Source organism: Girardinichthys multiradiatus, chromosome 4, assembly GCF_021462225.1.
Source record: "Girardinichthys multiradiatus isolate DD_20200921_A chromosome 4, DD_fGirMul_XY1, whole genome shotgun sequence".
Taxonomy (NCBI): Eukaryota; Metazoa; Chordata; class Actinopteri; order Cyprinodontiformes; family Goodeidae; genus Girardinichthys; species Girardinichthys multiradiatus.
In genome coordinates, this window is record NC_061797.1 from 32829101 (window position 1) to 32962761 (window position 133661).

Genomic DNA, 133661 nt, shown 5'->3' on the forward strand with positions numbered 1-133661 from the left:
TAATTTATGAATCCTGTTATCAAATAAACAAACTTTAGAGAAAACAGCAGTGTGGTTGTTTTATGGAGGTCAGCTATAAACCACGTCCAAGCACAACACTTTCCGTGCATTGTCACTTGGCCAGCTGGACTATCCCTTCAGCACACAAATATTGAGCCCCTCCATCACAGTAGGTCATCAACCATCCTCCATAAATACATTAAACCATCCTTATTTCCATAAACAGACTCTCCAATATAGCCAAAAATACTTTGGCTGTAATTCTTGCACGAGGGATTGAAGTTGGTTGCACTCCTGGTCCATGACTCTCCTTCAATTCTAATTAAGGTCTATTTTGACAATAGACTTTATGGTGTACAAGCTTTGTACACTAATCTTACTGCATCACAAATGCACTTTATAGTGAATTGATGCATGTACCTGCTCCTTACTGATAATCAGTGCACCTCTGTTGCATTTAATTATTTGCTCTGTCAGTATTTAGCAGGATTCTGTTGTTTACTGCCAGATCAGATATGTGCTTATCCGATTTTTACCTGTTCAATAAGTTTTGGCTCTTACTTCGGTTCCTGTGTACACACATTTTGTATCATCTGCATTGTATTTTTATTGTTCCCTCATATACTGGAAGTTGGTTGTATCTGTGCCTGTCTTTTGCTTCCAACTTCTGCCATTGGGTGCTTCCCTCGTCTTTATAAGCTGTCACAGATTTTACATTATAATATGATTATTTTTTCTTTTTTCTGTATGTGTGTCCCTTCCTATTATTTATTTTAACAGAACCAAAAGTTCAACTGGAGTTACCTTTAAACTTTTGACAGACTGCATTCTGATATGCATCTACAAACATTACCGTCATAGAGTTTACTGCAGACCCACAGCACCGCTTAGCTGATACCAGATGGTTTGTTTCCCAGGACCATCTGGGGAATCTTTCAAGGGATCCATTTGAAAACAGCCAGGCATTATCATATTATACTTAGCAGGTGAGTAGAGAAAGTATCTGTCAAGCTCACAAGCTAAGTTATACCAAGAAAATTAACCAAGTGAAACCCACATAACCTGTTCAAGAAGAAGTGTTGTTTTTTTGGCAATGTTATCATATTTAAATCATATCTGTAGCTATATACAGGTCCTTCTCAAAATATTAGCATATTGTGATAAAGTTCATTATTTTCCATAATGTAATGATGAAAATTTAACATTCATATATTTTAGATTCATTGCACACTAACTGAAATATTTCAGGTCTTTTATTGTCTTAATACGGATGATTTTGGCATACAGCTCATGAAAACCCAAAATTCCTATCTCACAAAATTAGCATATCATTAAAAGGGTCTCTAAACGAGCTATGAACCTAATCATCTGAATCAACGAGTTAACTCTAAACACCTGCAAAAGATTCCTGAGGCCTTTAAAACTCCCAGCCTGGTTCATCATTCAAAACCCCAATCATGGGTAAGACTGCCGACCTGACTGCTGTCCAGAAGGCCTCTATTGACACCCTCAAGCAAGAGAGTAAGACACAGAAAGAAATTTCTGCACGAATAGGCTGTTCCCAGAGTGCTGTATCAAGGCACCTCAGTGGGAAGTCTGTGGGAAGGAAAAAGTGTGGCAGAAAACGCTGCACAACAAGAAGAGGTGACTGGGCCCTGAGGAAGATTGTGGAGAAGGGCCGATTCCAGACCTTGGGGGACCTGCGGAAGCAGTGGACTGAGTCTGGAGTAGAAACATCCAGAGCCACCGTGCACAGGCGTGTGCAGGAAATGGGCTACAGGTGCCGCATTCCCCAGGTCAAGCCACTTTTGAACCAGAAACAGCGGCAGAAGCGCCTGACCTGGGCTACAGAGAAGCAGCACTGGACTGTTGCTCAGTGGTCCAAAGTACTTTTTTCGGATGAAAGCAAATTCTGCATGTCATTCGGAAATCAAGGTGCCAGAGTCTGGAGGAAGACTGGGGAGAAGGAAATGCCAAAATGCCAGAAGTCCAATGTCAAGTACCCACAGTCAGTGATGGTCTGGGGTGCCGTGTCAGCTGCTGGTGTTGGTCCACTGTGTTTTATCAAGGGCAGGGTCAATGCAGCTAGCTATCAGGAGATTTTGGAGCACTTCATGCTTCCATCTGCTGAAAAGCTTTATGGAGATGAAGATTTCATTTTTCAACACGACCTGGCACCTGCTCACAGTGCCAAAACCACTGGTAAATGGTTTACTGACCATGGTATCACTGTGCTCAATTGGCCTGCCAACTCTCCTGACCTGAACCCCATAGAGAATCTGTGGGATATTGTGAAGAGAACGCTGAGAGACTCAAGACCCAACACTCTGGATGAGCTAAAGGCCGCTATCGAAGCATCCTGGGCCTCCATAAGACCTCAGCGGTGCCACAGGCTGATTGCCTCCATGCCACGCCGCATTGAAGCAGTCATTTCTGCCAAAGGATTCCCGACCAAGTATTGAGTGCATAACTGTACATGATTATTTAAAGGTTGACGTTTTTTGTATTAAAAACACTTTTCTTTTATTGGTCGGATGAAATATGCTAATTTTGTGAGATAGGAATTTTGGGTTTTCATGAGCTGTATGCCAAAATTATCTGTTTTAAGACAATAAAAGACCTGAAATATTTCAGTTAGTGTGCAATGAATCTAAAATATATGAATGTTAAATTTTCATCATTACATTATGGAAAATAATTAACTTTATCACAATATGCTAATATTTTGAGAAGGACCTGTACACTGCCTGGCCAAACAAAAGTCACCACCAAAAAAAAAAAGGTCACACACTCCAATATTTCGTTGGACTGCCTTTAGCTTTGATTACGGTACGCATTGTACAGTACGCATTGTACGCTGTGGCATTGTTTCGATAATGTCACAAGATTTATTTCCACCCAGTGTTGCATTAATTTTTCACCAAGAAAAATTTTTGCAAGAACTTGCATTGATGGTAGAGTCTGACCACTGCGCAAAGCCTTCTCCAGCACATCCCGAAGATTCTCAATGGGGTTGAGGTCTGGACTCGGTGGTGGCCAATCCATGTGTAAGAATGATGTCATTCAGTATATTCATGTACCCCTGATGCGCCCATCACTTTGGAACCAGGTAAATCTGGACTCATCAGACCATATGACCTTCTTCCATTGCTCCAGAGTCCAATCTTTATGCTCCCTAGCAAATTGAAGCCTTTTTTCCAATTAGCCTCACTGATTAGTGGTTTTCTTAAGGCTATACAGCTGTTAAGTCCCAATCCCTTGAGGTCCAGTGTGAAGTTTCCTCAGTCAGTAATGATCAGAGGAGTAATGTGATCTGCTGGTGTTGGGCCTCTGTGCTTTCTGAAGCTCACATTCAATGCAACAGTTTAGAACACTTCATGCTTCTCTCTGCTGATAAGCTTTATGAAGATGCAGATTTCATATTCCATATGACCACACTAGCTAAAGTATCATTGTCTGGTTTCAAGGACATCTTATCACTGTTCTTGACTGTCCAAAAAAATCACCTGACCCAAACCCCATTGAGAATTTATGTAGTATTTTCAATAGGAAATACAATAACTGAACATTTCAATAATATTCTAATTCACTGAATATTATTGATTTAGAATAAATTGAGATGCAACTGCATATTGTAGTGTATTATGGTTAGTCATTATCTCCCACAGTTAAAGTAGTTGAAATGACAAGATGTTCCAGTATGGGTTTCACTGAATGTAAGCTGCTGTAGCACCAACAATCTGCTGAGCAATACTGCAGCAGCTACAGCTAAGTCTCAAAGAGATAATAGGTTATTGTCTGCTTCTCCTCGGCCATCAACAGATTAGAAGCATGTAGACAAGCCCCCTCTTCCTCTCCTTTTCTCTTCATTTTTATTATTATCTTAATTTTTTCTGTCCTGCCTCATCTCCCTGTCTTCTCCCTTTAACTTCTCTTATCTCTTTTTCCTTTCTAAAAGCTAGCTCATTCTCTCCCTCCTCTTACATCCATCCCACACTGCTAATCATTTTCAAATACTTCTCTCCATTCTCAGACATCTTTCTCACTGCCAGAAACACAGGAAAACTGCAGCATCAGCCTGGCCCTGATCACCACACACACATCCCACATCACTCTTTCATTTCCCGTGTCTCTCTTCCTGTGTTACCAACCAGAAAGCTCATAAGCTTCATAATACCAACACTGGCTGATGTGACCGCTTGACATTTAGACAAATAATCAACAGTTGCAGCTAAGGAAATAGGGAAAGTAAAAATGAGAGGTAAAAAAGCAAGGAAAATGAGACAGTGGGTTAAAAGAATAAGGAGGGATTGAGACAAAGAGGAAATGAGAGGAAAACTACAAGGGCAAGAAGGCAGCAGGAAGACGATAAAATGGAGTGAGAAATAAATGGATGGTAAGGAGATGAGGATGAAATGCTGCAGAACACAGGTGGAAAAGTACAGACAGTGAGCGAAGAAGTAGATAGAGGGCAGATGAGACAGTGACAGGCCAGCTATTTCAATGGTCATATAGACATCTCAATGAAAATGCCAACAACCCAATCAAAGGACTCGAAAAGGGCAGGGAGAAGGAGAGGAAGGGAAGGAGGAAGAAACACACCAAGTGGAATACCAGGAGTGAAGGGAAGAAAGTTAAAGAGGTGGGAGGACAGAAATGACTAAGGGGAAAAGTATGCATGAAGGCAGGTCAAACACAGTGGAAAAGACAGGAAAAAGGAGCAAAGTCTTGAAAATGAGGACAAAACAGATTAAAAAGAATGAATCGCAGAGGGGAAAAGAGAAAAGGCAGTTGACACATTAAGCAAAAAGAAATCGTAGAAAGAAGAGTTAAAGTCAGGCAAAAGAAAAGGCAAAGAGGGACAAAGAACAGGTGAGATGAGGCATGATTGGAGAGAGAAATAAATTAAATGGGGGAATGGACAACTGTTTAATTCTCATCATTCAAGAAGTACAACTTAAAACTCCTTAAAGAAACAACTTATTGTCTAATCTATGATTGTGTGTTTGATATCGGCTTTGCCTGTCAGTTTGTGCCAGAATATGAATGACAAGCAGACTTCCAAGTAAAGAAAAGAAGGCAAAGGGAATTTATTGTTGTTTATCACCGAGTCAGTCACCTTTAGCCAATGTTGGTGACCTATAGTGCCAGCTTTACACCATTTTCAAGACAAAAAGCAAACTTAGTGAATTATTTATTCTACAAATAATCAGGATGGGGTGTTTGTTCTCCACATCCTACATAGCCTCCGGTGCTGCTTATCATTGTTGATGTCATGTATCTGACATGCTGGGAATGAGAATGTGGTATGACCGTCCCACCTTTCCAGGGATTTCCTGCTATGGGCCTCTTATGCTGTTAGAGGGTCTGTTTGATTGATTTTAGATCAACAAGCACTCAGGCAAGAAGACAGACAGAAAATATATGTTATTTAGTCATTATTTGTCAGACAGAGAAAAGCAATTGACATTGTTTGGATGTAATGGTCTGTAAAGGACACAGCAAAATCAGTTTTCATACAGCTTTGTGTGCACGTGTGTGAGTTTTTGGCTTTGCTATACGACCAACCCATTATTTCCTTATCACACTGCAAGCTCTTCCTCTTTCTTTTGATTTACCTCTTTGTCTTGCACTGTAGCCCCCTTCTCCCAAACCCCATGGTTCTCTCATCTTGCCCCACTCTTGTCCACTTATTTCTGCCAAATTATTCAAATTTGTGAATCTCCTCCATACATTTTTGCCTGTCAGTGTGGTAAAAAAAAGCTTAGTCAGAGTCATTTTCTCTTTTTATTTGTATTGATAAATTTAGAAGGCCCAATTATAATCTAGTTAAGTTTAATACAATTCAATTAAATTTGATTCAAGTTTGATTTGAATCCACTGGATTTTAACTGATACAATCTAGATATTTCCCCAGAGGGTAGGCATAAGTAAGGAATCATTGCCAATAAGGCCCATTTAGTTTTTTAATGGGAACAAATAAAATCTAAGTTTAACAAGAAACAATTTAAAAGCTATTATATGCTAAGAACCCACCCTGGCCTTTGGACCCTGGAAACTAATTCCAAACCTTTACTTTATAGAGATTAAACACAGCTTAGATACCAAGCATTCCTCTGTTTCTCCTATGTCCTTTCTTACTCAACACTTACAAAGGTACCTTGTAAAAACCCTCCCACAGATCAGCACCTGCCTCAGTCAGTCACATAGCCAGCCTGTAACACAACCAATCAGCTAGCAAGTCAGTCAATCAATTTAACAACCAGCCAATCATTTAGCCACTAAATCTTCCAGTGAGTAAGCCTGCTGGCCGTTTTCTCACCTCCTCGTTCTTCTTCACACACTGTCCTCCATGTCGGGCTGTAAAGCAGTGACACAGTGTGCCATGAGACCATTACAGTTATATCCCAATGTACTCAGTTACCTCAAGCAAACCCTTATTTAAACCCTCTATCTAGTTTCAGCCTCCCTTCTTCTGCCTCCTATGTCTTGGTCGCTTTGGGCGCCATGGGACCATTTTTGCTGCCTCCTTAAGATGTAGCTTCGACACTGCTAGCGACCATTACTGATCATTAAAAATGGATAGAATAAGAACGATGCTACTGGAGCAATGATAGCCTGTGGCAAATGCATTCATGCTCAAACACACAAACACACACACTCAGTTGAAAATGCATAAACACAACCTCACATATGAAAAGTCAGGTTAATAGTGTGGACACAAATTGTGTTGAATTATCATGTGCACTTTGTTTTGCAGAAACAGGACTGATGCCTAGAAGAGTAAACCTTATTTATATAGCACCTTTCAAAGGTAAAAAAACACAAAATGCTTTACAATAAAAAAAGTCTTAAAATGCACAGAAGATAAAAAAAAAAAAAAAAAGGTGGGGTCCTTCGCCACATTTGTGCTCATTTGCAATGGCAAACGTCCTGAATTTATGGAAATACACAGTTTAAATTCTTTCACATGGACACACTTTGAGAGGCAAATGCACCCACTCATGCAAGCTTGTGTACACAAGCAAACACTGATGCACATATATATATTTAAAACAAACAAATTTGCTCTCTACTTGCAGCAATGTAACATTGCGACACGCAGCTTGTACGGCTCTCGCATGGCTGCACGTAGAAAATCTGTGCTCACACACACGACTCTTGGACTTACTGGTACGCACTTTTAGCTTACGTGTGGACATTTATACACAAAAAGGCACCCGAGCACAAAGTAATCCCCTCAGTTTTCTCGCTAACACTGTTCTAACTCACAACCCTAAGCAATTTTTGCTTGAAAGCTGATACAAACACCAGGCTACAGGCGGCACAGGTTCTTCTTTTCTTCAAACCTAATGTACTCCTTAAAAACAACACTTAATTTGAGTAAAAGAGCATTCAAATAATTACCTGTTTAATACATAAGTACAGAACACACAGACAGAAATGGGAAAAGTCTAAAGAATACGGGTCTGGAACACAAACTAAACAATGTGAGCCCCCTTGCCAAACTGTAGAGAAATGATAACCGAGGCTCTATGTACAGTATTTCCCTCCGCGTGTGTCTCACTGTCCCGCTATTCCCCTAAAATCACATTAACGGATGAAAGTAGCTTCTCCTGCTGCTGACTCGTCGCTTTGAAATGGAAATTTATCTCATTGGCTTCATATACAGAGTGCACAGACACACACACACGCACACACACACACACACACACACGGTGCTCACAGGGTACACAGCTCACACCTTTTCCTAACACACTCACAAAGAGAGTAGGTGTGCTCAACAAAGTCAAAAGACCAGACTCACTCTGCCCTTAAACCATGGAACTAAGCGTGAGAAAAACCTAAATAACACTAATGTAACATTAACAGACACATTAGCCTGCTTAATGTTAACCTGCTTGCCAGCTATTAGCCTACAGCTGACAGAAAATGTCATGCTAAAGAGCAGTGGCAAGACAGAAATAATATAACAAAAGTGCTACAATAACAGATACATTTGCCTTTATATTCATTGGACGACAGCTCCAAATCGACATTTCCAGGTGTTGTAGCTATCATTTATGACAATTTTTGCAGAGTAGGCTATATTTCCAAGGACTTATCTTCCTCTGTAAAATTCAGAACTCCAGCAAATGCCAACCTGTTAAAATCTTGCAATCATCAAAAAGTGGTTATCCTAGCATTAATAATTAACATATTCCTTTAACTTGGCTTTTTTTTATTATTCCAAGTCCAGGATTCATCTATCTTTATCTATCCATTTATTCACTCATCAATATATTCACCCATTTATTCATTGTCTTCCAGCCCTAGAAGGGAAACCCAGATCCAACTCAAACATTAATCTGTACTCGCACTCAATGGATGACAAAGTCGCTCATCCTATCTCTGAAGCTGAACCCTAACCCTACAGAGAAGACTCAGTTCATCCTCTTGTGTAGAAGATTTTGATATTCTATATGTGACAGGGTTTTATTTTAACATTTCTATTGATGTGAAGTTTGTCAAAATTGGTTAATTTATTCTTCAAATTATTTTTATTTAATCAACAAGTTATTTTTTCCTGACTTTTATTACTATATAAATTTTTTTATGTTGTCAGTTGGTGGTTAGCATAGCAACCGGTAACAGTCAGCTCTTCGCCTTTTTCGGTTGCTGTCTGTTACTGTGGTATGTATTAGGATCAGCTGATTTTTTTAACATATATTTTAGATTAATTTCATTATACACATTGTATAATTATACACATGTTTGATTTTGCCATATGTTGTATATGTTTTAAACTGTCATTGTAATTCATGTTGTGTATTTCAGCTGTGTTTAATGTTACAACTGCTAACTGTTTTATCAACTGTTCATTTGATTACTCTGTAGTTTGTTTAGAGTTATTAATGTTTTTTATTTAATGTATAGGGGCAGAAGCTGCTGGAGCTGCTAACCACCAACTTGTTTATTTGTCTCTTGTTAGGTGTGTTTTACTTTTTGATACAAAGTAACCCTGTTACAAAGTAACAATTCAGTTGTCAATGTATGATAGTCTTTGAATGTTAAATATTTGTGTGTACTCTCTTTCCTTTACCACAATATATGTATTCATTGCTAACTGTGTTAAGTATAATGTAGAATATCGATGTAAATTTATGTTAAAACCACTGTACGATCACAGTCAGCGCCCCTTTTCTGTTGCTGTCTGTTACTGTGAGGCAGAAGCTGCTGGAGCTGCTAACCACTAACTTGTTTATTTGTCTCTTGTTAGAATAAATAAAGAGAACCAGAATGTGTCTGTTGTGAAGTCAACCTTCTGGATCAGAACAAGCAAGGAGAGTTACATATATAATGATCCATTTCTCATAACTACAGGTCCTTCTCAAAATATTAGCATATTGTGATAAAGTTCATTATTTTCCATAATGTCATGATGAAAATTTAACATTCATATATTTTAGATTCATTGCACACTAACTGAAATATTTCAGGTCTTTTATTGTCTAAATACGGATGATTTTGGCATACAGCTCATGAAAACCCAAAATTCCTATCTCACAAAATTAGCATATTTCATCCGACCAATAAAAGAAAAGTGTTTTTAATACAAAAAACGTCAACCTTCGAATAATCATGTACAGTTATGCACTCAATACTTGGTCGGGAATCCTTTTGCAGAAATAACTGCTTCAATGCGGCGTGGCATGGAGGCAATCAGCCTGTGGCACTGCTGAGGTCTCATAGAGGCCCAGGATGCTTCGATAGCGGCTTTAGCTCATCCAGAGTGTTGGGTCTTGAGTCTCTCAACGTTCTCTTCACAATATCCCACAGATTCTCTATGGGGTTCAGGTCAGGAGAGTTGGCAGGCCAATTGAGCACAGTGATACCATGGTCAGTAAACCATTTACCAGTGGTTTTGGCACTGTGAGCAGGTGCCAGGTCGTGCTGAAAAATGAAATCTTCATCTCCATAAAGCTTTTCAGCAGATGGAAGCATGAAGTGCTCCAAAATCTCCTGATAGCTAGCTGCATTGACCCTGCCCTTGATAAAACACAGTGGACCAACACCAGCAGCTGACACGGCACCCCAGACCATCACTGACTGTGGGTACTTGACACTGGACTTCTGGCATTTTGGCATTTCCTTCTCCCCAGTCTTCCTCCAGACTCTGGCACCTTGATTTCCGAATGACATGCAGAATTTGCTTTCATCCGACAAAAGTACTTTGGACCACTGAGCAACAGTCCAGTGCTGCTTCTCTGTAGCCCAGGTCAGGCGCTTCTGCCGCTGTTTCTGGTTCAAAAGTGACTTGACCTGGGGAATGCGGCACCTGTAGCCCATTTCCTGCACACGCCTGTGCACGGTGGCTCTGGATGTTTCTACTCCAGACTCAGTCCACTGCTTCCGCAGGTCCCCCAAGGTCTGGAATCGGCCCTTCTCCACAATCTTCCTCAGGGTCCAGTCACCTCTTCTCGTTGTGCAGCGTTTTCTGCCACACTTTTTCCTTCCCACAGACTTCTCACTGAGGTGCCTTGATACAGCACTCTGGGAACAGCCTATTCGTTCAGAAATTTCTTTCTTTGTCTTACCCTCTTGCTTGAGGGTGTCAATAGTAGCCTTCTGGACAGCAGTCAGGTCGGCAGTCTTACCCATGATTGGGGTTTTGAGTGATGAACCAGGCTGGGAGTTTTAAAGGCCCCAGGAATCTTTTGCAGGTGTTTAGAGTTAACTCGTTGATTCAGATGATTAGGTTCATAGCTCGTTTAGAGACCCTTTTAATGATATGCTAATTTTGTGAGATAGGAATTTTGGGTTTTCATGAGCTGTATGCCAAAATCATCCGTATTAAGACAATAAAAGACCTGAAATATTTCAGTTAGTGTGCAATGAATCTAAAATATATGAATGTTAAATTTTCATCATGACATTATGGAAAATAATGAACTTAATCACAATATGCTAATATTTTGAGAAGGACCTGTATAGGTGAGAGTCAGGATGTGGGAAATGGATAGCTTGGCTTTTTTGCTCAGGTAATTCTGGACCACAACACACCACCGTCCTGTGCCCGAATTACACAGTGCCTTGCAAAGATTTTTAAGCCACTTTTTTTTCCAACATTACAATTACAAGCTGATAGACCAACATTATAACATTCCCTTTAATTATATATACTTCTTAGCAAACAGTCCTTCACTATAGTTGAGTTCTGCTGAACTACTTAAGACCTATATTCTAAACAGGTGAAATAGAACCAATATTAAAACTAATATGCTAAGTTTAAAGGTATGTAAATGGAGCCACCATTGTGATGGCAAAAGTTGTGCCTTTGTTTAACTGCATCCAGTCTGTTCACAAGCAATGTCTGAATAAAAACAAGGTCTGTACCACAGTTGCATGCAAATATAAGCCAATACATGCGGAGTATTAACTGCTTGAACCAAAGCTACCATAATTCATTGCACAACCATTAACACAGCAATCGAACTGAAAGAAATGGAAATGATGTACTTTACTGACAATGGTCAGAAAAACTTTTTATAGCTTTTGATATTCTGAATAATCTGTCAAATTAAATTTGGATATTGGTTTTCATGGATGTCTTGTAGTCACACCACCCAATCTTTCATTATGAGCTCCATTTAAGAGGTTCATTTCATGCTTATTTTTAGACTTGGCTGGCTGAGTAATCCAGTGTGTTATGAAATAACCTTCAGCTCCCACCACAGCAACACATCAGCACAACAAGATATAGAAAAACTGCGACTACGGTGCCTAAAGTGGAAGGATTTCAAGTGTTTTAAGGGCGTACTGTTGGTATTTGTATTATGCACCGGATGAATTTAGAAAACGTGCTGCTTATTTTGTGCATGCAGTGTTGTCATTTGTTCAAATGGGACATGTTAGGGATGAGATGGAAAAACTAAAGAACCCAAAATGAAACAAGAAGTTATATTCTGTCATGCATAATAAAAGACTGCAAAACCTCATCTCTGCCAGCCACAAAATGTTTATGATGTTGCTTCAAACTGTGTCTGCTTGTTTGACATATGCATGTTTATTTCCTCCATCTTTAAATGATGAACATATAGAGATTCATCTGTGCATAATGCTGTATTTATTGTCAGCATTAAACATCTGAGTCCAGTCATTAATATCAGGACATTTTAAAGCCCTATTTCTTTGGGTCACTTTAGTGGATTTCCCTTACATATCTAAGTAATAAATTCGGGCCTGACAGAGTTATGATGTCATTACTTTATTCCCGACATTAAGAATTGAGTAACACAAGATGGAAAAGTCATTCCTGATTAATCGCACCTATTCCTGAATACATTTTCATTTTCCCTCTTGTGTTGTCTCCTCCTTCATTCAAGTGCCACTCCTTCCTCTCAGTCCCAATCTCTCTTTAGCCCACTTGTCCTGGTCTGTGTCTCAATCGTTTCTCTGTCTTCACACACATTCCCCTTTTTTCTGTCCCAATGTTCCCTTCACTGTCCACTTCCCCTGCATCAGCATCCTCTATGTAGGCCATGGCTTTTTTAAGGCCTGTATCATTTCAACAAACAACTTACTTGATAAACTTGTTTTCCATGGTCAGAACTGTAACAAGGGTCCGTGTTTTGACAGTATTAATTTTCTTTATTTGTTCCTTGACAGCTAATTTGAATTTATGGCTGTAATACTGCTTTATTTTCTATTTTTTTAAATGTGACTCTGAATTTTAGACCTTGGATGAAAAAAAAAACATTAATTGATTGCAAGATTCGTTAAATTTCTCCAAAGATCTACCTGTTTTAGATCAAATGGTGACTCTTTGCTCTCTGTTGAACTGTGTAACTACAGGTCCTTCTCAAAATATTAGTATATTGTGATAAAGTTCATTATTTTCCATAATGTAATGATGAAAATTTAACATTCATATATTTTAGATTCATTGCACACTAACTGAAATATTTCAGGTCTTTTATTGTCTTAATACGGATGATTTTGGCATACAGCTCATGAAAACCCAAAATTACTATCTCACAAAATTAGCATATCATTAAAAGGGTCTCTAAACGAGCTATGAACCTAATCATCTGAATCAACAAGTTAACTCTAAACACCTGCAAAAGATTCTTGAGGCCTTTAAAACTCCCAGCCTGGTTCATCACTCAAAACCCCAATCATGGGTAAGACTGCCGACCTGACTGCTGTCCAGTAGGCCACTATTGACACCCTCAAGCAAGAGGGTAAGACACAGAAAGAAATTTCTGAACGAATAGGCTGTTCCCAGAGTGTTGTATCAAGGCACCTCAGTGGGAAGTCTGTGGGAAGGAAAAAATGTGGCAGAAAACGCTGCACAACGAGAAGAGGTGACCGGACCCTGAGGAAGATTGTGGAGAAGGGCCGATTCCAGACCTTGGGGGACCTGCGGAAGCAGTGGACTGAGTCTGGAGTAGAAACATCCAGAGCCACCGTGCACAGGCGTGTGCAGGAAATGGGCTACAGGTGCCGCATTCCCCAGGTCAAGCCACTTTTGAACCAGAAACAGCAGCAGAAGCGCCTGACCTGGGCTACAGAGAAGCAGCACTGGACTGTTGCTCAGTGGTCCAAAGTACTTTTTTTGGATGAAAGCAAATTCTGCATGTCATTCGGAAATCAAGGTGCCAGAGTCTGGAGGAAGACTGGGGAGAAGGAAATGCCAAAATGCCAGAAGTCCAGTGTCAAGTACCCACAGTCAGTGATGGTCTGGGGTGCCGTGTCAGCTGCTGGTGTTGGTCCACTGTGTTTTATCAAGGGCAGGGTCAATGCAGCTAGCTATCAGGAGATTTTGGAGCACTTCATGCTTCCATCTGCTGAAAAGCTTTATGGAGATGAAGATTTCATTTTTCAGCACGACCTGGCACCTGCTCACAGTGCCAAAACCACTGGTAAATGGTTTACTGACCATGGTATCACTGTGCTCAATTGGCCTGCCAACTCTCCTGACCTGAACCCCATAGAGAATCTGTGGGATATTGTGAAGAGAACGTTGAGAGACTCAAGACCCAACACTCTGGATGAGCTAAAGGCCGCTATCGAAGCATCCTGGGCCTCCATAAGACCTCAGCAGTGCCACAGGCTGATTGCCTCCATGCCACGCCGCATTGAAGCAGTCATTTCTGCAAAAGGATTCCCGACCAAGTACTGAGTGCATAACTGTACATGATTATTTGAAGGTTGACGTTTTTTGTATTAAAAACACTTTTCTTTTATTGGTCGGATGAAATATGCTAATTTTGTGAGATAGGAATTTTGGGTTTTCATGAGCTGTATGCCAAAATCATCCGTATTAAGACAATAAAAGACCTGAAATATTTCAGTTAGTGTGCAATGAATCTAAAATATATGAATGTTAAATTTTCATCATTACATTATGGAAAATAATTAACTTTATCACAATATGCTAATATTTTGAGAAGGACCTGTATGTGCTAGTTAACTGTATTGAAGACTGTGTGTGTGTGTGTGTGTGTGTGTGTGTGTGTGTGTGTGTGTGTGTGTGTTCGCTCTTCTCACTGGACAGCTAGAAGCACCCAGAAGTGCCTGAAAATCATCAGTACTCAGTGAGAAGAGTCTCCTTTGCTCTTGGTCAAGCTCCGTTTGTTTAAAATTTGCTCGTTGTTTGGTGTGACTGAGGGGGACCAATTACAATACTAGCACCTGAAAACATTGAGCAAAAATGTTCTCTTTCACTACCTGCAGCATGTACTTGTCTGTGTGTATGTGAGTCTTATAGTCCATCTCTCCCTCGCACAATTAAAAGCTTTAGATAAGTGTTCCCAAGTTTCCCATACAGAGACCACAGAAAGTTAAAAACAAACCCATTCACACACACACAAAATTCCCTGTAAACATAGACAGCACCCCACACGGCACTGCTATTTAACCTGTAAGGTTTGAAATATATTTAAACTGTTAACACTCTTTAATACTTTAATTAAATTAAAATACTAGAAATGTACCAGTTACAGTTTTTTAAGCTTGTTCCGATGGCTCGATTGTAAACCTCCAGTTCTTTTTTAAAGAAAATGAGACAGGCATCTCTCAACAAAAAATAAAACAATGTAAAATTAGTTGTAATTTTTAAAACAATGTCTCCATTTTAATTAACATTTTATTTTAAAAAAAAACCTTGTCAAAAACGATTCATACCCTTCTCAAAACAATATGAAAACACTTTTTTGGCATTATAGCAATCAAACCCCACTAATAATTGCTGAGATGCATGTTTCCTGTTGTAAAATAAAAAGATTATTTTCAACCTAAGGGTATGAATAATTCTGACCTCATGTTTATTTACCAGTCGTATTTTTCTTTTTCACAACCACAAAAGTTCATAAATGCATTGTATTACTGGTCTGATCTCAGTATGAAATAAATTGCTGCTATGTCCAACATAATATATGTGAACATTTCAAAAAAACTTTCTTCCAAAACACATTTTTGTTAGTTTCTTTTTTTGCTTCTTAGAAGGATTGTAAGAAGAAGATGTAAAATATTTATTTATATTTATTTATATCTTTATAATGTTTTATATATCCTTTTGTTGCATATTATGAGTCACAGTTGTAGATGTCATCATGTACTTTAATGGAAATTCCTCAGCATGCTACTGAACGCTAAGGGTGAGGAGCGAATATCTTGCAAATACTACAAGTAGCTAAAATCCATCTTAAAGGTCAGAACAAAAGATGCGCTGTTACCAGTTGGAATTGACTATAATCATGGTGTTTCAAGACCAGAAAAATGCCAGACATTTCTAGTAATTATTTTAGTCACAAGCCATGCAATTGGTGCATTACTGGTAAATATACAAAATTGTGAAGGTCTACACTCTTCGCAGCAGTTTAGGAGACTAGAATTTTCTTCTGGAAAGGTACGTAAAAGACATTTATGGTCATTTTTTGGATACTGTTTGTGTGAAAAGTTGGAACACCTTTAAAGAATTACCAGGAAAATGGAAACAAAGGTGCCAATATGAAGAGTGTGTGGTATAATATATTTTTCAATGCAAACAACATTGATTTCAGGAAAAGAATTCAATGCTTTTAAGCATAGTAGAGTAAATGTCACTGCCTGAGGGAGTGTGGGAAGCTTGCATTTGTTGATTCAACCAAACCTTCTTCGTCACATCAAAAGCTGCATGAAAACAGATGAAGTTAAAAGGGAAGCAGACCTTTAAATAGGATAATGCACACAAGGAAATCCACCAACGAATGGCTTAAAAAGCAGAAATGGAGGGTTAATGGAAATGGCAGAGTTAAAGCTCAGATACAAATCCCGCTGAAATATAGACAGCTTTGAAAAGGGCAGTGTATGTGAAAACCATCAAACATACTGCAGCTGAATGTATCTTGTATGAAAGAGCGGTCAAAGTTCAGGTAGCTGGTGTCAAAGACTGGTGGGCAGAAATGCAGACCACCCATAGTAAGGTCTTTCTGCTAAACCATAGCATCACATGAAAATAGTGCACATATTTTAACCATAAAACAACCTGTGTACATACCTATTTAAAATAATTTAAGATATTTGCTGAATTACTGACAGAAAGCTTTGTTTCACAAAGGATTAAATGTCTCAAAAGCCAAAGAATTTAAAAGTCATTAAGGCTAATGCACATCCATTCTACAATAGTGACAATCTGGGGGAAATGGATTAGTCAGAACATATGAGCGGGTGCTTTTGAGATACAATGTCTTCCAAAAGTATTCACACCCATGGGACATTTTTAGAATTTGCCATGTCACAACCACAAACTTCAATGCATTTTATTGGGATTTTATGTGATAGACCAACATAAAGTAGTTAAATATGTGAATTGCAAAGTGGAAGGAATATGGTAATTCCATCATCTGAAAATGGAAAGAGCATTGCTCTCATTGAGTTATTTTCTGTTATGTGTCTAATAGTGTTTCTTTGTGTTATTTTCTGATTTCTATCTGTTTAAGTACATAGCCAGACAGCTGTTCATGTCAGCATTTGAGATTGTCAGTTTTGACTGGCGGAGGCTCAACTGTTAATGCAGAGGCATGGCAATAAAATGAGGCTTGGGGGGATGAGAAAATGTCAAAATGTTTAATAGTTAAAAGTAGTTTTGCAGGACAGCATCAGCATATTCACCTATATTTATTTTATCTAACTAGTTTGCATTTTGTCCAATATGAGAAAATGAAATCTACTTCATCCACTATAATGATATGAATGTCAGTAGCCAAATAGTTAATTGCCCTTGAGTGACTTTATTGATAATTTAATTCTGGACAATACTTTTTTTTTCTACTTGTGCCTTGATTTGTTTTATCTAATTAGTTTGCATTCTACCAGTTGCAGGGGTTAAATGTCTTGACTACAAACAAGATGTTCATTTTTCTTGAATTTTATTTTATTTAGCACCTTTATACATGAATGGCACCTATCATGCTTAACAATGTTAAGAAAAATTATTATCATAAAATTATCACAATAAAACACAAAAATTATAGTCCACAAAATTAAAAGCACAATCTATAAAATTTGCTAATTAATTAAATAATTATTAAATTAAGAGAATATTTCATATATATATATATATATCTGTCATACATATATAGATAGAATGGTTATGAGATGTGATGTGGAGGGATTTTATAGCATGGCTATGGCACTAATGACTTAATACCAAAATAAAACAAAATATTGTTGTGTGACTATTTATGTTTTTTTCTGTTCAATGTTTTAGATAAAGAAAATTTGATGAAACTGAAAAAATATTAAATTTCGAAAAAAAAAAAAACATGTTTTTATGTAACAATTTATATGTGAATTTGAACAACTCACTTTTTTGATATAGGATTTACTCATGTCAGTTAAGACCAAAAATTAATATCCACAATTTAGGTTTAAAGTAATCTTTTAATTTTACTATGTTTCTTCTGAGTGGAAATACTATTAAGGCTTGGATTGATATAGCCAAGAAAATTCTGCCAAGGAAGCAAGCCATTAGGAAAATAGGTAGGAGGTGAACCAACCTCAAAGTCTTAGAGCTCCTTATTAAAGATAAATGGTCAAAATACCAGTGGTAACAAGCAAAAAGCCAGTCCTCAGTTACATGAAGGGTTTTGCTGTTGTAAAACACATACAGTACAGACCAAACGTTTGGACACACCTTCTCATTCAAAGAGTTTTCTTTATTTTCATGACTATGAATATTGTAGCTTCACACTGAAGGCATCAAAACTATGAATTAACACATGTGGAATTATATACTGAACAAAAAAATTTGAAACAACTGAAAATATGTCTTATATTCTAGGTTCTTCAAAGTAGCCACCTTTTGCTTTGATTACTGCTCCACACACTCTTGGCATTCTGTTGATGAGCTTCAAGAGGCCGTCACCTGAAATGGTTTTCACTTCACAGGTGTGCCCTGTCAGGTTTAATAAGTGGGATTTCAAGCCTTATAAATGGGGTTGGGACCATCAGTTGTGTTGTGCAGGAGGTGGATACAGTACACAGCTGATAGTCCTACTGAATGGACTGTTAGAATTTGTAGTATGGCAAGAAAAAAGCAGCTAAGTAAAGAAAAACGAGTGGCCATCATTACTTTAAGAAATGAAGGTCAGTCAGTCCGAACAATTGGGAAAACTTTGAAAGTGTCCCCAAGTGCAGTCGCAAAAACCATCAAGCACTACAAAGAAACTGGCTCACATGAGGACCGCCCCAGGAAAGGAAGACCAAGAGTCACCTCTGCTGTGGACAATAAGTTCATCCGAGTCACCAGCCTCAGAAATTGCAGGTTAACAGCAGCTCAGGTTAGAGAACAAGTCAATGCCACACAGAGTTCTAGCAGCAGACACATCTCTAGAACAACTGTTAAGAGGAGACTGTGTGAATCAGGCCTTCATGGTAAAATAGCTGCTAGGAAACCACTGCTGAGGACAGGCAACAAGCAGAAGAGACTTGTTTGGGCTAAAGAACACAAGGAATGGACATTAGACCAGTGGAAATCTGTGCTTTGGTCTGATGAGTCCAAGTTTGAGATCTTTGGTTCCAACCACCGTGTCTTTGTGCGGCGCAGAAGAAGTGAACGGATGGACTCTACATGCCTGGTTCCCACGGTAAAGCATGGAGGAGGTGTGATGATGTGGGGGTGCTTTGCTGGTAACACTGTTGGGGATGTATTCAAAATTGAAGGCGTACTGAACCAACATGGCTACCACAACATCTTGCAGCGGCATGTTATTCCATCCGGTTTGCGTTTAGTTGGACCATCATTTATTTTTCAACAGGACAATGACCCCAAACACACCTCCAGGCTGTGTAAGGGCTATTTGACCAAGAAGAAGAGTGATGGGGAGCTGCGCCAGATGACCTGGCCTCCACAGTCACCGGCCCTGAACCCAATCGAGATGGTTTGAGGTGAGCTGGACCACAGAGTGAAGGCAAAAGGGCCAACAAGTGCTAAGCATCTCTGGGAACTCCTTCAAGACTATTGGAAAACCATTTCAGGCGACTACCTCTTGAAGCTCATCAACAGAATGCCAAGAGTGTGCAGAGCAGTAATCAAGGCAAAAGGTGGCTACTTTGAAGAACCTAGAATATAAGACATATTTTCAGTTGTTTCACACTTTTTTGTTCAGTATATAATTCCACATGTGTTAATTCATAGTTTTGATGCCTTCAGTGTGAAGCTACAATATTCATAGTCATGAAAATAAAGAAAACTCTTTGAATGAGAAGGTGTGTCCAAACTTTTGGTCTGTACTGTACATATTTTCAGTCACTATTAGGAATGGTATACATAACTTAACTAAACTTAACTAACTGATATCTGTTAAAAAATCTAATCAAAAAGAGACTTTTTTTGTGTTTTTTAGAAACTGATACTCCATTGATTTTTTTGATATTTTGAATATTTTTGAAATTCCATCTCCATTTCCTATTAGAAACAAACTTATTGGTTGAATAAAAACAGTTTTAAATCTAAATCTGCCAGTGGTGTGAATAATTGTGGTCTTAATTCAATAACATGTGAGTTAACCTTAAAAGATGTTGATAACCAACAACAACATTTTTAACCTTAAATATCAAAACATTTTACTACATAGGCAACAACAAAACTTTGTGGAAGTTCTTTAATCTATATTTATTTCTTATTTATGTATAATGGTTGATATGATTACATGATTCAGTAAATTGAAAGGAATAGCAAAACAATACAGCAACCCTTGTGAAGATGTGTACAAATGTCTTAATCTGAATGGTTTTAATGCAGACTCAGTGTGACAAAGATGACACTCTTTGTTGTAGTGCTCTACCCTCCACACTGCCTGGTGGGGAAATGAATAAGAGTTGATAGGAAATCGATGTCTGTGTCACATCATATTTACACCCCAAGGAAGCAGAAAGCAACTGATTCCTAATTAAAAATTCTTCTTTACAAAAATAGTCCATTAACCTTTGTTTTATATGGATTGTTGTATATGTGTTGTTTTATACATATTGTTGAGGTACAGATGTGGCACAGGTGATGTGGATGAGAACAATTATTTCTTTGCATGGATTTTTTTTCCCCACTGAATTATTATATTTTAGATATTTTTCAGTGTGAGCTTATTCTTTCCTAATTAGGAATTAATTTATCATTTATTAAATGTTGAGCATGCTGCATATCTTTAACGTTTTCATAGCTCAACTCTTTATACATATTTACATTTGAATTCCTAATTCTAATATTTTAATGTTTTTCAAAGCACAATTTTAGAAGCAGGATACACCTTTTTTCTTTTTTTGGTATTTTTTTATGCATTAGTGTATCTTGGCACCGATCGCTCTACCAGATTCCCCTTGTGTTGTGTATCACTGAATTTGTATCAGGCAGCCAGCTCTTTTTTAATTAACTGTCTTCTCAAAGCCCGTGTGTGTTTATGCGAGTGTCTGTGTGTACGTGCTTGTATGTCCCTCCCATGTGTGATATTAGTATGCCAAGCAGGAGAACAGGCAGCTAGTTCCAATATCTTGTTGTTTGGCAATGATTCAATGTCAGCTAATTGTCACCTTGTGCGTGCACTTTAGTTTTTTTTAAGTGTGTACATGTAAATACGTGTGTTTGGGTCTAAGTGTCCTTATAAACTCTAAAAAGCTTTGAAAAGCAGACCTTTCATCAGTTCTCACTTTGAAAATAGAATAGAAATAAGTCATTGGGATGTCCTGTGTGTCAGGTTTGTGAGTGTGTGGTTAGTTAAGTGAGTGTGTGTTTAAGTGATTAACCAAGGGCTTGATAGTCCCAGTGGGAGTTTAAAATCTCAGGCATGTTATTGTCAAGTGTGTCTGTATGTGTGAGTGTGTGTTCCAGAAATGCCTTTTGTCCAATCCCCTGTAAAGTGGAGTGAACAATATATCAACTATATTAGTACTAGCAGAGTTTAATGGGAATTATGATCACAGTTGGACATGAGGACGTTTGATTGTTACAACCTGCTGATGGGTAGGCTGATGTTATTTTTTTCTCATTGACTGAGCTAAATACAAATGACTGAAATGTGTGAGTGTTTCAATAAAACACCAACAACAATTTTTTTGTTTTCATAATGATAGGATTGCAGCGAGCATAAAACTGTCAGTTTTCCAGGATTATATAATATTACTTTTTATAATGTTAAAGATTTCGAAACTGAAAATTGTGATGGGCAAATAAAATGAATTTAAGCTTAACATTATAGAGCTGTAAAAAAGTATTTAAATGAGTTCAACCATCTTTTTTATGTTAAGATATTGGGTAAAGCCAGGTTTTTTGTGATATTGTTAGCAGACATTTGCAGAATATCAATAATTACTTAACTGTTAAAAGTTGCATTGTGATGTCATTTACACTGTCTAAAAGGCTGGCAGCCATTTGCGGTTTGAGGTTTGACTAAATTAATTATTGCCAACCTCCCTTCTGTCTCGCCAGATGTCTGGATGCCCTGTAATTTTCTCATATTTTGTCTTACATTGTGAAAGACAATATCTGAAAGGCTTTATTTATTACCATTATCATGCTTTATTTATTGATAGACTTAACGTGTATTTTATTTTTATTTCACATTTCTTTCATTAATGCAGTTAAAAAGAGAAGCTCATATGGAGATTAATTGCACCCAGAGACATATATTTTATAATTTATTTATATTATTGTGAGGATTTTAAATTCACTTTCTTAAATTAAAATTATTGCTAATACAAAAATGTCAGCCTACTGAAAAGTATGTAAACCAAGGATTGGTGCTTTTGGCAGTGCGGACAGACCCCCAAGTCCTGTTGGAAAATGAAATCATCAACCCCATAAATCTGGCCAGAAGAGGGAAGCATGGAGTGCTCTATAATTTCCTGGTAGATGCCTGCGCTGTCTTTGGACTTGAAATTACAGAGTTGGTCAACACCAGCAGATAACATGGCTCCCCAAATCATCAGTTAGTGTGGAAACTTCATTCTGGCCTTCAAATAATTTGGATTCCATGACACTTCACTCTTTCTCCTGACATAAGACTTTTATGTCAAAATAAGATGCTAAATAAAAACAAAATGAGGCCTTGAATCACTGAACAATCCAGATGAGAAAGTTCTGACGTTGTCTCTGGGGTGGCTTTGCACAATCAGCAGTGTGACAGTTGTAGCCCACAATCTGGATATGCCTGTGTGTGGTGGCTCTTACTCACGTCAGTCACAGTCCACATCATTTAAATCTCTTTTAAATTTTCTTATGTACTTTGCTGCACAATCCACTCAGTGCTGTAGTTTTCCCAGCTGTTTGTACATCTTTTTCTCCAACACTTTCTCCATCCACTCAACTTTCCATTAATAAAACAGCACTCTCTGAGTCGCCAGCTTCTTTGGCAATGACCTTTTGTGGCTGTGATCCTCTTAAAAGGTGTATGCTGGACATCTGCCAAATCAAAAGACTTTCACATGATTGTGTATGCAATAAAATAACATTTTTGTATAATAAATACATCTTTTATTGATTTTATGTAATATTGTAAATGTCTGAGTAACTGATTTTGGGGTTTTCTTTAGCTGTAAGCCGTAGTTATGAACATTAATAGAGATAAATACCTGGAATATCACTCCATATGTAATGAATCTCTATAATGAGATTCACTTATTTAATTGGATTACTGCGAATAAATGACCCTTTCACAGATATAATAATTTATTGATACGCACATGTCTATTGTACATTCTGTAGAAAGGCATTATAATATAGAATACTGCAAAAAACTTGAAAAATGTTGCTTTGGTGAAAGTTTGAATATTGTTGATTGCATAGCAGCTCTGAATGAAAACACACACGTTCAGAAAAACAAATTGGACTTGAAGTTAAATCACAGGTGATAAGAAGCAGTTGCTTCAATCACAAACAACCTAAAAGACCCTCTATCATATTCATCAACACACACAATTCTCCCTCAATCACACTTTCACTCAAATCCCTTTATTTCAAGGCTGACAACTGACCTGCATACAGATAAAGCCAGTGCTAAACATACTCACATTCACACGCACGCACGCACGCACGTACGCACACAAACACACAATACCACAAATTAAATCTATGTTATTCAGAATAGATCAAGGTTAAGGGAGTTGCTCAAAAAACAACGCACTGCAACTGATACGCAAGTATTTATTGAGGATTTTCAAACCACTGAAAACATTTTCTTTATTTCAGAGTGATAATGAACGTGTGAGTGGAGAGAGAAAGTTTAACAGCTGGACAGGGTCAAGCATTTTCAGCAGGAGCGAGGAGAAGTGCTCACAAAGAGGGCATTGATAAAGAGAGTGAGGGGAGTTTAACACTTTCTGCTTCATCTCTCTGTAGCTTAACATCGGGATCCTCTAATTCACATCACCTGCTGCATCACCGCTGATACACAGTATCAGCCCCCACCATCAGCCTCTGAGACAACCGCTCCTCCACGAAAATCACGTATAACTCCCATCATTGGATTTCCTCTTCATATGAAAATCGCTCTCTGCTCATTTGTAGACAGAAGGCTAACACAGGTTCAGCCTGCTGCCAAACAGAGAGGATTTGTATCTCTTGTGATGTGATTTGACTGGTTTGGTGATTCATTCTGGGATGCATCGTATTGGTTTTGCTGAGAATATGAGGCCCTCACTGCTCCAGATGTAACACTGTGTCCAACTTGGCGCACAGCACTCTCCCACCTCTTAAATGCGCAAACACAAAACTGTGCGGGCTTCAGTATCACAAACACGCAGTAGACTCGGGTCCTGAAAGTGCGTGCGCACACATCAAGCCTTCACGTAAAACTCAGTCACTCACACATACCGACTCTGACTGTTGCTGCGGAGCTCCACGCATTTTCATTGCGCGCACACGCAACGTCAAAAAACACCGTGGCACACTCTAACTCACACGCTCACTTAGTTACGCAGCTCCGCTAGAGACGCAGATCCGCTAAAAACTCACCATTGGACGGGGAGAAATCCCCGACAAGGAGCCCCAGCAGGAGAAGAAGCGGGAGGTCGAGTCTGAGTCCTCCCGATTTCTTCCCGATCATCCTCCTCCTCAGAGGCGGCAGCATCTCGGGCTCTCCTAAATCCGTCATTATGCTGCTAAATAAATCCAAGCTGGCTGATTTTTAAAGTCCTCTCCCCACCTTGCCGCTCTGCTTGGCTGAATGAAGCGGAGGGTGGGGGGGTTAAAAAAGAAGACAGCCCCCTTTCCTCTTTTTTCCTTATTAACAAAAAACAAAGAAAGATCAATCACGAATATCCTTCTCACACAAGTCCATGTTAATGTTTGGACAGAACAACAATCGGTGACGGGTTGACGGTCTAAGATTGGGCAGCACGCCGCTGGTGTGAGCTGTCATAGCAGAGAGCGAAGGAGAGAGGCAGAGAGAAGGAGAGATTCAGTGGAGGAGAGGAGAGAGATAGTCGGTGTAGGTCCGCACAGCCCGGCGCGCCAGCGACGACTGAGACTGGTGGAGGTGGAAGGGGAGAGGGAGGGAGAGAGGCGCAAAGAGAGGCAGAGGTTAGTCTGAGACGGGAAAAGGAGAGAGAGAAAGAGAGAGAAGGAGGAAGGAAAAAGTGGAAAACCCGGAGAGGAAAAGCGATAGAAGAGATGTGAGGAAACAGAAGAAAAAGGACAGAAATTGTAATGAAGGGAAAATGGAAGAGATGAGGGCAGAAAGGTTGAAGCAAAAGAGCGCGAAAATAAAGGAGAGGAACTGTAAAAAAAAAAAAAAGTGAAAAGGCACGAGAAAAAGAACAATGTCAAGGAGCAAGGCATTAAAGAAGCTATAAACAAGAGAAAGAGGGTAATTTGAAGAATGAAAGAGGGTATGGTAAGAGGGTGGCAGGAAATAAATAAAAGGGAGAGAGGAGAAGGGATGCAGACAGGGGCAGAAGGGGAAACAACGGGGAGAAGAGAAAAAAAGGCAAACATGGGGGCATGAAAGTTTGCTTTTAATGGGGGAAATTTCAGTGTATTAGCGTATAACCGGATGACTCCATAAGGCTTCATATCTATCTATCTATCTATCTATCTATCTATCTATCTATACACATATATATACATGCCATTTGGTTGCATAATTTGGTTCCATAATCACCACTTGATTGTGTGTGTATGGACCCTGGAGAGACACAAGCCAGTTATTGATTCTCACTCCTTTGTGGCATATGTGAAGGATCACACTACTAAAATTACAATGCTATAAACACATCATGAAGAATTAGCCTGCTAAGCCACTAAGACAACCAACAGCAGCATCACTTGGGGGAAATCACTTGCTCTACATTTGTCCTTCGAATAGGTGCAACCCAAACTCCGTTACTCCATAAAAGGCGGAGTAAATGTAACTTTGTGACATCACTCTTAGTTCTTTGTTGAGTTTTGTTCAGTAAAGATGAGTATTCATAACTTGTTACCATCCCCACACCAATATTCACATTTACCTTCTATTTTAATTACTTTAATTATCAAACACATGCGTTTTCATTTTTAATTTAATGAGCTATTTAATTTACAATTTGTATTTTATATGAAAAAAAATTACATAAGAGTAAATCCACATTTAGACATTCTAACAAACCCCTTGTGTCATATGACCACATTGAGCATGTTTTAGAAGCTCAGTTGCCTTTGCTCTTTTGTGGGTGCTGTTGTAGAAAACATTTGTCACAATAATTTTTCACTAATCGCCTTTGTTCTTAATCCACATAAGCACATTTCCGTCATTTAACCACCTTAACTTGGTTGCCTTGTCTGTTGCGTTCGCCTCTAAGAGCATGTGTCGGCCACACGGGTTTCTGTGTGCTTGGGCAGCTGTTATGTGTTACAGTGTGTGTCTTTTGGTTAGTGACTGACATTGTGTGTGTATGTGTGTGTGTGTGTGTGTGTGTGTGTGTGTGTGTGTGTGTGTGTGTGTGTGTGTGTGTGTGTGTGTGTGTGTGTGTGTGTGTGTGTGTGTGTGTGTGTGTGTGTGTGTGTGTGTGTGTGGGTTGAGCCATTTCACGGCATTACTGTGAGTCATCCATCAAGCTGGTAGCTCTCTGTGCATTGGGCTACTTCAGTTATTTCATATATATTTATATAAAAAACAAAATGCTCATCCAATAGCAGGAGGCTTTATAGGTGCATACGCTCCAAAAAGGCAGCTGTTTTAAACTCAGACTAGAGGGTCATTTGACCCCAGGTGCACTTTAACAGACAGGTATTAAGAAGTACACAGACAGACAGACAGACAGACAGACAGACAGACAGACAGACAGACAGACAGACAGATAGATAGATAGATAGATAGATAGATAGATAGATAGATAGATAGATAGATAGATAGATAGATAGATAGATAGATAGATAGATAGATAGATAGATAGATAGATAGATAGATAGATAGATAGATAGATAGATAGATAGATAGATAGATAGATAGATAGATAGATAGATAGATAGATAGATAGATAGATAGATAGATAGATAGATAGATAGATAGATAGATAGATAGATAGATAGATAGATAGATAGATAGATAGATAGATAGATAGATAGATAGATAGATAGATAGATAGATAGATAGATAGATAGATAGATAGATAGATAGATAGATAGATAGATAGATAGATAGATAGATAGATAGATAGATAGATAGATAGATAGATAGATAGATAGATAGATAGATAGATAGATAGATAGATAGATAGATAGATAGATAGATAGATAGATAGATAGATAGATAGATAGATAGATAGAACAATCTGCAGTAAACATAGTTCAGTACCACAAACAGCTCCCTACAAAAGCTCAGTGTAGTAAGGCTGCCATCTTCTGGTCAACAATATACTGCTGAAGAAACAGAGGAATGAAACAGAAAGAATAGATCCCATAGTTTAAACTACAAGAGTTTTACAGTGTATGTACATTTATATGTGATCATAATTCTGTTTGAGGAGTGGAACATGAGTCACAGCAATGGTATTTTTGCCCGGTGTGTCACTGCCTTACTACTGGTACACTTCAGATAGGTGTTCAAAGTTTGCTAAGGTTTATAATGGTTTTGCATTTCAGTATGTTATTGCCCTACAGATATTATAAGGCTAATGCAATAATATCTTTTTAGCTCCAACAATAACAAAGTACATTGAAATTTAAGTACTGTGAAAAGAAACAAGATGTTTTAATGTGACTGAATTTTTATAGTGGACTTTTTAGGTTTTTGGCTAAATGCAGATCATTTTGGCAGAAATCAGTGAGCAGTATTAACTAAACAGAAGAATGTAACCCCTCCAAGAAGTTTAATGGAATGATCTGTGACACTGGAGAAACTGGACTGGAATCATCATTATGATAACCTCTTTTTGACACAAAGCAAGCCTGCAAGTACAGAAAGAGTAGAGGTTTTTACCAACCTCATCTATAGCTCAAATTGTTGATTTACAGTTTATGGACAGCCATTAGTATGAATTTCATATAAATTGTGGATCTTTAATTAGGCATTTAAACCACTGTTTTTCCAGGGTGGTTTAATTGTACAACATCCAACTTCAAAGAATTTAAAAATAAAAACCAAGTAGTGTGGCATTTCTCTAATCCACATTGGGTCAATATAATGCATACAAGGTCACAAGTATACATACAGTCATACTAATATTTGGTTGAGTTACCCTTAGCAAGTTACAGTTTGACCACATGCTTTTAGAAGGTCATCAACAAGCTTTTGTTAATTTTTGGTCTTATTTGGTTATTGAGCCCTCTTCCTGACAGAAGTGCATTTAAACGTTTTCGAATCCAGTGACAAACCTAATCCACAAAGTTTCCATTGGGTTGAGGATATTCCAGAAGCCTATTGTTACCCTGCTTATACATTTCACAACCACTCTTTATGAGTTTTTGGGGTCACTGACCACCCAGAACACCTGGTGTTCAAGTTTCAAACATCTTGTATTTTTAAGTTGTTCTCCTTCGTCATTATGTACTTTGTGCAATGTAACAGCCACACAGTCCCACAGCATGACACCACTGCCATCAGGCCTTACTGTGGGTACAGTGTTCTTAGGTCTAAAAGCCTCACCTTGACAGAGCCAAATAGCACAATTTCTGTCTCATCTGACAAGAAGATATTCAACTATTAATGCGGGCAACTTCAAATTTTAGTTAAGCTTGAAGGCATTGACTTTGAAGGAGTAGGTTTTCTTCAGTCAATGTAAAACATGCTTGTCTGCAGACAGTAGGGGTTGTTTTCCAGCTGTTTCCAGTTCATGGCAGTTCAATAAGTCAAAAATATTTTTTTTACATTAGTAACTACCCACTACAGCCGGCCATGATCACTAACAAGAAGATAAGTGAATGTATATATATAGTTGAACTGATATGTGTAATTTCAACAGCTTCATCTAGCATCAATTCAGACATGTTATGTTTAAAACTGCATAAAACAGTGCAACAGTTGATTCTGATTTTGTTTTGACCTTAAACATACTTTTACTCTTCATGCCTCATAATTGTAGTTGCCATGTGATTTATTTGTATTCTGTTACTGAATAGTCTTAGAGCTGATGGAGAGGTTGCACCATTTTGGTATAATAAAAGGATTAGATCTCTCTAAATGTCTATTTGAACTGTATAACAGCGGTGTTGAGCTTATTCACAATAATTTTCTAGAACAAAAAGGGCACTTTATCAATTTATAACTGTGTACCTAAAATATGTTACTGTATTTAAATTATTAGAACACTAGGTATCCCTCAGTATGGTGTATCTTGCTAAGTCAGGGTCAACAGTGGATTACTTTAATTGACTTAACTTGAGTCCCTGAAGAGTAAGAAAACCAGAACATTTTAATGAGTGCAGGTCCAAGGTGAGTCACTTTATTTATATAACTCATGAGAAAAAGTTTTCAGACATCTTTTTTAGATGACTACGTTAAACTGCTTTGCAGTGCTGGATCCCATCCAAGTTTCTTCAAGTGTCTTTGTGGTCAAACACAACACACAGTCTGGAGGGAAATTATGTTCTCCGTGATGTGTATTCAGGTATTTACTGTGCGTGTGTGTGTTTGTATGTGTGGGTCTGTGTGTATTTAACCTAGAGTTAATAAAGAAAGTACCTGTTCACCTATAAATGACACATTTAAAAAGAAAAAGGGAAAAGCAGTGAAATAGTTTAAGACAAACATAAAAAGAAATGCTGAACACTGAGTAATCACAGAGCTAACTAAAGCATCAAAAAGTTAAATGTTTCAAGAAAAATTGTGGAGAAAGGAAATAAAACAAGAGGACAAGTGGAAGGTGTAAAGTAGTGGAGAAGATATGCCAAGAAGATTAGGAGGATATTGAAAAATGAGGATAATTCTGGAAAGTTCTCAACAAAAACACCTGGCTTCCTAATTAAAACTTCAGCTTTACTTCTCCAGGAAAAAAACAAGTCCTTTGTGACACATGGACCTGGGATACACCCACTGATTTTAAACACAACATAAAACCCTTAATTAGGTATAGGAAATAAATACCTACACTGGGTCAACATCCTGCTGTATGCTTGGCAACATCTTTATGAAATCATGGTTACCCTGCAGGTTTGGATATCAGCAGGGCTTTTATTAAGGATTGGTCTGAGGGCTGTAATAAAAAATATCTTGGCCTTAATTGACTGAAAGAGATGGATAGGCGTTATATTTACATGCATCGTGGGCTGCTTTGGAAAGTAATGATGCCAATCCACATTTATATTCACCAAACGGAAATTTAAAGAAATGATTTCACCGCTACGGACTGGTTATGAAAGAAAAAAAAAATAGATATAAAATTGCAGTTTGTTTGAAATAATTATATTCTGCCAATTGAAAACAAATAATATCTCAAGAAACTGTCAAACATTTCCAAATCCTGTTCAGGATACAAAACTAAATTTGATCCAAAGTAATTTCAAATCAATCAAATTCATTCCAATACATGTTACATTCTGATCTAATTACATGTGAATGAATGACTGAATGAATGAATGAATGAATTACTTGTGCATTAACATGTACAATAACACTTAGTTCTGGCAAATGAAAACGATTACACCAATATCTAACAATGAAACAAACAAACGGGCAACAAGTACAAACGTAACATGTACGAAAAGAATCAGGAAGAAAGGCTTAATTAATCCTGCCTCTCTCCACACTGTGCACTACGAAATCCAACATGCACACCCAGCTAAGAAACACCCCCCCCCCCCCCCCCCCTCGCCCAAAAAAAGAAAAAAATCTGTTATAACGCTGTGTAAAGACCCACCCTTGTTATTTGTACTTCTTAACAATCATACTTTTATACATCCAAAACTAGATCATGCTTGGACATTCCTGACCTCCATACATTCTGATTCAATTCAGTTAAAGTGCAACACCATCCATTTCTGTTGATTATTTAATTCCAGTTTGTAAAATGTTTTCCATCTAAGTTGTTGATTTTGCTCAATCCCTTATTTAGAGCAAGGCGTAACAGCGGAAAAAAACAACTATTTTAACAGGAAGAAACCTCCAGCAGAACCAGACTCAGTATGAGTGGTTGAAAAAGAAAATATTCCTAAATTACCCTTATTAAATACTTTAATCTATACTACTTAGATTTGTGTAATGCTCCTTATGTTTGTTACAGCACAACTGGATTTCACCTAGGCTTCAATAAAATAAACTGATTATTTGAGTAGTGAAAACGTTAAATTTAGATTACTATCAGAAAACCTGTTGCTCTGGATTAAGTGACTATGTAAATTTAAAAAAGAAGATACAGGAATATTAATGAAAGATAAAGTTTCCCAAACAGTTAGGTCTATCATTTTCAACTGTAGAAAACAATTTCACACTCTCACTAGATGCTAAACTAAGCTATCCTGGATAAATGAAGACACCCTGGTTACCAAGAATAAGATCAAGACAGGGGTGTGTAGTTCTGGTCCTACAAGACTGGTTTTGTGCTTGTTGTAGAGATTTCCCTGCTTAAACATGCTGGATTTAAATTAATGAATAATGAGCAGGCTTCTGCAAAACTTGTTGGCAGAGCAAGGAAGTAATCTAAACCATTTGAATTAGGTGTGGAGCTGCATATTTTAAATGTGTATTACAGAGAAGGCTGAACTCTGAAGAAAGAGAGCCTCCATAGAACAGATGTTTATTACAGACGGGCCAGACAAAAGCACATAGCAAGCCACAAGTAGTTTACAACAAAATGGTAAACAAAAACAAACATGCTTCCGATCAGCATCCTGTCCATCTGATTCTCCATCCAATCACCTTCCGACGCCTTGTTTTTAAAGGACCTTCAGCTGTGTTCATCCCTCCTCCACCCCACCTCCACCATCTTCCTTCACATCTACTCCTGGCTTCCTCGCTTCCTGGCCGCCAATCCACCACCAGAGTCGGATCAGGGGGAAGACATCTCTAAATCTAAGCCTTACAAATGATCATCTTAGCTCATGTCATTCTCAGCATTCATGTCTTCCTCCCAGGTCCGAGCACCAAAGAAATAACCATGTAATTGCTCATCATTAAAACTTTTCTAATTGCCATTCCTTTCTTTGTGAGTCTTGTCATATTGAAATGGATATTTAAAAAAAATCTACTTAGAAAATTGAGGAGATTTCCACAATAGCAAATGGGTAGACTTATCTTTCAAGAAAAAAACTGTTGCTTCTGCTGTTGAAATGTGTTTTGACCAGGTGCTAAATTAAGTTTCAAGGAGAATGACTGCAGCTGGAGTTGGTCCTTCAAGAACCACCACACAGACAAATCCAGGACATGGGAAATAACTTTTAAATTCCTTGTGGTAAGTCACTACTGAACCAGAGAGAATATCAGAAGCGTTTTACCTGGGCTAAGGACAGACAGGACAGTTGCTCAGTAGTATACAGTAATGAAAGTACATTTATTTTGCATTACACTATAAAATCAAGGTTCCAGAGTCTGAAAGAATAGTGAAGCGACAAATAATCAAAGTTGCTTGAGGTCCATTGTGAAGGTTTCACAGTGGAGCCATTTGAAGGTTTTGGTCCACTTTGTTTTTTCAAGGTCAAGGTCAATGTAGCATCTAGCAAGACATTTTAGAACGCTTCATGGTTGCATCTACTGACAAAAATTATCTAGATGCTGTTTTCATTTTCCAGTAGGAGTTGGCACCTGCTAACACTGTCAAAAGTATCCAAAATTGCTTTGATGACCACAGTTACACAAAGCTTGTCTCTCCAGCAAACTCACCTGAGCTAAACCCTACAGACAATCTAAACAGAGGCGAGGGCTCCTCTTAAACAGACTTAGACTCATGTAACACCTCATCAGAGAAACAGTCTAATCACCTCCATGTCACACTGATGTATTCATCAATGCAAAAAAAACCTAACCAAATATTTAGTGCATGTACGGTACAATATATACACATTTCAGTAGGACCATAATTCTATAATAAAAATAACTTTAACTACTCTTATGTAATAGTTACATTTTCTGAGGAACTGATTAAAGTTGTTTTAATTAGCTTAAAGCTATAATTATCACAATTAACAGAAATAAATGCTTTAAATAAACCGTTCAGTGTGAAATTAATCAATATAAAACTGTATATGGATTTCACTTTTTAAGTTGAAATACTGAACTAAGTAAACTTTTTAATTAAGATGTACCTGTAAAGTCACAAGAGGTAGTGGCTTGAATTCTCTATACATCCATCTAGGAAGCCAATATACTAGAGTTTAAATAAATATGCCTTCTCTAAATCAGAAAATCAGACCCACCCACCGACCCATCCATCTTCTATACCCCCTTCTTGCATACTGGAGGAGCTGCTGCCTATCTCCAGTAGTTTACAGGCGAGAGACAGGGTACACCCTGGACAGGTCGCCAGTGAAAATCAGACCCATGACCCAGTAAAAACCAACACACAAATGGCCAAGTAGGGTGAAATGGGTACATATGGTACTAATACACTTCTTAGAATAAAACAAGACCCGATTTAAAAAGGTGAAATATGTGAAATACAAATGATCTAAAAAATAGAATCTAAATTAGAGTAATTTTATTTAAACTGACATAGGTTGTTTAATAGTGGACAATGGCACATTTTCTAGTTTTGAACCATTTGGAACAATTATGGGGAGAAAATGAAGACAAAAAACACAGCAAAGAAACTTCAAATTTGGGAGCCAATGTGTTAAGGTTGGGTAAAGTGGAAGTGTAGAGGGTTTTAAGAGAGTAAACAGACAGGGATGCAATGATGATGATAATGAAGAAAGCTGTGTGATGAACATGCAGGCTGGTGGGAGGCATAGAGGAGGTATAAGGGGGATAGAGAAGCATGGGATTGGAAGGGTGGTAATGATAATAGCACGGTACGATGAGATGGCATTAAATAAGAAATGATTTGCAAAACGAAAGGGGAAATAAGAAGATCTTTCCGTAATGATCTTAATTTAGATTTTTTAAACGTGAAGGAGGAGAGTAAGAAAGTACTCAGCTGCAGAGAGGAAGACTGGAAGGGAGCAGAGAGAGGATGGGAATGGAGGAAAAATGGGTAGAAAGTAGACGAAAAATATGAATACACAAAACATGCTGAGAGATTTCCTCGTTAATTGCATATTTCCTGTGATTACACAGTGTTCAGCATGAGAATAACTTTCTCCAAGTCTGTTCAGATTTAGACAGACTGAGCTTTGGCTCCTGGGACTTGGTATGTACAAGAAAAGAGAGTCTCACAAAGATACACAGCACCTGCGCCTATTTTTATGACATGATGACAGCCTGGTTACCATGAAAATTATGATGCCAATCGTAAAGAACTTCTTATTCCAACTATTCCCTTTTTATTGACCAGATGTCATTATTTTAAGCAGAATGTAGATTAGATTGCATCCTCACCCTTTCATCAAGTAGTGGTTTAAATGGATTACCCAAAACTTTAAAACTAACTGCATAATTTGTTTTTTGTTTTTTTTGTATTTGAAGTTCAGCACCAAATAAAATAAAACTAATGTAAAGTTAATGGAGAACTTTCCAAATAAATGACAAGGCAGCAGAGCACTGACAAGGCCAAAGGGTAAAAGACAAAAGATACCTTTATTAACAAAATCAAATGTATTGCAAAAAGATAAGATCAAAACCTGATGCAATAAAGACTAGTCAAAACTAGAAAAATCGAATTTAACAAAGAGTCATTAAAGATACAGATACAGTTACAGAGAATATACAGGCTTTAGTAAGAACATCCAGTTTGATATTAAAAAGGAGATATGGTGTGTGACATGCCAGAAAATTAATGAGCAAATAAACGGACCTTACAAAATAAAACAGAACATTAAGTAGGAAAGGATAGAGAAATACAACAGCCAAAAAAAAAAAACATTTCCAAAAAAGTAAAAGACACAGAATGATGAATATATCTATGGCCATAAATCTTGTACAAGGTTTGAAAATAAACTTCTATAAAAATCTGTTTTAAATATATAGTTTCCCAAACTGGTCATGGAAATATAAATATATAAAGTGTAAATTAAAGGGTAAACTGTATTATTTGAATTGTTTGATAGGATTTAACCACAGGTTGTGTGAGAAACATATTTTATCATTTTGTTGAATGCAAATTCAGATCTTAAGAGGTCTGCGGGTTTTATTGTATAAGTCCTGAGAGGAGCTCCTGAGTCTGAGAGGAAGGTGCTCATAGAAGAAGTGGTCAGACTAACAATATCCCTAACATATCTATATTACAGGAAATAATCACACTATGAGTGTTAAAAAATGTGTGCAAGCACAGAATCTCAGTGCCACCACGTGATTACCACCTTTTTTGTACATGTCTGAAAGGATCCTGGCACAGGGGGAGAAATCATAAAAGTCATCAGTTTAATTAGAAGGAATACCTGCACAATAGAAGGAACGGAGTCTCTTTCTGTATTTTTGAGCAATATTCTCAAGTCATTCTCCAAATTTTTCAGAAATATACCACCACACGGGGATTCTGGAGTCTGACACCACATCTCCTTCAATCCCCGCATTAGATAAATACTAACTCAATAACAGAGGCTGAAATATGATTTGGAATCATTTGGAAATCTTGTGCAAAAGATGATATTGGAGGAAACATGGATTGTGAAGTAGCAAATATGACAAGACAGAAAACAAATCTTGCAATCTAAACATAATTTAGTTGTCCTGCATGCGGCAAAAAAGCCATCCTTGCAGCTGAGTCAGAACTTATTGACAAATCAAAGAAGATATATCTTGTTTAATAAAAGAAAAAACAGGTGTGCCAATATATTGCACATCTGCCCCTATGATTGTTAATTGCATTTCTTGGTAAACATCAAGATCTCTACATTGTGAGTGGCAATATGTTTGTAAGTGCCTGCTCAGTTTTACTGTTGAGACATCTATACCTCGATTGAATTAATTTTCCTTAGTACCTTCTCTAGATCAAGGATTTCCCACTAATTTATCGTGATGAGTGTGATCTTTCTTCAACTGTGTCTTTATCAGCACAAAACAAGTTGGGTTTTGATAAGTGGAGAGTGACACAGTTCAAGCTCTTTTTCTTCGCTGTGAAGGCATTAAATGAAGTTTAGCCAGGGCTAAAACTGTTTGACCTTGCAGTTTAAGTATATGAAACCTAATCAAATGGTACGTTACCCAGCAGTAATAGCCAATTGAAAATACTTGACCCTTCTTAAGTAGTATCTGACCAAAGCCTAGCTGAGCGCAATGTCAGTCTCCCTGTTTAAGTCAATCAGTCTGATGGGTGGTAACCACCAACCTCCCACTCTGTCGGCCTATCGCTTTTAATATCCCTGCATGGACACAGACACACAGCACACAAACCTTAAACATGTCCTTTATACTCGTATACACACATAATAACATGACAGCCACTGGCCCACACACACCTTCTCTAAGATCAATTCCAATTCCCCAGTTAGAGAACAAATCAACAGACACTTTTTCATCTTTTCAGCCCCTCTCACTCTTTCTACACTGTCCACTTCTCTCTATTGATCTCTGCCACTCTCTTCTTGTTTGATTTTCATCTCTCTCTCTCTCTCTCTCTGTCTGTCTACCACTGGTTTACTTTCTTCCATTATTCCTCTTTTTACCTGCCAGTCCAACTCTCCGTTTTATTCTTTATCACGTCCATCTCTTATTACATGCAGAGGGTTTTCTCAGTCTTTCTTATTCTCTTCTTTCTGTCTTCCAGACTGCCTCCTCTTTTCACCGCTGACATTAATACCTGTGCCCTCTAGACTACAGCACACACACACATCTTCTTTAATTAAGTTAATTTCCACTCTGTGAACAGCTATTCAGCCTCTGCAGAGGTTGCACATATCCATTTATATTGAAAAGAGAAAATTTGGATGCCAGTTTCTTCGATCTATCTACCATGCAACTTGTGTGGGTGGCATGTGCATGCATTACATGCACGGCTATTCCTCGTGATAGAAGTGGCTTTTATTTACTTATCTGTGAGAAGCTCTAAGTGCCTTTTAGAAGTACTCCTGGTCCTAATTGATGCAGATAAAATGTTTTTAAGTTTTTGTGTCTTACAGCATTTGGTCATTACTGTATGCTACAATTTAAAATCTGCAGTATAACAAAGATGTTGGTTTTGTTTTCTTTTTTTGTTTTTCTTTTTCACAGGTATTTACGTTACTGAAGTTTGCATTTCCATTTCAGTCGTTGGTGTGAATCCTAGTTAAAGTCTTCAGGAAACTAAGCATAATGCTTCTGAGGTGCAAGGTGCAAAACTGTCATGCTGAGGTCTTCTTTCTCAGTGGCTTATATTGTTGCAACTGGCATGTAATGCAGAGGCACAGAATCCAACATTGCTTCATTTTGATGAAAAACAAGCATACTTAAAGCAATAGTACATTTGCTGCCTGAGTAGCGGAAACACTGGGTACCACAACCCAACACATTGTATTCGCATACCTTTAATTTGTTTCCTATTGTTTATGATACAACCTGGAACTTTATTGTATTTTATCAAGATTTTATGTGATACGCCAACACAAAGTACTGCATTATTGGGAAAAGTAGGACATTCATATGCATTCAGTCCCCTTTACAGTGATACCCCTAAATAACATTTTCCCTGCAGAAGTAACCTAATTATTGAATGAAGTCCATTTATGTGTAAATCTAGTCTCAGTATAAACACAGTTGCTGTGTGAAGGCCTCAGAGGTGTTGGAGAACATCAGGGAGCAAAAAGCATCATGATGACCAAGCAACACAGCACACAGGTCAGGGATAGAGTTGTGGAGAAGTATAAGTAGAATTAAGTTATAAAACTATGGTCACAAAATATTTCTATTCTTTGAACATCTAATGCGTAATCCAAAATGGAGTATGGCACAACTGCAATCCCACATGGCTCTCCACCCAAACTGATGGACCGTGCCAGGAAAATATTTATAAAAGAGGCAGCAAATAGGCTTGCAGTAACTCTGGAGAACCTCCAGAGCTCCACAGCTCAGGTGAGAGACTATGCAGACAGGATAGCACTGCACTCCACAACTCTGGCATTTATGAAAGAAGAAGGCCCTTAATGAAAGAAACAAACATAATAAATCTCATCTGCAATTTGCTACAAGCCATGTAGGGGACACAACAAACATGGAATAAGTTACTCTGGTCAGAGGAGACCAAAAATGTCTGTCCTACATGCAAAACACTGAATGTGGTGGAAAATGAACACTGCACATCACCCTATAAACATCATCTCCATGATGATGAAGGCCATGAAGGCTTCATCATCATCTCCATGTAGGCCCAGCAGAGACTGTACTTCCTGAGGCAACACAAGAAGTTCAACCTTCCACAGGAGCTACTGGTCATCTTCTACGCTGCCATCATTCAATCTGTCCTGTCTTCATCCATCTCAGTGTGGTTTGGCTCATCCACCAAACAGGACAGGTCCAGACTGCAACGAATAATCAGGACTGCAGAGAGAATAATCAGGGCTGACCTTCCCTCCATCCAGGACTTATACAGGTCAAGGGTCAGGAAAAGAGCTGGAAGAATCTCTGCAGACCCCACACACCCTGAACATAAACTGTTTAGATTACTACCCTCAGGCCGTCGTTACAGAGCACTGTTTACAAAAACCAGCCGCCATAGAGAAAGTTTCTTCCCCCAGGCTTAGCTGGTAGTGAAATTACCGCCTGTGACTTGCAGCTGTAACTACAGCAACAAATCTCTTGGATTTTTGGCTAAATCTGTTGTTAGAAACCTTAGGATAACCTTTCACTCAGACTTTACCTTTGAAAATCATGTCAAAGCTCTGGTTCGATCCTGTTTCTATAATATGCAAAATATTGCCAAAATGTTTCTCTGTTGAACATTTAATAGAGTACCAAACAACCTCATACTGAAGTTGCAAATCCACCTTTGAATATATGTGTATATTGTACATATGTATTTATGGACATAAGGATATATGCAGAATATATCTTATATCGCAAAAAAAGAAACCCAGAGAGCAAAGTGTACCGGAGTCAAATTCCCTGTTTGTTGTATGTACGAACTTGGCAATAAAGCTGATTCTGATTATGATGAAACATGGTGCTGGCAGCATAGAGCTTTGGGGATGCTCTTCCTCAGCAGAAACAACGCAGTCAGTCAGAGTTGAGGGGAAGCTTGATGGACCTAACTTACAGGGTAATCCAGAAGGAAAACCTCTTGGATCCTGAAAAAACTTTAGGTTGGAGCAGGTTCACCTTCGAGCAGGACTGTGGTCCTAAATGCAAAAATCTGGTCTTCAAAGTCTTCAAAGCTGGTAGTGAAATTACCGCCTGTGACTTGCAGCTGTAACTATAGCAAAAAACCTCTTGGATTTTTGGCTAAATCTGTTGTTAGAAACCTTAGGATAACCTTTCACTCAGACTTTACTTTTGAAAATCATGTCAAAGCTCTGGTTCAATCCTATTTCTATCATATGTGAAATATAGCCAAACTATGCCCTCTTGTTTCTTGTCCTGAGATGGAAATCTTAATTCATGCTTTTGTTTCGTCTTGTTTAGATTATTGCAATGCGCTCTACATGTCTTACAAAAACCTCCCTAGACCAGTTGCAGTCTGTACAGAATGCTGCTAGGCTCCTGATTAGATCCTTGAAATTTTGTCGTGTAAACCCACTGTTAATGTAACTTCACTGGCTCCCAGTTCATCATTGAGTGCATTTCAAGATCCTAGTATTGCCTTGTAAAGCGCTGCATGGACAGGCACCAGTGCAGATCTCTGATCTAATTTATCCCTACACCCCTACTAGGGCCCTGAGGTCCTGTGATCAGGAAACTAAAGAAGATGGAGCGTTTTCTTTTGTGGTCCCAAAACTCTGGAACACCCTTCCTGTAATTCTGAGATCAGCAAATTCATTGGTTTTCTTTAAAGGCCATCTAAAAACTAATTTTTTTTAAATCTGCTTTTGTTTAATTTTGTCTTATGTATTTCTTTTTTTGTTGAAGCACTTTGTGATTTGTATCTCTAAAGTAGTAAAATGTTATTTACTTTTTGCTAAAAGACAGTTCTACAAATTATTTACTCAGTGGGTCTGCATGCTCATGCATGCCACACTTTCCAGATTTGTATTGTGTTTGTGTTCATTCTTTCCAAAAACTATAACACATTGTTTTTGTAGTTGGAATATCACAAAATGTGAACCAGTTCAAGGAGTATAAATGCTTTTGCAAAGCACTGTAAAATCGAACGACCCCTTATTTGTCTAAGGCTAAAACAATAAAGAAAAGCATCAGAAATAATTGTAGTTCAACTCATGTAAGGTTGGAGACAGCAGGTTAAGACTGCCTTGCAGGTTGTCATTGTTCAATCAGTGCCATGCTGATAATTCAACACAAAATATTAATCCTAATTATGTTGCAGAGCGATAACTGTGTTATTGTTTTCCCACCTGTAGCTAAAACAGTGACAGAAAGACAAGATCATTGAAACTTAGTTGTCATAGAGCTAAAAAAAAAAACATTGTTTAGCAAATTCAAAAGGTATGAAAGAGAAAAAGTATTTACCCAAAAAAGCCCCTGATTTGAAACCAGGACCTTCTTGTAATGAGGCAACAGTACATGCAACTGCTCCACCGTACACCCTCCTCATTGACTCGTGTTATGATCACATTCCTTCAACACTGAGCTTTGTTTCCCAATGCTAGAAACCTAACATCATGAAATTGTGCACAGTCCACCTTCGGCAGTAAAAGAAACATTGTATGTTAAAATTTAGCAACATTCATTTCAGTCAGTGTCAGAAACATCTCACTTAGATCCAGTTGAAACTCTAATTCAGTCTTAGTTTCACTGCAGTCCCTCAACCTGAGCAAGCACAAGGCGATAATGGCAGGAACCACTTCCTTTTAGAAGGACGAAACTTCCAGCAGAACCAGATTCAAGATAGGTAGCCATGTCTGGAGCTAAGGAAGACAGGAAAGAAGGAGCTGCTTGGAAAAATAATAAAACCATCAAAAACAATATGTGTACACAGAACATACAAGAAGACATTACATGAACATGTGAAATGTATTGCTACAATTTCTCACACCAAAACTGAACAGCATCAGTATCAGATGCAAAGTCATGGATCAGAAATATTAGACCTTCAAATGTAGCAAACCAAAATACTTGGTAATAAGGTGAATAAAGTATGGGAGTGGAATCTTCATACTTGCAATCTAAAAAATGTGAATTTCAGAAGCTCATATTTATGAGTGGAGCATTAAATTCATATAAACATCTCTAAATATTTACCCTGCAGTTGAAACATCACATATTATGCATTGCAGATGGCAGCTGTACTGTATCCTCAATGATGCTGGAGAACTGATGACTTATGTACAGCTTCTTTAGAAATGCTGAAGGAAAGTGTTGTGCTACAGGCGGCAGCAAGTTCAAGAATGAGGTGAGGCTTATTTACATTTTCATAAATTATCAAACTTACCGAGAAAAATATGTAAATTATCTCACAGCATGACGGGACTATTAAGTATATACTTCAAAAGATAGAAAGAAATAGTTTTAAAACACAAAAAGTCTAGCAATATATTTTGTTTCAAAGTTATGTCAACTCATCCAATTAGTATTCCTTTAACAAATGTTATCCTGTCCTGTAATTAATGTCCACAATCAATAATCTATGATGGTTGTTGTAAATATGAATCTGAGAATATTATTTAATATTTAATATTAATATTTTATTAATATTTTAATATTTTATCAAATAATATTTTGGTCTGTTAAGGGTTGTCCTGTGAATACCAGCCCATTAGGGCGATGATATTAGGACAAAATAGAAAGGTGTGAGACGAGCTCTGGCATTATTGAACAGCATAAACTCTGCACACATATGGAATGAATTCACACAATTTCTTAAAATACAAGAATTTATTAACAAAAATAAGTCAACTCAAAGTCAAACATATTTCAATCAACAAACCCTTTACTATGCTAAAACAATTCAACTAAACTACCAAGCAGAATTAAAGAATAAAGAAGACTAATGGGCTATGTACAATATAAACAAGTTGATTAAAGATGATTGAAAACCATGACTGAAAGAGTGATGCAACATTACCATGCAATGTTATTTATGTTTGAGAACCAAGGATTATCTTGACGAATCTGGAAGTGAAGTTAAGTTAGTTTTGGAACTAACTTAGAAAATAATCAGCAACATCTAGACAACCCTTCACAATGCAAGATCAGATTAAATATTATTTTAATAAAATAATGTTTTAAATAATGATCTGCTGAACAAAACCAACCTTCTGGATGACCATTTCACATTGGTGTCTAATTAGCTGCCTTTAGTTATTGAAATAATATTCAAAGAACGATTATAAAAGGGGTATATACCCCTTTTAAATAAGCGTGGACGGCACGTTATGAGCAATGTTCTGGTTAAAACCACCCTTTAAATAAAGTTTATCTTAACTTTAAAACATACAAAGAACACGAACCGGCCTGTGTGCTACAGATAGCATGCTAGCACTAAAGATAGCCGAGTTCCACAAAACAAAACTTCATAACATAAAAACGTTTAGATCATTTCATCCTAAACCTATCTGTTAATCTGCCACGCGGCCTTCCAGAGGGACCAGATAGGAGAGGAAAGCACACCGATGTGAATTAGTCATCCAGAAGGTTGGTTTTATTCAGCAGATCATTATTTAAAACATTATTTTATTAAAATAATATTTAATCTGATCTTGTATTGTGAAGGGTGGTCTAAACGTTGCTGATTATTTTCTAAGTTAGTTCCAAAACTAACTTAACTTCACTTCCAGACTCTTCAAGATAATCCTTGGTTCTCAAACATAAACATTGCATGGTAATGTTGCATCACTCTTTTAGTCATGGTTTTCAGTCATCTTTGATCAACTTGTTTATATTGTACATAGTCCATTAGTCTTCATTATTCTTTAATTCTGCTTGGTAGTTTAGTTGAATTGTTTTAGTATAGTAAAGAGTTTGTTGATTGAAATATGTTTGACTTTGAGTTGACTTATTTTTGTTAATAAATTCTTGTATTTTAAGAAATTGTGTGAATTCCTTCCATGTGTGCAGAGTTTATGCTGTTCAATAATGCCAGAGCTCGTCTCACACCTTTCTATTTTGTCCTAATACCATCGCCTTAATGGGCTGGTATTCACAGGACAATCCTTAACAGACTGAAATATTATTTGATAAAATATTAAAATATTAATATTAAATATTAATATTAAATATTAAATTATATTCTCAGATTCATATTTACAACATAGTTGCCATCATTGCTAACAGATATATTGGGAATGCTCCAGGGGTCACTGATATTTTTCAGACTTTTATTGTTCCAAAGAAACTACAAAGTCCACTGATGACCTCTAACTAACTTTAGGACTGGAATTCAAGAAACCTCAAAGTCTCTAACTTCAAAAAAAAAACAACGAAATTTAATAATTAAAATAAGATGTTTAATCTAAGTAAATGAAAATCCATCCTTTGAATATTTGCTGACTCTTGATTGCATGTTTTTGGTTCATAGCTTAAATGAAGTTCAAACAACCACATCCCTAAATCCCCCAGCTTCTTTGTTTTGTTCTCCCATCCCTGTTTCTCCTTCCTAATGGTTTAAGCATATTAATTCTGAGGTGGTTAAATATATTGGGTTCCTGCACTCGATGCATTATGATCAGGGTGATTCCATTATTTATGCATGTGCAAACTAACTTAATCAAATTTATTGTTCTATAAAATGGAATAATCACCTAATGTTCTACATTAGAGACACAGGAAAATAGTTATATGTTCATCATCAAAAACGTTTTTGAAAAGCAGCACAACTATATGATAAAGTTGAATTTATTATAATCAAATGAACAAACAAATTACTCACATAAATTCAGATTTGGACTCTTTAATTTTATTCAGGATCTTGAGAGTTAATAATCCATATTGTTTGAAACCTGATTTCAAACCTCCCAACACTGTGATCCTTCCCTTTTTTTAACACCAAATTGTACAATAATATTTTATTCCTCTTGCTTTTAGCCATCTTAATTTTTTTTTATTTAAGATTACTAAGTTTTGGAGGTAGCAAAAAGACATTAACCTTCTTACACAGAAAAGATTTTTATCCAAAATACATAGTACAAACTTGAACAGAAAAAGCATTTATACATTTCGATGCTTTTAGTGGGTTATATTTTCTGTCAGGTGAACTGAACCCTTCTTCCCAATCAGTATGCAAATTGTTTCATTCCTCTCTAAACATAACGGTTGACCTTAGTACAGAATGTGAACCGTAACAGTGTCCATCTTTACTAAACTCTTTAACTGTAAATGAATCTCTACAAGGGCAAACAAAAAATAAGATATATGTTGTATTGCTCAATGCGGCTATCTGAATCAGAGTATGCAGTCTGAAAGTTAAAACGAATGGAGACACAGAGCCGAAAACAGATAATGTGACATGCTAAGAATAAATCCCTTTGTCTAAGAATATGTTTTTAATAACATAACTGCTGTATTTCTGGTCAAAGTGAAGTGAGACTGCTAAAACTGCTTGTTTTTTCTCATTTGTAAACTCCAGATAAGTGAAACCTATATTAAAAAAATTTAGCTGCAGAGAGGTTTCCGATTAATGCAAGTTTAGGTTGCTGTAGTGACCATGAATTCAACAATAAATCTAACATTGACAAAGCATTCATTAACCTTTGTCAGAAACCATTGCTATTTAAAACAAAATCAGACACAATTATGAAACTGTGAGAACATCAAAGCTTTTTCTGAAATATTGTATTGTTTCAGTGTTTTTTGTACTGTGTGGGTAAATGGGAACATAAAGGTCACTAAAGTAACTTTTTGCATTCTTTGAAAGTTGACTCATTTTCTGAGTCAGTATGGCAGCCTGGAGATCTGGATATCTAAACAAGGATCTGTATATAAACCTTATCTCCCACAAATGCTTAATTTCAACATCTTTGAGTTTCATTTATCTTAATGCTTGTGATTTATCTTTTGGTTTTTTTATTGAGTGGTATTAGGTGTGGCCATCTCGTGTTTCAAATAAAATCATACACAAATCAAGCGTAGATGATTTAATGAATGTTCTAATTTTAGTACATTTTGTAAATTTATGTAAAAAAAAAATATGTCATTAGAGATTAAATGTTAGGGACTGGGGCAATAAAAATAAATTCTCTTTTTTTTTTATCCGTGTCCTGTTTAGCAGAGTAGCGCTCAGAATTGTTGTCTGAGTGCCAATAAAAAGCCCAACAGATTTACTTCCACAAGTGGAGCATCACAGCAAACTCTTTGAATCTCTGCTTGATATTTATGAAATAAACTTTATTAGAAACTGCTTTGGGATTATTTCAGTTGTTATGGACACGGAGACTGAAATGAAAAGGAAAAAAATAACCATGAAAGACAGAGAGGTTGGGCAAAAAGGAAAAAGGGAGAGAAGGAGAAAAGAATGGAGGAGAGAAAGAATGATGAAGAGAATAAAAGATCACCCTGCTTGCTTCTACACCTGCAGAAACATTCATTTTAACAGCTTTTTTACCAAAAAGTGCACGGTACTTATGAATGCAAGATGTATTTAGTGGTAAATGCGGCTCAATATAGAAAGTTTGTGCATCAGCTAACACCTGAATCTAAATACCTATGGGTCTGAGTGTGAGCATGATTGTGTATACAATGTTTCTCCATAAAGTTATCCAATAGCAAGTGTGTGGAGCCACAGTCCTGCCCCCCTGGACCTGGACAGATACAGAGGAGATCCGAGCCATAGACATCCAAAGGCCCCCCAGACCACAGGAACCCCAGGAGAACCATCGCCGGGACTACCGCAAACACAGAGAACCAGTTGTTTCTGTAAAAGACTTTGTTTGATAATTCAAACTTTGTTTCCAAGCTGCTACAGTATATAACTAGTAAAAATCAGATCAGCTATTGTTTAAATGAGCTAAATTATTTGCGTGTGTGTTGCTTCACTAGCTTGAGCTGCCAGCTATCAACCAGTTAAACAGTCCCAAAGAAAACTCAAAGACATGTGAATCATATTCATGGCATTTACTTCAGAAATCTGTAAAACTGAAACAATACAATAAATTACATTTTGGTTTATATAGCAACTTCAATTGTCAAATAATAGATGAAGCATATGAATTAATAATTCCAAACATGAAGTTTGGACATGTCACTACAATTAAAACTAAGCACATTAATATCTAGGCCTGAAACCCGGCCTTGGTCAAACATATTGCTATTTAGCTTGGCACAAATATACTAACATTCATATGACCCTGACAAAAAAACTAACATGTAACATTTAGCTTGTGCATTTGGCATTTTACAGTCTGCAAACCTTTTTTGTAAGAATAATACTCACAGGCAATACTTTAGCCAGGATTGGAATGACTGACAGCCTTCACCCAGAAGCTACCACCACTAGCAGGAAACAAGAACACACAATAGACTTCCTGCCACCTGACTAAATAACCTCCCTCACACAGGAAGTGAAAAAATTACCTCATACAAAATAACTACAAAAATTATGAAACTATAAATAATTTCTTGGGGAGCACTACAGTGTGTTTATTCTGTGCTTCTACACTGAACAGTATAAATATGATAATAATAATAATAATAATAATAATAATCTCACTTACCAACAACAAGTGAATCCACAGCAATAATACCAGTAATGTTACTTCATCCTAAACAACTTTGATGATTTCATGGGCAGCTTGGGGTTTAGTAAAATGCCAGCAAGTCTTGAAGCATGGCTGGTTTAAAATTACGTGTTCACTCAATTTGTTAATAATATTGCACAGCAGAATCCATACTTTGAAAAGAGGACAGAGATATATGGAACAAAAGAGAAAAAGTCAGCCAGTACACAGGCTAACTGAAGACTGAGACTCTGTGAGAAAGCAGACAGCAAAAGACGAGAGAGGTAAAAAGGTAAATTGACTTTGAGGAGGTTAAACTCTGAGTCTATACTCAGGAGGGACTGATTACGATAAGAAAAAGAAGAAAGGAGGAAAGGGAGAGCCAGATTTCATTAAGAAATTGGTGGTGGGAGGCATGGAGAAGTGAGAGTGTTGTGTTTTATTCATTTGTCTTTTTTTGCAAGCGTTCGTAGACAAGCTATTTCGTTAGCAATTAATTGGCTTGTTTTGATTCACTAAGTCACCTTGACCCAAACTTTGACCTCTCATCTACTCAATGAAAAATCACACCGTGTAGGGCATACAGCCAAAAACACAAACATCTATAATGATGTACACATCCAAAGGAAACTGAAAAGAAACAAAAAACAGGAACAATCACATACTTATGAAGTAAACATGCAGGCAACATTGTTTAATAAGTAGAGCTGTACCACACTGAGAACTCATGCCATTTGCAATTTTATGTTTTTGTATATTGCAATTGTAGCATCAATAGCTTTCCAGACTCCTCTTTTTTCTTATCTATCATCATCTTTCCAACGCTCCCTGTGGACCTGTAGCATCTTGAAGACCATCATCTGTGCCAGATGTGAGCATTCACTTCATTGAGACTGCATCCAACAGGCTTAATGACATGTAGGGCTGTCGCAATTTAGTCACTGGCTGGCTCTGTCTGCACTACTATTTCAAAACCAACATGGTGGATAGAGCATATGATTACTATGGGTTTTATAAGCTATTCAAAGTCTACTTCAAAAAAAGTCTCATAATTTTTGACATTGTAAAAGGCTTCTTCATTATTAAAGAAATAGATAACAAGAGCTTAATTTTATTTATTTTTCATCACGCTAAATATAGCACATTCTACTTATGAATCATTCTTTAATGTGCAAAACTTTGCATTTTATGTTGCGCAAAAAATAAAATCATTTTGTCATAAATAGCTTTTGTGGATGAAAAATACAAATGAATGATATTCTGATTAATTGGAAAATTAGTTGACAAATTAAAAAAGAATTTCGCTAAGCATGAGTTAATGACATGTGAGACTTAATTGTAGACAAATATTAGAATCCAAACAGTGTTTTGCAATATGAAACTTGCCTGCCCTGATATTGCAATGACACTATTTTGGATATATCATATACATCATATAGATTGTCATATTGAAGTTTTTAATTACCTGCTTACTCTAAACAAATTCAAAATCTCTACTGTACAGCTGTACACACCCCTGTCATTTAAAAGCAGTACATTTTTATCCTGTTGTCCCTTTTCTGTTATACACATATGTACACACATACAAACATGCATGAAGAGACTTTTCAGGTGTTGCTTTACTGCAATAATAGACTTATAGCCAGCTAAGTGTAATCAAGTCTTGCCTCATTGTGTCTGAAATCAGATTACATATTACTGTAATTGTGCAGCACACAGATTGAATTACACCATGAAACACAATTAGCACGCAGCTAAATTATTGTAGCTCGTATTCAGGGGAAACATGATGAAAGTCAGAGAGACGAAAAGACAACGAGTAAGAAATGCACATGTAGCAGATGAGGAATCAAATCCTTCTTTTTTAAACCTTCCTTTGTTCATATTTTAGAGGGAAAATTATAAGTTTTTATTTAGACAGATGATGTCACAACTCTGTAGGCCTGTTCAAAACTAACACTAATGAAATTAAGGTGTTGCATTTTCTGTCAGCTACTTTAGAGCTGCATTTTATTTCTTTTTTTATTATTCTGGTAGTTTGAGCATAAAACTAATACATTAAATATCAGTTTAAAATATAGCTATTTCTATGGCACATTACAGTCTGCCTTGACTTTTTTCAATGAATAAAAATGCACATCTAACATTTCTTAAGGAGCCACATTGATTACTTTAGTTAAGTGGTTAATGTTTTGGAAAATAACCCCTTTTAAGGTAGTTTTAGGGTTATAATACTCAGCGCTTTGAATGTCTCGTTGCTGAAAAGCGCTATATAAATAAACTTACCTTACCTTACCTATAAATACTCCCGTGAAAGTGAATTTTAGTTCCTTTTATCATCATTTTCGCATGTCATGACGTGCATTCATTTTAGGGAGGTGAGACGATCAATCCATCTTGCATTCTCACATAGCCACTTTCCACATTAAAGCTAGCCCTCAGTGCACCACTTAGTTTCTCACAGCAACACAGGTGAAGCTCTTCTCTCTGGCCTTAGGAACACCAGACAGAAACATCATGCCCTGTGTGACCTCCACAGCTGACTGCACTTTGCACTTCTGTCACTACTTCCAAAAATAAACCGGAGGACCTTGAACAAACTTCTCCTGAAGCCGTGTTTCATTCCTCTGCCATCAATATCACCATCCTGGACTCGCTGTTGTTTATCCTCTCACATAATTCTTCGTATATGTCTTATATGTAAGACAGTGCGCTGGAGAAAGGGTTTCACTGTAAACAGCAGGAACATCCTTAAACCTGAAAAATATATCACATTTTACTATTATATGCACATATAACTTGTAGCAATATGCAAAAACATCATAACATATGTAAAGTAATAAAAATATATTATGACATTTTCCTCATATTTTCTGTACTCACTTGTATCCTAAAATGGGATTTCTATTCTTTGACTTTTCTGTGACGTCCTCCTTCATTTGTTTAGCAAAAAAGGGAGAGTGGCTGGTTGCAGAGAAAGTATAAATACCTTAGATTATCTCGAAAAGCATGACTGTTAATTCAGTAGTCAAAGCTGTACAAGTCCATTATTTTCAAGTCTATGGTTTAGCTCTTGAAATCAGTTTGTAATGTTACTGTGCAAAACATTCGCATCTGGTTTCCATTTTTATGTAAATAAATTGATTTGTGGCTATAATACATTTTGTGGTGTGCTTTATAATTCTGGAGTCAGAATTCTGGATCAAATATATACATATTTTATGCTTTTCTTTTACCTATTGTTTTTTAAACAAAATCTTTCTTTTTTGGGACTTGAGCAACCCACTTTCAGCTGGCTCCTCATTGAGAGAACTGTTTGAACTTGTGCATCCTGAAAGTGAACTGTCAAACAGTACGGGTGGTTACTTTCTCCAAGACTCACTGTTAGTGAGAAAATTGGTACCGTATTTTGGTTTTGTTGAAAATGCTGTTTTTCAAGTGGTGGTTCCCTCGAAGTTTCACCGTGCAGTGTTAAAAGTGTCACGTGATGAGTCTCGGGATGTTGGCGTTAAGAAAATGTATGATAGGTTTGAAGAGAGAAAGTCCTTTAATATCAGGACATGTCATGTGTGTATGTTTAATGCCAACCAAATCAAACTTTGAAACCTGTTCTTTTGTCCCTTATCCACGCTGCACCCGAGCCATTTCAGGACTTTATTATTGATTGTGTAGGGCCGCTACCGAAATCTAAGCTTGAAATCTAAGCTGAAAAGCAAGTGTCAAAGCATTTGCTTTTCAGCTGCATATGCATTCCACACAATAACTGCAAAGTCTATGGTGTGCAGGCTTTTTACAGTTCATTTCTGTATTTGGCATTCCCAAAATTATCCAGTCTGATCAGGGTACCATTTTCCTCACATCTAGTCTCAGGTGTTAAAACAGCTCCACGTGAAGTACAATAAATCTACGCCTATTTATTTCTATGAGCCTATTGCACCGAGCTGGGGAGAGACTGGGAGGAAGGGTTGCTGTGGTTTATGTTGGCTGCAAGGGAAGTCACTGAAGAGAGCACGGGCTGTAGTCCGGATGAACTTGTGTTCATGTACACTGTTAATGGTCCTTTACCAGCTGTGGTAGACGACTGGAAGAAGTCAGAGCCTCTTAAAAACAAACGAAAAGCAGTTGAGTCGTGAAAGCCTTACCCATGAGTCTAGTTTACAGTCTGGTCCTGACCAGATTTGTGCAGCATGTGCAGCTCCCTGTTGATTTGGGACACAAGATGAAATTAGCACCATAGACAGCGCCACAACTTATGTCCATGTTAAATACTCTTTAGTCTTTATGTAAATTGTATGTTTTGATATCGCACCTGCCTGAACCTCGTCTTAAACAACTAGCAAGTGTTGATTCATAGTTTCTCCTTCTTATTTTCAGAAACATCTAGCCGCATACTTGTTCGGCAAGCCAAACCAATTAAACAATGTTTATACAGAGTAAACATTAAAAAGCGCAAATACCTTGATGTCACGTAAAATACATGTTGGACAATGGCATTGCAGAGCCTTTTTCTTCGAGTTGGGCCTCACCCTGTATTTTAGTTCCCAAATCTGACACATTTTGTTTTTGTTCTGATTTATGAAAGGTAAAGTCTGATTCTAAACCAGATTTGTTTCCTCTTCCCAGAATGGATGACTGTAGATCAGCTAGGATTGTCAGTAAGTTGACCTACTTAAAGGCTCCTGCAAGTTCCATTGACAAAATGTGCACAGGAAATAGTCACATTTGTAAAGCCTTCAGGGTTGCGCTGTTTATTCAGATTATGTTGTGGTTTTTTTTGACACCTAGGAACAACATGTGGAGCACATCCAGGAGCTGTTTACTCGGTTGGCGGGGGCGAAGCTCTCGGTCAGTCTTGCTAAGTGTGAGTTTTCTGGGGATGGTTAGTTGGTGAGGATATGATTCTTAGCTAACCAGACTGGGAACTGTTTTGGTTTTTTTGTTTTTTTGTTTGTTTGTTTGTTTGTTTGTTTGTTTGTTTGTTTGTTTTTTGTTGTTTTTTCTACTGGGGCCTTTAAAGATATTATTGCAATAATTAAATAACTGAAAATAAAAACATTCACCAGTTTTTCTTTTGGCCTGTTTTGTCAGGAAATCAATTCTGACAATGACTTTAAAATTAACCTTATCTGGGTGTTAAATTACACTTAATTTCTGGCACACTCTTAAGCTTTAAGCCTTATTTGATCTTGTTAATTACCGTGAAACATGAAATTTTAGGACCAATAACAATGACTTCTGTCTTTTCTGCATTAAACTGGAGGAGATTCTGACCCATTCACTGATTAATGGACACAATCTATGACCTCTGAAGTGATTTTCTTCAATTAGATTTATAATTGCAATGTGGCAAAATGTGGCCAATAGCTGTCAAGCAAGATCTGGACAATCTTGGTGGGATTGTACCAGAAAATCACACCCACCTTTTCTTTCTGTCAATCAGTATGTTGTGATCAGCAGTGTCAAAAGCAGCAGTGTGGTCCAGTAAAATAGAAAGAAGTTTGTGAATAATCACAGTTAATGTATTGTCAAAATAAGGTGAGACCTTTCCATGTAATCCATGCAACATTCATTAACTGCTCACAGTTAAATCCATAAAAATTACAATAAATATCCTTTTGTGTAATCCATGCAACAATTATTAAAATACACAGTTGAAGCAGTAGGAACACTCTCCAAATTTACTAGTTTCAGCATCAGGGAAAGACAGGTTGAGTTGATTGATTCATGACTATTATTGAAATTATTATGTGTTGTCGAATTTAAGCTGTTACTAATTAAAGAAAGCAAATAAAATTCTAGATAAATCGTGGGCATTCAATTATTTAAGTCTCCTTGTTTTTGGTTGTAAAAAGTTTTGTTGCCTGGTTCTAAGAGATTTTAGGAGGTTTTTATAGGTTGCCTTAGCCAAGCTTGTTAAAACAGCGCCCTTGGGGCTCATGCCGAGTCACTAAAATGAATCTAACCCATATACCAAGAGCCAGTTGTAATATTAGGGAATGAGCAGCCGTTAACAGAAGTGACTGTCGAGTAGTGGATGTCTGCTGTGGGCTACTCGGTCATCCAGACCTCCATTTGAAGAAGGGTAAGACTTCTGGATTCAGGCTGTTAGAGGTTAGGCGTGTCATTTCCCAACACCAGCTTAAACAGAACTTTCAGTAAACCTGCTTAGTAAGACTTTTCAGGTCTAGGGACGTCTGGACCCCTTGGATGGAGAACTGGATTGAGCAATCCCCTCAAAAACAGGGAAGTAGGAGGGAGGGGTTAGCTCATCGGACAACAAAAGTATGTAATTTAAAACTTTTGCCAATATCTTTTTTTACCAATGCAGTCTAAGTTCAAAAAAGTAAATGTTTATAAAACAGTCTCACATTTAGCACAGTTATTGTTTTAAATTGGTGCTATTTTAAAATGGACAAAATCCTTGTTGATCTTCGTTTCCTAGTCTGTGCTTCTCCAAACTGAGATGTCTGTTGCAAATAATGTAATGTGTGCAAACCATTTGCTCTCTGGAGAGGAAATATTTGCACCAGGTAGGCATTGTTTGCACTGTGAATAAAGAGACATATTCTGAATAAATAACATTTATTTTTGGGTGAAAACACACATTTTTAGCCCAATATAAAAAATGTTCATTCAGTGAAATTATTTTATTTGTTTGTACACTCTACAAGGATGTGTAAACCTTTTAAGCGTAAATAAGGCACCTAATATCAAATGAAGAACGAGTGTTGATGTTTATACATAACAGACATCTGACCAAAGAAGCAATTAAGGCAAATGTTTTGGTTTCATTCCTTTAGTTCAATGTACAAAAAGCCTCAATAATCACACAGTTTAACAGGCAGAAAATGGGCAAAAACATGTGTGAATAGACAGATGAACTAGACATACAGACCCATTCAATAAATTAGAATATCATTGAAAAGTCAATTTATGCCAGTAACTTCATCACTAAGTAAATTATATAGATTAATTAACAGAGACAGGTGTTTTAAAATACTTATTTCTGTCAAATATGATGATTTTTCTTCATTTTACAGCTAATGAAAACACAACTTTTAAAATTAAAATATTACATTACACCGGGCTGCATTGTGGCGCAGTTGGTAGCATTGTTGCAAAAAGGTCCTGGGTTCAATTCCCGGCCTGGGGTCTTTCTGCATGGAGTTTGCATATTCTCCCTGTGCATGTGTGTGTTCTCACCGGGTACTCCAGCTTCCTCCCACAGTCCAAAGACATGCCTGTTAGGTTAATTGGTCACTCTAAATTGCCCTTAGATGTATGAATGAGTGTGTTCATGGTTGTTTGTGTGTTGCCCTGCGATGGACTGGCAACCTGTCCAGGGTGTACCCTGCCTCTCGCCCATAGACTGCTGGAGATAGGCATCAGCTCCCCCGTGACCCACTATGGAATAAGCGGTACTGACTGATATTACATCAGACCAATAAAAAACAACGATTTAAACCCATTATGTTTGATACCTGCTGAAATACTGTTTTCCAAAGGGACTTTAATCTGACAGACGAGCCTTATCAGAATGCATTTTCCAATTCATTGAAAATGACTGTATTTCCTTCAGATTGTGTCATCTCTTTGCAAAAATCATGTAAAACCATCACTTACAGACACTACACCTGCTATAGATCCTTTATCCAGGCCTGCTTCTTCCTACTTTGTTATTTAATATTCCAGTTCCACCTATCATTTTGTAAGGACACCCTTTACTCCACAATGAGATATGCCAAGGTTTCTGCTACTGACAGAAAAAAACATAGAAGTTATTGTATTCATGACACTTTGCAAGACATTGAAAGGTTTATTTAGAGCTCAGTACAAAAAAATATGACAGCTCGAGAATGCTGATAATTATTTAATGGTTTCCAGATGTGCAAACTGGTAACATGTCTACTGAAAGGGAAAACAGCTGGGTTGCGATGACTAGTGCCTCATTGAATATAAAATAAAATCAGTAGGAATGGAAATTGTATTTTTTTTCTCATCAATATGCAATAATTTTAATGTAAGATAGACATTCATAGTGGTAGACTTGGCTCCAACAGGCTATTTCTTACTCCCTTGTGTATGTTGAGGATTTCTCTGTCAGACACACTGGTAACCAGAAAAAAACCCAAAAACAAATAGTGTGCCCAAACACTAGTGTCTACCTACTAGTGTAATGCACGGAGGCTGACAGGTGCAAACATGCAGCAAACTGCTTAACATGCTGCAAACCTATAAATGAAGCCAACTCCAAAACATACAAACACAAAACATAAATGCAACAGAAAAATGCTGTAATCACAGTAAATAGAGAGAAGCAAAATCCTACAACCAACAAAACAAATGCGATGTAAAAACGCCGCAAATAGAAAAAACAGCAATTTAAGAAAATCGCTCTACAAACAAAAGTGCACCAGACCACTAGGGGTAGTCGAACACTAATATTACCAACCCAAATATGCTGCTATTTTATAATATTGTAAAATATTATGACCAAATGTTTTAAAAAGATATAAAGGAAAACTTACCTTTTTTTTTTCTTCCCTCCAAGTTACTTCTGGGCATGCCATTAATGTCTTTACTAAGGGTCTGGTCTGATATGACTTGGTGGTTGACTCCTCCTTACGGTCTGGCACACTAGCATTTTGTGGAGGAGTTTGCAGCTTTTCATGCCTTGCTGTTGTTTTTGCTATGTGCATAATTTTTCCTTTGCATTTGCTTTGTTGATTGTAGGTTTTTGCTCCTCTTTATTTTGCATGTATGCAGCATTGTTCTTTTGCAGTGTTTTCAACACATCAGAGTTCAATTCAGTTATACATGGATTACCTCACATATTTGAAAATTCTGAAAGGCAATATAAGATTTTTGTTTATTATTTATTGAAAAAAGAATCCTTTGCGAGTGAGGATGAGTCTATGTCTCAAGTGGCAGAGTTTAATGATCTTGGTATCTTGTATACAGACGATGATGGTACAGCTGGATCCAGGTTTCTTCTACAGTAATGAGGGTCTTGCTCTGGTCTGTTGTGGAGATGAAGCAGCTGTGCTGAAAGGCCAACTACAATCAAGTGGTCATAAGACAATGATCATGACAAAACAAACGAGGGAACAGACACAAGCAAGTCAAATAAGCTTCCTTAAGAGGGAGGCTTGGCTCAGTCCTAAAGTAAGGTCAGGAGCTCTGTCATGCATAGGAAATACAAATGTACGGCATTTGCTCTTCTGCATCAACAGGAGTCAACTGAAGTGGTGTGGCTTCAAATTTGATCTAGCTGCGTTCCCACTGGAAGATTTCTGGGCACATCTCATTGGAAGAAAGCACCAGGCCAGACCCAGAACTCACAGGATGGATTATGTATGCATCTAGCCTCAGAATTCCTCAGTAGGTCTTGGAGAAGAAGGATGTAAGAATTTGCTGTTGGTACCTGTGACCTTGTTGTGACCCCAGCCATGGATAAAAACATGGATAAAAACATGGACTAAACTGTGCCCAAACAAAGATGCTGGAAGAAAACTGCACCTTTAAATACAGTTCTAAACCTACATTTAGCCCAGCCCAGGAAGGAGGAGTCACAGATGGAACTAACAAAACTACTAACAAAATCACTTTTCTAGCTTCCCCTCGTAATCTATCATGCAACTCTTGCAGAGAGCCGGACAGGGGAGGAAACGTGTGAATGTCCAACTTGCTGGCAAGCTGGACTAATTCTTGGAACTTAAAGCTTGGATCTAGATTTGACTACGATTTGATTTTAGTGAATCAATTGAGAGAGAACAACCGAAGTTAAGTATGATCTGATATCTGAACAATCCAGCATTCATGCAAAAAGGGCCAATTAAGACAATCTGTCTTTAACCTTTTTTCTCACCTTCTGCAAAAATGCAACCTTTGAGACCCCATAGAGACCTCTCTAATCAAAGCGGTTTGCCCTCCAGCCTGGAGAAGAAGATATGAGAACCACAGCTCTGAACGCCTGTTGTGTGCCGACCCAGTATAAACTACCTCACATAGATTTCCCATGTTCTTTTGTTTGTGCCCACCATCTGGCCGGTCCGAGCCATCTTTACCATCCAAACCAGCACCCTTTTGGACCCCCTGCCCTCCTCCTTCAGAACAGTTCATGTAAGAGGTGGTGTTTGAACAGAGAAAATTAGTTTAGGATGAAACAATCTGAATATTGTTCATTTCATGATGTTCCATTTTGTTTGTGGTGCTAAAAGCTAAACCATTCAAGTGCTAACAGGCCACAGATACTGAGGTTACAAACTAGACCAGCTTGGTTTTGAAGTTGATAAAAACATTTAAGGGGTGGTTTCAAACACACATCGGCCATAATGCACCGCCAGCACTCATACACACATTAATATGCATATCAATGGTAGTTCAATATACAAATTTTACTTTAAAGTGGTGAACAAGCTATAAGCTTTCCTTTGTTAGCTAAAACCTCTAAAGACTAATGCTAGTGCCAGGCAGGTCAAATGCTTACATCCAACTCATTCCCATCTGATGAAAGTCTATAGATGTTTCCCTTCACTATTTTAGTAGTCCATTACTCCATGCATTGGCTAGTTAAAACTTAAAGATCCATTGTCCCAAATATTATTGATTTCTGATCCAGCAAATAATATTTTCTTAAAATTATTTCACTAATAAAAGGATGGTAAATTGAACAAGAGTCAATGATCGGAAAGGGTTGATTTCTAATACAGCAAATCCTTCTTCAAAATACTATTTTATGAAAATAAGATTTTATCTACTCTTCTGATTTTGCATTGACTGGTTGTATGAAGATATACCAATTATTGTTCTTAGTTAGTTTCTAATTTCCAAGTTCCTTAAGATAAACCTTGGTTCCTAAACATAATTCTGCATCAAACTGTCATATCATTGCATCAATTTTATTGTTGCAATGATGTTTTATTTGTACATAATTTGTCAGTTTTCTTTATTCTTTAATTTTGCTTATTAGTTTTTGTTGAATTGTTCTAATCTAGTAAAGAGTTTGTTAATTTAAATATGTTTAACTTGGAGTTGATTTTTCTTTTGTTAATTTTTATATTTTAAGGAGTAATTATTGTGATTTATTTTTGTGTGCAGAGTTTACTGTTCAATAATGTCAGTGCTCAAATTGTTCTTTCATCTATTGTCCTAATACGACCCCCATATTGGGCCGGTGTTCTCAGGAAAATACTTGATAGACCAAATAGTTGTTAAATTGAAGATTTAATAATTTAAGCATCCTGATTGCGCAACAGACCCAATCTTTGGATGAGTGTAAGAAAATGGATGAATGTTAGAAAGACCTTTGCCATGTGAGTTCTCCCATTATAATCTTCAATGTTTTACATTAAATCTGCAAGCCTTTAAGCTTTTTGAAACATATTTAATCATGATAAATATCCATACCTGACAAATAACAGGTTCAGAGTAGGTACTACAGCAGATGAAAAGATAATGACTGAAACCAGTACAAATAAAAAAACAAGAACATGTTTAGGCTTCACATGATGGAGAACAAGGACGGGAATGTTTCTAAAGACATCTAAAGATTAATGCATTCCAAAAGATGCTTTGACATTACACATATGAAAGAAAACCTGCTTCAGGCAGGAGAGCAAGTTCAGAGACAGTTAGTGGTCAGTTATGGAAACTCACTCAGACTCACAGTTACATCTGTTTCTGCAACAGAAAACCCAGATTCCCTCAAACAAGAATTAAACTAAACTTTCTGGCCTGTTTTCTGGAGCACATCTAAGATTGCTTAAGAATATGTAAACATCCACTTCACAACACGAGACAAGAAATGCGAATTTATCTGCGCTCCACTGAAGTACAAGACGAAGCACTGTGAACATATGGTATAATGCTTTCATTCTTGTATCTGTGCCTAATGAAAAACATACCATCTTGCTTGGCGTAAGGCAGAAGCTTGTAAGCCATGATTCAACTTTCAGCCTGAATGAACAGAAAAGGCCATTCCATCTGATTTCACTTTTTCATTCTGTTACTCTTTTAGCCTCCTAATGCTTCCTGCCCTCCTGTCTTAATTTGTTTTGCTGCCCTGTCTCTCTCACACTTTCTCAATGTCTCTCAAACATTTTCGCTCTAACTCCAGTCTGTACTTTTCTCCATCACTTGCTTTCAATTGGTTCTCTTGTTCATTTCTTATCACCCGCACCTTAATTCCTCCTTCTCTCTTCCTTTATCCTTTCAACTCCAAGTTCACTTTTTAATTTTCCCCAGTTGATTTTCTGTGTTTGCTTGTTCAGCTCCAGTCTCTCATCTTCCTTCCTTTGCCTCATTATCTGTAACTTCTTATGTGTCAGTCTGTCTCACTCGGTTCATCTCTGTCCACCCACCTGTCTGGATTTACCATGTGCACATCATTGCACTGTCATCCAGCCATCCATTGCTTGAGTCCTTTCTTTGTTAATTCTCTGATGGGGAAGTTTGGTTTTAGAAAATTAAAGAAACCCTGCAAAAAATGTTAAATACAGTCAAGGAGATTTTTTAATACAGTAACAGATTCTAGCCAGGACTATGGCTTAGTAATTATTTATCTGTCATTTTATTGAACCAAAATTATTGGAGCTTTCTAGTTTCTTTTTCAGCACCCATATTGGGCGCTGCTTAGCTTCACTGTCTAAAGCTAAGCAGATAACCCGTCCTCAGATCAGTGCAAGTTTGGCTTGCCTTTTACTTTGGATACCCTACCCGTGACTGAGACAATGAAAGAAAAGTTGAATGGAAAAAAACGGTATTCCTTCTCACAATTTTCTTCAAAATAAAATAGATGGACTTATATTCCACCCCCTTTTTTTCTGATACCCCTAAACAACATTCCTCTGAGAATGACGGTTAGGGTCAGATAGTTGGGTGCTCCAGTTGGACATTGCAGGGCCAACTCTAGCCATTTTGGTGCCCTAGGTGAGATTAAGCCTTAACAGTGGTGGGAGGTCCATCAGGATGAGGAGCACAAGGGGTGGCATTGTTGTTGTTTTGTCATAACCTTGCTAATGGCTATAAAAAGGAGTTTAACTGCAACTTGCTAAAAGTCATGTATCCAAATATTAGTAAGGGTGTATCTATATATTGTAGTCTGTGTATAATATTGATTTTGCATGGATTAGGGAAATTTACAATAAATTCAAACCAGTGCAACCAGTTCTAATTGTTATAAATTCATTAAGGTGGTTCAGTGTATAATCAAAGCAAAGCATTTCTGGTAACTCGAATAAAAGTAAGGTTTACTTTAACTGCAATATTTTGTTTGTTTTTATAAGTAGTTAGGGAAGCTGCAACAAGTAAAGGCTATAAAGATGGATGAGTTTAAGTACCTCAGGTCAACCAGCCAAAGCAATGGGGAGTGCACAAGAGAGGTAAAGAAGAGATGGAGTGGGTAGGTGGTGGAATGTCAAGGGTGAGTTATGACAGGAAATTAGCTGCAAGCATAAGAGGGAAGGTTTTACATGATGATTTATGGGTTAGAGATTCCGGTTCTGGCAAAGAGACAGGAGATGTTGCTGGAGGCAGTAGACTTTGGTCTACATGGACCAACATGGATTAGAAATTAGTTCACCACAGGGACAGCTCAGGTTGATCAGTTTCATCGTGTCCTCCTTTTGTCCTTCCTTTGTGGTATCCATCCTTCTTTCCTTACCTAAACCCTTTCCTTCCTTGTGTCCTTCCATCTATTTTTCCCTGTTTTCTTTCCTTCCTACTTCCCGTCCATCCATCCATCGATTCATCCATCCATCTACTTGTTTTTGCAAGCCTGTATGCTGTAGAAATATTTGTCATATATCTATTGGGAACTTAAGTATTTTATATTTGATTGGGAATGAAAAGGTCTGGGTACTCTGGAAAGTTGAGTATGGGAGAGTACAGAATGTGCACATGAAATATGAGTAGAAACCCTCCATATCAAAATGTCAGAGAAGGCATAACATTCCGGAAAAAATAAAATCAACTGGAAACCAAACAGAGGAGTGACAAGTTTATGATTTGCAACACAAACATCCAATTTGAATATTTCACAAATACTGTAATTTCACTCACTCCAGTTCTTCAAAAGCACAAATAAAACGTAATTTTGGTGTTTGATAAGAACAAAGGAAAAACTTCATTCCTAAAATGAATACATGAATGGAAAACAGGTGAATGAGCAAAAGAGCAAAAAACAACCAAGAAGATGACAGACGCTTTGCTTTAGTTCTCATTTGCAGCTTTTGCACATATGTGCACACACACAAACACATCCTCCGAACTCACCACCACTTCCTGCATCTCTCACTGCAGGACACAAACATTATTTTAATGCAATTCTGTCCCAAGATGAGGAGAAAGTGGAAGGTGTCACTTTGGGAGTTAATAGAATTGCAAATGACAGTGAGAGTGGATGGAAACAGGCTGGGCTGCACTTAGTGTTTGTTCATGACTTGATCACTGGAGTGCAGTAACAGAGCAAACACCATTATTTGTTATCTACAGGACTTTTCGGAAAATAAAATGCATACCTCATTTACATTTTTGACATGTGTCCTAGGATTATTAAACGCTGCCAATATTTTTGACTCACAAAAAATATGTATAATTTAAGGCATATTTAATCAAAACTAAAACTGATTATATTTATTACAATTAATTTAAAACTCACTGTATCACTGCATCATACCTAAATATCTCTACTTTGCTCTCATCTGTACAAAGGACAGTTCCATATAATTACGGTTCATTTAGATGCATCTTTGCAAACAAAATATATGCTGCTACATTCTACTTTTGAAAGAACAATTTATTTTATGGTAACAATGGTAACCAAATAAGCCATACTTGTTAAGATTATTTTCTAATTTTACATTGATTAACTTTAACATATAACTAAAGGTAAGACTTGATAAAAGTCTTACCTTTAGTTAAGTAAGCTAATTGATTAGAGGCCTGGAATAAATTAACCTTGATTAATTCCATTTTATTAAATATTAATATTTGACACAATAAGGTTTTTCAATTAAAAGTTGTGGTTGATGACTAAATCAACAAATAGACATACAATTTATATAATGATAATGAACAGCAATTTCAACCTGGAAAGACTCACAAATGAGAGAAACACAGAGATGGCAATTAGAGGAGTTTATTACCTGATGTTTGATTTCTTTTGGCGCTTGGACCCCGGTGGAAGACATGGATGCTGATGATGACATGAGCTTGAATAAACATCTTAGGGTTAGAATTAGAGAAGTCTTTCCCCTGGGATCCTGATACTGGTGGTGGAGTGGAGGCCTGAGAACATAAGGGAGTGGGAAGAGCTTGAAGCCTGTTGGTGGAGATGGGGTGGAGGAGGGTCGAAGCTCAGCTGAAGATCAGGAGATTCTGCCTATGAAGGTCTTTTAAGCAAAGCCTGGAGGGATGATTGACTGAAGAGGAATGTAGATCAGGAGCTCATTGGTTGGAGCGGAGAACATGGTGGAGTAATTAGACGGAGCTGGAAGTGGCGGTGAGTCTTCCAAGTTGAATTTTTGTCAAAACTCCATTTCTCTCTTGATGTAGTGGAAACTGGAAAACTCTGCCAAACTTTGACATTGAAATTAAAGACAACCTGACCAAGTGGTGGGGTGTAAATAGAAAACTGTAGTAGCCCAAGGAAGAATCTGTGGGGAACACCACAGATGAGAGAAGCAGAACTTGAGGAATCATTGCCAGAAGTTACTGAAACAATTCTGTCATGCAGATAAGATTTGAACCAAGTCAAAGCACTCTAATAGTTAACAGTTGTGATGGAGAGAAGATTGCTAAACTCAGTTAAAAAGTCACCTTCGGGGCAAAGGTTCCCCTTGGGCAACATTTTAATTAAAGGCAAGTAAAACAGATGTGTCATACTTTAAATCCTGCATTTAAATCGTGAAAGAAAATTTATATTTCTGTATTTTACAGGACAGGGTCTCTTTCATGCAGTTTTAAGAGATCTGTATGTTCAACCTTTGTTTGCGTCAACCCTACAGTGTATTGTACCTTCCACAGCAAAACTCCTCCAAGACAGCAACACTGCTGTACTGTCCTCTCCTACCTACACCACTCGGTTCTGGTTGTATTTTAATCTTCATACCAAGGAATGAATCCCTAACATTTTAAGATATTTTAATTTTGTATATTTTTCCTCTCCCTATGTCTACTGGCTGTCTATGGGAAAATTAAGCTTTTCTTCAACTGGTTAAATAACAAAGAACAAATGCAGGGATACACAGCTTGCATGTAAGCCATTTCAAATAGCTCTGTCATTACAGCCACTGCATATGGTGAAAATGTGACTTTATTATTTTTTTTAATGCATCACCAGTCTGAATGCTGCATAGTTAAAGAAAAGGTCGAAAGAGTAAAAACATTATTTATTAAAAGCATCTTGGCATGGTGACACTGAGAGAGTGTGATCACGTGTTGAGCTAATTCTCTTCTCTCTCACCTCATCAGGTTATCTCATTCCACCACAGATATGTTCTGGCTTTAGGATTTAAATGTTGGAACTCTATAGTAATAAATGTCCATCAGGTTTATGCTCACAAAGGGTGCTCCAGTATGCTTACAATGATTTTATCTAGTACTGTTTAATCATATAACACTATCATTAAGTTCCACTGCTCTTTTCACTTCCTAGTGCTCTGCAGCAGCAGTCGAACACATGAGGGAAAGTGTACGTGATGTAGCTCACATATCATTCTGCACTGCACTCACTTGCACTCAGATATTTGACATTAATCAATCCAAGAAATTGCTGAATCTCCTGACTCTGGAAGATTGGAGCAGTCCTAAAAGTTTTTCCCTTCACTCTTTACAAAAGAGTATAGATTAAGTAATCTTTCTCATGGACTTCAAATTGTTTAAATATGACCTTATAACCCTTCTTAGAAGAAACAATGAATTACTCCTGTAAGGCCATTACTGATGTCTTTCCTTCTTGGCATTGTTTTAACCTGCATACTCTAGACAGTAATCCTGTTTTTACAGAGGTGATTACACCTGCTGATTATTAATAATTATTAATGGCTGCTCCAATATAGATATATAGGAGCAATCACATACAACTCCATTTTGACCCCATCTTGGTTCCACTGGATAGGTAATATACAGCCCCTGATCACCTGCATAACAAATTGGTTTGTTGTTTAAAATGCTATAGCTTAAAAGTAAACAAGTTTGTATGCTATACAAATATAGTTTTATTAATCACTGTAAACACTGCAACCCCCAAAACAGCCAGCTTGATCTCCAGCAATCCTACTTTAATTCATTTTAGAATGACCAGCCACCGGACCTTTTTACAAGCTCAACATTTGTTGTTCCCATCTTTCTCATTTATTTTTCCTTGTTAAACAAATAATACATTTTCCTACCTTATGAGCAAGTTTGCAAGGGAGGTGTGCTTCCAAAATTTAGTCATGTAGAGTTAGCCCATTCATTATTAACCGATGCTGCTATAAATAAAGGCTAGCCAGAGCAGAAAGGGGCTGCTATTATGCATCTTCAGATTAGTGAAAGATAATTTCCCCCTTTTGGGGAATTTTTCCACCAGACACAGTTCCAGTATTAAACTGGTGTCGGAGTTTGCTTTGCACCAGATCTTTTCATCATCTCAATTACTGTCTGTAGCATTCTAAAATCTGTGCTATCTCCGCAGAATCTCTTTGCTTGACCACAGGTAGAAAACTACTTTCATAAAACACCATCTGCAGTGCAGTGCGTGGAGTAGCAGTTGAGCGAGTGACCCATAGACAGAGGCTTCTGTCCTCGACCTAGCTGTCCAGAGATCAAGTCCCAGCCCCAGCGACCTGTGCTGCATGTCGTCCTATGGTTCCTGTCTATTTACTTTCAGAAAATAAAATAAAAAGTAATAATTATGGGCCAAACAAATTTCAAGAAAATACCAAAGGATTCAGAGTTTTCAAATGGTCAGTTCAAACATGGATGCCATATTTGTTTTGACTGCTGGCCTATTGGTAACTGAAAATAATCAAATGATCACAGGAACAACTCCATTTCACTTAGAGTGCATGTTTAACACACACTTGCTGATGCCACAAATGAAGTTTCATCTAAATTATAGGTGCCACCACAGAGATCACAACCAGAGGTTATGCTAAAACATGTCCCTGTGAAGCTTGGACATGCCTGTATATGTGCCATTATTGAAACAAAAATGAAGAAATTTAGCTTATCTACAAACCAGTTAGTTGAAAAATAGAGCTCACTCCTTACAATTAACTGCCAAAACAAACCGGTTTACTACAGCTGCCACTATCTACCCTGCAAACACAGTCAATACTACAGCCTCCTCTGGGAGGCTTCTGGAAAGTCTGTGAACTCTGCTCTAGAAACTCTGTTAAATCTAAAAAAAAAAGTTACATTATCTTCCTCTTTTTCCACTACAGATCTAATAGCAAAAAGGTGGAAATTGATGATGAACCACACGCTGAGCTTCTGCAGCCATTTTTATTCACAGAATGCTTGGAAATGCTGCCGTCACCTCCCCCAACAATCTTCTGATAAGACACAACATATTATTTTCATGCCACATTGCTATGGGAGAAACAGGTGTTTCTTGTGACAGGAAAAAAACAGAGTGAAATCAAAAAGCTGTAATTGGACTGTAGAGTTCCACCAGCTCCTGCTCACTCTGAGAGACAGAACTGCGAATCATATTCATGTGTATCATCCCTGGAAGAGCTTCATACTATATTTTTTATAGAAATTCAGAACTGAAAAATGAACTACAAGAGCTAGCTATCTTTTTAGCTAAAATCTGATTTAAGGAACTCACAATATGTCATGATGGGGTTTAGGATCGGACCAAAATGCAGACAAGAGCTCGGCAGGATCATCTTTGCAATTCATAGGTTTATTTATAAGGTCAAAAAATTTAGCAAAAACACTGCAGGAACGGACCAGCGTCCACATAAAAAAGCTTACAAAAAGCACTGCAGGTTTCCCAAGGCAAGGCGTTGCAAAAGATTTCCAAGGGCAAGGTAATGCAAAAACAAAGCATAATCACAGACGAAAACGAGGTGTGACGAACACAAGGAACCAGCAACAAACAAAGACACCAAACCAACTAATATAGTGTGAGATAACAAAGGCAGGGAATCAACAGAACAGGGAACAGGTGCGACAAGGAGGCAGGGAAGCAGAAGGAACAGGTGAAACAAATACAAAGGCTGAGGAAGAGTGAAGGACTAATAAACAATAAACAGAAAACACAAACTAAGCAAGATAATAAATCAGAGGAGGAATAAAGAACTAGAATAACCATGAACTAAAGTAAACAGAGAAACTAGAGGGAAACATAGAAACAATAACAACAACCTAAGAATAAACAAAGAGCCCATAAGAAGAACATAATTTACAAAATAGACAAACCAAACGTAAACAATAACTAAAGCTGGACTAAGAATAAATACCTAACCATAAATAAACACAGAGCAACTAAATAAGAATCCAAGCATGGATAATAAAAAGAAGAAGAAGAAGAAGAAGAATGCTACAAAAATAATAAGAAAGCAACAACAAAAGGAACTAAGAGTTAGAGGAATACAATACACACTAGGAGATGGTAGAGGGAGGAAAAGGAAACATTAAACATGAAGCCCAAAACCAAACTAGAAACAACTAACCAAAGTAAAAACACAAAACCACAAACTGAGTCCAAAAATGTCATGTTCTGACACAATATTTCAAAAACAAATTTTGCACTTCACCTTCTACACATGCAAATGATGAGGTTGACGAGAAAAGCTGATTTTCTGAAAATATATTAGTTATATTTGCATTTACATGACACATAAATGACAAAGCAGTCTTCTTTATGCACACGTTACTCAACAGTGATGGCAATTTACTATATTTTGTACATCTGGCATTGCTGGTTTTGACCCTATCACCATTAAATACTGGCCGGAAATCGCCGATTTTGCCTGTGAGGGAATGAGAAGTTAGCAAATAAAGAATACAGGATAGGTTTTTTAACCAGCGGGTTGAGTACAATCTGAAAGTCGGTAAATAAATCAGACATAGTTACAGTTGCAATAACAACTGACCTTATAACTGTGGAGTTATACTTGATTTATTTTAGGTATGTAATTTCAGGCGGAAATTGCTTTTAAAACCCTCAGGGCTTAATAGGTTGGATTTTTGTAAACATTTTATTATTTTCACTTAATCCCCAAAATTTTCAGTTGGCCTTTAAATTAAGTAAACCAATGGCCTTTTCAAAGAAAAAAACAAGCTGGTATTATTTTGGATGAACTACATACTGTTATTCTCCTTAAAATATTTTTAATATTTAATTTGGATGTTTGGATTATGTCATTATCACCATTTACTGGCATTTCATATTGTTTTGCATGGATTGAAAGAATGCTTCACATGTATACAAGCCAAGGTTTGTTTTTGCTCTATTATCAATCTGATTGGTAAAAGGAAAACTATTTTGTTGTTTTTTATTTACCGAGTAAAGATGTTTCCTACATGAATTACATGCCCTGTAGCCTTCTTAAATCAATAAGACAAACAAAAAATGCAGCTTATCATTCAGTCTTGCTAATTATCCTGAAATATAGATGTTTTATTAGATGTGGATAACCTATTTTTTGTGGTTTTTTTAATGACTAAAACCAGCATATTGTTTCGCAGTTCAAACCTGACACAAGGGGTCAGCAAACTGCCTTAAAACTATCCGTTTCCAAAGGATGGGCAAATTAGGTACAGCCACACCCACCACTGGTAGATCTGTGTGTGACGGAGGTGCAAAAACCCATAAAAAAGATTAATCATTTCTTGCAGAGACATAATGTCCCACTGATTTTGTTAATAAAAAGCCAGCCTTTAATTTAAGATAATATGTTTAGTGGGAAATAACATTTTGAGTTAAGAATGAACTGTTTTTAACAAAATGAGTGATACCCCTTAATATTCCTATCAAATAAATGTAACTGAAGCCTTTCGTTTTGATTTCATAATGCTGAGTGGCATTTTTTTCAGTGGTGTTCACTTCAAGTCCTCCAGGTTGGTATCTTGCATGTTTGGATATTTGCCTGGTTAAGAACACCTGATTTGACTGAATGAGTTACTACAATGCCTTTGCAGAACCTGTTGATATGCAATCTGCTGAGCTGAAGATGGGACATCTTTAAAATGGGAACGACGCAGCGTCTTGAGATCCAGATTTGGACACCACCTATTTAACAAGTAAGAAACCATTTCCTGTTTCCTTGTAGTATAAACATAATGAGGGTGCCTATTTTCTCTTGTTCACTTATTAAAACTAGAAAGACAGGATAACTTGCCATTTAAACAAGCGAGATTTAAAACAACTAGAATTGTTATGAACACACCTTATCTTGCATAAAATCCCAGTGAGGATGACAGGGAGTTTAAAAATGACATTAAAACAATTCCCAAAGCAGCAAATGTTTAAGTGTGGATTATGCAACTGGATTAAAGACGAATATATTGAAAGCTTTTTACACTTCTTTACTGGAGATGGGGCAATAAATTTGGAGGCCAGTGGACATTCAGTTTTTCTTGCACACGCTTCTCATTTTATGCACTCTAAAGGGGAAGTTGTGCAGTTGTTTTTGTGTTTGTTTGTTTTTTATTTACCAGTTTTACTGAAGGTGACTTTAAGTGATCGTCTCTGGACATTGGATTATTAATTTGCGAGCAAGTCGAGAGTAATGTCCTAGGCGAGTCTTATGTCAATAGAGATGGGCTGTGCATTAAATCTGAGGCAGTGTAGATGTAGGTCACAAAACTGAGAGTGCATCTCATCCCTAACAAAATGATCATTGACCTGCTCATGTGAAGCAGACAGGTTACAGTGTCCTGTTCAAGGACACTCTGACATACAGTCCAGGAGTGAGGGACTGACTAACCCTTTCATTTGCAGTTGGCCCACTGTTCCACTAGACCCTGTCGATTGTGCAATTTAGTGCCAAAGGTTTTTGGGGTTTTTTTTGTAATAGTTGGTGCACTTCCTTGACTTGGTTGGTGTGTTCCAGTTTTTTTTTTTGGTTTTTTTTTTAAACCTACAAAGACATCTGAAAGTGTGACTCCCCACTTTAAAAAGAGAACATCTCAAACATTTAGATATCAAACATTAACTCCACAGTTTTCAAACAGCCTTTAGCGGGAAATGTATATATATAGTAAATACAAAATATATACTGTGTATGTGCAATGAGCACAAACAGATCAATCACACCCAACTTTCCTTTTTCGTCATACTCTTCATGTTTGTGAAAAACAAATGAAATAACCTTGAATCTGCTGACATTTTTCTGCTGTCAGATGGCAGGTGTTTGCCCCATGAAAGCCAGACAGCAAGTGGATTCACAAACATGCTCTTTTAACTTTAAGGACCAATCTGGTGAAAGAATTAATTGTCATAAGCAACAATAACATTGTTTTTTTTGTTAGTGTTTTTAGTTCTGAGATGGCAGCATTTTTTTTAGCACTCTGTAAAGATTTAATGACATACATATCAGAATCCGCTTTATTGGAATGTGACTCAGGTACACTTTGCTCTCAGTAAAGATGTTTGTTTTTTTTCAATATAAGTGAAAATTAAAATATAAAATATCTTTAAAATGTACTCATATACACAAATGGCTTTACAGAGAAGATAATGTAGGATCAGTCCAAGCATGGATAGTGTTGTTCTGAAATTCTGACTGTCAAATGTTCATCTGAAAAATAGCTTGGGGGGAAGAAACTATCTCTGTAGCGGCTGGTTTTAACAAACGATCGGCGCTCTTTAGCGCCAACCTGAAGAAAAATGCCTAAACACTTTATGTGTGGGGTCTGCAGAGATTTTAGCTGCCCTTTTCCTGACCCTAGACCTGTATAAGTCCTGGTTAGCCTTGAGGATTCTGTCTGCAGACCTGATTGTTCGAAGCAGTCTGGACCTGTCCTGATTTGTGGATGAGCCAAACCAAACTGAGATGGAAGAAGACAGGACATACTGAATTATGGAAGTGTAGAAGATGACCAGCAGCTCCTGTGGAAAGTTGTACTTCTTGACTTGCCTCAGGAAGTACAGTCTCCGCTGGGTCTTCTTCCGAACATTGTCTATGTGTGAAGACCATCTCAGGTTAAATTTTAATTAATGTACATGAGTTATTTAGGACAACAAAATCTATATGAATGTTCCCCAAATTAACATCTTCAGTCTGTCTAGTAGTATAGTAATAGTCAACTGTACAGCCTTGTTTACTGTGGCCGGTTTCTGGCTCTGATTAGAAGAGTATCTTGTGATTGAAATCTGGTAGGTAATCCATTAGAAAATATGAAACCTCTTTTTCCCCCTAAAATTATTTTAGAGATAGGAAAAAATACACTTGAACACAGAGATGTAAAATTCAGCCATGTGTATTTTGGTGAAGAGGGTGAAATAATCACTTCTGTTTCATGCCAGCTGATCTTCAGCTTTGAACAGCATATGTAGTTTTATTTTCAGCATCCTCTCAGGCAAATATTCACTGTATCAGAAAAATAAAAATTGGTGTACCAATTTATTCCGTCCAATATAGCTTAAAATGTCCATATTTCTCTCCATTAACTGCTTAATCCTATTAGGGGGAAATGAAGGCCATCATATGGACAACACAGACACACAGGACAGGCATCCAGATATAAAACCATACACTAATGGTCAGTTTAGGGTCACTTAAACATTACAACCATGTTTTTTTTTTTTACTGTTGGAGGAGACAAGCATCACACAATGAGGCTCCAGCCACTAGACCTTCTAGCTGTGATGCAAAAGTACTTACCATTGAAGGCACCTTGCAGTCCTACAAAAAAGTTGTATTTGCATTATTGTATTATATTGTGTTTTAAAGAATTGAATGTTGATTTCCATTGTGATTTTTGAATGCGGGCTCAGTTGTGTAGCATCCTCACCTGTTAGTAGTAATTGGGCCAGCAAGAGTTGAATATAAATACATTGCAATAGGGCTACAAAGAGGTGCATAACCAGTTTAATCAGCTACAACAATATGCAGCCGATTGAGCCAAGAGTTTTGACTGAATTGTCATTAATTATTTGGTTTTACTCAGAACAGAATTTCAGCAATTTGGTTCAGCACACACAGTATGCAATCCTCACATATTCATTCCTCTTTAACTGAGCTTATTTTACGCAAATTTACAACTCAGCCTCCGACATACAGTACAGCAAATAAATTACACAGAAAATAGCTTTCTATAATGAAGATTTCACACCTTTTTATTGCTGTTCGGTTATTAAAATATTGTGAATTGCACTCTGTCATTCTCCACTTAATTTCCTCCTATACCTGAGCTTTTGAGGCTTCCCCAGTACAAAAAAGTGGCATTTTAAGTCAAGCAAAGTTACCTGAGATCAAAGGCCTTTCATTTCTAAAAGCAGATGCGTTCTGTATCAGACAGCAAACCGCTACATTTTGCAGAATGCAGTCCAAAGAGTCTTTGATGAAGTGATTTTTCTGAACTTTCTTATTTGCGTTCTAAACCTCTATATACAGTGGTTCTGCAATAATTTTGGCAGACTTTACTAGTCAGATTGTATATTGCTCATCTATTCACTGAAAGAAGGAAAGAGCGTCATGTGAACATCAGTGAAAAGAAAGGTTCAATATTTTTTGTTCAAATCACATGTTGATTTGCTAGTCAAATTAGAAGTAGAGGTTTCACTGTACATCATTTTAAAGTATGTGTGTGTTGTAAGGTAATCAAACCTGATAAGCTGTGCGTTGCTTAGCAACGCTACCGGCGTGCTGTGGGACAAGGCACGTAGAGAACGTTGGCGTTCAGCACGCATTCTCCGACGGGCTTCCAACATTATAAATGGAACATCTCAAAGTCTGTGTTGAATGAGCTGCTCTTCACTCTTCGCTCTTGCAGCTTTAATAACGGCACAAATATACAGAACACAGGTGCTGCAGGCAGCACGTCTACAGTTCTTTTCCTAAATGTCTGGGTCTGTGCTCTGTCCTGCCCCGTCTTTTCTGTCTAATGGGAGCAATGATCATCACCCGCATGGCTTTGTTTACAAGTAATAGTTCACTTGCAAAAAGTACAATGTGAAAACAAACCGCACCAAATTACAAAAATAAAGTTCGCTTTTGGTCCAGACCAAACAAGCGGACCAATGGACATTCCTGGTGTGAATACACCCTAAGACTAACAGTAGCTCCTAGTGACACCATTGTAAGACAAATTTTAGATTTTCTTGAATTCAAATATTTTTCTGATTTTCCCTCAAAAAGTTATTCACAAAGCATCTTAAGCTTTAAGACAACTACAAGCGTAATGAAATGTTAAGAGTAGTGAGGAGGACTTTTATTGAGCCTAACAGTGTCTTAAGCAGGCAAGATGGCGGAAAGACGGGGAGAAAGGTGAGCTATTCCACAAACAATGAACAACAGAATTAATAAAACATTATCGACTTGACCTCCCAGGGATCCACCCCCTAAACAGTCAAGAAAATTAGCACATAAACTTCTAGAATAATCATACAATTATTAATATAGAGATAAGATCAACTTTATCATGACCCTAGGGAGAAATTACACAGTGTCAGCAGCAGGACAGATTGAAGGTACACCTCTAGTGGGTAATAATAGGAAAGATAAATAAAGCAATAATAAATAACCCTGAATACAAAGTGAACAAAATTACAAACAATATATAGTACTAAATTAATAAAATATTTACAGACTGTAAAATGCTTTCAAAAATAAATTTGGAAAAAATTGGAAAAACTATACACACAGAAGGCAAATGTAAATAATGTGAAGAAGTATTTGATGTGTTGTACATAATGATTTCAGCAGCCTATGCCTAAATGGTCATCTACAACACTCACCGTCTGTGGACAAGTTCTCTGGTGTGGTGCTATCTCCTCTCTAGCTTCTGATCGTAGCCGGTACCAGCAGGTACCAGCGCTACTCACATTCCAGGCTGGTGCTGAAAGTAAAGGGAAGGACCTTGATCTGCTCGGAATGCCTGTTTGTTCACACTGTGATCCCAGGACCAAATCTACCTTTCAACACTCCCCGCTTCTCCTCCACTAGCAGGTTCTGCTCCTCTGTTCAGTTTAGGTTTCTCATCCTTTTTTTTCAATGTTTTGTGTGGGTCATTTTACCAAACTAAACCTCATTATATAAGAAGGAAATTACAGTAAAATGATGAATTTTAATATTAATACTAAATTAATTAGTATGAAATAAATGCAGTATGAAAACGACCAGCATGGCGAGCAAACATAATAATAAGCAAATGAAAATAATGACGAGCATTATTATAAGCTACGTTCAAACATGTTGATGCTGTGTGACAGCTAATTTAATCTTGCTAAGTTTAATCATCATGATTTGCACATTTTCCATCATCAGATCATTTCTCTCCATCAATTACTAGGAGCACATTTGTTTATTAGGGTTTTTTTTTTTTGTCTTTTTCAACAACCAATCACAGCTCCCAAAAGACAACATCACACCTAGCAACGGGGTCAACCACACCTCCTCACTAAGATAGGAATCTCTGTCGTCTTCTCGCTTAGAGTCGCTCTCAGCAGAGAACAGAATCACTCTTAAGCTAGGAGTCCTTGGCACGAACATTTAGTCTAAGATAGGAGCTCTCTGAGAGGACTCTAAGAATCTTTGTGAATATGGGCCCAGGTGTTTTCTTTAGTCAAGTCTCATGGAGAATATACTGGATTATGACCTGACAGCAACATCCCACTCAATTCATTTTCCAAAAATTGGAAAGTACTGTGAATCTTTGAAATCACTGTAGCTTGCTGAAACTCTAGAATCAGTTTTCAGTTCTGTAACCCTTTCTGGCTGAGAGGGCAATATTGTTGATTACAGCTCAACTTTGCTGTCAACAAAGGCTCTCCATGTGTATCTGTAGCAATGTGATACCACAACACACAGCCCATATGGCTTCTGATTATGCATTGGCACTGAAATATTTCCGTGAGACCAAATCAAAGTTAAGGTTGGATACCCCACTACTGACCTTTTCTGCAGATCTGAGCGGCATCAGCTGTGCAGAGCAGTAACAAAGTGAGTAACATCACCGCTATGATGTGAGCCACATTTCACAGATCAGAGATCACGGAACAGAACTGTCGAGATAAAATTACAGCTACCAGGAAATGATAGATTTATGACACTATATAAGTATAGATTTATGTAAGATTTGTTTTACGGGTCTCCACCTCATTTTTATGTACTTACATTGATAGTCTTACACATTGCTGCGAAAATCACAAAATTAATCCAGTAAAACACATTTTCTTGTGTTGTTTTCTGTGTTAACACAGGAATTGCTGTCAAACTAAACCACCTGAAAGAGGAGGGAAAAGCTACCGCAATGGTGACCATATGGCCAGATTATTATTCGCTGGCAGAGCATCTTAACGAGAGTCCAAAAAATGACAACGAGTTTCTTTTGATTCTACATCATAGACACACACTCAGGCACATTAACATGCAGGCACATGGCAAAACACACTCTTGAAGATTAAATTAACAAACACTAATTACAGAAAAATAAACCTGTGCTCAATCCATCTCTGTGTCATACAACAGAAATTTTAAAAAATCACTGAAGCATAAGTACAAGCTAAAGTTAAAGCCTTACAGTGACACCCAGTGGTGATCGACAAAGACAGGCTGAGCGTGTTGTTGGCCTCTTATTTCCAATATTTTTTGATTCCTAAATGTTCCTTAATGTATGCAATGTTTTTTGGCTATGTCCCTGTGCCTTCAGGATCTGTGATCACTGGTCATCTGCTGTGCGCCAAGTTTTCTGCTAAGGGCTTATGCGAATCACTTAAATATTATCTTCTGTCTGCATCACTGTGTTATCTTTTTTTCAAACATTTTTGGTGCAATTTGTGAACAAATTATGTCCTTGTGACAGATTGCTTGTAACCAAATGTTGAAAGATGTCCTTTATTAGATGTCATTTAGAGTTTCACAATATGTCACATTACAACCACGAAGTTCAATGTATTTCATCACTTTAAGGGATAGACCAGTCATTAAGAAATAGAAGGAAAATTATAGAGGGTTTTTAACAGTATTTTAACAATTCTGAAAAGTGTGGTTTGCCTTTTCCATTCAGTTCAGGTCAGCGCCATACATTTCAGAACCACCACATGGCGTTTGTGGCGTTTTAGCTCTTGATTTTCACTAAGCCATTCCAACACATTGATGTTTTAATCTTAAACATTCCACTGTAGCAGTGTCTTTACAGTGACATTATTGTGCAAGAAGGTAAACCTCCAACCCAGTCTCCAGTCTTTTGCTTCCTCTACAGGTTTTTTTCCAGGTTTGTTCTGTTCCAGCTTCCCTGTCCCTCGTACGGAAAAGCATCCCTGCAGCATAATGCTACCACAACCATGTGTCCCAGTGAGGATGGTGCTCAGAGTAATATGTTTTGCCATACAATAGCGTTTTGAATGTATGCCAGATAATTTGTGTCTCATCTGACCAAAACACAATAATTCTGCTGTCAGAAGATTCACCCACCTGAGTTGTGAATCTCTGCCGCTCATCCAGAGTTACTATGGGTCTTGTAGCTGCTTCTGTGATTAATGCTTTCTTTGCATGGCCTGTCAATTCAGGTGGGGAGTTAGGTCTTGGTAGATTTAAAGTTTAACCGTACTCTCTCCATTTTCACATGAAGGATTGAACCAGAGTTCTGTGTCATGTTCAAAGCTTTTAGAACATATTCTTATCCTGCATTAAACCATCTTTACCCTTGGCCGTTTTAAAAGGAAAACCATTAATCTAAGACACTTTAAGAGATTGTGCCTCCACCAAAGCAAAATATTTAAAAACGATTCATTGTATATCATCACAATATCATTATAACAAAAGGTGTTACCTGTACAGTACAGACCAAAAGTTTGGACACACCTTCTCATTCAAAGAGTTGTCTGTATTTTCATGACTATGAATATTGTAAATGGTTTTCACTTCACAGGTGTGCCCTGTCAGGTTTAATAAGTGCGATTTCAAGCCTTATAAATTGGGTTGGGACCATCAGTTGAGTTGTGCAGGAGGTGGATACAGTACACAACTGATAGTCCTACTGAATAGACTGTTAGAATTTGTATTATGGCAAGAAAAAAGCAGCTAAGTAAAGAAAAACGAGTGGCCATCATTACTTTAAGAAATGAAGGTCAGTCAGTCCGAACAATTGGGAAAACTTTGAAAGTGTCCCCAAGTGCAGTCGCAAAAACCATCAAGCGCTACAAAGAACCTGGCTCACATGAGGACCGCCCCAGGAAAGGATGACCAAGAGTCACCTCTACTGCGGACGATAAGTTCATCCGAGTCACCAGCCTCAGAAATTGCAGATTAACAGCAGCTCAGGTTAGAGAACAAGTCAATGCCACACAGAGTTCTAGCAGCAGACACATCTCTAGAACAAATGTTAAGAGGAGACTGTGTGAATCAGGCCTTCATGGTAAAATAGCTGCTAGGAAACCACTACTGAGGACAGGCAACATGCAGAAGAAACTTGTTTAGGCTAAAGAACACAAGGAATAGACATTAGACCAGTGGAAATATGTGCTTTGGTCTGATGAGTCCAAGTTTGAGATCTTTTGTTCCAACCACCATGTCTTTGTGCGGCACAGAAGAGGTGAACTTTGAATTGAATTGAAGACATACTGAACCAGCATGGCTACCACAACATCTTGCAGCAGCATGCTATTCCATCCGGTTTGCGTTTAGTTGGACCATCATTTATTTTTCAACAGGACAATGACCCCAAACACACCTCCAGGCTGTGTAAGGGCTATTTGACCAAGAAGGAGAGTGATGGGGTGCTGCGACAGATGACCTGGCCTCCACAGTCACCGGACCTGAACCCAATCGAGATGGTTTGAGGTGAGCTGGACCGCAGAGTGAAGGCAAAAGGGCCAACAAATGCAAAGCATCTCTGGGAACTCCTTCAAGACTGTTGGAAAACCATTTCAGGTGACTACCTCTTGAAGCTCATCAACAGAATACCAAGAGTGTGCAGAGCAGTAATCAAAGCAAAAGGTGCTACTTAGAAGAACCTAGAATATAAGACATTTTCAGTTGTTTCACACTTTTTTGTTCAGTATATAATTACACATGCGTTAATTCATAGTTTTGATGTCTTCAGTGTGAAGCTACAATATTCATAGTCATGAAAATAAAGACAACTCTTTGAATGAGAAAGTGTGTCCAAACTTTTGGTCTGTACTGTACATCTTATGTATTGAAGTATTTACGTAGCACAAATGAAGCTATAAAACACTGAAGCATTCCACACTCACAAAAGCCAAATGTCTTCCTGTTTTGCGAAACCCAAAGCTACATTTGTAACTTACTGAGTGGCTACTGTCCAACTTTATGTGTGTTTCAGTGTAAATGACCCTTGGACCATCATACAGCCCTCAATAAAACTGACTAGATAGCCTGAAATAATTTATTACTGTCAAACTTTGATTATTGTACTTCACACGCAAAGACAGACACACACACACACACACACACACACACACAAATTAAAGGCCTTATGGGGCTCTTACGATAAATTATGCCCATGGTGACTTGCTAATACCTTTGCCCAAACACGCACTTCCTGGTCTGCTTATCTTTCATAAACTCTGATAAAGGTGAACACACCTGAGAGTGCTGAAGATGACTGTCTTTATGGGTGTTTCTTTTATAAGCTTTAGAGATAAGACAGAAAAAAACAGCTAAACAAAGACGAAGCTGCTTCACAGATCAGCAAAGACAGACTCGGTGGGATACAACCCGCAGCTGCCGATTCGGAATAGTGATGAGTCTTTTTTTTTAAATTTGCTGATATTTGCCTATGGAAGAAAAGCAAGACCCAAAGGTAGAAGTTCTTCTAATTTTGGATCACTGTCATTTGACAGGAAAGCTATCGAAGTATCAAGGTAAATTTAATCTGCTTTTTTTTCTAATTTTGTGTCTGGATTAATACAGTAGAACAGAGTTAATGTTCCTACAATGTTCCTCTTTAAAGGACATCTTGCACTACTAGTAATGAAATGAGAACCATTACTGTTTTCAGGTCATCTGAAGCTGTGGATTAGACCAACACAATGGAGGACCTAAGATACAGGGGGAAGAAAAGAGAGGGAAGGCACAGGTAAACAGCCCTGTTTATCTTCCTTTATTTGCTGTTAATTCAAAAAAGGAATCTCCTTCTAAAGAAGAGGGGCTGAGGACAATATGTTGCAAGCTGTGAATTGAGAACGGTGAATCACATTCAGGTTAATGGAGGCCCAATTAGCACACTTTGATCATAATGAGCAAGCATGATTAAATACAGTGCTTGCTATAGACAGGACACATTTCTCGCTAATGAGCAGAGATTCATGCTCTACCTTTTGGATGATTCATCTTGTGCAGTAAAGTAGATGTAAATATTTTGGATGCTATACAATGTATTTTTAAAATACAGAATATTGTCCAATATCACATGATATTATATACAGGTAGTGGAAACTGATGTTTACATATTCTGTATAAAATACCACAATATCTGAGTTTAAATTTGACTTTTTTGTTTTATGTAATTTAGGATTACCAAGATTATTTTTATTTCCTAAATGCCAGAAAAAAAAAAGATAGATTGGTTTACACATTTTTGGTAATATTCTTCAAAGTCTGTATATATATTCATGAATTTCGTATTTGATCGATTTTTCTTTTTTAGCTGTACGACTTAGGACAATTTGTTTGGTATTCTTCCTCAAGCTTTTCCCAATAGTTTATCGCAATTTTGGCCCATTGCCCCTTACAGGACTAATGTAACCGAGTCAGGTTTGTAAGCCGCCTTGTTCAAACTCAGCTTTTCAGCTCTTTCCACAAACCTACTGGGACCGAGATCAGGTCATCATTGACTTTGTTGTCCTTAAGCCACTTTGTAACTAATATGGCGATATGCTTAGGATAATTGCCGGTTTACAAGCTGTACAACGTCCTGACTGATGTCATAAAATGTTGCTTTTTATTTATTTCTCGATAATACTATTTGCTCATAATTAAGTTAGTGAAGTATAGCACAACTGCTGTACTTCACTGTTGGGATGATGTTCTTTGAAGATTCATTCTAGGACACTTAAAATGTTTTATCAGGCCACAGCACATGTATCCAAAAGTTAAGGCCTTTGTCTCCAAGTGCATCTTCAAACCATAAACAGGCTTATCTTTTTGTTTGTTGGGGTAATGACTTATTCTTAACCCGGCAAAGTTTTGCCTTATTTAACTTTGAGAAAAAAAAGGCACTTTTTTTTAACTGTGTGTCAATATCTGGTTTAAACTCTAGATATCTAGTTTTATAGTACTTGTTTCACTATTAAGGCCTTAACAGTGAAAGAGGTTATTGTTGTACAATTAACACAGATAAATTATTTATGCATTTCTCTCTGTTCAAGAGACTATTTCTAGTTACTACCGCCAGTAACTGAAAGAGAAAAAAAGATATTTATTTCCTTATTTCAGAACAGCACAAGTTCTTCAACAAATAGAGCTCTTAATTTATCCAGCCATCAAGTTTTGAAGTTGTGTTTTATTTGCTGTTTTAGCACAAGAGAGAGAAAAAAATTCAGCAGACAAGTTGAATCTCAGAAACTATTCCATTTCCTTGTCCATAGGCACACAATCAAGCTTTATTAACCTCTTCATCACTTAGGAGGTTAATTGTTAGTGGGATAGATATTAGTATTGGATAAAATTAAAAACTGCTCGGTGGTATTACCAGGTTTCAATTAAATATAATTTACAGTTTGAGGGAACACTTAATTTCCCCTGAGTACTGCTGTGTTTCTCTTTATTGCTACGCCGGATATCATCCCCGCTGATGCTGCCTGCTGTTAGACGGGCCATTAAAAATGTTAAATATATACCACAGCTTTAATCACATTCTCTATATTACTATCTGTGAGGCAAAAAATGGAATCAAGTTACCTGGTTTAGAAAAAAATTCATTTTAACCTCTCAGAGCTTTGAAAAAAATCTTAGTCTGTGATGATTGTTACTATCATCTGAGGGTCATGAATTTTGATTTAATTCAACGTAATTCAGCATGCAACGTCAAAATATGTTTCAAGGCCAGACTATGGCTGCTTGTCTTTGTAGTTATATGAAATTAAATATGTCCCTTTAAAATGGATTAATTGTATTTCCCTAAAAAAGTTGGGTAATATTTATCCTGTAATCACACCAGGTATGATACATAACAGCCAAATGGTTGTAGGTTTGAACCCCGGACATTGAACATTCTCTCATGATTTCATCCCACCATCTAAAAAAGCACAATAGGTTAGATGGTATGATTTTTATTTGACCTTAGGATTGAGTATGTGTACAAAGAGTTGTCCTATTCTCCCCCGTATTGCCAATATGATGAACCGTAAACTTGTCCATGGTGTTACCCAGCCTTTTCCGTTAGCAGCTGGAATAGGCTTTAGACCCCCCTGGTTCGGAGCGGGTTTAGGCAGGTGCAAGTGAGAGTATTGAACCCTCATTAATCTACACAGAGCAAAAAGAGCTGGAATGGACCACTTTCTTAATATTCATTTTTCATTCATCTTCTATACCGCTTATTCCATAGTAGGTCACAGGGAAGGTGGTGCCTATCTCCAGCAGTCTATGGGCGAGAGGCTAGGTACACTCAGGACAGGTCGCCAGTCCATTGCAGGGCAACACAGAGACATACAGGAAAAACAACCATCCACACACAAGGCCAATCTAGAGAGACCAATTAACATACATGTTTTTGGACTGTCGAAGGAAGCTAGAGTACCTGGTGAGACCCCACACATGCACAGGCAAACTCCATGCAGAAAGACCCCCGGCCAGGAATCGAACCCAGAACTTTCTTGCTGCAAGGCAACAGTGCTACCAACTGTGCCACCGTGCACTCATACTGTCTTAATATTCAAAGTAAAAACTATGTATGTGTTTCTGGTCATGTCACTACATCTCTAAAAAGTAACCAACTAAAGGCAGCATATACCATCATTAAAACCAACATAGCAACTGATTTTCATGTAGATCGTTCCTTACTCGAATTTAAATTGAAGAGCTTAATTACGAAGGAAGAGTTGAACAAAATAACGACAGAAGAAACTACATAATATCAAAATAACAGTAATATTGTGTACAATATTGTGTTAACACATGTATTGGGTACAAAAGGTGTATTTTGTATAGTTTTTTTTTAATCAATTTCATGTTTTTCTACTCTGCTTGCATTGATCTGCAAACTATTTTAGAACTAGAACCACAGATACTTTTAGAAACATAAAAAACATAATAAAATTAAATATGTCTCCCAAGAGCAGAAAAAATTCAGTCATAGATTAAAACAAAACATTTAGAGTAGAAGTGTTAACTCTGTAGTATTAAATAAAAATAACATAATATTTCATGAACAACTAAAATTGTGTTAAATTAACTGCTATTTTCGTGCTATTTATATCATATCAATAAATCAAAACTTCTACAACTTTAATGAAATATGTTCACCAATGTACAGATGATGAAAGGAAAAAACAGAAGGAAAACATAAATAAATACATAGTGTCCTGTAAAGTTATCCTCAATCACCAATAGCAATAGGTAATTACTATTGTTTTTTGTTATTGGGGTAAACAAAAATCGGTTGGGATTGGTACATCTGCTGTTAGAACTACTTCTCGACTGTTGGTTCACTGAAAGCATCAATAAATGTAAATTAATTTGAAGAACCAAATTTTGCTTGGGAAGAAGACAGACATTTGGTCTCACAGAAATCACTTCTCCTAAACTGTAATGAATGCAATGTGACATGGTTGTTTGTCCTAATCCGATATCTCACTGTTACACTCTTGTGTAACAATAATGTGGTGGCAGTGGCTCAGTGCAAAGAGTAGTCATGTTACAATCAAATGGCTCACCCCTGCTACATGTCCTTGGACAAGGCACTGAACCCCAAGCTGCCTACTGGTCTTTGTATGACTATATGAATGGGGGAGCTATTGTGAGTGTGGATGGAGGAGTGTGACTCATGGTGTAAAAGTGCTTTGAGTGATCAGTATGATTGAAAAGCACTATTTAACCTCACTTCACTATTTAACCTCACTTCAGTATTTAACCTCACTTCACTATTTAACCTCACTTCATTTAACCTTTAGCCACCTGCAGTTAGAAAAAGCAGAAAAAAATGAAAATAACCTAATAGCTTAGGCCATGTGAAACAAAGACGAAACCTTTAGTATTACTCAGCATCACATGTATATCTGTCAAGAGCCACAGATTTAAATATGCTCTACTTTGTCTTCTGTAAGCAGCTAGTTTTGATTCGTGAAGTTATGTAAGAATGATGGCGTGAGTAACAGCGGCTAATTTTTTATTTAAGTTGTTGCCAATTAGCCACTGAGCAGATGTAACACAAGAGGGTTTCATAAGGTTGGCTTAAGTCAAAGAGAAACAGCCTTGTAGCTTGAAGCATTTATTACAGTTCAGGAGCTGTGATTTCTAGAACAATCCTCCTAAATGTGGACTTTGCTCTACGTGACTACAAACAGCTATATACACACAAAGCTGTTGAACAGGAACAAGGAAAAGAGACAGTTTGAAAAAAGTCAATAGTCCCGTTTGTCATTTTAGTGCCTGGAGCTCTTGTAAATACATATACAGTTTTATACAGAGACTGCTTCCTTATGATGAGGTCTCCTTAAGACACATACTTTGTTTAGTGTTAAGAGAGGTTATTTACACATTATCTGTAAAGGTTCAACTGAAATGTCTTTTTTATGCCACATTTTTTATTTTAAGTGGTTGTCATAAAAATAAGCTGGCTTAATAAATACTAGTCAAAGCACTTCTTGAGTTTATTTAGTAAGTCAAATCAGATTCAGGTTGTAAAAAGTGTTATCTGTCCAGTGAGAGCCCACAGCCTAATTATTTCTTTATTTATTGACATAAAGTTAGCAACAGTGGAGATGACAAAGTTAGACATCAGCAGTCTGACTGCTATCATCACAGTCAGATTTAGCTGGATTGGCGAGCTAATATTGTTTCCTTATTACGTGTTGTGGTTTGACTCAGCAACATTTATCATTCGTGTCAAAACCTGTTCACTTAATTTAGGGCACAAGTACAAATAGAAACACAAAATACAAAAAAAAACATGTAAAAAAAAAATAACTACATGCACATCATGAAAATACAAAAAAAAAAAAAACTTAAAGAAACATGAAATATGCAAGTTTGCAGTTTCTGTGCAGTTGCGGATTTATTTACCCTGATTTATTTTCTCACCATTTGATAATCGATTAACTCTAATCTTCAATATAACTACCTAAATTACACTAATCATATTAACATCGTCATTTTGGCCTCTACAGCTTAATACATTGTCTGTATAGTTTGCTACTTGAGCTTTGCGTCAACTGAAGTCATTTACCAATACAGCGCTTTCCAAACATCTTAACTTCCAACACACTAAAAAGACAAAACAGTGCCTTACTTGCAATACTGGTAATAAAAAGTGTCTAACAAGTCTATTAAACAAGACAATGATGATAGCAGAAATGACTCCTTCATGCAACGTAGTATTGGTGTGCATTGAATCAACTATCAACCTCTTTTAATGATTTTAAGATCTTAAACCAGCTTGTCTTACTGTTTGTCAAAAATCTGATCGATCACATAGCTTTATAATGAGCCTATTACTGCTTTGCAGTTTTAAATTACAATACCAAAGAAGATTATATTTCTTAACAATTTGATAATAATCTTTAAAAGAATAAGCATGAAAAATTGATCAGTTTACTAAAGAGTATGGAAAGATACGTATCTAATATTAATCGGCATCTGCTTATTACTAAAAATATATAAATAAGCAGGCTTATATAACTAATAACAAACCCAATCTTAAGAATGACAAGCATTTAATTGTAAACTAATAGTGGACTGAGAATTAGAATGCAATCGGAGATCTTTTTCTATAAAATAAAGCTTATTAAAACTTAAAGTTACTAAAAATGTAAGTTTCTTAAAACGAAGACTATTGTGATGGTCTAAATAAGAGTTTTATGATCTAACAATAATTTTAAGGCAAGGTTGGTGAGAGGGAATGGAAGGAGGTTACAGATCTCCAGATCGACCATCAAAGCAGTGTCTGCTCAGCACAAAAGGGGAAAGTGCCTATTCAGTCTGACAAGTCATGTAGTATCATTTGCTCACGTGATGGGCTTTACCATCATCTTTATACAGCTTCCTTCTCAATTTTCTCTTTGATATAGAGACATCTCTGTATAGCGCTGCTTTAAATGCCCCATAGTAGTCACTTTCAGGCAAGACAAATTACTAAAGAAGACAGTACACATTAAGCACAAAACACAAAAATGGTAATTGTAGAACTTCACTCAAAAATAAATAACTCAATAAAGTCTGCTATACAAAACAAACATTTATCGTAATTGCAGTGAGCCTGAATAAGGAGGATCAATTCTAAGTGACTCAGCCAGATCTCAGCCAGAATGTCAAGGTTCAAGGGTTATGGCTGCTGTGTTTTATCTCTTGTAAGATTCAGGGTAATTTATTATTATCTACGTGCCTTCCTTTGGGTTTTTGTAACCCCCAGTGTGGTCCTCTAACTAACTTTGTGAACCAACTTCTCTAACAATGAATACAATTCTCTTTATTGTACCCATATACAGAGAGATATATGTTTATGGACTCTTTCTTTTAACCATTAAAAAGTCATTGACCTTCATGTGTGTTTGCATCTCAGGGACACATGGGATCCATTCCAGCTGAACCCTGTGGGAGCAGAGAAGGAGGAAAAACAAAGGTGTTTCCTGTTGGCTCAGTACCTTGTGGCTGTTATTGTGGGGGTGGCAGTTTTGGTCAGCGCTGTTGTTGCTAAGGTAAAATGATATTTCTCCCAAATTAATCACCAACACGTTTTAGGTTTTTTTAATTATTAATGTCAAGGCACAGAAAAAGAGGCCCTAAAGCTCTAAGCGCAAAAGTTTAAAAATTAAAACATAGAAATCTAATTGATTTTTCAGTCTGACTTGACTAGTGCATTAAAAAATACTAAATAAACTTCTGAACAAATATTGTCCAAATGTAAGTTTGATAAGGGTATTCTTAAATGCAAATGATAGCAACAACATATGGAAAAAACAAATGTTTTGGATAAGATTTTTAGTAATTTCTTATTTGATAATGATTAATCATGATTGATTTGTTTATTTATTTTGGTGGAGCTAGATTATTTAAAGCAAAAATACTACAACAAGTTTTTCTGTTATGTTGAATCACATCATAATTCTTTGTTCAATCTGTTTAATGGCAACCAACAAACCTTTCATTTCCTTTTGAATGTTCGGTATTTGGTAACTTTATTTGTGCATTTTTCTTCCTTGTACATAACATCCTTATTACACCTGAGTAATCTTTAAAAGATTTGATATTCCCTCCCCCCCCTGCTCTTTTCTTTGTCAGTCTGTCTTTCAAACTCTCAATGTAAAAAACATATATGTGATCTAATTTCAGGGCTCCCTCTTGGTATTATCAACACTAGCCAGTCCAAAATCAGGGCGTAACAGTCAAGAGCAACAGTTCTACATGCTGATGTTGGTGTTTTGCCTGGTCTTCCCCAACTTCTTGGTTTTTTTGAAGTCACTATGGCACTGTGCCTTGAGGAAATTTGTGGTCCCCAACATGAAGACCATGGGCTTTGTATGTTTTTCATAAATAACTTTTAATAATTTCATCACATGACTCTTATTTGTAGGCATTAGAAACTATACAGAGAACTGTTCATTTTAAATCATTATTTACATGATAAGTCATTTTTATGAAAGGGTGATAAGTATGTTTAGAAGTTCAACCTGTTATTTGCTGACATGTATATCTGGTGCATAACAAGTGAGTAAGCAATGGACTGAATTAAGGCATAACTAATATATTACTGCATATACAGCACAAAGGAAAACAGATAAATATACATTTCTCTTTATGCAGTGTTTTATGAGGTATAATTTCAAGCTCAATTGTATTTGTCCAATGATGTTCTTGTGTCTTTGCCAGATTTGTGCCATTGAGTGTTTGGTGTCTCTCGGTACTTCAGTCCTGGTCCTAATAGTTATGCCTCAGTTTGACATCCTGACGAATCTCTTCATCAGCGGAGGAGTCTGTATTGTATCTGCAGTGCTACAGATACTGTACAGATTACAAAGGGAAAGCTGGAAAATTCTGTTCCCAATCTGCTCCCTCCTTCTCACCAGTGCTGGTAAGGCTCCTGAAGTTACTGTTGTATTGTGCGTTTATTATAAAAAAAACAGAAAAATGACTCAGTCTTCACATATTTTTCTGTTACACTGCTGTGTTAGAGCACCTATAGGACAAACTTCACAAATAATAGAAAGGTCATGTGCAAAGCTTGGCAAACTGTGCTTTAACAAGGTTTTTAGGATCCCACAAAAATCATTTAGTTTAGCAGGTAAGTACTTTATAGTAGTGTTTTTGGTTTTGGAGGAGAAACCCTACACTTTCTCTACTAACCTGATTTCCAGTATCAATTAGTTGACTTAATTGATTCAATGGACAAAACAGTACTGATAAATTGAGTTATTGCTTGAAATGTGAATTAAAACATCTGCCTCTTTTTTAAACATATTAGATGGAAACATAAAAGACACACTAACTCTTTAGGAGATTGATAACTAGCTGAATTACAGGTTACTGCCTCCTGGGAATGGACTACTATGTTCGTGAGTCATCGAAGGTGGATCGACAAAGCAAAGACTGCTTTTACTACGTGGGCGTAGGGATTTTCTCTTCACTCCTCATCTCTTTCTGCTGGTGGGAAAACACTATGCAGGCTAAAAATCGCATGCAGGTATAATGTTTCCCTTAAATCCATGTTCAGCTGAACATTCAACCCTTCCACACCATCATATTTACACTTTATAGAGTCGACATTTTAACTATTAATAATCAGTGAAACTCCTTTATGTCTTACTTCACAGAAAACACTGTCAGAGTTGGAAAGCTTCAAGGACTTTGTGTTTCTCATCAGCAGCATTTTGAGAGTACTGATTATAGGTATTTATCTGCTGTCAATGCTTGAGTCAAAACAATGCACAGACAAAATCCCACCCGATGTGGAAATGTGTCGTTGTTCAGCATCACTGGTTTTGTACACTTGGATGGAAAACAAAGTCGACAGGAAAACACAAACACATTTCTGTAAAGTATGCAGTTCGGACAGGGATTAAAATTGTATTAGAATGTTTTGTGATATTGATAAGAGGGTAGATGAAAATATGTTAAAAATTCCTCTTCTATTAGGCAACAGATTCTGGGGCCATGGCCACATGTCCCTGCAACCAAAAGCCCCACAAACACAGCTCTTACAAAATGGACCAGTTATGAACTACGTAATGGTTTCATTACGTAGTTCAATTTTATCACTAAACAGCACACAGTGGCTGCTTTAATCTACTGATGCCCTCATAGAACTAACATTAGAGAAAAACAATACAAATGTAACAATTTCAACGAAACAGTTTGGGGGTTTTGCAAACATCATCAGTTAGATTCCATCATCACAATGAAGCAGGTTTTTACAAAAAAAAAAAAAGTCTCAACAATTTAGTCGAATTTTAGTTTAGCTGTATTTTATTTAGAATCTTAATTCTACATTGGTGCTTTATTAGATGTTTTGAAAACATGCAGTATGTTTTTTCTCTTACAGGAGCTGTGTACCTGATCTACTATGCAGCTATTCAAAAGTCTATCAAGTGGTCTGATTTTAACCTGGCGGGTAAAGAACAGAAACTCTTGCAAATTGGCCTTGTGCTATTATTCTTACAGGTACGTCAAAGACAAGACTGATAAACAGACACATATGGTAGGGCAACATATTGTTAAGTACAGTGTGTATAGAATGTATCACTAATGTTTCTCTCATACTTCTTACTGGGATGGAGTCTCTACCCCTTCAGCTAAGTTTTTGTTTTCTTAAATAAAACAGAAATCACAGTATGTAAAAACTTGAGACACTCTGAATACCTAACTTGGCAAAACTATAGTAATGAGAAAAAGAAAGTGCACCCTCGTTTAAGTCAGGATTGGACATATAGAGAATGTAGTATAAAAATGATATGACCTTAAACTTAGTTTAAATCTTACCTTTGTTTTTATTTTTCGCTTGATAAATAAAGACATTGGTAAAGACAAGTTGATTTGCATTATGCTCTGATTTATTCAACATTTTGCTCGAAAGAGGAAGTGGGTTTCTTTTTTTTGCATGCCCTTAGGTGATGTAACAGTTAAATGCCAAAGCCATAGACCTTAAATGTTAAATGTTAAACTACAATAAAATAAAAGATTCCTCCAATGTCTAAATGCAGTAAGCCTAATAAATGTATACTTGTATTTTGCCCCAGGCCTTCTGCTCAGCAGCCTGCCACTGGTTTGGCGTAGTTGCCTGTAAGATCCACGCTGTCCGGATGAGTTTTGCTCTGCCACTCTGTTGTACAGGCCCTACAGTGCTGTGTTTGGGAATGGTACTTTTCATGACACAGGCAAAATATTTGGAACACACAAAGTCAGTGAGCATCTTAGGTAAGGTGATTTTTAGGTAACACTTTTCCTACTCTATTTCCTTTTACACAGAACTCGGGAGACATAATTTACACTAACTTACAATGTCTCTTGAGTTTCCTCATAGTTTTATAAAGGTTGTCATCTGTCCAGCTGCTGTAACAAAAGGCTTGCTGGGATGTACTTACTTGTACTTTGATCCTAACCAGTGACAAACTTCTTCTTTATGTAAATCACAATATCTATATACTGATGAGCCTTTTCTCTATGACGTGTATCAGTGGTAATAAAAAAGAAGTCCATCAAAAATTATTACATAATGATTGGAAAATTACCTTGAAAAAGAAGTACCCACATACACCACATAGGGCGGTTCTGTGTTTTCAGATTTTCATCAAATAACACATCCTAGATCTGAATGAATGAAATATTCTCTTTGAATACTTTGTTGCTTTTTGTGCTGACAACAAAATCACACAAAAATCATCAATGGAAATCAAATTTATTAACTAATGGAGGCCTGGATTTGGAGTCATACACACAATTAAAGTGGAAAAACACACTGCAGGCTCATCCAACTTTGATGTAATGTCCTTAAAACAAGTCAAAAAGAGGCTCAGTATTGTGTGTGGCCTCCACGTATGACCTCTCTACAACACCTGGACATGCTCCTGATGAGACAGCGGACGGTCTCATGAGGGATCTCCTCCCAGACCTGGACTAAAGCATCCACCAACTCCCGGACAGTCTGTGCTGCAACGTGACGTTGGTGGATGGAGCGACACATGATGTCCCAGATGTGCTCAATTGGATTCAGGTCTGGGGAACGGGCAGGCCAGTCCATAGCTTCAATGTCTTCATCTTGCAGGAACTGCTGACACACTCCAGCCACATGAGGTCCAGCATTTTCCTGCATTAGGAGGAACCCAGGGCCAACCACACCAGCATATGGTCTCACAAGGGGTCTGAGGATCTCATCTCAGTACCTAATGGCAGTCAGGCTACCTCTGGCGAGCACATGGAGGGCCGTGTGGCCCTCCAAAGAAATGCCACCCCACACCATTACTGACCTGCTACCAAACCGGTCATGCTGAAGGATGTTGCAGGAAGCAGATTGCTCTCCACGGTGTCTCCAGACTCTGTCACGTCTGTCACATGTGCTCAGTGTGAACCTGCTTTCATCTGTGAAGAGCACAGGGCGCCAGTGGCGAATTCGCCAATCCTGGTGTTCTCTGGCAAATGCCAAGCGTCCTGCACGGTGTTGGGCTGTGAGCACAACCCCCATTTGTGGACGTCGGGCCCTCATACCATCCTCATGGAGATGGTTTCTAACCGTGTGTGCAGACACATGCACATTTGTGGCCTGCTGGAGGTCATTTTGCAGGGCTCTGGTAGTGCTCCTCCTGTTCCTCCTTGCACAAAGGCGGAGGTAGTGGTCCTGCTGCTGGGTTGTTGCCCTCCTACGGCCTCCTCCACGTCTCCTGGTGTACTGGCCTGTCTCCTGGTAGCGCCTCCAGGCTCTGGACACTACGCTGACAGACACAGCAAACCTTCTTGCCACAACTCGCATTGATGTGCCATCCTGGATGAGCTGCACTACCTGAGCCACTTGTGTGGGTTGTAGAGTCCATCTCATGCTACCACAAGTGTGAAAGCACCATCAAACATTCCAATTTGTAAATTGTAGATTCTCACCAAAGACACTAAAACTGAATGAACACACACTGAATTATGTAGTAAACAAAAAGTGTGAAATAACTCTAAACATTTTTATATTTCAGATTCCTCAAAATAGCCACCCTTTGCTTTTATTATTGTTTTGCTGTCTTGGCATTCTCTCCATGAGCTTCATGAGGTGATCACCTGAAATAATTTTCCAAAGAGTCTTGAAAGAACTTCTCAGACATTCATTGAGATACATCCAAAGGTTAATATTTCAGTCATCACAGCAAAGGGTGGCTACTTTAAACATATTTAAAATTATTTTACAATTTCTCGTTTACTACATAATTGCATATATGTTCATTTACTGTTTTGATGCCTTCAGTGGGAATCTACGAACAATGTAAATAGTAATAAACATAAAGAAAACAATTAAATGAGAAAGTGTGTCTAAAACCTTTGGCCTGTAGTGTACATATGTTTATTCTTTTTTATATGTAGCTGGGTTCACAATGCAGTCTATTTTGCACAGAGTTCCCAGCATAGTTCTCTTCAGGTTTGGTCTTTTTATCCAAGCAATTAGATTTTTCTACAACATCCTAAATTGGATATTTAGGCCCTCTACTTTTTTATCATTCGTAAATATGTGTTGAAATTTCATTTGAGCACATGGAGATTTGGGTGTGGCAACTCCTAGGGTTTCTGAAAAAAGATATGCATTGTATTAAAATTTATGTGATGCAAAAAGTTGAATCCCCTGTTAAATATTGTCATTCTTGCAGAGTTCTGTGCAAATTTGCATTTGGTGAAGGACAAAAACACAACTAATGTTGTTATGTTTGAGATGAGCCGGAGCATCTGCAGGACTATGCTCAACAGGTATGGTGCCCTCTGCACACCAAAGAAATGTTCCGTTTTTGTCTTCCTACAAAAATCTGCAAAAATTTTATGTTTTGTGAAAATTTTGGTAGTATATAGTATGTAAATTTGTGCAAATTATAAATATCAATCTGTGTAGAGCTGCAACATTTTTTTTTAATTATGCAATATAATATATATATATACCCACACAATATATTGTTTGATTGACAGCTACTACTTCCAATGGCCTTTTGTCATGTTGGCACTGGAAGGAGTGTGCATGTGGGCTGGCTTCGTCACATGTACCTATTATGTGTGGAAGATCAAGGTATGTGGATAATCTCCCTTTACTATATTTTTAATAATTATATCATTCAAAGTAAGATTCTGAAAAAAATGTGCTTAGACCTCCTAAAATGATGTTATGTTTAGGACAAGACATCTGCCCAAGCTAAAGTGAAAATGTTACGTGTTACAACGAGCACGCAAAAAGGCCCAAACCTTAATATTTCTTTGATCCACCACTTACTAGGTCCAGCGTATAGAGAGAACATCTCAGCTCTTTGTTCGTCGACTCTACGAATCTGCCTTCATCGACCTGTCTCTGCTACTCAACACTAAGATGAAGCTACCTAAAGCCCAAACAAATGAGATGTAAGAGGATTATCCAAGTAAAGTTTTCCTGCTGCATTTGTCTGTTTTAATATTGTAAATTAGCACATTTTCAGACATATGCTAGAGATGAGTGAACTGTAGCAAGAACCATGAAAAAAAACTGTTTTTGACCATTGCATTTATCTATTTAGGGAGGGAAGGTTTTTTTCAAAAATAACACCAAGGTTCCTTAGAAATCTTTAATGTTTCAAATTTTTTAAAGGCCAGGTGGTCAAAATAGTAACATACTGGTTTTATTTTCAATTAGGTTGATAAAGTTAGGAGTCATTCATGATTTCAAATGATGTAGTCCAAGCAAGGATTCAGAGGGGCTGCTGTGTTCTTTTTGAGGGGGAGATAAATCTGGAAATCATCAGTGTAGCAGTGGAATGAAATCTGATATTTCTTTGAAAACAAGCCAAATGGAAGCATGTGCAGGGAGAACAGAAGTGGACCAAGACTGGACCCTTTTGGGGGAGCCCACAGCTGAGGGAAGCTGTAGATGGTAATGAACCCCACTAGTCTAAAGGGGAAGGTCTGGTCCTTAAAGTAGAACATAACCTACTATAGAGAAGTTCTATTAATCTCAACACAATGGGACAGTTGAGCATTTTTTATGTGATCACTGTTGTTTACTATTTGCAACATTAATATTTGAAAATGTACTAATACCCTCCTCTAATCTTTTACATCCTCTTCTCCCTAGCCAAGATGAACTGCAAAGTGTTGTGATCTACCTTTGCGCCACCATGTGGCATGAAACCTATGATGAGATGCTGAAGATTCTCACTTCCATGTTCAGGTAACAAACACTATCAATATTGAGTGTTTGCAACACTATGCACCATGAGTTTAGACACAAATAAAGAAAATGTAATTTATATGACTGTTGTTATTTAGGCATCATGTAACAATGAATTTCTTGCTTTTTGTCAGGCTGGATCGTTATCGAGGGGATCCAAAGGAGGAACACAAGGACAGTTTTGACTTTGAATGCCACATCCTTGTAGATGATGCATTTATGACTGAGAAGGAGACACAGAAAAGGCTGGTCAATGAATATGTCGAAGACTTAATTCATGTTGTAACAGAAGTTTACAGGTACAGGAGTTGTATATGCCTACTATTAAATGCATGTATGTACATATACACTCTTACACTTCTCTAACCATCGATCTACCTATTTCCCCATTCAGAGTGTTCACCAACAAAGAGCCTGATGATGTGTCGATCATTGAGACTCCCTATGGTGGGAGGCTAATGTTTGTCCTACCCGAGGGTAACATGCTCTATGTTCACCTCAAGGACAAACAACTCATTCGCAATAAAAAAAGATGGTCTCAGGTATTTAGAAGTATCACATATTTTGTATGTATATCTTAGAATACATTTTGTTATTCTTTTATAGATAACATAAATATAGTTTTCATATAGTCTACATAAAAAGCCCAGATTCACAGGCTCACAAAACACAACACATCACACTAGTGTCAGAATCACGTTTTACTCTACAAAAGAATTACTAAAGGGATTAGTAGTATACTTGGTGCTTTGTCACATTTTCTATTATGAGACAGCTGTATTTTAGACTAACAGGTGTATTAAACTGAAATTAGTAGCTAGCATCTTTAATTTTAAACAATATTGTAAGGACGTTTTCTCCTGTAACCTGAACAGAAGTTTTGATTTAAATAGATTTCAAAAATGAAGTTGTTGTAAAATCTCTCATCATTGACAGGTCATTGGTTGTTTGAGAATAACACCCAGAGCAAATTATCCTATCTTATTCTAAAATATTGAAAATTACAGGTTTGTGATATTTATAGTCAACAAATCACTGAACAGTGGCTTTATTTTACTTACATGCTACCACCAGCCAGGCTAGTTACAACCACAAACATATTTGATGATAATCAGTAACATTTTGTTTAGCAACACCAATTATTTGCAATATTATTGATAAATATTACTCTAATGTGTCAATAAGTAGTTTTTCTATTGCCAATTAATCTGCTATATAAAGGCTCACGACAAATTAACAATTAACAACCAATTTTATTCTGAAAATGTATTCGTTGTTTTGTTTATGAGTACTGTTATGTGTATGTAATATCATTGTAGAACACTAATTACTGTTCTACAATATGTTTTTGAAAAGTCAAGTACAATTTAAATAGAACAAACAAACTTTATTGTTGTTTTATCATCGAGTCTGGCTGATTAATAAAAAGTACATATTCTATAACTATCAATAATAATTTACATTTTTTTAAAATCAGATAATGTACATGTACTATCTGCTTGGCTGGAAAGGTTACATTTCTAAGAACCCGCAGAAAATGCCGGTAAGCTTCAGCTTGCATTTATTTTTATCTCTTGCATGTGGGCTGGTAAATGTGGTAAATATCCATCTTTTTTATTCCAGCGCATGGATACCAGCAGAGAAAGTCTAATCTCTATGGACGGTGAGATTTTCCTTTTGCCTCAGTTCGACAATGACAACAAGAGACGATTCATTTCAGATGACAACACATATATCCTGGCTCTGGACGGAGACACGGACTTCCATCCTAAGGCAGTGGTTCTGCTTGTGGACAGGTGAGGCATGGGCAATTAAACTATGTGTATTGCTATATGACTGAGGAATTATATTGTTGAACATAAATGGTGAACAGGAAGTAATTTTTTACTACCTGCTTTTATTAATTTAGATGTGATTTGCTAGAGATCATAACTCCACTGTTCTCTTGTCTTGAAATCAAGCTAGATTATTTGGTTATTTTGAGATAAGAAATTACAACATGATTGTGGTGTGTTAAAAAAGCAGTTCATGTGTTATAAACAGTTTTGTCATTCAGTATCCCTGTCATGACATTTTGGGGTGATCTATAACAGCTGGATTAAGCACTGATGGATATTTCCTGATGTTATGTTTAGCTTTATTCAGATTACAGAATGATTGTCATGATTTCTGATTAATTTTACTGTAATTTTTAATTTATTTCTAGTTGTCAAGGAAAATAAGTCTCATCTCAAAAACACATGATTCAAACATCCTCACAACAACTTATTCTTGGTTTTAACAAGAAAACTTGATGAATGGCTTATCTCATGAATGCCATAAAGGATTTTTTTTTCGTGACTTCTGTAGTTTCGCATTAATGCTTTGAAATTAAAAACATGGATTCTTAACAGGCTGAGAATGTATTACAACGTCGGTGCCGCGTGTGGCAGAATCCATCCGACTGGTATGGGTAAGTAATGCATCTTGAAAAACTCTTCACTATTTTGTGTGTTTCTACACTTAAAAATTTAAACAGATATTAATGTTATATCCCAGAAAATTGTGCAGAATGCTCCAACCACCTGATGTAGATTTAGCAGTTACTGCTGTCTCGTTTGTTCTTAATAGCTAATTGTTGGCAATACTGTCTCTTTTTGTAAGAGACACACACATAATTAACTGGGCTTTCCACTACAATAAACAGTGTTTTCTTTAAATTATTATTTTTTGTCTATTTTGTCTGTAAGTCAGCCTTATTTTTCCTTCTTTTCACTGGCTTACCTCAATTTTAAATAACATGGTATTCTGCATTTTAGGGAATATAATTAGATAAAACAAAATAAGGAACTCTAGGGCTTGGGCTGCACAACATAATATAAACACATAGAGTGCAAAATAAATTAAAAGGATTACAGATTGCAAAGTGAGCAGTTATCACCTCCAGGGGGCCAGCATTCTGCATGTTTGAGACATTTTACCTTTTGAACACACCTGATCTAAAAGAATTGGTCATCAGCAAGCTTCTGTAGAAGTTAGTTGAACTATTTCATTCAGGTTTGTTGGAGCGGCATCCCCTCAGCATGACCCCACCAGGAGAGGCCCATGAATTGCTCAACCTGATTAAATTTCAACTGCTTTTTTTCAGGAATTTCTTATACTCATGAAACTGTGTATAATATCAAATGCTCACCGACACTATCGTCTTATTTACCCTGCATACCATAGGTCCCATGGTTTGGTACCAGAAGTTTGAATACGCAGTGGGGCATTGGCTACAGAAGACTGCCGAGCACGTGTTTGGCTCTGTGTTGTGCAGTCCTGGATGCTTCAGTCTGTTTCGGGGGTCTGCGCTGATGGATGACAATGTTTTAAAGAAGTACACAACAACTGCGACAAGAGGATCGGAGTATGTGCAGTATGACCAAGGTAGGTTCTCATCTAATTCAACCTCATAACCAGCTATGTTTGACTGCGCTGAATCAGAATGATTGTGTACATTTTGTAGGGGAGGATCGTTGGTTGTGTACTTTGTTACTGCAACAAGGATGGCGTGTGGAATACAACGCTGCATCAGATGCATACACCAACTCACCACAGGAATTCAAAGAGTTTTACAACCAGAGGAGACGATGGGGACCTTCTACACTGGCTAACACACTGGACCTTTTGCACAGGTTATTAATCTTGGTTAAGACTCACACTTTTTTATTAATGTAAATATATATATAAGTATACACATACAGCGCCTTGGAAAAATATTCATATTCCTTTTTCACATTTTCTCATGTTACAACCACAAACGTTAAATTATTATGATGGGATTTTATGTGAAAACCAAATATCATTTTCCTTCCTCTTCCCAATTACGCTATACTTTTTGCTGGTCTACAGCATAAAATGTCAATAAAATGCACTTCAAAATGTGGTTATCTGTGTGTCAAACTTAAAGCGTTCAAGGGTTATGAATATTTTTGTTTTTTGGCAAACTAGTTTAATCTTATTATGCATTTACTATTTTTATTTACAGTTTTAAATATGCATTTACCAATTCTTGTGTTTTCATGATTTAAATACAGCGGATCAGAGACGGTGAAGAGAAATCAGTCCATCTCAGGGCTTTATATCTTCTACCAGATGTTTACCGTTGGATCCTCTATTCTGGGACCTGCCTCTGTGACACTTATGATAGCAGGTCAGCAAAGCCAGGCCATCATACCTAAGGCCCATGGCAATTTTTAAACTTTACCACAGAAATCTGACAGCACCTCTGAACTTTACTTTAAAACATCTTAAACATGTTTGGGCTGTTTTTTTATCAGATGAGGCTTCTTGCTATCAGTAAGCTTTTTTAGCTTTTTAATATTCTAAATATAGAAACGATGTCATTTTTTTGTTAAAGTATGTCCAAACATATTATTTATAAAGAAAATGTATTAAAATGCCATAGTGAAATCAGGTGACCACTTTAACCTAGCCTCACTTTTCCAGGTAGGCGATGACTTTCAATCAATTAGGAGCAAGTATTATAAAAACAAATAGTCGGGATACCAATGCTACTGGTGTCACAGAGTAACACAGACTCACACATAAACTACTACATATGTTTCAAAAATATATAGTTTAATCAATATAGCTCATATGATAAAAATACATTTCAGAAACAAATAGGAGAACAAACAGACTTTGTAAGTTTGAGCAAATCTGGCAAGGAGTTTTATTATTCAAGTAGGCAACATAAAGCTCTGTTCACTACGGTTCTCATGCAATACTCATGCAAACAGATAGCTTATGGACATGAAAAAGAAAACTTTACATTCACACATGATTATAAACTGTTGAGCCCAGCAGCCCTGCTTAAACGGTCATAACATCCAAAGAATCAGTAATTTAATAAACCCACATTCTCCATGTTTTTCCTGACAGGAGCTATTCAGTTTATTTTCAAAATGGATGGTGCGATTTCCATCATTGTCTCATGCGTCCCTCCAGTCTTCTACATCATCATCTGCTTTGCAACTAAAGCAAATACCCAAATAACAATCGCTGCCATCATGAGTGTTCTGTATGCGTTCCTCATGACTGCATCCTTCTTCTCCATCATTGGTGGGTACAGTCTTACTCTACATTAGTGCAGTTTTTAACATGTATGTTAGCAAATGTGTACAAACGTATTCTTCTTTTAGGTGACATGGTGGTGCAGGGCACATTCTTGACCCCAACTGGCGTGTTTTTGGTTTCAATGGCTATCATGTACGTGGTGACGGCTCTACTACATCCACAAGAATGTGGTACGTTTTTATTATAATTATTATTAACATTGTTCTCGCTCAGGATTGCCTGAAAAGATATGTTTATACAGTTTTTCCTTTTTTGTCACACTAAAACATTTGAGATCATCAAACGTACCTTAATGTTAGACAAAGACAACATAATTAAATACAAACTGCTGTTTTCAAATGGTGATTTATTTTATTTAATGGAAAAAGGCCATTAGAACCAACCTGTCCAATGTGAAAAATAAATTTTCACTAGGCCTACCCTGGCTTGATTATTTCCAGAATCAAGAAATAATTTAAAGAGATCCTGTATGAGATCATATGGTATGTTAAAACGTCCCAATTACTCCATGAGCAACTTATTTTGGAGGTCATAAAAGAACCCAAAACAAAATCTAAAACACTGCAGGGCTTACTTGTCTCAGTTAAGTTCAGTATTTATGATTCCAACACAAATAGAGAGAGACTGGGCAAAAATGGCTTTCATGGGAGATTTTCAAAAAAGAAAGTAAAGAAAACTACCACAGCGTTCGAATAAAAAAAAAAAATTATACCTATAGTCAAACCTTGTTGTGGTAGTGTGATGGTCTGGGCCTGCTTTATTGCTTCAGGACCTGGTGGAGTTCTGTTCTCTTTCAGAAATTCCTGAAGGAGAATTCCCGGTGATAAGTTTGTTACCTTAAATTGAACGTGGGTTATATAGCAAGGCAGTAATTCACCAGCAAGCCTACCTCTGACTGGTTCAAAAAAAGAGTCAAAGTCCAGGCTTGAATCAAATTGAGATGCTGTGATATGAGCTTCAATAGGCGGTTAATGCTTATTTTCAAGGGTATTTTCTTTTAATAAATGAAATCCTGATTTAAAAAGTGTTTTTGGATTAACTCAGATTATCAAACTAAAATTTGTTTTACAATCTGGAATTATGTAATGCTTTGCTGATGCTATGTTTATATGTTTTGTTGCACTCCACCAGGGTTGATTATCTATGGTCTGATGTATTTCATCTGTATCCCCAGTGGATACCTCCTGCTGATCATCTACTCACTGGTTAACATGAACAATGTATCCTGGGGCACAAGAGAATCCAAGTAATGCAATATTCAAATCTACTGTAGAAAGTAGTGCTTCCTTATGATTTTTTATTATTGATTTATATTTTGAGATTCATAAAATGTAAAATAAAATTTTTTATCTAAAAAGAACAGATTTTAAATTGCATAACTACAATGTGTAATTTTAGTCTGCTAAACATTTGTCACATATGTTATTTAAATGGAATAATATGCAATTTGAAGTAAAAGTACAGTATATTACTGTAAAAAGTTAACTACTCTAACAAGTTATTTCATTCAGTAACTTGCTAAGGCTAATCAGCAAGGTGGCGATTAGCACAAAGTCACACATAAATCAGTACTATTAATCCTTTGACATGTCTTTATATCATTTTTATCATTAGGGAAGAAGGAGAAGAGAACAAACCTAAAAGCATTGTGTGCGACAAAGACTGTAGACTCTGCTGCTGGGACATGAAGATACAGGTACTGTTAAGAGAAAACCAGAAACAAATCTTTCAGTAAGTGGATGTGCTGAGTTAAATTGTTCTTCTGTTTTGCAGATAACCAATGAAGCAGAAAACGTCATGCTTCAACAGATTGTGGGTTTGGCCGGACAGAAAGCGCCTCTCCTTCAACTCACCAAACGTGAAACACAACCGCAGGCTGCCTCAAATCCAGAGCCTCAAGCTAAACCTGAAACCATCACAAAAAAAGATGAAGTTAAAAATCCTCCAGCTGACATAAACAAAAAGGCAGCATCAAAAGACCTGAAGTTTTCAACCACTCATGAGTTAGTCCTCTTCTTATCAGTATTATTACTGCATACAGAGTTTAATCACAATTTTCATACTATTAAACAATGACAATTATTGTTGTGCTTGCAAACAGTGATAAAGATGAGGAAAGGAGCATAACATCTCATTCATCTGATTCATCTAACTCATCTGATGCATCTCATTCATCTGATGCATCTGATCAAGACGACGATGACTTTATGAACGGTGATTTAGAGGATATGGAAGACATTCCTGTCAAGGGTGAGGAGCATCTAAACTGTTATTGTCCCTAAACGTATAAACCAAACATTAACTCAATTATGTGCAATATGTGTACCACATTGTGTATTAAACTATGGGCAATGATGAGTGTGTTTTTCTGTGTGTATGCAGACTGGGTGGAGCCTGTAAAGACAGAGTTTTTGAAGAAGCTAACTTATTTCAACATGAAGAGAAATCTACAAGCACAAATACGGTAGATTTTGATAGGACTTCTTGTTTTTCTTGTAAGGTTTTAAAAGGCAGCATTTGTAAATGCACAAGGTAACATTGGAAAAGAAACAAATATTATACCTGCATGATTGGACAAATAACAAACAGCAAACCAGTGTTTAAAATATTACCTTATTAATCAATCTTTATCTGAACTCATGTGCATACATATAGTGCCTATGTTTTCTTTGCTAATCGTGACATGTTTTGTGTTTCTATATCCAGTGGTGTATTTATGTCCCTGAGTAGCAATTATCTAATTATAGTTATATGTTCTTATTCCCAGATACTCACTCCGCCACAAAAATCAGGATGATGTATGTGAAGACCTGGTGTTAATGTTAACAGACACGCTCAATATTAAACTCAGCAAAGCAAAACCTGAGGATATTTTGGAACAAGCTGAGCTCGACGAGTTACAGCATGAGCTAACAAATCAGGTAAATTAGATTTTTTTTTCAAAACATAAAAATGGGATCAGTTGTTCTTAAACAGCAGCCTGAAGAACAACAGTTGGCTTACAATAATTAAAACGATTCACATTTTCTGTTTTAATAAGGCTTACAAGGAAGTAGCAAAATCACTCAGTAATTTACTTTGTTTATGCCTCAGGCTCGACACATCCTGAAGAATAACAAAATGATGAAGTTAGAAAAGAGAGTGAAAAGAGCCATAGAGAAAACCCTCAGTGCCCCACAAGTCCAAAGGCTGGATGAGGTAAGAAGTCCAATCAGCCCACAGTCCAGTATACATAATACTACAAATGTACACTCACCATCTACTTTATTAGGTACACATTTCTAGTAACAGGTTGGACCTTCTTTTGGCCTGCAGAACTGCCTTAGTTCTTTGTGGCACAGATTCTGCAAGGTGTCTGAATTGTTCTGCAGAGATTTGGCTCCATGTTGACATGACAACATTATGGAGTTGCTGCAGATTAGATGTTTGTAAATCCCTGAAGCAAATCATCCATCCACCACATCCCAAACGTGCGCTACTGGATTGAGATATGGTGACTGCAGGCCAGTGGAGTACAGGGAACTCATTGTTATGTTGAAGAAATTAGTTTGAGATGAGCTAAACTTTATGACATGGTGCATTATCCTGCTGGAAAGAGCCATAATTAGACTGGTACAATGTGGCAATAAAGTGATGGACATGGTCACCAACAATATTTAGGGAAACTTTGGTGAAGAAACAATATTCAGTTGGTACTCTGGTTGATATATAGCATACTAATAAAAAAATCCCCCATCAACAACAATCTTAGGCCTTAAAACAAGTCAGGGTTATCCATGTTTTCATGCTGTTTGTGCCAAATTCTGACCCTAAAAATGAATGTCACATTTGAAATCAAGTAAGGCAATGTTTTCCCATCTTAATGTACAGGTTTGGTGAGCATGTGCAAATATTAGCCTTAGTTTCCTATTCTTGGCTGACAATAGAGGTATCTAGCATGGTCCTCCACTGTTTCAAGGTTCAACATGTGGTGCTTTCAGAGATTGCATCCGCTAATTGGATATTTCTCCTTTCAGACCATTTTCTGTCACTTAATTACTCTTTCTATCCAATTTTGATGCTCGGTTTAAACTTCAGTAGGTCGTCTTCAGTGCTTCTAAGTGCAATAAGGCACTGACTTGCTAATATGTGATTGGTGTATTCACTATAAGACAAAAATGTGATCAGAGAGTGTACTGTATATGCTCAAGTTTGGTGGATTTCTAATTTGAAGTTAAGGGTGAGAGTGTGGTTGACCTGGTGCCTCATCTGTCACCAGGTGTCTGGATGGTTGGAAACGCTTCACCAAACTAAGACTGTTCAGTTGAAAAGGACTCTTTTTCAGTTCCACTTTTGATCAATATTTGTTTTTAAATCCTAAAACACTGTGTGCATATATCTGTGTGTTTAGAGTGAGAAGGACTTCTGGGATAAGCTGATTGAACGATATTTGACGCCTATCAGTGATTCAAAGGAGCACAAGCAGAGAGTCAGCAAAGAACTGAAGTCGCTGCGAAACAAGGTACAAAAGATGTCTATTATTATGTGACAACATTTCTTAGTTATATTTTTTCTCAATGAAATTATTTTATGTCAGGGGAGGAACAAAAACCAAATGTTTTTAGAGCAGCTTTTTATATGTCTAAAACCTTTAACAAAGGAGATTCCAGAGAATAATTTCTTCATACCATTTTTAGTGTAATTTGATAGTTAGCATTCTAACATTAAATTGCATTTTAATGAACATTTTCTCTTGTGTAGCTTGTTAAATCTATTTGACACTGATGTGTTGAGACTCAGACATTAAACATATTTTCTTTGGGTGTTACTAAAAATCATTGATGTCCAATGTGTTTAAACTACATGAGAGATTTCTGAAAAACATTATATCTGGTGTTAGGACACAACCAAACCACTGAAAGCTGTCTCATTTCCACAGGCAGTCTTCCTGTACTTCATCATCAATGTGTTGTGGGTGGTAGCAACTTTTTTCCTGCAGCTCATTGGAAATGACATCATCAGCATCAGGATTCCCAAATATTCCCCAGATGGAAATTTAACAGGAGTGCTTAAGGTGGGAACATCAGAAAACAGAGTTCCACACAAATTCATGCAGTGTGGAATGATCACAGCAAATGGATTCTTCTGACTTATTTTGGAGTGTTTTATTTTTAAATACAGCCAAATAAACAATGTTTTCATTTTGCTCTGACAGGTGGAGCCTCTCAGTTTGATGTTCCTGTTTTCCTTTGCCATTCTTCTTCTCGTCCAGTTTATAGCCATGTTGTATCACAGGTACACAAACAAATGTATTCACACAGCTTACACATGAAACTAAAAACAAATGTTTCTTCATCTGGTACTTGAGTTTGTCTAAACCACTCATAATTCACTGGTCTTCAGTGAATGCTACTCCTGCTCCTGTTGCAGCTTTTAAATATAGTGAGAAAAAATGTAACTCAACTCATTTAATTACTAAATGGGCAAGAGACTCATGATACCTAGAAATACATCTGCCATTGGTTTAAAAGGTATTGTATGGTTATTTTGTTATTTTCCATGTGGCCAACTGGTATTTTACTTTCATGCCTCTGTGTATGCAGGGTCTACACTCTGATCCACGTGGTGTCCTACCGTGGCACAGAGAAGAACTACAAAGAGAGAGATCTGGTAGGTACCAACACCCAAACAAGCATGCAAGTGTATCCCAATAAATTAAATATTAGCAAACAGTTATTTTAGTACCTTAATTTAAACAGTGAAACTGATACACCTTATTGATTCATATATAATATTTATTTAAAGTAAGATATTTTGAAGTGTTAAACTCTTGTGATTTTGATCATTATGGCTTACAGCTAATGTAAACCCAAATTTCAGTTTCTGTGAAATTAAAGCAGGTCCAGGCCAAAAAGTCTTCAACTCCTAATAAGAGATTTTATTCTTTTGTGTGAGTTAAAATGCAACTAAGATGATCAGAAAACATGTAATTTAACTTGTTTTAATCTTGTATGGATATTGTTACGTTAAGAAATATTAATTTCCTTGTAAAAATATATATATGTTTTTTTGCAACACAGGAGGATGAAGAGGAGGACCCCACTATCGAGAACCAATATGCCATTTCAATTAGCAGTGAGGACTTCCAGCTGTAACGCAAGAAACGAATTCTTCTCATCATCAATTTCTTCTACAGTTTTAAATCTTCCAAAATTCACAATGCCTTATAGCCATTTTTTGATCATACTTCAGAGTTTAGATTGTCTGGGTTTCTTTTTTTGGAACAAAGCCATATCCAAAATTGGTCAACACAGGAAATAATACACTTTTCATCTGTTTCCCCTCCTAAACAACTGATTGTAATTAATGTGGGGAGGAACAAATGTTAGATGCACAAGGGAAATCAGATTTTGCAAATTCACTAAGCTTTGTTTGGCAGTGCAAAATGAGAAGGAGTACATTTTAACAAAATCACTGGAGAGAGTGGTTTTCATGACTGTTTTACCTGTGTTTGCTTATAAGATTTGTATTTATTTTGTTCGCATGGATAAAAGCATCCTTCAGGGTCTAATTGAAGAGGGTGTTGCAGAATGTGTGCAATGCATATCACCCTGAAATCTTTTAGAGCAAGTGAAAGCAAAGATACACAGATGGGGCATACAGAAAATCTGTGCTGTCTTGGTTTTTTTTTTTTTTTTTTTGTAATTTTGAATGTCTTTCTGTTGAACGATTGACAGATGTGGGCATTATATAAATGAAAAGCCCACTGAACTTTTTTTTTTTTTGCATTTAATATTGTTTTTGAACATGTAAACCTCTTTTGAAGCAAATGTCTAGATATGTTTGACAGTCCAGCAAAATTTACATTTGCACATGAAATAGTTAGAAATGACGAAACTATTTGAAAACCCAAATGTAATTTGGACAGTGTTACTTTTCCTGCACTGCATTAATACACTGTAATTATGTTAATCATCACAATGCACTTTGAAAATGTTTCTAAAAATCATAAATTTTATGTTAGCAAAATGTATTTGTAAAATGAACTGTGAAATAATTTCTTTTTCTGCAAATGTCATGTTTATGACACACCAGCAAGAGCACAAACAAAGGAATATCTTTGGCTCTTTTAATGAAACCAAATGTTTATATTGTAGTATTGCATAATGCTAGTTTAGTTAGTTAAAGTGTTGCTTCATGGCAATAAAGCACAATAAAAACAGAACAAAATAGATGGGTACCTGAATAAATAAAATATAAAAATTGCAGACCAATTCCGTGCAAGCCTGTCTTTTGTTTCTCAAATCATAGCAACAAAGTAAGTTATGCTTCACAATAAACTTGTGGCTCAGTTATTGAGACCCAAGTCCAAACCGCCTATTGATTTGAAAACTGGTCCATATAGGCTCTTTACTTTTAAGATTTGTATTACACATCAATACGTTGATTACCAGGAAATAGAAACAAACTTCCAGACAACGGTGTGGGAAGCACAATCAAAGTGGCTAAATTACCCATCTTTTAATAGATTGAACTGTTTAACATCCACTGAAAAATTATCTTGGTACCAATAAACGTCTTCTTTAGCCCGAGTTGTCCTGTGGGCTCAAACACAGAGCAACCACATCTTCAGAATTTTCCATTTGCAATGAATCGGTTTTAAGAAATTCTTTTAATTAGTAAACAAGATCTTCCCAGAACCAAAAACTACAAAATTAAAGATGCTAAGATCAGGCTAGGCCATCACCTTCCAGCAGTGACCTGTAGAGGATCTGAAAAACTTCTCAAAAATCTGTTTTCTAACATTAGTACTAGAAACAATGTCAAAGGCCTAATTTTCTGCAACTTTAAAATGAATGAACACAGCACAGATTGACCTTTTTAATAAGTTTGTTTCATTCAAATGAATGGAAGCAGTACAGTTATTAAATAGAGGCAATTGCAAAGCAATCATCCAACGTATATATTTGAGGAGAGAGGTTTCAGCTGATGGTAATACAGCAACCTGACATTGAGTGTGCTATAAAACTTTACACCAGCTTTATGCTGTTGTTGCTCCCCAAACACCCAGCACAAAAGGCAACACTACCAGTAAGTGAAAGAGTGACACATTTCAACCTTTAGGGATGGGAAAGGATTTTTAAATAGCTCAAGTTTATCAATTTAAACATTGGAAAAATAGCAAATGAGTTGCTAACAGTTATACATCAACTTTTAATGGCCAAATTACCAATATTACTGATATAAAGCCATATAGGACATCATTATTCTGTATTAGAATGTATTGTTTTAAATGGTAAAAACAAACATTAGCTTTTGTATCACTTAACCAAGATGGGGAATGTTTTGCTTCTATGGTATGTGAATCCAACATTTTATATCAGAAATATTTTCCCTGGTTGTGTGTCAAGGTCCCAATGGTAGTTAATAAAATCCACCGGATCAAAAGGTGAGTACATCAACAAGTTATTCAGTAATCAAACGCTTGGCTGAAAGTACGTTTTTGTCCTCCTCTGTTGTTGCCGTAGCCGCCTCCACCACCACCACGGCTCCGGAAGCCGTTGTTACGTCCTCCGTTTCCACCAAAACCGCGTCCCCTCCCACCTCTAAACCCTCCTCTGTCTCCACGATTCCCACTGCCAAAGTTCCTGTCTCCACGGTTGGCGAACTGCTTCTCCTCCAGTTCTGGGAGCTCTGTGGCTACAGTCAGCTGCCAGCGACGGCCATCTTTCCAATTATCCTAATAAAGAAGCAAATGAAGTGATAAGGGTTTTAGAACAACTACAGGGAGGAAATTGAGATTGGCCTAAAAGTGTCAAAACATTCCTTTCATCTTGGATTTTCTTTTTTTTTTTTTTACTACTTTCTGAAATTGTTTTAAAAGCCGTCCTGGCCTTGACCACTAGAGGCTGCTGGTGTTCTTACCTGAATCTCTTTGACTTTATCAGCTGGGACATCAAAACAAACTCCCTATTACAGACAGATAAAAATGGTGAGCAGTTTTGTCAAATGATAAAAGGTCATGAAACATTCTTGGTACAGACCAACTCCAGAAGTGAGATGTCTGAATGTACTTACCGTTTTGCCTTTAAGGAAGGTCATTCGGTGAATGTGGTTTTCAATGTCCTCTCCCAGCTGTTCTTTGATGGTTCTCCAGGCATAACCTAGATTATGTAACTCCTGAGAACACAGCAACTGTATAGTTGTGTAACCCTGCAGAAAAACAAAAAAATGTCCCAATAACTACAACATACATTAAAAACAGGAACAAAATGTCCAATAAAGGGATTCCAGGAATGGCCAAAGTGATGTGCATCACAGTAAGAAGTAAGCACAGCTGAGGCAATGCAACAATTATTCAAGACCCTGAGTTGCACAGAAAACTGAAGGTCATGTTTTGGATCCGAACCAGCCTTAGAGTTACTTGGAAAAACATTCAATGTTTCCGACAGTAAAAATGGGTTTCTGTGTGCAAATGACACTTACAGCATCAGAGTTCAACAGAGATCTCTGCTCTAGACTGGTGGCTCCAGAAATATGAGCCAGAGCAGCAGCTAGAGCATCTACCGCTCCCTTCTCTTCAATCAGCTTCTCTGCTGATTCTCTAAAATATTCAATAGCTGTGGCTGGAACAGAGTCCAAAAACCTGCAAAGAAAGAAGAATCAAAAAATACTCCATGAGACAATCAGCAAAGGTTTTTCTTCTCACTACTAGTCATAAATTAAATTCTTAACAATTAAGAACAAAATATTGTGACTGATAGGCTGAATGACCTCAAAGATTCAAAAGTTTTTTTAATGATATCTAGTGCAGTAGCTTTAAGATACCTGGCAGCATCTTTGCTTGATGATTTGATGATATCATTGGCAGTTGGCACGCCAACTCGCCTGAAAGTGATGCCCTGGAATAACAATGAACAAGAAGCACTTAGGATCAATTAAAACATAAGTAAAAAAGCTACAATCTAATCAAGTTAGTTAAAGACACCTACTGCTTTGTTCTCTACGTAGCGCAGCTGGTCCTCTTCCTTCCTCTGGTAGAAGCAGATGCAGACTCCAGTCCTGCCTGCGCGTCCCGTTCGCCCTGAACGATGGATGTAGGACTCTACATCCTGAAAACAAAACAAAAACATTTACGTTTTTTGAATGAAGTCAAGCTGTTAGACCTATGGCGTTCACAATTTATGTACAGTTATGTTTGCTTTTCCAACTGTAAAATGCTTTTTGTTTTTGTAATGGTTTTCATCGCCAAGCCTCTTCATACAAAGAGCAGCTTTTCTCTGTGTTTTTCTGACTTTTAGGCAGATCTTCATTTCTAATTATATTTACAAATGAAAGGAACATATTCCTCTATGACCAGAACATATTCACTGTATTAATCTAAACCAAGGGTCTGGAGCCACAAGCAATTCTTTGGACCTTCTGCAATGGTTTTTAATTAGTGTAGCTAAAATGGTGAACAACCTAAAACAGTTTTTTTTTTTTAAATAAAGATATAAGAAATACAGGTTTTTGCGTTTTTTTTTCATGGAATAATTGCACTGAATTTCCACAACAGAATCACACAAATGATTTATTTTTCTTGTCATTACGTCGGAGATTATGCTTTTTTTTCCCCCACATCACAAATATCAATATCCTATTGAAGAAAATAGATCCATTATCTTTTTGTAAAAGTTATTTTTTTACCCAATATTAAAACCTAAAAATAGAAATAAACTGGTGCATCTTTAAAAATGACAAATTTTCTATAGCAGACAGTTATAAGTTGTCCTTTTTCAAAAGATCATGTAACATTTGCGAAACTAACATTTTATTTATCAGGACTGAGGGCACATCGGATTGTAAAAGTTGCAGACACCTGATCTAAACCAATGATAGGTGGCGACTGCTGAAGCTGGAATACTCACAAGAGCGTGGAAATCTGAACAGGTCAAATGAAGATGATTTGATCTTTTACTGTCAAATGTTTCGCAGCAACCACAAGGTGGGGCAATACACCAACAATAGAATAAGCTGCTCACTCACAGACAGCTTAAAGACAACGATGTATGTACCAGTTCAGCGGTTGTCCTTTTTCTATTGCACTTTTCAAAAGTCGACATTGTTTTAATATTTCAAATTTATTTTTCTAGGTACTGTTTGCTTTCCTTTAAGTTTTTACCCAGTTTTATTTCTATGGGTTCAACATTAGATTTTAATTGCCTGAAGCACACATCTCCGACTGCAGTCCTTGAGAGCCTGCAACTTTCTGATGCATCTCTGTCACAACACACCTCAGTGAAATGAACGCCTCGTTAGCAGATATCTGCAGAACTTGATAACATGGTAAAGGCCATTTGATTCAGGTGTGCTGGAGCAGGGATTCATCCAAAAGTTGCTGGTCAGTGGCTCTCAGGACCTGCAGTTGGAGATCCCTGGACTGGAGCAACAGTTTGGACAAATTTCTGCTCAGAGTGTCTGAAGCAAAATAACAAAAATAGCTTTCTTGTAAAAAATTAAATAGATAAATAAAACTAGAAAAAATTATCATTTAGATTCACTGAAGAAAATAAAAAAAATTAAAAGTTTGTAAGTGACTGGCCTAGGAAAAACTGCTCAAATGATACTTAAGATAAACGTAATGAATTTTATCAGTTCTGCCTTTTGTCTTGCAATCACATAATGCCATGTTTTTGTCTAGTTGAGTAATCTTCTGCGTGAGCCAACCTTGGGTGGAGAACACTGGACCACCAAGTCGACCTCTGGGATGTCTAATCCACGGGCTGCAACGTTTGTGGCAACAAGAACCTCGAAGGCACCATTCCTGAAACCTTTAAGAGTCGTCTCTCTCTGTTTCTGTGGAATATCACCATGGAGGGACTGGGAGCTCTAATAGCATCAAATAAGATGGGGGAAAAGAGAAGCAAATAATTGAACATGACAGTAAATGTGACAAAAAAAGATTCAAGAACTCCTTCAGTGTTGTAGTAAATTTATGAAATACAGGACAGGTTAGATTTTCAGTTTTTAGATTGAAGGTGTAGCATCGTAAACCAGGATTTATAAAGAGATAAACGTGTGTTATTAAAGAATCCGCGGTTACCTGTTTGATGGATGCATTCAGGGCCAGTTCAGTGGCCTCCTTCTTTGTCTCACAGAAAACGATTGTTCTGCCATGGCTGCCACTATACACTTGCACAACATCTCCTATTACTGCAGCACGCTGGGACCAGTGACATGCTATGGCCAGATGCTACACACAGAATGACAGGACGATACAATGGGGGAACAAAAGAGAAGAAATTAGGCTATTTTTTCAGACCAATTGGCAGGCAATTATAAAAACAGTACAGCATTTTTATTTTACATAAAACTAACTTGGGGATATGTAAGGACATTAGCTTATTTTCAACAGCACCCATCACACACACTCCTCTTACACACTTACCTCAACAGTTGTTGCAGCTTTCTGTGTTTTCTTGCCAATCAAGTCGATATGCTTGCAGTCAGGCCTCATGTATTTCTTGGCCACATCGTACACCCAAGAAGGGCAGGTGGCCGAAAATAGAAGAGTCTGTGGGTTGGTGTCACTGTCTGCAGGGGAGACATACATGTTCTTAATCCACTCTTACATGAATGCTGAACAAATCTCACATATTATTTTCATAAGTGTAAGCCAGCTATGAAACACCCAAGTTTAGATATGCACCAATTAGCCAGAGATCGGATTGGGGCAAATCTTTTGATCAGTTAAGCTAGTTGCCCCCCATAAAATACAAATAAATAATTCTGACCTTTTCCCATCCAGTAAAAGCATCACACTACAAAGTCCCATTATTTTCAGACTACAAAGGGATCAACAAACAAAATGCACTTTGTTTTTAGTTTAATCAAAATATGATAAATGTTAAGAGTTATTTAGAGCTAATCTTTTATGCGTAATAATCCTGTAATCCTCCCAGGCACTCTTTTTGTTTTCTCTTTTATCCATAACAGTCCTTAGGATAAAAACATTTAGATTTATTATTGATTTACCTTTCTTATACGATGAACTCAAAATCTCTTCAACCTGTTCTGTAAAGCCCATGTCCAACATTTGGTCCACTTCATCCAGGACAACGTGTTTCAGTTTGGAGAGGTTGAGTTTGTTGTTCTGAAGGTGATCTTTAATGCGTCCAGGCGTTCCCACCAAAATATCAATTCCATTACGAATAGCATCAACTGGACAAAAAGATGGGAGTAAATATGAATTTACACTAAAGTGCAAACTTTGTAACATCTGAAACATAAAAGCGCAAACTGCATCTTTATTTTTAAACCGACGAAAGCATCTAGAATATTGTGCTATGGTGTAGAGGGACCTCAGCAGAAAGCGAAAACAAATATTGCTTTTAATGGTTAGACAACATTTGGCTCGTTATAAGCAAATATAGAAAAGCAAGGGGATGGCTGGACATGTTTGTAACGTAGTGAAGTCAAACTTTATTTTAGTCTGAATCAGATTTAAAAAACTATGTTAAACACCAGTTGGTTGTTTAGTGCTCTGCTGTCACTTAATTGTTTGACCAACAGTTAATAGTAAGAGATGGACATACTCTGCGGATTGTATGAGCTGCCTCCATAGAAACAGGCGATGGACAGTCGTTTGGCAATGTCTCTGAAGTCCTTGGCGACCTGAATAGCCAACTCTCTGGTAGGAGCCAAGACTAACACCTTTTAACAACAAGAAAAACAAAACAAACAAAAAAAAAAACACTGAGACAAAAACTGAGAAAAACTGAAAGACGCATCTTTTAGTGGCTGGTGAGTACCTTGGGAGGCCGCCCTCTGGTCATCTCTACACAATCCTTCTGGAGCTTTTCTACCAACGGTACGGCAAAGGAAAAAGTCTTTCCTGTTCCTGTCCGGGCTTGGGCAATTACATCCTCTCCATCATATACGGGATTAAATGACTTTACCTGAATGTCAAACAAGTAGGTGACTCCCCGAGCTGAGAAGATGGCAGAAGAGACAGAATAAGAAAATACAAAGGTACAGACAAAGACTAACAAAGTTAACTTGTATTCGATGAAAACACAAAGAGCTTCAGCAAAAAAGCTAAACTTAAGGCTTTAACACTTCAGTCTTCAAACTCTTGGCAGACATCCCGCTGAAAGTAGATACATTTATGTTTACAGTGTCTATAGTAGGGCATGGTTGTCGTTACGATCATATGTTAAGTTTTAATGTTTATACACCATCAATACATCTGATGACTGCTACATACAAATGGTAAAATCACCAAATTGAATGCAGTTTTATACCCGTTTTAAAATAAGGTTAAAAAATAGATGACAAAAAACAGAATAATGTTTACCTTTCAGCTTATCAATGGTGACTTTGGAAATTCTGAAGTTAGAGAAAGCTCCTTCTCTCTGCTCTAGTGTTTGCTCCTGAGGATACAAAGAAATTCAATCCCAAAGTCTTCTTTTGCACTTTGCAGCCGACTTTAAGCTTCTTCAAACTAGCACATAGAGCAAAGACTACATGGTGTAATAATAATCACTTGCTACAAAACTAAACTACAACAACCATTTACATAAAGTTGTAGCATTTTTCAGATCTTACATTGTCGCCGTCACTGACTGAATCTTCATTTGACTGGGATGGGGTCTGGGTGGGAGTCTGAACTGGTGTGTTTGGGAGGGAGTGTCCGTTTGTTGCTGCCTCAGTGATTGCTTTCTTTTGCTTCTTGATTTTCTATATGTCCACAAGAAATGTTGACAGTGTTACACAAGGAGGAAAGTCATTAAAAAAAAAACACAAAATATTATTTTGGGACATTTTACAATATGGATTAATAATACATCCAGGCTATGACACAATATACAAATCTATTCATCTGATAAATGCGCAATCAAACAGCATAGTACCTACCTCTGATACTTCCTTTTTCTTCTTGGTTTTCTGTTTTGGTGACTCTGCATCATTGCTGTTACCGTTCACGTCAGCAGCCTCATGGATGTGGCCGTTCGTTTGGGCCGCTGCCAACCTGTCCTTTTTCTTTTTCTTCTTCGGTGCTGGAGGGTCACAGTCTGGATCCTCCACCTGCTCTTCAGACTGCTGTTTCTTCTTCAGCTTCTTACTCTCTTTGGTCTTGTTCTTCACCTTGAAGGAAAGGAACAAAAATGTACACTGCTTCAGAGAAATGTTTAGCCTTTTTAAACTGGTTAATGTTTGGACATTTCTGTTTTTCTACAATAAGACTATTCCACAGCTTCCATTTCACAGATTGAAACAAAATGTTTTCATAGTTGTGTGGTCATTGAGTTTAATTAGAAGCTACCTATGCAAAGCAGTTGCATGTAATGTTCAGTAAAATTTACACAGCACAATAAATGTAAAGCCAGGCAAGCCAGACATCATCCGTCATGCCAATTAAGGGATTAAAACAGGGTTGATCAAACTCCTGTTCTCAAGCACCAGTGTCATGCAACTTTTTAAATGTGTCTCTTCTTCAACACACCTAAACCAATTATTTAGGCTGTAGAAATTGACTGAATGATCAGGAACTCCTGACTTAGGTGCACGGGATAAGAGATGGATGTCAAAGTCAGAGGACACTGGCCTTCGAGTATTGGCGTTTCAGACAATTGGATCAAAATGAGTTGATGCTGAACCTTTTTAACGTCTCATTTTATTTTTTCTCCTAATCATCTTATGTCGCTTGTTAAGCTACTCAGGCGAGTTTATGAAAAGTGTATAGCCATGGGTAAAGTGACTGAATCTATCTCTGTTGTCTCAGAAACATCAGGAGGCCTTTTTGTTGCTCAGCTGATAGCCCACTCTGTGACATGGCTACTTGTTTAATGCACATAGTAATTCCCTGATCATTATGTTAAGGATGAACTCTACATGAAATGAGGCATTTATGACAAATCTTATCAGCTCCCACAAAAGAAAAACCTGAATGTGTATGTAAATCGGGTCACAACAGCCAATCTAATTCAATTGAAGTGGAACTAAACCCGATGTAAAAGCAAAACCTTGCCCCCAGACACATTTTTAAAATGCCATCAAAGTGGGGAGTGCCAAGAGACAATGAGGGGCACTGGTAGCTAGCTCCGGGATTGCCAGAAGTTGAAGCTGCAGAGGAAGTGGAGGACAGAATGGGTCCAGTTTCTGAGTGGTAAAGTGATGTTAGCAGCATCATTGCTAACATAACAAACATTCAAAAAGTTCACATTTACATGTAGATTTATACAATGTCCAGTAAAGTATATGATTGAAGGTATAAAGCATAAAACGCTATGATCAACTGCTGCAATTCCAACTACTTCCGCGGTGCTATGACGTGCGTGTGACGTAGACATGTACCAAGCTGTACCGTTTGAACCCAAATGAAAATTCAACCGCAGAAACCACTGTTCAACCCAAAGCGGGCAGCAGTGGGACAGTTGAAGTACAAATTTTGCAAAATTAAACAGTTTTACACGAAAACGTAAAACAAAATTTCACAGTAACATAAAGATAGCACCCTTAAGGGCCAATTTATACGGTTATCCTGGACAAAAGTTGACTTGGTGTTTATTTCTATTTTAATCATCATAACTTTGCCCCACAGGACAGATGCGCATTTGTCCACATCGTTTATATGTACATTGCTTGTGGATCCGTGTATTGTAATATCTAACTAAAAAAAAACATAGGGGCACACATGATCACGTACGTAAGGCTACCTACTTACACAATGGACACGCGTTAAGACCGCATTCTTTATTACTTTCAGTCAGTCAGTTAATTAGTTTTAAAGTTTTCAATAGTAACTTGTTTATACCGTCTGTTCCGAGTTCGCCTGTGTTACAGCTTCACTACTGTTACCAGCGTTTGACGTTAGCCACTAGCAAGCACAGCCACATGTTGTAAACATGGTGGAACCGTGGCAGAAGCTACTTTGCCTTCTAGGTAGTTGTGGATCCTTACACCCACCTTTAGGGTCTCAGCCTCTGCGACAGTGTCCATATCTTCCTCGGTGGTTTCTTCTTCCCTTTCAAATATGATTTTTGACGGCATTTCTCTTCCCCGATGGAGACCCTCGACGAGGACACAGGATAACCCACGGGCACGCGGATGGAAAGGAACGGAAAAGGCGGAGCGAAGAAATTTGTTCACAGCTGACGAGGGGAGCGTTCAGAGGACGTTCGCTAATGGCGACTGTCTCGTTTACTTTACATGTTGCAAAAGCGTTTGAATATGAAATGCCGGGAAGTATTCTACTGATAGTCAGTAAACTCTCTTAGTAAAATCATTAGCAAATCCAACTGGTTCGCTGGTTTGAATTAAAACACAGCGTGGTTGGTCGCGAGCTATTGAAATTACGACTTCCGAGCAAAAGGGAACGCACCTTTACCTTGTGCCCGTCGTATCCAACATTGCGCCATCTTGGCGGAGATATTATCAAATGTAAACATACAGAAAGGCTTGTGTTAAACAAGGCTGTATAAAATTGTTATCGAATTTTGAAAAGGATGCAAATAAACATGACATTCGTTAAAAGGGATTCGTTAAAAGGGATTGCGCATTGCTGCTGCGTGGACGCATCATAATGTGAATGTTCAAAAACACTAGATCTACTATATAGAAGGACTTATAACCAATGTTTAACTTTACACGTAATACTTAATATAAAATAAATTGGAACAATGTAACTCTGCTGAACATGTCTGAACATTTACCATGAAGCGTAGATATGCACTCCAGCATAGAGTATTTTGGATTTGAGAAATGTGTTTTGCATGGAAGAATCACAGGAGAATGAGGTTAGGGATTAATATTCTATTAAACAAAATGTTGTCTTTTGTAGGAGCAATATGAAGTTTGAATCTGGGACTTTACACTAAATACTAAATATAATGTCATGTACAAAGCTTAATTCACAGCCCTCTCTGATAATTAGTTTAGGTGCTCGAAAGGCTTTTGATAGGGTGAAATAGTGTTTCTGTCAGACATTAATAGCTTTTGGGTTTTCACAGCACTTTGTTGAATGGGTAAAAATTATTTACAAAAATCTGAAATCCCGAGTTAGAGTTAACAGGTGTTGTTCAGAATTGTTTTTTATCTTAAGAGTTAGGCAGGGGGACTGTTTGAGTCCTCTGCTATTTGCAGTACGTATTGAACCACTGGCAGAAGCAATAAGAAAGAATAATCAGATTCACAGTATATAGGAGGAGGGATGGGTGGAACATAAAATATCACTGTTTGCCGATGATTTATTGGTACTGCTGAATGACCCATGTTGGAAAGTCTTAAAGTATATGGTAATAGTTCCGGTTCTGACTAATGATAGTAAATCAGTCGCTATGATAGCAATTCAATTAAGATAAGTATTCAACATAAATACAGGTCCTTCTCAAAATATTAGCATATTGTGATAAAGTTCATTATTTTCCATAATGTCATGATAAAAATTTTACATTCATATATTTTAGATTTATTGCACACTAACTGAAATATTTCAGGTCTTTTATTGTCTTAATATGGATGATTTTGGCATACAGCTCATGAAAACCCAAAATTACTATCTCACAAAATTAGCATATCATTAAAAGGATCTCTAAATGAGCTATGAACCTAATCATCTGAATCAACGAGTTAACTCTAAACACCTGCAAAAGATTCCTGAGGCCTTTAAAACTCCCAGCCTGGTTCATCACTCAAAACCCCAATCATGGGTAAGACTGCCGACCTGACTGCTGTCCAGAAGGCCACTATTGACACCCTCAAGCAAGAGGGTAAGACACAGAAAGAAATTTCTGAACGAATAGGCTGTTCCCAGAGTGCTGTATCAAGGCACCTCAGTGGGAAGTCTGTGGGAAGGAAAAAGTGTGGCAGAAAACGCTGCACAACGAGAAGAGGTGACCGGACCCTGAGGAAGATTGTGGAGAAGGGCCGATTCCAGACCTTGGGGGACCTGCGGAAGCAGTGGACTGAGTCTGGAGTAGAAACATCCGGAGCCACCGTGCACAGGCGTGTGCAGGAAATGGGCTACAGGTGCCGCATTCCCCAGGTCAAGCCACATTTGAACCAGAAACAGCGGCAGAAGCGCCTGACCTGGGCTACAGAGAAGCAGCAATGGACTGTTGCTCAGTGGTCCAAAGTACTTTTTTCAGATGAAAGCAAATTCTGCATGTCATTCGGAAATCAAGGTGCCAGAGTCTGGAGGAAGACTGGGGAGAAGGAAATGCCAAAATGCCAGAAGTCCAGTGTCAAGTACCCACAGTCAGTGATGGTCTGGGGTGCCGTGTCAGCTGCTGGTGTTGGTCCACTGTGTTTTATCAAGGGCAGGGTCAATGCAGCTAGCTATCAGGAGATTTTGGAGCACTTCATGCTTCCATCTGCTGAAAAGCTTTATGGAGATGAAGATTTCATTTTTCAGCACGACCTGGCACCTGCTCACAGTGCCAAAACCACTGGTAAATGGTTTACTGACCATGGTATCACTGTGCTCAATTGGCCTGCCAACTCTCCTGACCTGAACCCCATAGAGAATCTGTGGGATATTGTGAAGAGAACGTTGAGAGACTCAAGACCCAACACTCTGGATGAGCTAAAGGCCTCTATCGAAGCATCCTGGGCCTCCATAAGACCTCAGCAGTGCCACAGGTTGATTGCCTCCATGCCACGCCGCACTGAAGCAGTCATTTCTGCCAAAGGATTCCCGACCAAGTATTGAGTGCATAACTGTACATGATTATTTGAAGGTTGACGTTTTTTGTATTAAAAACACTTTTCTTTTATTGGTCGGATGAAATATGCTAATTTTGTGAGATAGGAATTTTGGGTTTTCATGAGCTGTATGCCAAAATCATCCGTATTAAGACAATAAAAGACCTGAAATATTTCAGTTAGTGTGCAATGAATCTAAAATATATGAATGTTAAATTTTCATCATGACATTATGGAAAATAATGAACTTTATAACAATATGCTAATATTTTGAGAAGGACCTGTACAATGTGCTTATTTTTAAAATCTAAAATAAATAATAGTATAACAACAATTGGTGTAATTCCACCTGTAAATAAACACTGAACAAATTGCAGAGTTGTGAAAAACTTCAACAAGTCATCTTCCCTCAACAGGCCTTACAAATAAAAGCTGCTGATGTGTTTGCACATCCACAGCAAACATGGTGAAACCACCTCAAGCACACATCACAGGATATCTACAGAACAAAAAAAATAAATTTATTGTAATATTTCATCTGTCATGTAGGTACACACGTAGCATATATTTTAATGTTTCATCTACTATTAAAACTTATTGCCCAAGAGTGTAAAATATTTGATCTTGGGATCTATATGCAAGATTAACAGTGTTAATAGGGAAAGTCAGTTAATCATCAGTTTACTTCCTTTTGTAGTTGACTGATGCAAGGCTCACCTTGAATGATCTGTATTTTATACAGGAGCTCCTTTGTGGCCCTTTGGGAGAAAGTCCCAGTCACAGCAACTAACTTGTCTGTTTACTTCAAGCCATATCTGGAACTTATGTACACTGACAACATCGTAGTGTGTGTCAGTGCTTATTACAATACACTTACAGACCCTCTCCATCCATAATCCTTCATCACAGGCAAACATTATTCTGTGCCAAATCCAACAAATAATTGGGTCTCAACAAATCCAAAAACATTTTTGAATAATTAGCCTTCTTTCAATGTACTTAAAATATATGTAGCTGTCTTTCATATACACACTAACACAAAAGTAAATGTTTGGATTTTGGGGCTTCCTTCTTTCTTTGTGTGACATAAGGCCATATCCCAATAAATGTCTTCATGGGCGGTACAGTCACACATGTCTGCTTCAAATGCCATATAAGCACTTGGGAACTTCTTAGCCTGCACAGTCTGGGCCAGGAGCTACACAAAGCACTTTCCTTGCACCTCTGAATTTTATTTATTTTAAAGTGTTTAATTTTTTATTTTAACATCATTCTAGCAGCAATAGTATTACCTATTAACTTTTTTGTACTTTATGATTTCATGTATAAAATATTTATCTTAAAGTGTCAACATTTTCTAGAACACTGTATTGAGAAATATGATTATACCCAAATGATGCTCTTCTTCTCTTTGGGATTGTCTTTCTGTCCACAGATGCAGCAGATATCTGTCAAGTCATCTGCAAGGATGAAAGTGGTTATAAACTAATTGTCCAGTTTGCGAACTTTAGTACATACCCTAGAAACACAGATAGTTTTACTTTACGGAGCTAAACAGACATTTAAATGATGTAGTTGTTATCTTTTATGAGAGCTACTTTTGTTACCCACCTGATGCCTCCAGCACAGTGACTGCAATCTGCCAACGTAGCATTTCCACATCCTTACGTCCGGCAGGAAAAACAGGCTGTTGTCCCTCAAGTATTTTCTCTACAAACTGAAGTACAAACACAAAACACATATAGCCCAACATGTATCTCAAGGGAATATAGGAGTACATTTTTTAATACCTTTATGGCAAACATGCCGCAAGTGCTGGAGTCAGGTTGTAGGGGATGTGGATGTGTGTTGCACTCCCACCTTGACACATTCATGCCCTGTTTCTTCACAAGAGCTCTAAAAAACAGCAAGGTATTAGCAATTATCTAACTGAAACATGCCTGTTTCATGCAGAACAGTAAGCTTTCTTTGACAAATAACTTTTTTAAATAAACATATTTAGCTAAAGTTCCTTGCGTTCCTTTCTAACTTACCAAAAAAAAAAAAAATAGCATACGTCAAAGATATTTACTTGTGTATATGATTTGACCAATTTGTTATGTAATTTTGCTTCATGGTTCATCCTGGAGGATTTGTGCCATATAAATAAACACAATTTAAATTTATAGAATTATCCTGCCATCACATTTTTATTGATACAACTCAAAGAAATACAAAGCATGACAGGAGAAATAACTGATAATGCAAAGGATACACATTTTTTTTTCAAGGACAATTATGTGCCATTTATGATGTTGATGTTTGCAATTAAAAGTCTTGCCATTTTATAGACTAAAAAGGCTGTATATCACAGCAATTACAATGCGATACGTTATACCACGGACAGCCTGCATCCACACTTGAAAAGGCATGCTTAGTCAATCGAAAATATTGAAAAATAAACGCCTCTAGGTTTGTCTGATGTAGAGCTACTGATGGTCTCAAAAAATTATCCAAATTATTTTATTCTCAACTACCCAAAAATAATGAAACTTTGTCATGAAAATAAAAAATCACAAAACATACACATACCTTGATATTTCTTGACATCTCTTCAACTTCTGACTACTTTCCCCAAGTGAGTCCAGAAGAAGAGATTTTCTCTGTTTTGGAAATATAATCTGAAAAGACATCAACAGATATGATTTGGCTACTAACTGTCTGCCTTGTATTGCTTTAAAGGCGCATGAATGTAAGATACTTGAATCGAGAAATTCAACACCTATGATGGACTTTTTAAAACTTTGATTAAAACAAAGGAATTGGAGAGGAACTGTGTCTTTATTGATGATATGCAAACACAATGACAAACCAGTGATGGTTGTCATTAACAATGCCATATAGAGTGCTGTAGTCTGTTGGATCCCACTGAAAAATTGAAACACTGATGTCAACATCATGACGCCTTTTAAGGTAATTGTAAAACAGTTCAAACAACCAACCTTGAAGCGTGGAATTTTTTTTTTGCCACACAGCAGACATGCCAAACGAGTCGATACACAGCACTTTCTCTGCTGAGGATGTATTATGCTTTCTCTCCAAAAAGTTCATGTAGGCATTGATCAGCTAAAAAGATAGGTCTTTGTTTGTTAACTTGCACAATCATATTATTATAAGAATACCCATCCAGTGCAGTGACATTTCTAAATTGGGGATGGTTAGAAAAACTATGTGTTTTACCTCGCTCTCGAGTTCCCTTCCTGGTGCTGTTCTGAAAATATCAAAGTAAAACAGCTTATAAGGCCCAATTTTAGAAAGAAGAACAGCCGCTGTCATGCCATCCCAGGCTTTCCAGATATCTAAAATAAAACAAGAAAGAATTTGAGATTTTGGATGTGAAACTCTTACAATACACATGTACATTATATTTACATTGAAAAGTGTCCCAAAACATACCCTGCTCTACTTTTGTAGAGCCTGAAAATGGTGGCACAGCAGGATCCGTAGCAGCTTCAACACCTTGAAGGGTGGAGGCTGGATCCCCAGCAGGTTGAGGGGTGGAGGAAGGATCCCCAGCAGGTTGAGGGGTGGAGGTTGGATCCCCAGCAGGTTGAGGGGTGGAAGCAAGGTCCCCAGCAGGTTGAGGGGTGGAGGCTGGTTCCCCAGCAGGTTGAGGGGTGGAAGCAAGGTCCCCAGCAGGTTGAGGGGTGGAGGCTGGATCCCCAGCAGGTTGAGTGGAGGAAGCAAGGTCCCCAGCAGGTTGAGGGGTGGAAGCAAGGTCCCCAGCAGGTTGAGGGGTGGAGGCTGGATCCCCAACAGGTTGAGTGGAGGAAGCAAGGTCCCCAGCAGGTTGAGGGGTGGAAGCAAGGTCCCCAGCAGGTTGAGGGGTGGAGGCTGGATCCCCAGCAGGTTGAGGGGTGGAAGCAAGGTCCCCAGCAGGTTGAGGGGTGGAGGCTGGATCCCCAGCAGGTTGAGTGGAGGAAGAAAGGTCCCCAGCAGGTTGAGGGGTGGAGGCTGGATCCCCAGCAGGTTGAGGGGTGGAAGCCAGGTCCCCAGCAGGTTGAGGGGTGGAGGCTGGATCCCCAGCAGGTTGAGGGGTGGAAGCAAGGTCCCCAGCAGGTTGAGGGGTGGAGGCTGGATCCCCAGCAGGTTGAGGGGTGGAAGCAAGGTCCCCAGCAGGTTGAGGGGTGGAGGCTGGATCCCCAGCAGGTTGAGTGGAGGAAGCAAGGTCCCCAGCAGGTTGAGGGGTGGAGGCTGGTTCCCCAGCAGGTTGAGGGGTGGAAGCAAGGTCCCCAGCAGGTTGAGGGGTGGAGGCTGGATCCCCAGCAGGTTGAGTGGAGGAAGCAAGGTCCCCAGCAGGTTGAGGGGTGGAGGCTGGATCCCCAGCAGGTTGAGGGGTGGAAGCAAGGTCCCCAGCAGGTTGAGGGGTGGAGGCTGGATCCCCAGCAGGTTGAGTGGAGGAAGCAAGGTCCCCAGCAGGTTGAGGGGTGGAGGCTGGATCCCCAGCAGGTTGAGGGGTGGAAGCCAGGTCCCCAGCAGGTTGAGGGGTGGAGGCTGGTTCCCCAGCAGGTTGAGGGGTGGAAGCAAGGTCCCCAGCAGGTTGAGGGGTGGAGGCTGGATCCCCAGCAGGTTGAGTGGAGGAAGCAAGGTCCCCAGCAGGTTGAGGGGTGGAGGCTGGATCCCCAGCAGGTTGAGGGGTGGAAGCAAGGTCCCCAGCAGGTTGAGGGGTGGAGGCTGGATCCCCAGCAGGTTGAGGGGTGGAAGCAAGGTCCCCAGCAGGTTGAGGGGTGGAGGCTGGATCCCCAGCAGGTTGAGTGGAGGAAGCAAGGTCCCCAGCAGGTTGAGGGGTGGAGGCTGGATCCCCAGCAGGTTGAGGGGTGGAAGCCAGGTCCCCAGCAGGTTGAGGGGTGGAGGCTGGATCCCCAGCAGGTTGAGGGGTGGAAGCAAGGTCCCCAGCAGGTTGAGGGGTGGAGGCTGGATCCCCAGCAGGTTGAGTGGAGGAAGCAAGGTCCCCAGCAGGTTGAGGGGTGGAGGCTGGATCCCCAGCAGGTTGAGGGGTGGAAGCAAGGTCCCCAGCAGGTTGAGGGGTGGAGGCTGGATCCCCAGCAGGTTGAGTGGAGGAAGCAAGGTCCCCAGCAGATTGAGGGGTGGAGGCTGGATCCCCAGCAGGTTGAGGGGTGGAAGCAAGGTCCCCAGCAGGTTGAGGGGTGGAGGCTGGATCCCCAGCAGGTTGAGGGGTGGAAGCAAGGTCCCCAGCAGGTTGAGGGGTGGAGGCTGGATCCCCAGCAGGTTGAGTGGAGGAAGCAAGGTCCCCAGCAGGTTGAGGGGTGGAGGCTGGATCCCCAGCAGGTTGAGGGGTGGAAGCAAGGTCCCCAGCAGGTTGAGTGGAGGAAGCAAGGTCCCCAGCAGGTTGAGGGGTGGAGGCTGGATCCCCAGCAGGTTGAGTACAAATACGATAATTGTCGTACACCTGGCAACACTGCGGCCTGCCTCTGGAGACGTCTTGGTGTCCAACCCCGACTGCAGCTGTAACCGAAGAACGGCTTGAAAAGAGCGCGTACGATATACACATCCGCTTAGAGTGCGCAGCAGGTCCGCAGGTTTGACAGTACACTGTCTGGAGGCGGGACGTATATTACGCGCATGTCAAATATGAGTTGGTTATTACGGCGGACCTGCCGGCTTGAGGGCGGATCCGCCCCTGAGTCCACTGCTATAGGGGGGATGTCCAACAGAGCTAAAAGAAAAGGTTGAGTTTAAATGGACAAACAAAGGATTTAGAGACCTGGGTGTAATTATTACACCTCAGGTATCACAGTTATTTGAAGCAAAGTATGAAAAGCTGATGAAGGAAATTATGAAGGACTCAGATAGATGTGTGAATATGCCATTGACTCTTAGTGGAAGGGTAGAAACAATTCAAATGAACATAATGCCAAGATTATTGTTTGTTTTCCAGTCACTCCCTGTAGCCATTTCTGGTTCCTTTTTAAAGAGCTGGATAAACGATTGACAAGGTTTATATGGAGAAAAAAAGGCTAGAATTAAACTCAAAACACTTCAATCTCCAAAGAACAATGGGGGGGCTAAGCTTAACTGATTTAAGGACCTATTTTTGGGCTGCCCAACTTAGAGCCCATACCCTATGTACAGTTAAGGGTATAGATATGATATGGGTAGAAATTGAGCAAAATGTTTGCTGGAATATCTCCCAGATACACTGCCTTTTACAACAAAGATGGCTAAAAAAAAATCTCAAGATTCAAAATTACTGGATTAAGGAAACTATATATGGTAAAAAATAAAAAGGAAATTCAATTTATCATGCTCTTTATTTAAAGTTGCAAAAATAGCTAGGAACCCTGATTTTATTCCAACTTCTATGGATGCAGGGTTTGAAAGAAAGACAAATTTGGGGTTAGAATTTATAGCACAACTTTTTAGAGGACCAATAAACCAATAAAGTCCTTTCAAAATCTGTGAAAGTTGTATAGTGCTTCCCTTTAGTGACCCACCTTTGACAGTTTATTATTCTCTATATTTATTGAATCTTTTGTTGGAATAAACTTTGAATTCTAATGTACAAAAACAAAAGTATATAGATATATAGAATATCGATGATGTATTACATATATTTCCAGTTCCCACGGTCCCTGAATGCAACAGCTGGGAATATGTTGTTCAGCCGCTGTGTTGAGCTGTCAGTCATGATTCCTCAACCCCGTGATCTGAGGCCCCGCCCCCCACGCCAAAACAGGCCCAAACGTTTTAAGCCGAAAAAATCTGCAAGTTCGAAAAAAAACCTTGAATCTGAAAAGTAGTTTGAACTTGTTTTTTTCCAGTTTCACATCTGTTTTTTTTTTTTCAGTTGCAAAACTTTTTTTCAAAAGGTTCAAAATAATTTTTCAGGTTCAAATGTTTTTCTTTTGAACAAACTTTTATTTTTCAGGTTCAAAGTTTTTTCATTTGAACAAACTTTATGGCCCCAATTTAGCTCCAGTTTCTGTTTGAGAGTCGTTCATTTAAGAGTCAGTGTTAGATAGAGTGTGTGATCGCTTCTGGGGACCAATACGGTGGCCGGGGGGTGCAAAACACTTTACAAGTACCGAAACAAATTTACATTTCAGAAAACAAATTTACATTTCAGGAAACACTTTTACATTTCAGAAAACAAATTTACATTTCAGAAAACAAATTTACATTTCAGAAAACAAATTTACATTTCAGAAAACACTTTTACATTTCAGAAAAAAAATTTACATTTCAGAAAACACTTTTGCATTTCAGAAAACACTTTTACATTTCAGAAAACACTTTTACATTTCAAAAAATCAACCGGAAAGGGAATGTACCAACGCAGAGGCTGACCCGGAAGTCAACCTCAGGGGCTGCATCCTTCGAAGGCCGTATTTGTTGGCCGATTACGTTACAGCGTGGCAACGAAGGCTGTCCCAAGAAAAGAAAATACAGGATGAGATTATTAGAATAGAACAATGGGCAAATCAAAGGGGATTTAAATTCTCAGTGGAAAAAACAAAAGTAATGGTGTTTACACAGAAAAGGAAAAGAGAAAATATAAAACTAAAATTATACAATCAAGTTTTAGAACAAGTAAAAAATATAAAATTTTTAGGTATATGGTTTGATGAAAAAATTATATGGAAAGTACATATAGAAAGAATCATAGATAAATGCAAAAAAATATTAAACATTATGAGATGTATGGCTGGTATTGATTGGGGAGCAGATCGAACATCATTAAAACGAATTTATACAGGATTAATTAGATCAAATATTGATTATGGAAGTATAATTTATGGATCAGCAGCAAACACTCGTCTTATAAAATTAGACAATATACAACATCAAGCTTTAAGAATTTGTACAGGAGCAATCAGAACCAGTCCAATAGCAGCACTTCAGGTAGAGATGGGAGAGATGCCATTAGATCTAAGAAGGAAACAGTTAGCAATAAATTACTGGATAAACTTACAAAGCAATAATCCGGATCATCCCACACATGATATTTTAAAACCATGCTGGGAAAAAGAAAAAAAACAAGTTAAGAGTTCGTTCGTTCGTTCGTTCGTCGTCTTCCGCTTATCCAGGACCGGGTCGCGGGGGCAGCAGACTCAGCAGAGACGCCCAGACGTCCCTCTCTCCAGATACCTCCTCCAGCTCCTCCAGGGGGAGCCCAAGGCGTTCCCAGGCCAGCCGAGAGACATAGTCCCTCCAGCGTGTCCTGGGCCGTCCCCTGGGCCTCCTCCCGGTGGGACGTGCCTGGAACACCTCCCGAGGAAGGCGTCCAGGAGGCATCCTCGAGGCCACCTCAACTGGCTCCTCTCAATGTGGAGGAGCAGCGGCTCTACTCCGAGCTCCTCCCGGATGGCCGAGCTCCTCACCCTATCTCTAAGGGAGTGCCCGGCCACCCTACGGAGGAAGCTCATTTCAGCCGCTTGTATCCGTGATCTCGTTCTTTCGGTCATGACCCAAAGTTCATGGCCATAGGTGAGGGTAGGAACGTAGACCGACCAGTAAATTGAGAGCTTTGCTTTTCGGCTCAGCTCTCTCTTCACCACAATGGACCGGCACAGCGCACCCATTACTGTGGCAGCTGCACCGATCCGTCTGTCGATCTCCCGCTCCATTCTTCCCTCACTCGTGAACAAGACCCTGAGATACTTAAACTCCTCCACTTGAGGCAGGAACTCCCCTCCAACCTGAAGAGGACAAGCCACCATTTTCCGGTCGAGTACCATGGCCTCGGACTTGGAGGAGCTGATCCTCATCCCAGCCGCTTCACACTCGGCTGCGAACCGCCACAGCGCATGCTGTAGGTCTTGGCTAGAGGGGGCCAGCAGGACCACGTCATCCGCAAAAAGAAGAGACGAAATCCACTGGTCCCCAAACCAGACCCCCTCCGGCCCTTGGCTGCGTCTAGAAATCCTGTCCATAAAAGTTATGAACAGGACCGGCGACAAAGGGCAGCCCTGCCGGAGTCCAACATGCACTGGGAACAGGTCCGACTTAGTGCCGGCAATGCGGACCAAACTCCTGCTCCGCTCGTACAGGGACCGGATGGCCCCTAGTAAAGGGCCCCCGATTCCATACTCCTGGAGCACCCCCCACAGGGCATCACGAGGGACACAGTCGAATGCCTTCTCCAGGTCCACAAAACACATGTGAACCGGTTGGGCAAACTCCCATGAACCCTCGAGCACCCTGTAGAGGGTATAGAGCTGGTCCAGTGTGCCACGGCTGGGACGAAAACCACACTGTTCCTCCTGAAACCGAGGTTCGACTATCGGTCAGACTCTCCTCTCCAATACCCTGGCGTAGGCTTTACCAGGGAGGCTGAGGAGTGTGATCCCCCTGTAGTTGGAACACACCCTCCGGTCCCCCTTCTTATAAAGGGGGACCACCACCCCAGTCTGCCAGTCCAGAGGCACTGTCCCCGACCGCCACGCACTGTTGAAGAGGCGTGTCAACCATGACAGCCCTACAACATCCAGAGACTTGAGGTACTCAGGGCGGATCTCATCCATCCCCGAAGCCTTGCCACCGCGGAGCTTTTTAACCACCTCGGTGACTTCAGCCTGGGTGATGAAAGAGTCCAACCCCGAGTCCCCAGCCTCTGTTTCCACCACGGAATGCGTGATGGCAGGATTGAGGAGATCCTCGAAGTACTCCTTCCACCGCCCGATAATGTCCTCAGTCGAGGTCAGCAGTCTCCTGCCCCCACTATGTGTTGGCAAAGCACTGCTTCCCCCTCCTGAGGCGCCGGACAGTTTGCCAGAATCGCTTCGAGGCCAACCGGTAGTCCTTCTCCATGGCCTCACCAAACTCTTCCCAGGCCCAAGTTTTTGCCTCTGCCACAGCCCGGGCCGCAGCACGCTTGGCCTCACGGTACCCGTCAGCCGCCTCAGGAGTCCCACAAGCCAACCACAGCCGATAGGACTTCTTCTTCAGCTTAACAGCATCCCTTACTGCCGGTGTCCACCACCGGGTTCTGGGATTGCCGCCACGACAGGCACCGCAGACCTTACGGCCGCAGCTATGGGCAGCAGCATCGACAATAGATGCGGAGAACATGGTCCACTCGGACTCTATGTCTCCAACATCCCCCGGGATCTGGTCGAAGCTCTCCCGGAGGTGGGAGTTGAATACATCCCTGGCCGAGGGCTCCGCCAGGCGTTCCCAGCAGACCCTCACTATGCGCTTGGGCCTGCCAAGTCTGTCTGGCTTTCTCCTCCAGCGGATCCAACTCACCACCAGGTGATAATCAGTGGACAGCTCAGCCCCTCTCTTCACCCGAGTGTCCAAAACGTGGCCGAAGGTCTGATGATACGACAACAAAGTCGATCATCGACCTCCTGCCTAGGGTGTCCTGGTGCCAAGTGCACTGATGCTGATGGACACCCTTATGTTTGAACATGGTGTTCGTTATTGACAATCCGTGACTAGCACAGAAGTCCAATAACAAAACACCACTCGGATTCAGATCGGGGAGGCCATTCCTCCCAATAACGACTCTCCAGGTGTCACTGTCGTTCCCCACATGGGCGTTGAAGTCCCCCAGCAGAATAATGGAGTCCCTGGGAGGGGCACTATCCAGCACCCCCGACAGGGACGCCAAGAAGGCAGGGTACTCTGCACTACCACTCGGCCCGTAGGTTGAAATGATAGTCAGAGACCTCTCCCCAACCCGAAGGCGCAGGGATATGACCCTCTCATCCACTGGGGTAAACCCCAACACGAGACGGCTGAGCTGGGGGGCAACAAGCAAACCCACACCAGCCCGCCGCCTCTCCCCGTGGGCCACTCCAGAGTAGAAGAGAATCCAACCCTTCTCAAGGAGATGGGTTCCAGAGCCCACGCTGTGCGTGGAGGCGAGCCCAACTATTTCTAGTCGATATCTCTCGACCTCCCGCACAAGCTCAGGCTCCTTCCCCCCCAGCAAGGCGCTCTCCGACGAGTCCCGACCCCAGGCCTGGCTCCAGGGTGGGACCCCGGCTCCGCCGTACCGGGCGACGTCACGTGTTCTAATAGTAAGGTGTTCTAATAAATTTCCAAATTGTTTTTGTCACTAATGTTATTTACATTTGATCTAACAATACATCAACTTCATTTAAAGTTATAAACAGAATTTATTATGAAAAATACAAACAGCACTTTTAACAGAATGGGGGAAGAAAACATTCAAACAGATCAAGATTACAAGACAAAAGGCATAAAATAAAAACTATACAAGTATTTACAATGGCGACAGCAGGATCAACCTGAGTGACCGGTTCCTGGAAAAACCTCTTCAACAGAACAAAGAGGCAGATGTCTTTCTGAACAGAAAGTCTCTGGAGGTGTGGCTAAATCTCTCACAAGGTCAGAGACTTGGATGGGATGCTGCAACTGAGACCTGTGGTTTGTCTTTCTGGATGGTGAGCGAAGCATCACACAGGTGGTCTGCAGATGTTTGTGATTCCTCTCCGCTGTCCACGGTATCGTCCATCAAGTGTGTTTAAAGGGCTGGCTGAATTGACGGCTGCCACATCACTAAGAGGTAATCGGAAAAATGCAGAATTAGAAGATGGTGCTCACAAAATATTACAATTAGTTATACCCCTCAAAAATTAATCACATCTATAATATTATACTTGGCTGACACAGTAGTCATGTTCTGGTGGTACCTCCTCCAGGGCAGAGACCTCAGATGAAAGCTGGTCCCGCCAGAGAGCAACGCTGATTGCCTCAGTCCAAACCTCACCCTCATCCTCTTCTACAGCCTCCTCTGGGTCATTCTCTGGGGCCTTGACATCCCCAGCACCAAGGCAGATGTTGTGGAGGATGGCGCATGCTGTTATGACCTGAAAACAATTTAAAAGAGGGTGCATATGTGTGTATGTTATGTATAATGTATATATAAAATGGATCTAGGTCAAAACTTACGTGAGGTACAAAGGTGTTGTGCACCTCCAGCGCTTGCAGGAAGATGGCCCTGAATCTGGTCTTCATCATTCCAAAAACACTGTTAAAGCGCTGGGCTCCCACACCTTGTCTTGTCCTCTTGTAGGGAGTGATGAGGGGGAGTGGATATTGGAGGCATGGGTACCCTCCATTAGCAAGGATAAAATGCCCTGGAGGAGGATAAACTGTACAGTGGGCTGTGGCGGAGCACCCTAGAGTCATGCATTGACCCAGGCCAGCCCACATACGTGTCAATAAAATGGCTCTCAGAAACTGCTTGCAGGATTATGGAAGGGAAGAGTTTCCTGTTCCTGTAGCACTGACTATCAGGGCTGCTTGGACACCTGAAGCGGATATGGCAGCCATATATTGCACCCACAGCTTTAAGAAAAGCTCTGTGGCGTGCCAGCCCTGCAAACTCACAGAACACTGCCTTAAGTCCTCAGGGGTCTTTAAAAGGTAGATGACCTGGTGACAAATAACCACGATTTGCTATGTAACTCTGTGGACGATGCGATGGACAGTAGAGCGAGGCATCCCAAACACTCTGCAGACCAATCTGTAGGATGTGCCACTTGCCAGCCAGAAAAGAAAAACCAAGGTCTCAATAGTAGCACCCCATCCATGTCGCCTATCCTAGTGCAAAAGATTAAGCAGCACTGCCAGAGACTCCCTGCTCAGCTGAAAATCAGGCCTGGTGTCCTCCTGGTTGTAGAAGCGATCAGGACTGGGACACTCAGGTTGATCCTGCAGTAAAGGGGTCTGGTCTAGGAAAGGGAAGAATGGAGATGGAAAAACACATTATTTTTAAGGCATGCTTTTGGATATTTTAAGTGATCAAAGCAAGTAGATACCAATACACCAAAAACACTGCATTATTATATAATTATCTAAGACCAGCCAGAGGGGATCAAATACTTTATAATTCCCATCTATCTTAAAATTGAAAGTTGTTTATATATATATATATATATATATATATATATATATATATATATATATATATATATATATATATGTTGGACCACTTGTTTGCTGAGTATTGGACTATCTGCACGTTGTTGGACGTCACTGTGCCCCTCCAATGGCATCGGCCATTTTGTACCCAGGACAGCCCGCTCCTACATATCCCATCGAGCATTGCGACTGATATGACTGGGCGTCCCAAGTCTGACGCCACAGGACGCTATATAGGAAGGCGCTCATGTTTGAAAACTTGCCTTCTGCTAGAAACCGGACTAGTGACTGAAGTGCGCCACTTCAAGAGAAGAGCTCTTTGCAGAGTTCATTCATTCTCTCTCGTTGGACAACGAACAATTCATAACTGAGGTTTTTGGACTAAGAAGGCCAGAGATTTCACTTTGCCGATCGAAGACGTGAGTTGAACACGTAACTGAGAACACGGAGTTTCGGAGAGACGAACCGCTATCGTGTTTCATTTCCAAGTCGACTTTGATGGTCAGATCATATTTTTCCTTTTTGTCAAGAAGACCAAAGGACAAAGACTGACCGCTTTCCCTGAAGTTGATTGTGGACGCACAATTAACTTACCCCCACATTTCCACGCTCGAATTCCCTCGCTCAGGAAGAAGACGACACCAAGTAAAACCCATTTTTTTAATTTAATCTTTTATTTCTTTATTAGAAGTCCTGGGCAGGGTCAGAGGTTGTAGAAGCGATCAGAATCGCTGGTTAGGATCTCATGTGTTCTGAATAATATGTGCATGTAACCTTGCTTGTTGAAACTTTGATGTGTTATGTTGATATCGGGATCCGCCGCGGTCCTCGAGCTCCTTGTGTTTTTACTATCTGAGAGTCAACGCGGGTGGACTGGACTGTTAAAACGACCTCATGGTAAAATTCTCCATTTCCCCTTTGTCTTCAATCTCACTGTGCTAGCTTGCCGCCAAAAGTTAGAATCCTTTGTGCTCAGGAGTTAGGGGGAAGTTTTATGATCAGAAGATCATAAAGGACAATCGGAGCTGCGCTCCAACCCCCCACCACTCGCCACCACACCACCACTCATATTCTCATTTTCCTTCGTCTGTAGTGCCATAAACTGCTGGTTGATTCAATACATACCCACTACCGTTTGTTGATTTTTGCTTATTTAGATGTGTTACCCCTGTGTTTGTAGAATTTTGCATGTTGAGTAGGTGAAAATTAATAAATATTCACATAGATAAAGAGAGAGCATTTTGTGTTTCATTGTGTGCAAAAAGTGATGTGTCAGTCAAAATAAGGTTCAAGTTCCACACGTTTCGGCAGAAACGGTCGATTAAACAGTGACATCTCCGGCAATAGTTATTAATTATTACGGAGTATTTAACGGTTGTAATTGTCAGAGGCGTTGATCCACAATTACAACACCAGAAACATATCTGGTCTCAATTCATAAATGAGGATTTTTGGTTAAGAAATTGATTTTGTCAGATTATGATTTGTAATTATAATTATTGATCAAGATTAATCAATCAATAATCATAAACCCCAACATATATAATATGTTGGCATACATTAACCATAAAGTTGCTATCTCTTTGTTTATTGGCTAGTTAAATCAAACATCTTTTTTACCTGAACATGATTGTTTCTGGATTGTACCTGGAGTCAGAAATTATAATGCTAAATGAATTATAAATAAACTTTTAAAACATGTAGCACATTTCTTCATTAAAAATTAATATTGAAAAGCTTATTTATTCTCAATCACACTGTCCAGCAATACAGTTGGATTACATAAAACTGTCCATTTATTCTGGTTAACCTTAATATCACCTGAAATGTTAAATCGATTTTCAGTAACAATTAAAATAATAACATAAACTGTTAGAAATCACTTGTGTTAAACGTTCAATGTGATGACTGCCAGCGGGAGCTTAGTGCCGATAGTCCGGTCAGATCTCTACCGGGCTAGCTCGCCTCACCGCCGGTAGGACTGGCGAGGCAAGCCAGTTACTACACTGGGAACGGAAAACTCCGAACACGTCGGAGCACGTTTGAAATTAAGCGATATCTAGATAAATCAAGCAGATATTTCACGTCTACATAGTTATATTCCCGCACTAAAAACATTGTAGAAGTTAATTTGTGTCACAGAAAGTGTAATTTTCCACAATTTACTCACAGCTTTTGTTGCTATGGTCCGCCATGGCTTCCCCTGCTTGACCAATCCGCTTCGACCCGCAATGAACGATGGGCTGCGAAGAATACTCACGACCCATCCTTCAAATCGGGCAAAATAAGGACACATTTGTCGGCAGCATATGCTCGGAATGATTCATGAATTGGGACAGCCTTCGTTGCCGCGCTGTAACGTAATCGGCCAACAAATACGGCCTTCGAAGGATGCAGCCCCTGAGGCTGACTTCCGGGTCAGCCTCGGCGTTGGTACATTCCCTTTCCGGTTGATTTTCGTAAATGTAAAAGTGTTTTCTGAAATGCAAAAGTGTTTTCTGAAATGTAAATTTGTTTTCTGAAATGCAAAAGTGTTTTCTGAAATGCAAAAGTGTTTTCTGAAATGTAAATTTGTTTTCTGAAATGTAAAAGTGTTTTCTGAAATGTAAATTTGTTTTCTGAAATGTAAAAGTGTTTTCTGAAATGTAAATTTGTTTTCTGAAATGCAAAAGTGTTTTCTGAAATGTAAATTTGTTTTCTGAAATGTAAAAGTATTTTCTGAAATGTAAATTTGTTTTCTGAAATGCAAAAGTGTTTTCTGAAATGTAAATTTGTTTTCTGAAATGTAAAAGTGTTTTCTGAAATGCAAAAGTGTTTTCTGAAATGTAAATTTGTTTTCTGAAATGTAAAAGTGTTTTCTGAAATGTAAATTTGTTTTCTGAAATGTAAATTTGTTTCGCATCTTGTTAAATTGTTTTCTGAAATGTAAATTTGTTTTCTGAAATGTAAATTTGTTTCGGTACTTGTAAAAGTGTTTTGCACCCCCCGGCCACCGTACCAATGATACAATCAGCTCTTCGATCCAATGATCTTCACCTACTCAAACATGCAAAGTTCTACACAAAAGGGTAAAATATCTAACTAAACGAAATACAACAAAACAGCAGTGGGTGTGTATGAGATCAAACTAGCAGTTATGGCAGTTATAAAAGAGGAATATGGTTGAACGAAGCTTTGGGTGCACCCCTCCCAAAGTGTAGCTCAGCAGGACACGGGCAGTCGTAAACCTTCCCCCAGCAAGGTTGTAAAACTAAGCCCACACAAAGGATCATAAACCCTTTTGGCGGCAAACCAGTAAAACATGAAGTTTAAGACAAAGAAAATGGTTGATTTTCACCATAAGGTTATAATAGCAGTCCAGACACACGGCGCACCTGCTCTCAGTCCGTTTTCTTCCTTGGTGGCCTCCGTGGCATAAAGGTAGAAAAATTATGATGGACCGTCACTAGTCAACTGATACAAAACAAGGAGGGAAAGTTGCGTCTCCTTGAAACTCTGTGGTTTTTGTTTTTTGTTAAATTCACGTCATCGATCAGCAAAGTGAAATTTCTGGCCTTCTTATTCCAGAAAACTCTTTCATGAAATTTTCGTTGGCCAACGAAGGAGAATAAATGAAGAATCCACGTGGGACCTCTTCTTCTCCAGAGAGAGATTCTTT

At 38.2% G+C, this 133661-nt stretch overlaps 2 protein-coding genes across 2 annotated transcripts; one reads left to right on the top strand and one right to left on the bottom strand.

The window, feature by feature from the left end:
- The first annotated feature begins 77463 nt into the window (after positions 1-77463).
- chs1 (chitin synthase 1) lies at positions 77464-104694 on the top strand. Its single transcript, XM_047363292.1, has 35 exons — positions 77464-77681; positions 77819-77896; positions 84536-84671; positions 85306-85491; positions 85843-86044; positions 86493-86653; positions 86784-86859; positions 87512-87630; positions 88206-88383; positions 90807-90903; positions 91117-91213; positions 91418-91539; positions 92246-92341; positions 92476-92640; positions 92736-92883; positions 93819-93884; positions 93965-94137; positions 94735-94793; positions 95549-95749; positions 95829-95997; positions 96400-96515; positions 97247-97426; positions 97507-97611; positions 98573-98687; positions 99056-99137; positions 99215-99444; positions 99543-99691; positions 99824-99905; positions 100209-100362; positions 100535-100639; positions 101832-101942; positions 102360-102494; positions 102636-102715; positions 103024-103090; positions 103501-104694. Exons 2-35 carry the CDS (start codon positions 77850-77852, stop codon positions 103573-103575), a joined length of 4284 nt encoding a protein of 1427 aa, XP_047219248.1. The 5' UTR covers positions 77464-77681; positions 77819-77849; the 3' UTR covers positions 103576-104694.
- Positions 104695-105287: 593 nt separating this feature from the next.
- ddx21 (DEAD (Asp-Glu-Ala-Asp) box helicase 21) lies at positions 105288-114527 on the bottom strand. The gene is made up of 16 exons (XM_047363293.1): positions 114371-114527; positions 112319-112549; positions 112010-112141; positions 111759-111834; positions 111214-111392; positions 110998-111115; positions 110438-110623; positions 109851-109996; positions 109506-109655; positions 109130-109291; positions 107413-107532; positions 107249-107322; positions 106907-107066; positions 106499-106633; positions 106346-106390; positions 105288-106160 (listed from the first exon to the last, which is right to left on the bottom strand). Exons 1-16 carry the CDS (start codon positions 114452-114454, stop codon positions 105891-105893), a joined length of 2268 nt encoding a protein of 755 aa, XP_047219249.1. The 5' UTR covers positions 114455-114527; the 3' UTR covers positions 105288-105890.
- Positions 114528-133661: the final 19134 nt, after the last annotated feature.

What these genes read in the sequence shown, in the direction of transcription:
- chs1 (XM_047363292.1), top strand. Translation starts at nt 77,850, where the DNA reads ATGGAGGACCTAAGATACAGGGGGAAGAAAAGAGAGGGAAGGCACAG. An exon ending in GTGGTTCTGCTTGTGGACAG is followed by an intron (nt 94,138 to 94,734) that starts GTGAGGCATGGG and finishes GATTCTTAACAG; the next exon opens with GCTGAGAATGTATTACAACG. An exon ending in AATCCATCCGACTGGTATGG is followed by an intron (nt 94,794 to 95,548) that starts GTAAGTAATGCA and finishes TGCATACCATAG; the next exon opens with GTCCCATGGTTTGGTACCAG.
- ddx21 (XM_047363293.1), bottom strand. Translation starts at nt 114,454, where the DNA reads ATGCCGTCAAAAATCATATTTGAAAGGGAAGAAGAAACCACCGAGGAA. An exon ending in CCTTCCTTAAAGGCAAAACG is followed by an intron (nt 106,391 to 106,498) that starts GTAAGTACATTC and finishes TGTCTGTAATAG; the next exon opens with GGAGTTTGTTTTGATGTCCC. An exon ending in ATAAAGTCAAAGAGATTCAG is followed by an intron (nt 106,161 to 106,345) that starts GTAAGAACACCA and finishes CTTCTTTATTAG; the next exon opens with GATAATTGGAAAGATGGCCG.